The sequence below is a fragment of the Neolamprologus brichardi genome, chromosome 9, assembly GCF_056152115.1.
Source record: "Neolamprologus brichardi isolate AB-2024 chromosome 9, ASM5615211v1, whole genome shotgun sequence".
Lineage (NCBI taxonomy): Eukaryota > Metazoa > Chordata > Actinopteri > Cichliformes > Cichlidae > Neolamprologus > Neolamprologus brichardi.
This window is the reverse complement of record NC_142112.1, coordinates 19156911-19301089: the sequence shown is the minus strand read 5'-3', so window position 1 is coordinate 19301089 and position 144179 is coordinate 19156911. Positions and strand designations below refer to the sequence as shown.

At 40.4% G+C, this 144179-nt stretch overlaps 1 long non-coding RNA gene across 1 annotated transcript; it reads right to left on the bottom strand.

Annotated features, from left to right (window-relative positions):
- Nucleotides 1–26191: 26191 nt before the first annotated feature.
- LOC148101425 (uncharacterized) lies at nucleotides 26192–140852 on the bottom strand. The gene is made up of 3 exons (XR_015719563.1): nucleotides 140773–140852; nucleotides 35228–35381; nucleotides 26192–26231 (listed from the first exon to the last, which is right to left on the bottom strand). It is a non-coding gene; the product is annotated as an uncharacterized LOC148101425 (long non-coding RNA).
- Between the last annotated feature and the right edge of the window lie 3327 nt (nucleotides 140853–144179).

Here is a 144179-nt window from a genome sequence, read left to right as displayed (position 1 = left end):
ATATCGTCGGCAAATTAAGAAGAAAGCGAACAGGGAAGTTCTTTTCGCTTACCCCTCCTCTTCAGCCATATTTTGTCTCTCTCCTACTTATCTGTGGCAGAGAGCCAATGGTTCATTATAATTGGCCGTTGTCATCATGCAGATGACACACAGTCAGCGCTCTGAATATCATTAGCGCCTTTTGCATACCTCCGCTCTTTTTTCATTTTTTCTCCCCTTTCTTCTCGTTCCTTCGTTCCGAGGCTCGTTTCGCGATTCAATATTCCAAAAGGTAATTATCATCCACGGAGCAGCCTATCAATATGCGCAGATAGGCATGATAGGGAATAAAGGTGCATGTCTGATTGTCGTTTTCGCTTTCGTTATTTCCCGTGCAAACGTAGAAGAATCTTCCAGGGTATGGGGGGAGAATAAGGGTGTATTTGTGGATTGCATTTGACTCTCCTTTGCAGTGGAGTCCAATGCATATCTCTGTGGTTACAGACTGTTCTTTGGTCTCCTCCTGCTCCCTCTCTCCCTCTCTCTCATTTGCATACATCAGCCTCTCCTTGGGTAGAATAATGGCTCTTAATTCTTCTTTGCAGCTCTTGCCTTCTGATCCATGACAAAAAAGAAAAGAGCCAGCCGCTTAATTTGCATACTCCCCATAATAATGAGGTGTGTGTTGCAAACCGCCTAATTACCAAGTCCTCCAGTCACTCTCTCTCTCTCTCTCTCCTCCTGCAGCCTTTGCTTTTAACCCTCGTTCGCCCATTCGCCATCTCTTCATCTCCATAGAAAACCATTGTCGCATTCAGCATTAATTCGTCTGGAGTGACACGAAGAAACAATAGAGAAACAAGAAGAAAGAAAAAAAGCGAAGCATATTGCAGTGACGAGCGGTTCGTTCGTTCGCCTTCGTTTATTCCACTGTCTGTGTTTATTGGCTAATTTGCGGCTCCTCACGCTCGCGGCGACTCTCCTTAAGCTACCCTCTTTATCTTTGCCTTTGAAATTTACAAAATCTTACAAGAAATCAATACTTAATTGATTATTCACTTTCCTGCAGCCTCAAACGACCGGTGAGTGCACGTGCGTATTAAATCCGCTGTGTGTCTGTGTGTATGTATGAGTAAGTCTCTGGTAGATCCCGTTGTATTCCCAGTTCTTTCGAGGCAGCAGGCAGACGAGGTGGCAGGGAGCTCTGAGAGAAACACTCTGCAGCATGTTTGTGCATGCTTGTGTATGTGTGTGTGTGTATTTTTGCAAGTGTGTGGGCATATGAGACGTACCAGGGTCCTGTCAATAGCGCCAAAAGCCATGAAAGTTCCAAGGTTTGACGCGGGTTTACATCTCAGCCTTTCTTTTTTTTGTTGCTAAAACGGCAACAGCCACCCAGATGAAGGACAGGTATGGAAATCAACATCAACAACAACAACAACAACAAGAACAACAACAACATGCCTGTGGGCACAGGAAGCACTGCAAGCTCCAAGCAGGATGTGGAAGGGAGTATATCCTCAATCCTCATTTTCAAGTCGTTTTTTTTGTTTTTTGTTCTATCCGCTGAGCTTCTTTGTCTTCTGTCCTCACTGTGAGAGGAAAGCAGGGCAAGATGCCACCTGGACCCTTCAGAGAACTCTGTGGCAAAGTGGGCGCGGAAATAGGGGCGTGAAGAGAGGGGCGTTAGAAGGAGGAGGGGAGAGAGGGGTAAAGGGCGCCTGCCTTCTGATATGCCATAAGAATGGCAGGCACGTAATGATGGCAAATGTAGAGCAGATTGGTTTGGAGGAGGAGAGACAGAGGAAGGGGGAGAGGAGACAGACGGCACAGCTGGCCTTGTGCCAACAATACCAAGACATGAGCACAGAGAGAAACCTCCCCCTACACTCTGCTCTGACACTTGTTGCTGTGTCTGTGCTGTGTGTTGGGATCACACGTGAGGACATGCAGTTCCCCGGCTGGAACACAGAATTTTACTTGTGCCACACCAGCTGCTGAATGGTCAGCCACCCTCTTTCATCTGTGAAGGAATGGCAGTGTTTCAATATGCCGCTGCATGCAATGGATGAGATATTCAAGCACATATGAGAGCCTAAAGCAAAATGACGGTGAAAGATAGAGGTCTGGCCTCCAACTTGACCTCCATTTATGCAACGTGGCAAAGGTCAAATATTGACTCCTATTTCCACAAAAATCAAAATTACAAAGTGCAAACCAACTCTCTCTCTCTCTGTATATATATATATATATATATATATATATATATATATATCCCTCCATAAAGCCATTTCAGTTTGTGGGAAAATTCATGTGATTTGTGTCTCCCAGCATTCAGGAATAAAAACTGCTGGCTCTTGTTGGTTTATGACAAGAAAACGGATGGCAACAAGATAGAGTATTATGATGTTCATATTGAAATGTGCTGAGCAAACATCTTCCTGCACAAGCAGACATGCTCTGTGTGTGTGCGAGAGAGTGAGAGCGGAAGGAGGGAAATGTATTTGTGCAGTGGCAGTAAAACACACACTATACTCAATTCTTATCTGGGTGAATGCGTTAAAGTAAGAGGATCTCATAAAAAAGTGGAAAAAAAAGAACATGCATCATATGTAACCTGCCATGGCTGTGTGCTTTATTTCAGAGACAGGCTATACTTGGAACTTCTGAGCCTCAGACAGGTTGCTGTACAACTAGTGTGTTTTGAAATGGCCACGAAAATGGAAATTTTCAAATAAAAATTGTGCTTGATTCGTGCTTTGCGTTATTGGCAGCAGGGCACGGTGTAGGAGGAGACTGGCGAAGCTCTGTCGTCTGCAGATAAAGAGAAATGTTATCATATACTGTGTGTGTGTGTGTGTGTGTTCATATGCGTGTGTTTGGGTCGACCAGATGAAGGAGGAGGGGGTTCTCCAAATCAAACACCCTATTTGAATAAGAACAATCAAAATGGAGCCAGAGATGTAGAGAGGGAGAAATGGCAAGGCGATTTGACTTGCGAATCAGGCGATGCATATCTGCATGCTAATTACGTGGCAAGATGGGGGGGGGGGGGGCGTGAGAGTGGAAAGCGCCCCCCAAGCGCCAGACAGAGAGAGGGCGAGCGAGGAAAGACACAGCAGACGCGAGAGAAACAAGGGGGACGGACGACCCAACGAACGGACAAACAAACGAAGGAATCAAAAGGAGCTTATAGACGAGATGGGTAATTAATTCCCCATTCGGCTTTATTCTGAAGCATTTGATTTTCTTTGGAAACAAATCGACACGCAGAAAAGGAAGAAAGGAGCACGAGCACAGGATGAGGGTAGGGATTCGAGCGGGGTTGGGGGCATCCGAAAATTAAAATTATTGATTGTTCTTAGGATGCTGGGGGTTGCGAAGCAGAGGGCATTTTAAGGATGCAATTAGAGCGGACTGGGACCAAGGCTGGAATGATAATAGATGACATTGGAATTCACCATGGCGATCGCCCATTAATCTCCATTAACGGCGACCAAGATATTAAAAATTCTAATTGGAGGGACAAAAATTATATGGATGGTTTGCGAATGTGATGTGGGATGTTGATCTCGATCGCTTTGTGGGAATTGCGTTCTCAGGTATAGTGTATCTGTTGTATTAGCTTGTTGACTGAGATTATAAGTTGTGAGAACAGTGTTGAGTTGGTTGTTATTTTCAATGTGGCATCAACTCTTAGTTATGGTTTGTAAAAAAGTTTTTTGTTTTTTTTTACATGTAAATGTATCCATTAATGTTTATTTTTAATGTATGACGGTATGTTTCCTTTGACTGCTCTTTAATGGCCAAAGTTGTTTTTTTACTCAATTTTTTAATGTGTGTTTTAAAAATAAATAAATATTCACAAACTTAAAAAAAAAACAAAACTTTAATGTCAGTGTTGTAATTCTTTTTATGTAGTTCAGTCAATAAACACAATGCAAATTTTCTTGTATTCTCCATCATCTATATGCCATTTGGGTAAAAAAAAAAAAACAGGGGGGGGGGGGGGGGGGGGAATCAGAATCTTTTAGTTATTTGACAATGTATAAAAACAGTCCACAAAGCTCTGCTCTGCTCTGGGGAGTTCTCAGCCCCCGTGTGTCCTGTGATGTCATCAGGAGTGGCCTCGATTCTGACGTTCACACTGAATTACGCTGGCCCAGATTAAGGAACGTGGGCGACAGGCCAGTGCTGTGTTTATCAATAGCTCCAACACCTTGCATGACTGTGCTGTGACACTGTCAATAGATTATGAAATCGTACTGTGTCAGCTATTCAATATTACAAATTGCCTGTGTGTACTCAGCGTGCGTGCGAGTAGTCACATTTGTGTATGTGTGCGAGCGTGACGTAAATATTCAAGAGGTTAATGCGTATGTTCCTGTAATGTCTACGTATATTCACTCTGCATGATTAGGAGCTGTCCTTGAATTAATAAGATGAAACTGCAACCCCCAACTCTGCTGCAGTTACTAACACACACACAAACCCTTCTATTAGGATTAAAATCAAGACAAAGCTGGCCACACATGAGCATCATATTGAAACAAATTTCACAACCACTGTTAATTTATTGTTTATTTGTGGTTGAAAAGAATGTCACAACTCCAAGTATGATGGGTGGTATGCATGTGTGTGTGTGTCAGAGAGAGAGAGAGAAAGAGATGGCCAGTGTGATGTCATTACGTTAATGGTCTTGGACCGGGGCTAGTCATTAAATGAGGATATTAAAAGCAGGAGGCTGTTTTTATATGCATGGAGAGGTGATGTGAGGGGTCACAGTTGCTTGGAGTCATCACTCATGCACAATGAGAGGATGCAATCACACATACAAATGAGCAAAACATACATGTAAGAGGTCTTGCAGCTCTTTTCAGGAAAAAGGTGCGTTTGTCTCTCTCCCTTTTTTCTGCTACTGGCACTCAGATGCTGGGAGGACACTCACCTTGAACAGATTTTTTTTAAGCACGTGTAGCAACTCTCATGCGTGATTGAGCCTGATATTTATGAGCTGGGTTAATGTACATATTATTATTATTATTACCGTTATGCATTTTGGCAGAGGGGAAACAACATTAGACCTGGAGGAGGATGGACCCATCACTGCTGCCATCATTAGATTGGTTTGATCTATGATTTATGCAGAGAGCAATCTGCCTGAGGTAACAGATTTAGACAATTCTTTAATCAAGGCTAGACATATTTGTTGGTGCTGTACATGTTTATGTGCTTGGCTGGCAAAAGAAAATGTGTGTTTATCGTGCGTGTGTATAGGGCGTCACCAAGTCAGTTTTCTAATTGCGAACAATTTTCTGATTGTAAAGATTCTAGTATTTTCTTCTGTTGATGTCTGCTTATGTCAGCCATACATTTTCCCAATGCTTTGCCATTTAAATATCACTGAACAAGTAATTCATTTCCCTCAAGCTAGCCTGACCAGGATCCACTGCCTCTTGAAGAATGCCCTGCATCCAACAATAATTGTTGAGGTCTTTTGATACCTATTACTAGCTGGAATTGTAAGATGCTTAAGAAGAAGTGTGGAAGGTGCAAATAAGGATAACCTACTGGTGACAGTATGAGCACTGCTAGGAGCATGCTTACTAAGGTAAATAAATCAAAGAAACAGGAACACAGTGATCTAAATATCAGAAGTGTCTAAAGTGGACTTACAATGCTCATTTTGGCTCAACAGGTCCATATTTTTACTACGGAACTCTACAAGACTCGGTTTGCATGAGTCACAGCTTCAGAAAATCCTTGTTTATCTCATAATGCACTGTAAAAAAAAGTTGTAGAATTTACGGTGAATTACTGGCAGCTGTGGTTGCCAGAATTTCACCGTGAAAAATAAACTGTAAATGTAAAAGACAAAACGGTATACTATTTTGGTAACCATAAATTTCACAATAAATGACTATGAATTTTAACCTAAATTGTAAAATTATTTATGGGTAATTCATGTGAAAACAACAGACATTCTGTTAGCCTGATTACAGTCTTACTTCGTTAAATATAGTGAAACTGTATAAAATAATACGGTATCATACTAAATATTACGTTAAATTACTGGCAGCTGTGGTTGCCAGAATTTCACTGTGGAAAATATAGTGATAATGTAGAATATATAACGGTATACTATGTTGATAAATGTAAAATTCACAATAAAGAATCATACACCTGTTCATGGTAACTCATGTAAAAACCACAAACACTCCATTAACCTGATTACAGTTTTGCATTGTTAAATACAGTGAAACTGTGTAACATAAATATTAAATAGTTCAATATTACGGTAAAATACTGGCAGCTGTGGTTGCCAGAATTTCACAGTGGAAAATATAGTGAGAATGCAGAATACATAACGGTATACTTGTTGAGAAATGTAAAATTCACAGTGAACTTTGGTTTTTGCACCATAATTACATTGAAATAAAAAACTAATATAATGTAAACCTGTTAAAATACAATTTTAATAAGCTTGATTACCATCTCCTATTGACAAAGCACAGAAAAGCTGTATAATAATAATAATTTTTTATTCAAAAGTTCATTATTCAAATTAATCGATTATTAAATACAGTCCTGATCAAAAGTTTAAGACAACTTGAAAAATGGCAAAAAAATCATCTTTTGCGTGGTTGGATCCTAACAAGGTTCCAACAACATGCAACAAGCAGAAATGGGAGGTACACACAACATACATTTACATTTGTTACATTTAACAAACTTAAACTGAGATAGGCTGTTTTACAGCTGATCAAAAGTTTAGGACCACATGCCTTTAAAAGGCCTAATCTGTGCAAAAATTTGGATTCATTGTCATTTTCTGTCAGGTAGTCACACTGTCAGGATGTTCTGATGGCAAAAGCAAAAAAACGCTCTTTTTTTGAACATGGTCGGCTTGTTGAACTGCATAAGCGGGGTCTCTCACAGTGTGCCATCGCTGCTGAGGTGGGACACAGTAACACGGTCATTTGGAATTTCTTAAATGATCCTGGGGGTTATGGAACAAAAAAAGTCAAGTGGAAGACCCAAAAAAATCCTCAACCCAAATTAAGGCCATTAGTAGTGCCGACTGCAGCAAACGGCACCTGAGACTGAAGGGCTTCAAAAACAAATTCTCTGATGAGAAAAAAATGTAAACTTGATGGTCCTGATGGTTTCCAACGTTACTGGCATGACAAGCAGATCCCACCTGAGATGTTGTCTACGCGCCACAGTGGAGGGGGTGCCATAATGGTCTGGGGTGCTTTTTCCTTCAGTGGAACAATGGAGCTTCAGGAGGTGCAAGGGGCATCAAACGGCTGCTGGCTATGTCCAGATGATGCAGAGAGCATCCCTCATGACTGAGGGCCCTCGTCTGTGTGGTAAAGACTGGGTTTTTCAACAGGACAACGCTGCAGTACACAATCCCCGTAGGACAAGGGACTTCTTCCAGGAGAAAAACATCACTCTTTTGGACCATCCTGCGTCTTTCCCTGATCTAAATCCAACTGAGAATGGACAACAGTTCCAGACAGTAGACGCCCTTTGTGTGGCCGTCTTCACCACTTGGAGAAATGTTCCCACTCACCTCATGGAAACGCTTGCACGAAGTGATCAACAATAACAGCGAACCAATTAATTACTGAGTTCAAGTTTGGAACTTTCCGTTTTGGGGGTTTACCCATGTTTTTTGGAGGTGTGGTCCTAAACTTTTGGTCAGCTGGAAAACAGCCTGTTTCAGTTTAAGTGTTGTTTTTAATAAATTTCATGCTCAAAAAAATGTTTTGCCTCACTCCCATTTCTTCTTGTTGCATGTTGAAGCTCTACGTGGAACCTTGTTAAGATCCAACCATGCAAAATAAGATTTTTTTTTGCCATTTTTCAAATGGTCTTAAACTTTTAATCAGGACTGTACAACCTAAAAAACCCAGCAATTTGTTTTTGTCAGCCACATACGTCACAGTGGACCAACAAGTGTAGTCTGTGTTCAGACAAGTTTTGAGCAATAAAAAAAGTAGCTTATATGTAACCTCCTTTATTTGTTGATGAAAACAAGCAAACTAAAATGAAGTTAGCATGATGCATTGGGATATTGAATTGTATCGTTGACATGAAAATTGCAATTGAATTGAAATGCAACTAGGGCTGGGTACCAAAACACGATACCTTTTTAGTACTGACTGAAAACATTCAGTAGGTATTGATACAGAAAAAAAAAAATTGGCGCTAAATATCTGAACTTTTCTAATTAAATATCTGTTATTGAGCCTCACAGGTCCTTTTCTTCTGCTGCTGCGCATCACATGCCAGCAGTAGCTTCGCACATGCGCGATTCATTTGCAGTCTGGATGCAGTGGGGTAAAAATCATCTGTTCCATCTTCCACTCTGTCGCCAATTATGAGAGGCAACAGCCTTAAAAAGTTCCAGTTTTGCATTAACTGTCCTGAGAGTTTGTTTGAGGACTGACCTCACACAGCTTTGAAGAGGTGTCAGAGTATTTAAACTGTTTAACGCTCCGATTCAGAATGGAGTGTGTGAACCATTCTTTTTTTTCATAAAAAATTTAAGAAACAGCACAACATCATATGACAAAATGCCATAAAAATGTTGTCCTAAACAAAATGGCAAACCTGGCTGACAGAAAATTTTGAAAATATTTTAAACAGTTGAAAACTGACTCAAACTTTACTCCTTCTATATCGGGTATACCTTCAGTCTTGAGGTGTTCAACAGGAGAGTTGTACATCTCTATGGTACACTCTGCTCCACACTGATTTGGATCACCACCCTGAAAAACAAATTGTGTCATTAAACAATATCTACAGAAATGACGTGTACAACTAAAGCAGAAGCCACCAGTGGAATGTGAGCCCAAATTATGCAAAGCATGCAAAACAAGGTTCCTTTAACTACAGTTGTATCTATTTATTTCCATAACCTAAAGGATTAACTACTTTAAAGGCATCTTGCTATAGCAGTAGTTTGAAACATAATGGATTTTGGTTACAAAAAAAAAGTACTACTTTTGAATATCTTACCATCACTAATGTCACACAGTACATCTGATGAAGACTCAGCTGATTGCTCACCTGTTACACATCTCTGCCACAAATCAGAGTCTAACAAATATTTCAAAGTCTCTCTTAGAGGTACATAGTATGCAAACTGAGCTGTTCTATTCTTACTTTGTTCTAAAAAAATTTCTTGGGCTCCACATGTGTATGAAAATCTGTGTTCTGGAGTTTGTTGTAATCACTGGCCCTTATGACATGCAGAAAACAGCCTGGACACCTTGACCGCCTTACAAAGCTCATCAGATAATGTTGTTTCAGTTTTAAGAAGTGTAGTGAGCTTATTCAGAGTATATGACTGACCCAACTCGTGTATTTTTTAAAATTTCCTCTACAATGGTCAGGATGGCAGAAGCAGGTCACAATGAAATACATAACCCTAAATAAATAAAAAAGGAACATTGTCTTTAGCTGCTCCTGGTAAATTAAACAGGTGTTTGTTTCACAGTAAAGCTAGCTAAAATCTTCAACCTGCTGCATTAGCATGAACTTTCCAGAAAACTAAACAGGACTGAAGACGAAGCCTGTGACAGAGGAACGCTTTCAACACAACAAGAAAACTGACCAAGCAAACTACGGTTACAGCTGATATATACGTTTCATGTCAACTCATATACTTACATTGAAATAGAAGGTTGTTGGTTCAGTGCACGGTGCTGCTGGCCTCCCTTGCTGAGCGGAGTCAGTTTGGACCGTTAGAAGTGGCGCTATCTTCTTCTTCATTGGTTTGGCGGACTACACGCCACCAAGGAGTATTGGTGCCCTCTGCTGTTGCAGTACCTCACAGTCAGACAGCTGACAATAACAGTACCGTCCTCGTCTAAGTTTATATATATATATATATATATATATATATATATATGCAGGTAACGGTTTAGACACAGGATGCAATGTCTCCAAAACGTGCATATAAATGAGACTTTTTAAAGAAAGTGATTGTTACAGCTTTTATAATACATTCTTTGACTGCTCTTGACCTTGCAAACTACACCATTTATTTTATTAACATTATTTTTTTTTCCACCACATCCCAAAGGTGCCCTCTTTGGGATCTGGTGAATGTGGAGGTTGATGGAGTTCAGTGAAGTCATTGTGATGTTTAAGAACCAAGTTTAACATGATCACAGTTTCGTGATATGATGCATCATCCTTCTGGAAGTAGTCATCAGAAGATGGGTACACAGTGGTCATAAATGGATAGACATGAATGGTGGAAGTTTGAGGAGAGGAGTAAGCAATTAACTAATAAGAAAAATTATGTTTAAGGATCAAACCAAGTTAACTGATGAATCCCTGAGATTCTAAATTTGAATGTAATTTTTTTGCAATGATAAGGAAGATTAAAACACAATCACTTGTGACTCATGATGTGCATTAAAGCGTTAAAAAACACTGTAAAAGCACACAGACTGTGTTATTTTTAGGGTAATTGGTTCTGCAGAAAATGGCCTTTTGCCATTAATTATGCCACAAAATATTTTTTTCATTATAAATAGCTGTCTTATATCAAATCAAAATTTATTTATATAGCACATTTAAAAACAACAGTTTCGATCAAAGTGCTTCACAAGTTACTTGGTGAGACTGTGGAACTTAAAGAAATAAACATATTTTTTATTTTTAGTAATTGCTCGTATTTACTGTTAACATATACTGTTTTATCAAACAGTCTGAGCTTGTTAATATAGAAAAAAAATTTCACCGTAATTTTCACAATAATTCTAACAATGTTTTGACATTTTGATAAAATTAAAAGCACGGTATGTTTTGAGTAATTAACATGAAGTTGTAAATTGTTAATTCAAATGAAAAAAGCAGGAACGATTGTCATTCATACAGAATTATTATGTAAATTGTAGGGTAATTAATTGTAGATAATGTTACAGATTTTTCCTGTTGTTTTCAAAGACAATGTGCCATATTACTGTAAATTAATATATTTTCAACATATTAGCAGTGTAAAAATAAAAGCAAATAACAGTTTGTCAATATACATAAATTTAATATAGATATTACAATCATTTACTCTTTTTGATTTAATGGTAATTTACCGTTGCCATTTTACAGTTATTTAGAGTCATTTTTACATACATTTCTTAAAGTGTGGGCTTTAATGAAGTCCTTGAGTTCAGCCTCTATCTGAAAATTTCTGCCATTTTAACTCCCTTCAAGGCCACCTTTCCTTCATACCAGCCTTCCTCTGAATTGCTGACCCTCACCTGGTTTCTGCAAATATCTGATGTTTGCCAGCGACATCTCCACATGCCAGAAACGAGGGTCTAAAAACAAATTGTAAACCTATTAAACTATAATATCACATTCTTTATTGGTTGGCATTTTCTCAAATCTACTCACACATGTTTAGGTGTAAGTCGGCCACCTGTTCTGTAAAATTCTGCACTTTTATGCATATTTTAGACACATAAAAGTGGATTAAGTGTTTGAATCACAAGCTGTATAACAGCATAATTACAAGATCTTGTTAATAGATGTAGGTGAGAGAAATGTGATGAAATGCTATGAGGAAATATTGCAGGTAAGGCAGCATGTAAAATGCTATTCTCATGTTACTAAGTGACTGGTTAGTGTAACTCTACACTTTTTTCCACATAGAAAAACAACTTGCAACAGTTGGTAGATTTATTAAGAAGGAGCTTAAGTACATGAAAATATACACACTAAACTAGCTAGAAGCCATTTGGTCTGATTATCAAAACAACCGTTTCAGTTATATAATGTTATTTAAAGCTTGTGGTTCTGACTCCTCAACACGGCCATTTACACATGAAAAATGATCGCCTTTTTACCTTAAGCCCAGCCAAAGTCCAGCTCTCTTAATTCCCCTCTGGAGTGAACAAAAACCTTGGCTTTTGGCTGTTGTTGGTCCTTAAACATATACAGTATCCACGGCTGTCTTGTGTGCTCTACTTTGAAGCTAAACAAATTAAAATACCTTCAAAACCAAAAAAGCATTTTTGAAGCAGGCAGGCGGAAATCTCCTCTTGCGAATAAAATAGTTTGGAATTTGACATTCAGAGCAGCCTGAAGCCTGAGAGACATGCTCAAAGTGACAACATGAACATATGTGGACCTCATCATTTGAAACCTAATATCATTAATATAAGAAAATGATAATAAATAAAAAATAAGGAAAAGTATTACAGACCTACTTCAAATTTTAGGCTGTGACTAGTTACTGGTACAAGGTTTATCTGAAGCGTGGTTGTTTGATCCCCGTGGTGCTGTGATTGATTAGTAACTGTACTAATACAGTGCAAGTAGTCTACAGGCACAAAAGTGAAATTTCACAACTTTATAATAAAGATTCATGCAACAAGTACACTTATAAAAGTAATGCTTTAGTTAGAAAGCTAAGCCATATACTGTAGTAGCAGGAGTCAAAGACATTTACATCTTACCAGGAATCTCTTTTCCTGCTCCAGAAAGTCCAGAAAGACTGAACACACAATTATTTTGTTTGGAAAATTCAATTTTCAAGATTTATACCTCACAATTTTAATCTTTCACCTATAACTAGGGGGACAAGGCCAGGTTTTACAAGTAAACAGTTATTTCAAGAACCTTTTTTTCACATTTAGGATTTAAAATGTTTTAATAAAGTACAATATACTGTACAAATAGCACATTTTTAGAGAAAATTCTGACAAAAAGATCCACAGAAAATCAAACATAGCAAGTCTGAATAGTGCCTGAAAAAACAAAAACAAAAAAAACAGATTCCCACCCACCACTTCAACTTACCCTGAGGGCCACAGCCAACTTGTTTTACTGATCAGGCTTTGTGCAATAGACATGTACAATGGTTTTAAATTGAGAGCACTGTGTGTTACTGGAAAATCAAAAGTAGCCATCAAGATACACCTTTATAAAAGCTTTACACACAAATACACACACGCGCGCGCACACACACACACACACACACACACACCTGTTGTTGTCTCTCTCCTGTCTGTGGGAGTCTCACTGTCCTACTTTCAGCACCTTTAGCCAGAACAACACTGTCTCAGAGTTCATGATATAGTCACAACCTTTAATCAATGTGTTGATAAACAATAATTCTTTTTTTTTGCATTCCTCTCTGAAAAATTTCCTACTGAAATGCATCACATAAAAATCTGTTTTTATGGACACAAAAAAAATGCAGCAGTTCATATTCATAACGATTTTTTGTACCATTTAACAAACTGCCATGAGACTTGGGCTGACCAGTACTACTTCTCATCCTCTATCGGTTTAATCTGTTCAAAATGCATTGCTGCCAGATGAGAGTTAATCAATAATATATACATACTTTTTTCTGTTTTAAAAAATCAAGAACTAACACAGGCAAATCAGAAATATTCCCTGTGAAGGTTTAACTTGTGTACATTTTTATAAAACTTCTTCGTTATGAGAGATAACAAATCAGTAATGATCAAATGATCTGTTGTCTCTGCATACTTACAGCAGAGCCTGGCTTCTTCACTTAGAGCCAACATTAATTTCTGGGCCTACTGTGATTGCTGTTGCTATAGCTAACGTCTGAATAAGCTTGCATGCATTCTCAATAAAGAAGCAACTTTAAAATTAACTGTAATAAGAGAGGAAGGAGCAAGCAAAAATATGAAGTACTACTGTATTCAACCAATGGTTGGTCGGTTGGATAGATCCTTGTTTTGGTAGTACATAGTTTCAAGATCTAAAGGTTTTCAAGACTATTTTGGATGGCTCCCCAACTGTGTGTAGGCCCATGTGCACATGCTCAGAATGCCCATTGGTTATTCAACTCTGGGGTGAGGGCAGCTTCAGCACACACAAATCAAGCCGGCCAACATAAATTATTTTAAACTTCACCAGATTATTGAAGATATTAATGTTGCACATTTCAAGTCTCTAAAGAGATTTGCTCATTTTCAGTAGCACAAAATATGCAAGAAAACAAAACTTGAATTTTCTCTCTCCCAGTTACAAACCACAGACATTTTTGATGCCTGACTATTGATGCATGTAATTAATTTGTGTTTTTCATTTTTGCAACCAAAACATGTTTACCTAGGAAGACACGTCTCAAAGTTTTGGAAAACAGTATTATTGGATTTAGTGAAGCCTATGAACTACGTTTTTAATATTCCATGTTGCCCTGTATATATATATATACATACATACATACATACATATATGTTATGCTCTGATTTACATAAAATTGAGCAGTAGTTTGTAAGCATCACTGATAGGTAGTTAGGTTCTGAGCTCATAACATAGCAAGGAGGTTGGCAAAAAAGGCCAGAAGCAAGGACACTAACTACTCACATGTATGAAAACAGAGTATGCAGTCTTTGTCACAGGGATGTTAATTGGGTGACAGGAGTAAAACTCAGTGATAAGCCAGATGATTGCATGCAATACCTCACTGAGGTTGGGTTGTCCTTGCAGAGACAGACAATCATGCCCACCGGCAGATTGCAGAGGTTGGGGCCAAGTGCAGTAGCACTGAAGCAGAGCTAAAAGAAAGTGGGTATGTAGACGGCCATGGCCACACTGAAGAAACCTTTGCAGAGGTGATTATGGATTCTGAAAGCAGCGCTGGACTCTGAGCTAGAGATTATTATAAATTTGGTCATTGGCAATGAGGACACTACAGGGGAGGGAAAAACAAATATTAGGGCCCCCTTCAATGCCGGGGCCAGTGTGAGCTGTTTTCCATTTTAATGCATTATCTGTGTATAAGGGAGAGTGGGGAGACGAGGCTTTTTTTTCCCTCTCCTTTGCATGGGTATGTGTGTGTGCGCGCGTTGGATTCAGCAAACTTAGATTTACATTTCCCTTGCACTGCCTGTGAAATGTTTTCAGATGTGGCCAGCGTGACTGAAATAATATATAAGACTGATTCTCTTGCACTCTCTCTCCTCCTCTTTCTATCTTGCGCATATGTACTTGCTCACACACTGTGGGCAAAGACACTTTGAGAGAATGAGGATAAGAGAGCTCAGCTGTAATTACCAACCATCTGAGAGAAATGGAAATTCACACTTAGTCTGATTCTGTGGTTAGCTTTCAAGCCAGCCCTTCACTTAAGCTGATATTGACATATTGGCTTAAAGTGAAGGTCCCCCGACGTCATACTAACACACCACTTAAACCCTTTAAAATTCCAAAAGTTCATCATTAGATTAGCAAGGTATAAGAAAAACACTTTACTTGTATAATTCAGCTTCCTCTTTTCAATTAAAAATGCAGGGACTCGTTCCAAAGTGAGGATTTCTAAGACTCTTAAGAGCTTTGTGTTAATTACGACAGCAGCTCTGTTGATAAGTAAGAAAGGCTTTGCTGTAATACAATGTGTTTACATTGTTTGCATCAAAATCGTCCTCAAAATTGGTTATGAAAAGACATATTAGTCTTGACTAGCCTGGTTTTGTGTTTAAACATAGTTAAATGAACATTACTGGCCCAGTTGAGCCTGTATTCACCTGATTATATAAGGTTTGCTGGCATTATAGTGACTTATTGACCTTTTTTGAGTTGAGGTGTTAAAATCCAGCAAGCACAAAAACCTGGTATTGGTGATTTAATTGTTTCCAAAGAGCAATCGGATGGTTTCAAAGTAGTTTGCTGTAGTTATTGTATTAGGCCTATTTGTATTTGTTGGAGTTCAGCTATTTCACTGGTGAAAATAACTACCCGGGGGATCCAGGTCGTCAATGATCTATCACACAACCAAAATCAAAACCGTAAAATGATCTGCAAATCCATCTATACTTTCAAAACTTACCCTGGGGCTGTGTGGCAGCGTGAGCAGCAGCTAAGCGCTTTGTCATTTTAAGTGTAACACAGGTATTGATTCCATAGGTTTGATTCTAAATGCAATGATGTCTTCCTCTGAGAGTTGATTAAACCCCCTTGGTATTGATGAACTGGGTCTAAGAGTGTGTGCGAGTGTGGGGCAGAACACATATGGCTGAGACACCAAAGCCTGTTTCTGTACATATATTCATGCATGCAATGATAAAAGCATTTGGGAAACCCACAACTTATCCCTTTAATGCCTAAAACATGAAATAATTGCCAGAAAATTCACATTTAATTGAAAATGGAGCATTTATTGAACCTTCTAACCATTTTCATTTAATTAGTTTAACTTTAGTCATGCAAGTGACATTTGAAATGATTTATTATCACAACACAGGGTGATAAAACATGTATACACCAGAAGTGATCTGCAGAGATGCGGCGATGAGAGATGATAGAAAGTGAATGATGTTTGGCAACTTCAAGCAACTCACGATAAACTCTTCACAACTTCCAGGTGACCAACTAAGAAGACTACCCAATGAGAGTGAAGAATACCAGTGACTGAAATATGATCTGGTAGTAAATACATTTAGAATGTCTGCGAGCGACCAGCCGTCAGCTTCAAACCGATGTGCAATGAGCAAACAGCTTCCAGTGTGTACGTGGCTTTAGAGTTTGGCACCCAGGCTCCAAGCTCATCACTCCCTGCAAATATGATACACATAGAAATTGGGGAGTGATGAGTAAATATCCACCTAGAGTCAACAGGTGAATGGTGGGGCGGTGAAGGGATTGAAACAGCACGTGGCGATGCAAGGTAACAACACCGACAAGATGTAAGTGGGAGAAATGTGATATTCTGTAGCTTAAATAGATCGCCATATTGGAAGAGTGTGATTGGTATGTGACACGGAGAGAGTGAGGCAAGTCAGTGTGTATGAAGCAGCTCATGTTTCCTGCCTGAACTAGCTCACAGGCTTTGATGCAGTTTTATTACTTATTATTACTACTGGTGCAATTATTATTTGACTCACAAGACTTAAAACTTAAAAAAAATAGGTAAAATGACAGTAAAGTTAAAGGGAAATGAGCTTGGATGTTAATATATATTAGAGTAGTACCTATGTAAATGAGTCCATAAATTAAAAAAAAAAAAAAGATTCTGCAAATAACATTTTAGTTATTAATTCTGTATTATATAACTACATAAACTGATTAATCGGTTTATTAATAAATAAATAAATAAGTAATACATGCTTAAATACTTAAAGTAATACGTAGTAAAAAGATGCTTAAATGTCTTGAGCCTAAGGTGATTGTTAACTGTAATGTAAGACAAAGAATGAACTTTTTTCTACATTTAAGTCGTCATTTATCCACTAATCATTTGAGGTGTAATTCACATGTCTTACACGATCACACAATATATGGCCCGTTTTGCTGCAATAAATTCTTAAATTACCAATAAAACACATAGATCTGTAACTGACCATATCATTTAAAGTGAACGCCAAATCAATGCTCCTCCTTTTCAAACCTCTGAGACAAAATGACCTCAAAATCAACTCAAAGGTTATGATGAGTTCTTTTCTGAAAGCAAACAAACAAACACAAAAACACACACAAAAGAAGGTTCCAGTGTCTTCTCCTACATTTATCCCATCTCGCCAAGTTTATTTTCTTCCTGGATATTTTTGAATCTTCAATACCGAATAACTACAATAGTCCGCGTAGCTGTGCAAATAAGGATCTTTTAAGTGTTAGACAACTCTCAGCAAACCAATATGCTATTGCAAAGTAAAATAGAGTCTCAAAAATCTAAATATAAAACTTATTATCAGTCTACTACCCCTCCCCTCCCCAGTTGTCCAAATGTTCTGTTTACAGGGATTTCAGAAGGGAATGGTTTACAGGGATATGTGAGACACAGAGAATGCCGCCTTGAATTTATCATGTGTAGGAGCTCTTGAATGATAAGGAGAAGTCTACTGCAACTTGTCATTTATTTAGTCACAAAAAATCAAAAGACCACCTTCACATTCAGCATTAAACTGCACCACATCGCTGCAGTCATACTCAGCGTAGCATGCATCTTAGTGATAAGCGTAATCTCTGATTCACAGTGCAAGCTAAATAAGGGCAGATTTCATGGGTCAATGCATTTGTTGTTAGAAAAATATAGTATGTCCCTGAAAAGCAACATGGGGATTTTAATTTTGGCCCAAACACAGATGAAGGGAGAGAAAGAAGCAAGAAAGAAAAAGATCCTCTGTATATATCACACAGTCACATTCACAAACACGCACACACACACACACACATACACCTTGCCCAGGTCCCCGAAGCTAATTAAAGGGAAGGTAGGCGAGCAGAGATGTGATAACTCTGTGAATCATGTAGAATAGTTGTAATGGGTGACCTTTTTTCTCTCCTCATGCGGCAGGCAGAAATCTCATTTGAGAGCGAGCCATTCCAATTTGCTGCGGCGAAGCAGGTGTCAAAGTCTCAAGCAGGCAGAAAAACATCCCTTGGTGCCTTCTCTTTTGTTTGAGATCATGTGATGCCCTGTGTAGCTCTTTGCATTTTCACAAAGTCTCCTGAAACAGGGGTTTGTATTTCAGCTTTAGGTACCTCTTTCATTCGTCTCTACTTCTCCTGCACTTTGACTTAATGTGAAGAAGCAGAAACAGTGTTTTCTATCTCCGTGTTATGTGTATAGAAAGGATTATGTTAGTGATCAGAGCAAACATGAGAATTATAAACACAGTCCATCTTCATTAGGCTGCGGGCCAGATATTACTGGGCTGGACAGCCTGGAATGTTTGGTCGTCCATTTAGCCAAGGGCAGGAGCAGAAGGGCTGCTGTGCAGGGCTTCAACTCCCTTTGATCCTCTGAAAGTGTGTGTGTGTGTGTGTCTGTGCGCGCGAGAGTGCAATGCAATTTCACAACCCAAGTACACCAGCTGGTCCACGTTAAAGTTCCAAGGTAACCATGGCGCCCTGCGGCTGGTGGAGTGTGTGTGTGTGTGTGTATGTTAGTGTGTGTGCGTACGAAAGTGTGTGTATGTGTGTGATAACATGTGGTATACGTTTGGATGCCCTCCTCCACCCCCTCGCCCCTTTGGCTTTGACTTTTAAGGAGTTTCAACGCTGAGTTTTTGCCTCTATCAGGTAAACAGGATACGGGTCACTGATAAAACAGTATATACACATAGACAGTCTACCGCCATGAGAGAATATATGTGAATTCCACTTGCCACTGAATTTCTTGGATTGTGTCACCATAAATAGCTTCCCATGTGTTACCTCAAATGTGTAGAGTCATGTTGAGCTGGGCTGATTTCATAAGTGGTTTGCTTCAGAGTTTATTTAAGTGGCTGGTATTGTTTTAAAAAAGTACAAATACATACATTGTGAGATATTAGAGTGTTATTACCAGAAAAGCTACAATAACATAAATGGGGTTTCACATTTGGATGACCACTGTAGATCTAGATAATCATATTTTATCATATACACAGTTATAATCACTTAATAGCTTTAGGATCAGGTGTAGCAGTGTGGTGTGGGGAAGATAATCACTTAGAAATAAGATGCACAAATTGTATTGTGACCTCGAGTCGGTTATCTACATGCTATGATCAGTTAACGCAGTGGTTCCCAAACTTTTTTTGCTAGACCCCCCTCAAACATTTAGTAAACAATTGAGCAAATACAAGTAATCTGCAATAAATTACAGGTAGTAAGAAAAAAACTCTTTTACGCTACGTCCGCACCTACACGGCTATTTTCGAAAAGGCAGCTGTTTCGTCCACACGTAAACGGCGTTTCGAATCACCGAAAACTTTTTTGCGTTTACGTGTGGACGAGGAATACAGAGTTCGTCATGCAACGTCAAAGGTATGTGCCTTTTTTCACGTCACGCTGTGCGCCACGTTATTGTTTACGTGAGATGAATTGCAAAATGGCAGATAGTCAGATTAACAGTATTTTGTCTCTACCTGCAGGTTTTACACGCTTACATATAAACACGCAGTTACTGTCCCTCTATTTAGAAAGGCAGAGGCGTAACGGTGTGATTATTTTACATGTAGTTGTTTTTTTCCTGTGTAATAATATTCAACATTGCTATCAATACATTTTTCAAAAAATGCCTCTCTGTGCAAAATGGGTTCAAAAACATAAACAACTGTGGGATACTGTTTGTCCGTGATTTAGACAGAGGGAACAAATTGTGGCAGGATCAGCCTGATATTATTTTTATCCCGCTGTAACTTTACTGTATACAGAGCTAACATCTCCAAAATGTCAGGAGTAGTTAGTCATTACAACAAGTGTTTGTGAACTAAAAATCAAGAATGTGGGATATTGTTTGTCCGTGATTTAAACAGCCCAGCGCTGCTCCCAACGAAGGGAAACCCAATTATGCAGGGGAGACCTACCTCCGCACTTGTGCAGGTGAAACCAAAGGGAAGATAGGCTTCACCATATTTTCTAGTCTTTGGCTTAGAATGAAGTTGGTTTGGAAACATATTCAGCGATGTTTCATCTCCTGCTTTGCGTTTGTGGAGGCGCCCCGTGCTAGCAGTGTCCAAGCGTTGTTGTTTTTTTCCCCTTCTCATACCGCGCCCCCCTGCAATGGCTCTAGGGGGCAGGCCCCACACTTTGGGAAGGTCTGAGTTAACAGTGCTGCCTCTACTGTTCTGAGGTTTACTACTCTTCATGCATAAGGCTAACTGAATTCAACAAGAGATAAGCAAATGTTGCATGGGCAATAATAGCTGCTTTCTGACCCTTAGAGAATATCAAGCTAGTATAAAAGATGGAATTAGGTGAGTGGCTTAATCAGCAGGTTAAATTATAATGATGCACACTACTCGTGATGTGACTTGGACCTTGAACGCAGCAGCCTACTCTAAACCATGTCTACATAGCTCGTTGCTGTAAACTGTATATTCATTCAAAAAAACAAAAACCCATAACCATCACATATAGATCGAAAATCTAGCATGAGCTACAAAATTATGTAAGATTTACCTTTGAGGATATTGTCTGGATGCAGGTAAGGAAATCCCAGAAAATGATCTGTTTATGTGGACATCACAGCTTTGAGTTCTCCCACTGAGAACTCAACATCCAGATGAACAGAATCAACTTTCTGGGCTTTGAGAACAACCTCTGATCTTCCTCTCCTGACCTCTTTCTTTCATCTTTCTCCATCTCTGAGATCTCACACATTAATGTTTGTACTTTTTTTTTTTTTTTACACCTCTGGGTAAATACAGCATCCATACATTTAGCTAGCAGACAAACTGTCATCCAACGTGTACAGAAACACTTTGTGTGTTTGCTGATATTTTTTGAGCTGTTTGGAAAAGTTATATTTTAAATCATCTGTGACTTCCTGCGTTTATTCTCCCTTCTCTGCTGAAGTACAGCACCCACAACTTTACTGACATTTACATTACGAATGCACAACAGGGATGAGAAGGAAAAAAGGACTTGCTAAGGATGTAAGCAGGACATGGGAAGACATTACTTTCTTATTACTGAGCAAGTATCTTCTTGTCGGCAGCAGAAAGTACATTAAAAATTAACTCAGTCAACAGACAGATTGATAAAAAATATTATCAGATTTTAGTGGATGTGTGTACACTATTAATTACGATCCCATTCTGTAAGGTATTCTTTTCTACTGCACGCGCCAGTGTGGCTGTGACTTTATCTTTTATCTACTGCACTAGGTGATGGTACTTGTCTAAGGCCTTCTCCACCATACATCATGTCTATAAACGGAGCTAGAGCAGCATTGTATAGATCTCATCTTTCATGTCCTTGCACAAATATTTAAGGTTAGAGAAGGTCATATTATCTTCTAAATGTTCTGTTTACATAGATAATAATGGGGTCAGTCCAAGTGCCCACAGTAACAAAACTGTATTGGACACTGATAAACAAATGCATACTCATAGCTGAGCTATGCAAAAAAACAAAAAACGAAACAACAACCCTCGTTTAGTACAAGTATTGAGACCATTGAAAATCTCAAACCCTAATTTCTCAGAGCATATAAATAGTCCTCGTCATGTTTCCTGTTTCCATATATGTGATCGATGCCACTGTTGAGCAACCAAAAATGATTCAAAAGGGAAGATGCTGAAAAGACCGGAAGGCAGAAAACACTCAACAGTTCTTATAACGCCAGATGACTGCGCATTGTGCTTGACGATCTCTGTTCACACCTGATTGCCTCACCATAGACTAAAATAAGGAGGTTCACAAACTCAGGAAATGTACAAATCTGTGGAAGCTACACAAACAAATGACCAGAACTCAATAACATACACTGGAAATACATTGTTGAAGAGCAACACAATCCTTTCTTCTCTCTAAGCAACTTCCCAATGAGATGTATTAGGGGTGGGCGATATAAACAATATACAATAGAAACGATATAAATTTGGCTAACGATAGAGATTTTGACAATATCGCGATAGAGCATGTTGATGATGTCATCAAGCTGCGCCTGTTTTGGTCGAAAGCATCGCAGCGGCTAAAACCAATATCATCTGCAAATTATGGCAGGCGACAGTCATAGCAAAGAGATGAAGCACTTTTGAAATATGGGGAAAGCCAAAAACTGCGCTTCCTCCACTTCCGTAACATTGATTCATTAATGCTGAATTCTCTCCCAGCTGTTCTATTCCCATGTTTTCGCAGTATATTAATAACTAACCTCGTATTGTGGATGAATAATCTCAGTTGTTTTTCTGACTGAAGTTTGTACACCAGAATCCCTCATGTTAACTTTTATCGAGTGGAAAAAAAGTTGGCATTTATCCGCCAGCTTCACTGTGCTAATGTTATGCTAGCATAGCAGTGTCGCTAGCAATCACATAGCACAACATTATATACCAGGTAGTCCAACTTCAGTAACCCTGCAAACGCCACTGTTGTTTAGTTTTCTGTCTTCATTTATGTTGGAAGTGATAGCAGAGCTGTACATTTTAATTAGTTTCAAAAATCTCTCAGTCAGAACATGGTATGAAATGTTTAGGTGTAAACTAGCGAGCTAACTTTCTCTTAACTTCTAACTTAGTTCAATTTTATAAATTCTGTTTTCATGGATGTTAAACTTAATTGTTACACCCGATAAAGCAGCAATGCTGATGATTTTAATAAAGATGAAAGAATTTAGACCGTTTTTAACTCTTAGTGTTCGTTTGACTTTGGGACCTGAAGTTGACGGAGTTTTGGACCCAGATTACTCCGCGAAGCTCCTCACTACGGCAGCCGTAATGCTCTGACAATCCATCAAGCAGTGCTGCTTACCAAAGTTCAAGGTCAGTAAGCACGACCAGAATTCATACATAAGGCACACTCTCGATTTTTGAGAAAATTAAAGGATTTTAAGTGTGCCTTATAGTGTGGAAAATACGTTATACAGAAGAAAAGAATATATCGTGATATATATCGTTACCGCACATGCTTCAAATTATATCGCAATATGAATTTTAGGCCATATCGCCCAGCCCTAAGATGTATATTCAGTTTCAAGTTTAGACCATGATAGAGAGCTGGCAATTTTAATGTAGTTTAAAAGGCTGCCTAACCCTACACAGCTGCCATATTTGTCTTGTGCTTTAGTAACAGTTGTTGGGTTTCATAGGGATACGTCAGCTGTTTGTGACATGTATTGGTTTGAACCTCAAAGAGCTACTTTTGTCTCATTAGTTCTGAAAACTACAGTGAGCATTTGTAACTTTCGGAGCTACATTTGTGTTTTCGCGTATCATGTTGCTTCCTCAGGTATATCACTTCAGCTGACAGAAAAAAAAACCTTGTGGTCTACCCAAAGGTTGTCACTTTCAAAGCACAAAGTGTACAAACATGCAATAACCCTCAATCCCTGGAACTGCTGTGACTTTCTGCTTCTTTAAGTAAACAGCCCGAGGCCGCTGCCTCTCATATGGCCATGAGCTTCCTACAATGATGAAAGAGCTTTTAGGTTTTCTACGTTTTACATTTTAATTGCGCATGTTGCACCTTCACTAGCTTTTTAAATTGTTTTATGAACACGAAACTAGTAAAATCCAGTTCATCAAAGCTATTTTGGCACCACTGAGATCATAATACATGTTCCTAACACATGAAACACCAAAAACAGTTATAACAAAACTCCTCACTGACATCATGAAGATGTTTAATCTTTTTTTTGAAATGAAAAATCATCCTATCAAGCTGTCCACTGTGGAGAGAAAAATCTAATGAAAATATAGTGCTACATATTGATAATGATATACTGTATCTTTCTATTCCTACCTAATCAGAGGCAGAATACAGTGCAGAGTCTGCCCTCTCTCCTGCCATGACAGCCACAATTCATCACAGCTTTAATTTAGTCTGTTACTGGGGTGTCGATAGGACGCACACTGCCTGGCGACCCTCTTTCACACACACATGCAAGTCCAAGCACACACGCATGCAGGGAGCTGCATGTTTACGCATGTTCCATCCACAACATGCACTTATGACACTTACGGAGAAGCGTCTACCCCCAGCATTTCATCTTTGTTGCAATAACCGCACGCACAAAAACGTACAGATATACACTGCAGTCCATATCCTTCCATCGTCCAGCAGTGCTATCTGTTATGTGTTTGGATGTGGCCCCTGGCTCAAGGCCCTTCTCCCTCGATATATCATCAGTCATTTGAAGCAATTAAGCACTTCTCAATGAGAATAGCCCGCTCTTCCTTGAGCAAGACGGAGAGGAGCGATTCACAAAGCCATTTTCTACCAAATCCTATTAAAGGTGGGGAAGGGAGGGAGGGGGAAAACGAGGTTGAAGACTTAAAATGGAGGGCTTTTATTTAAGGACTAGGAGGTATTACAGGCCAGATTACTCCTGGCTTATGTTCCTAGTCTGGGAAATTACATTCCCACTTTTTTTGGGGAGTACCAAGGCTTTGGAGTTGAAGATGAGAATCACCTTAAGTCGCTCTTGTTTTTCACTTCTCCACTTCAATGGCTTGTACTTGTTCTTGTTGTTGTGTTTTGCTAGAAAGATTTCTGTTTTTCCACTTTTATTGGCACCTACTGAGCTTTTCGATACCTCTTGGGTTGTGTTTTGGGGGCTAGGGTTTATGTCAATTCTATCCGGTTCTTTCAAGGGAAATTACTTTTTCATTCCAAGATCTAGTCTTAATTATTGATAGCAAGGAAAAGACATGAGCGAAAATTTCATAGGATAAAACCGTTGCGCTTCAATCTCAGCAGGGTTTAAAATCATACACCATATAAACACAGCTGCGAGTCATCATATAAATAAAAACACCAACAGAGAATCTCTGTTTTCATTGTGCTATTCATTCTTTAAGTTTCAGGATTCCACCGTTAAGAGTTTTGTGAGATGACCTATGTTAAATTCATGGACATAATCATTTTAACTAAGTGAACTTAATTGTTTAAAACACAAGTCATGACCTATAATTTCCCTAAACTTCGTCTAGGGGCTAAATATACATTAAAATGCTTTGCTCATGTTACATAAACAGTACATAAACAACAATAAACTCACACACGGTGATCTTAAAAGGATTCAAAACAATGAAGTACAGATGTTTCGACAGTTTCGTGTATTTGAGATATTTTTGTGAAAAACAACAATAACCCCCAGCTGCGTTAATTACCACTAAGTTAAGATAAAATCTAACGGCCACATCAGAACTGATCGCTATACATCTGGACTGGAGCGACTTGATTCTTTATTGTGAAAAACCTGGGGTCTATTGGGAAATTATATGACATGGTAATTGAACAGTTTGCCACCATGAAGGACAAGAAAATGGCTTTCATACTAGAGCGTGTAAAATGTTACTCTCCTCCTCTATCTGTGGCTTCACTGAGAATAATACAGGGGAAACAAAATGTGGCGCTCAGATGTTGAGTAAATTCTTATTTGGTTAAATCAAACTGTTTCATTGCTAATTAAGTATTTCCCAGTGATTAGACTGTTCCCTATGTCTCCCTACAAGAACGTGTCAAAAATCATTAAAATGTTTAACATATTTAACAGAGTCTTATCTTGACCAACCATCAAAATTGAAAATACAATTGTTTCCAATTATATTAAACAGAGGTCTTGTTATGCTTTTAGTATGTTAACAAGTGTGGTAGGTATGAAGGAAAGGTCTTGCATTTATTTTAAAATAAAGTGAAAATTCGTTAGACTTTCTGCCACAGAAAATGCAAATAAGTATGTGCTTCCTTTTTTAACTTTTTTTGTATCCTAGTAGGTTATAAACTTTGCAAAAGACTGTATGTATCCTAACCTTGCACATTGATGATCTTCGTCCGGTGTCGACAAATGAACCACTTCTCTTGAGGGTTGAATCCTGAAAAAAGACCCACAAACACATACAAAAGTAACTAGTTTAATTTCCATAAGATTGCACATTATATCTGTTTGTCTCTCTCTCTCTGTCTTTTTATTGACTTTGCCTAATTAAAATGTGCCCCACCCACTAGTCAACAGTTCAGTGGTTTGATCTCTAGCTCCTCCATCGCATTTGTCAGAGTGTCCTTGAGCAAGCTACAATGCCCCAATGCTTGCATTCGTGTGTAGATGGATGAATTTGGCTTGTAGTGTAAAAAAGTACATGCAGAGGTGAGAGGAAAGTAAGAGTACAATATAATATAAATAAAAAATACTATTAATACTATTTACCTTTTTTAACTACCTCTTTAACTTCTCCAGTAACAAGCCAATAGTATTCCAAGATCTGGTCATCTCTGTCAGAACGGTACCCTCAGTCTGATGCCATATGGTATGTGATCACAATTTATAACCTCCACTGATCTCACAGAGATTTTGTAAAATCATTATTCTCTCCGTGGATCAACCTTTGTGCAACCAAAGCTTTCTTCCCTCCAATTTTGGCTTTCTAACTCACGGCACATTTGCTATTGTACTCGCAGCCAAGGCAGCCTGTCTTCACCTTGACAAAAGGGTCGAAATTTTTCAAAACACTGAAATAATATGCATGAAGGCATGCACATCACAGTATGTACGAGACCACTGACGTATATGAACACAGGCATATGTATGTGCAAACTCTCCGTACTGTATATGTGCGCTCCCCCTTGCCAAACTGTAAAACAGGTTTGGGGTTTATTTTTGTTGTGTGAAAGCAAGGCTCAGTACTGCTAAAACCCACATCTGCAAAGAATAGACCTACTCATTTGGCGTTAATCAAAACAGCCTGACTTTATTCATGTAACTGCAGTGATCTGCAGGCCTCTGGCAAGAGCAGAGAGAAAGAAAACACAGATGTGTTCACATTATACACACACACAGACTTGCGCACACACACACACACATTTGAATAAAAGGTCAAATAGCTTTATCAATAACTGTGGAAAATGTGTTTTGTGAGAAGAAGGAGCAGCTGATCTGACAGTGGCCACCGCCCTGATGAATAACCGCCAGGAGAATCAATAGGAAAGAGGAGTTGAGGTGGAGTGGGGGAACGTTTTGTCATCCAACGGTACACTCCAATATCTAAGCTCATCCATCAAAGGCAGCAATGGCACTTCGTCCTCCGCTTTAATTGAAAGCACACTGAAACAAGTTATTTACATGACGGGATGGATTTGAACGGGTGCACGTCAACTGGCAGCTTTGCTGTTATGTGCTTGCTAAATGTTTGTTTCATGAGCTACGAGCTGACGCTTCACTGTCTGCGAGCACGGTTGACTGTCAGCTAACAATGGAAATGCAGACAAATAGTCAAACATCAAGTCTGACACAAAAGCTGTTTTTTGTTTGTTTGTTTGTTTGTTTGCTTTAATAGGTATACGGCTCCTATACACCCATCTTGACTATCAAAAAGCCGCCTTCACGAAATGGCAGTGTGCAAAATCCTGACAAATGGGTCACCATAAAACAGCAAAATGTATTTGAAAAATGACGATAATTTGAAATCCACACAAAAAAGGCAACCAGGCATCTTTTTCACTGGAGGTTTTCAAATATATCCCCTTTGGCAGCATATATGGACTGAATTTAAGTTGGCTGGCTTTGGCATTAAAGATACTGAAGGCCTTTAATTGAATTTGAATTTACATATGCCATAAGCTAAGCGACATCAACTTTTATTATTTGTGACTTTCAGTTTATTTGGGCTTTTTGAATATAAAGATGAACATCTGCCTTTCCCTGCGTATGATCTCTTGCATACTCACCAAATAACAGTTCAGTAACTGTGCTACATATTTCTAATCATATCACAGTTATACCTGTGTGTGAGGATGAAGACGTGTGCATTCCTGTGGAGAGTTTTCTCTCATTAGATCTAAAATCAGTAAAAGACAGCAGATTTCTTCCTCCTTTGGGTTCATTCCATAAATGGAGTATCGGATGCTGGTGGTAGTTTAAGAAAAAACAACCCTCACAGCCTTACCAGTTGCTGCTTCTTCTCATCCTGAGTTTAGTAAAAACTTGCTTGCATTGCCAACATATGAGGAGTTAGCTGGTCAGATAAGTCAAAACAGTCCTAAATATTTCAGCCTCCTTATGTAAAGCGGGCAGGAATGCCAACATTTTTCCAAAACCCTGTCAAAATCATCCTTTTCAAAGTTGTGGGAGGTCTAAGCAAGTGATGTACCGCTCTGTATCATATTTGCCCTGGGTGACCCAGTCTGAACTCCAGATGCTACTGTGTGTCACCATGTCACAACCAGAGCCAAAAAGGCCAGGGGGAGGAGAGCCTGTCTGCCTGGAAGCCAGTTAACATCTGTCGAGCATATTCACATGTGTAGCAGACATACAGAGAGGCTCTTCAGACCACACTGAGTTTACACTACACGGGATCCAGCACCATAGAGACCGAAAATGTTGGAACCAAAACAGAGGCTGTTTTTAGAGTTTCAGCAGACACAGCCAAGGCCAGACAAGCTACGCCAACACTCATTCACACCACGAGAAACCCAATTTCCCCCCAAAAGCAAAACTGATTTTTGCTTTAATCCTGGTGCCATAAATGGTCTTGCCAACTGATTTATATACAATATTCAAGCAAATGGCTTGTTCTTACAATCTCGTGTTGTGAACATGTTTAGCTGGCACTGGCCCTATTATGAGAAAATGCAGATTGGGATAGTTATACAGAAGAGCCAGACTTGCATGTTAGCAGGGGGTCTAAGGGAAAAAGAGTCATACTTTGAGTCTTCTTTCTTTCCTTTTACGCTTCCAAGCCAATTAAATAAAGCATGGGTTGAAATATTCCACAGCTCTGGCTCTTTGGGAGCTAGTATTTATAGATAAAACAGATGCTTCTGGCAAATGTAAAGGACTGAAATTTACATCCACTTTATTCCAAAATTTTCTAAATACTCTTTCCGGTTATTGTCTGCATCCACGCTGGGTCCTGGAGAGAGAGGAGGAATTGGGAATGTACTGGGAAACCGCAACGAAGCAGGCCAGCCAAGTTCAACAGGGAGTTCAAGGCTAAATCGATGCATATTTCCCTTTTAGTGGTGATAAGTCTAGCCAAATGTACACTCATCCCTCCGCACAGAATCTCAACCTAAATTAAATAGTGATTAGAGGAGCCTCTTCCATTGGTGGTTATAAATTTCACAAAAGATTATTTGCCTGCTTTGCTATCCCACAAATTCATAGGGCTGAATTTCTACCGGCTGCCCAAATTCATTGTCAAAGTTTTAGCAGGGTATGGCTCAGAGCCACTGTTTGTCTAAGGCTGCTGCACTCGAAGGCCTTTGCAGACTACACGAGAAAAGCTTGGCCAGGTCTTCTAAATGTGTTTTCGCTGGAGTGTCCAGGTATATTTTTTCTACAGTCAGAGCTCTAAAGCTGTCTTGGCCCGCTTCAGCTCTGTACATGTGTTAATGCTGAGAAGGTTCATTCATTTTAGCACCACATTTGATAGTATGTTGACATGTGAAACTCTGGCCAACTCTGCATCCCCCATAGGCCAATGTGCATTGTTCTGGTTTCAGCTGCCTCTGGAGTTCACGGTACGTTTGAACATGCTGTCCAGCCAACATCTTTAAACAATAAAACTGCTGTCTGTACAAATTCACTACTGAAACTACTTGTCTGAAGGAAGGAAAAAAAGACTTAGTAATTGGCTTTATGGGTGCGAAGCACTTATTTACATTAAGTGAAAAATATAATGCTGATATTTGTAAAGAATTCAAAAGTTGGAAAAATGAGAACTAGTGTTTTGGAGGTTATCTGCACTCATCATTGAAACGCATTTGTTTGGCCTCAGGGTTTGTGGGGTAAATGAGCCTTGACGATTATTTTCATAAAAAGCAATAAAGACCAGTAATTATAAAAATGCCAATAAGAATTCATCTTTGAAAAATCTATAAAGCTATTAAGTCTGTAATTAAAAAGATGAGCGGCTAAGTCTGAGAAAATTGCATTTTCCTGCACAAGCGACTGTGAAGCCTCATCTCATGTTTGTTTTGCAAATTCCTCAACAAAAACATTAACTTTGAAATATTAATCTGATCTGTGGTATTGATAGGAATCTCCCATTAAAGGCAGAGGCCTGTACTTCATACACATACGCTTCATTAGCTACACCTCGGTTGCAGATCCAAAGGGTCATTAAGCCTCCATCTTGGCAATTACACACACGCCGACACAGATACACCCACTCACGTGCACACAAGAACGCAAAAAGAAGTGGTCATTGCACTTTTCAACCTGCGAAACTGTGTAAAGGTAGTCCTTATCCATTAGACATGGTCTCTGTAATAAGCAAGTGTTATTGGCACGCAAACACCTTTTTGACAGTGAATAAATTACAGCTTTACTCACATAGTCAGATGGATGAGAAATTAAACAAAAACCTGTAAAACCTGAACTTTTCAACAGTACAGTGAGGGTCTACTTTAGCTCTCTCATGTGGAAGGGTGGTACTTTGTTGGTGCAGTTTAGGTCCTCTTAGAGAGGGTCACTGCAAACCTATTCTTTTTCTTTCTGTGATGAAATATCTTTTCTTCATAGTGCACCAAAGGGGTCACTGAATGGTTTGATAAGTATAAAAATATGTCAGTCATATGCTTTGGATCCACTTATCAACCAATATTTTGGACTGATGCATGACCACTAACCTCAAAATAACAAATGAGAGAGTATATTTTGGAAGAATGGCGTTAACAGTGGTTGAGGTAAAACCTCTGTATTTACATTCATGAAGGCGTCTCTTGATTTCAGACAACAAAAGGCCGACTCTACTTTGGCGCGTCCTGGACTTGGTTAGATGTTGGGAAAGAGTTTTTCTATACCAAGAATTCTGCAATCATCAACTTTAGCTGTCCAGTCTGTTCTTAGGGGCCTTTTGGTATTGCTGAACTCGCTATAGTCCTTATCTTTAAGATTGTGTAAGATTTTCAATATGGGCGGTCTTAAATTTACCTCTTACTACTAAAAAAAAACAGGAGTTCTTTGTTACACAAATGCTATACGCATTGTCTCCACCTGTAGAATAAAAAAAAAATCTAATAAACAATACATCCTAATGAACTAGCTGTACTGGAGTTACAAGAAGTCTTGCAAGGCCAGATCTGAATTATAAATGTTTACTTCTCGTTTTCCAAGACTCCTCTCTCATCTCCAACCGCTGCACAACGTCTTGTTTGAATGGAGTGCGTTTGTGTGTACCTACATCTCCCTCTCATCCTAATGTTTTGATCCAGGGTGTGTGTTCACAGTGGACATTAGGCAATCTCTCAAACCAGTAATGGGCTTTGATTCCCCAGGGTTGCAGTGAGATGGCCACTTCTTACATTAGCCAGTCAGGTATGACAGCGCCACGGCTTGCCTTCCCCTCGGCCAGCCGGGATAAATAATAAATGAAAGTGGTATTTCAGTCCTCCAAATCATCCGCAGGGTCAAGACTCCCTTCTCGCAGTGAACTTTGTAAGATGCGCCGAAGCGCAGCGAGATGCTAAAGGTTAGCGTCTTGGACAAGACAATCGTGCATTCGGCCTGCAAGCACAAGTAGTTTATAAACATCCACCACAAAATCCACCCCCCTAGTTGTTGGTGAGGAACTTCTTTTCCTGCTCCCTGTCTCCTCCCCCTACCTCTGTGGGAGGATGGGGAGACACATGAAGAGGAAAAGTTAGCATTCTCACAGAGCATACATCTGCTGCTAAGCTGGCATTTTGTATTGATTTTTCCTGAAGCCTGTAATTTTGAAAGCTTGTAACAGAAGATGAAGTAAATATCATTTTATTTGCTCAAATGGTTTCAGATTGGATTGGATTGAGATGAAAATGGTGGAGACAGGCAAATCTAGATGAGAAAGCAGCAATTTCACATAATTGTCTTCAGACCTGGTGCCAGAATATATTACCGCTGTTCTAAAACTGTCAAGCCAAAGACCTAGAAATGGACTGGAGTAAGTGAAGGCACTTATTCTTCAAGTCTCTGACATGTTTAACTCTCTGCTGACGATGTTCAGTGTGATGTGGTTGCATTTATCCTTTTGTGAAGAGTTCCCTTACTTCAGCTTAAAGTATCAGTTACTCCAATGCAAATTACATCCTTGACACTCACAGAGACTGTGTCAGACCAAGTCTGCAGTAGACTCCGAAGGCAACGTAGGAATCTGACATCAGATGTCGGATTAGAGTCAGATCAGTTTACATGTAGAAACAAAAAACCTCACAGACTAAAACTGGATCGCGCCTGTGTCCCATTCACATGTATCTCTGAAACAACAAATTGTCTCTTAATTTTTTGGTGTGTTGCTGTTTTTCATCTCAGCAAAGCTGACTTCCAAAGTACGACCTTTCACAAATCTCCCTCTGTGCCAGCAAGTGGCAGAGCTGAGTTAATGACTACTGTTTATAACCCCATCTCAGACAGCCATTCTGTTCATTTTTCTATTTACCCTGGAAGGTGAAGTTAACCTTCTTCAGCTCATTGTAGCCAGAGGAGAATGGCAGAGATTAGTGTATTGGTCATGGTGAAGTGAGCATAAAGTACATGACAGGACCCAACTGCATGGACAAGTATGGTTGTTCCCTACAAGGTAGCTGCAACTAGACTCGAGAATTTGTCTTGCAGGATTTATAAAGATGCATACATTTAAAATGCTTTTTAATGTTTCTTTCTGCATATTGCAGCGACAATTTGATCAACACATTTTGCACATTAAAACAAGTAGACAGCTTTTTGTTCCTGCCTGCTGTGATATTACCCGACAAAAGCCCTCATCTCCTCCAGAGTTTTCCTTTTCTGTCTGTCTTCATCCACCCATCCTTGTGTTCATCTATCCATCAATCAAGTGGGCTACTCAAGCCAGAAACTCATCAGAACAAAGCAATCAGCTTTGTGCGTCAGTCCTCTTTTCATTAAAGGCACATACGAACCACTGTGCGCAAAGTGCGTATGTGTGCGTACGTGCTTGAGTGTGTGCAGCGCGAGTGCTTATTTGACGAGGTCAGCTAATTATTTGGCCAGACTAATGAAGGTCAGCGTGTTTATCTGTCTTTGTGCTGATGGTCTGTACCTGATTGAGATAAGTACTCCTCTTCAGCCTTCCTGTCATTTGTCATCTTGATTAAGGGACCTTAAGGAATTGAACGGTGCACCTTTATTTAAGACATCTCATACTTTACCTTCATATATTCTTTAACATCATGTTTTTCTTTGCACTCAATGCCTTCAATTTTCTATACATGAACTGTTGAGGGGTCATAATGTTAAACTGCACAATTTAAAAGGAAATACAAGGACCATGGCGATACTCGTATTATTCTCATTATAAAATGCTGTAAAAAAAAAATTGCCCTCTTCAAACAGACATTTGTTCACTAAATGAAACTCACCACTAGATTTTTGGTTGTGTCTACTGGTCATACCATTTTCTTGTCACTCATTCAAAGAACTACATTGTCGTGAAAATCCAGGGAAGAGATCTAAAATACATGGACTGCAATTATCTATAATGAAAAGGAACTCTGATGCCAAAGGTATTGTCCATATATATACAGGCTTGTCACAATTGAAAGTGTGTGCACAGAATGGTGCTATTATCATGATGGATGGACCACACCAAATTAGGTAGATTTGATAATAACTTAAATTACATATCCACTTACCTGGATGCTTGATGAACTGAAAGCGACATTGTCTATTATTCTTGTATCATGCATGATTAGCATTCTGTAGGAATATGTCGTGGCTGCCTTAGCTGTCGCTCATTCCAAATCATATGCAGGCCATTGTAAGCGTGAGCAGTGGGTTATTGTAACAGACGCAGAAGAGATCTTGACTCTTGTCAGCGTCAGACGTTTAGAGAAGGACAATTGTGACTGAAAGGTTTCATTACTAATTAGATATCCATGTGGAAATAAAGTGGAAAAAATATAGAATTATTATTTTCATATGGCAAAATAAAGTGGTAAATATGTACATTAATAATCAGAACAGCAGCTATATATAAACTAGTGGCGTGCATATAGCTACTACATATCGGGTATAAAGTGTCATACCACTGTAAATTGTGAAGATCTGTCCAATCGCTTATGGACTAAAGGTGTGTTAAACCAAACTTATATTTACAATATGTTTTATGTGACATGACTGAACGTGGTGTGACATTGATTTTTATTTTTATTTTTTAATAAAGATACATCAGACTAGGGTCCTCCCCTTAGGGAACTGATTGCATTCAGAGGACATATATTGCACCATCCCTGGACATTAATAGTTCAGATTTCTGATCAGTTTTAAAATTTGCATAATGTCACACAAATCTGTGTTTTGCTATGATTTTTAGGAATCACAAACAGATGTGTTATTGAGGCAAAAACGGCAAGCAACATGATCTAATAATTATCCAGAAAACCAGCAATAACACTTCTAAATTCCAAAACAATCATCTCAAATTGTTAAAATCATAGCCTGTCAGACTACAAGCAAGGTGAATGTTTAAAAAGAGAAGAGCACAATTGAGCATTTTTTTTTTCATGTAAAGCTTCACATTTACTTGAAATATCAGTTCACAGAAAACAAATTAGTCACTGTTTCCTCAGGTGGTCTGTTAGTGTATCCAAACACGTTGAAGAAAACACAATTATCCTTTAAACTTTGAGCGCTCATTCTTATGGTGCATACAATGTAATAAGCATACTGATGTTGAATAATTTCCAAATTAGTGCAAAAGATTGGGGTTTGTTTTTTTGTTTTTTGGAAGTAGCAAACACTATAAACATTTTTCAAGTTTTTACTAAGTCAGATTTATTCATAGAGGGCTTCTGGCAGTCCACATATGTGTATTTCTATATTTTTGATAGTGAACAATTACAAAAAAATAAGAAAAATAATTCGGCAAAGTCCTACCAGGTGGAAGTCCAGGGTGAAGGCTGGGGGCATGCCGAAGAGATTATATATTTTTGTTGGCTTGGGAACGCCCTGGTATTCCCCCAGAAGAGCTGGTGGAGGTGGGCAGACAGAGGGAAGTCTGGGATTCGGCTGTTGTCCTCACAGCCCACACCTGGATAAGTGACAGAAAATTAATGGATGGATGGACAGATGGACGGAGTTCCCACATACAATTAGCTACTGTGAACCATTGATGTGATCTGCATTTTGTTGAATTATGTTGCATAAATATTCCTATATAAAATAAACTTTACTTCAAAAAACCATTTCACCTAGCATGTAATACATAATACAAACACCCAAATATTTATATTTTCCATAAAGATGATGGCAGTCTGTTATCCAAAATTGGTCTTTTATTGAGACAATTAAAAAGAAAAAAATCTGTGAAGGAATGAATCCAAACAATTCTTCACATCTGTCCTAGTCTCTGTCTGGCTACCTCTGCAAGCCCCAGTTCCTAGGCCTCAGCATCTCTAACAAGCAGCGGATACAGCGCTGGATTACTGTAGGCGTTAAATCAATAGCTGCTGGTCTCCCAGGCACAGCTATAGATTATGAATCAGTGTTGGTGAACAGAGCGCCATGGTGGCGAAAGGGAGTAAGGAGACAGAGAGGGGCTGAGGGAGAGAGAGAACGAGAGACTGAGAGAGGAAGAAGAGGGGGGAAATACTGATTGGTTGACATCAAAATGATGCATGGTGGTGTCATTTCACCAAAATATACTGGTTTTGAATGACAGTTGTAAATTATCCTTTGTAATTTTGCAACATGGTTAAGTATACAATCACCAGGAAATGAATAATTATGCATTGCATGTATTGAGTTTCAAACTGTCACTTAAGAATAGGGAATCTTATATCACATAAACATAATTGAGCCATACAGGTAATCAGGAATTTGACTCATAATTGAAAGTAAAGAACAACATTTAAGATAAATATTGATTTAACCTTTGCCTTTCTGAGATCTGCGTAATGAATGCAATCTCAAGTTCATGGAGTTCTCCGCATACTTAAAATAACAGCAACAATAATTTGTAATTTAACACAGAAGCATAGAAGACGTGAGGTTTTGTGCACATGCCTGCCAATATCTATATAACTGATCTATGGCCACAGAGCCCATTAACCTGGTTGAACCTGGTAATCTCTGCAGCGAGCACCAATGTTTCCAGTCTTCAGTTTAATTCAAGGCCCTCTGAGTGCTGTTTACAGATGGTATCTAAGTGGCTTGATTCAACTGCCAATGAATATTGGCATGTGCCTACACCCCATAGACCCTGCTATTAGGGGTGGAGACCACAGGGTTAGCCAAACACAAACTGAACATGACATCTCCCTTGCGTCTGCAAGTTCGACACGCCGGCATTTACACAAACACACACACAGGCACACCTGAGTTCCCAAACACATTTGTACAAAAAAGCTAAAGACGATTCGAATTTCAGCTAGAATATGCAGGCACACATTTCGTGCTCCAAAATTCAAAGAAAATGCAATGTATGTGTACGCCTATGTGTAAACCCACACACACACACACACACACAAATACACAACATCAACCTTGCTATAGGGCAGGTTGCAAGACCCATACTGCCCCCTGGCTCGCCTCGCTCTCTGTGTTTGTTGAGCAGCAGAGATGCCCGAGGAATAACTTGTCTCCCACCACAGATTCGGGATCAGATTACTCTGGACTAGCTCCCTAACCTTAACCATTAGAAGGATAAGAAAATATCTGTTCTAAGATCAGTGGCTTGGGGGATGGAGATGATATTGAGGAGCTGTCAAAGGTGACTGAGTTCAGGGTCAGGCCCCCGGGAGCCGTGGGATGGGAAAAAGGTTCACACAGGCTACTGTAGGGCAGGACTCAAGTTAGTGTGAAAAAGAGAAAAATGTGTGATGCTTTTATACGAACGCTAAAGTAATTAAAAAACACCTACAGCAGATAATGCTATTGGCTTTGCCACATAGGACACAAAACACAATGGATTTAGCCATGCTAACCAGTCAGAATCAAATAAAGATAATTAGTTACTTAAGATATTGAAGTCATTATAATATTACCCATTATCTTAAGCTGTTAATTAGACCTCAGGTTGTTTAAATAGCTTGTAAAATTTGAAATTAATGCAATGCTATTCTAAAGCACACAGTAGTTGATAAGTGTTCTCTCGCTGGATAATTGTAGAGTGGACACAGTGTTAACTGTTAGCTGCAGAGTCTGGTAGCTACGAGCCACCAGCTGTGTCTGAATGACTGACTCTTGGACGTGGCTGCTGCGCTAGTACTGAGCTGTCAAGGTCGGTTGGGACACACACACACGTTTGCACATGCACATACACTCGCTCCGAGATACGCGCACACATACACCCAGCACCAGAATGATTAATCTGTCAATCAATGCTTCTATTTCCTGCGGTGAGTCCTCCTCTTTTCCCTGCAAGGTTCCTGTGAACAGAAACGAGAGCTTGCGAGATTGGTGCGTGCGTGTCACTTTTTCATCATCTGTGTTTGATTTGTGCAATCAGAGCCCATTCTAAACATTTTCCACACAATGCCAGTGTAGCGCAGCTGAAATGCAGAACATTGCTTTGTGGTATCCAATCTCCTTATTCTACATGGCCACCGTACACAACAGTGAGTTTTCATAGCGTATCTATTTCACTGCAAGCTGGTCTGATGATGGCAGCCAGGAGAGAGCTGGCTGTCGAAAAGACTTGCGACTACTGAAGCCATTTGGCAGAAATGAAATGACAAAAGATGCACAAAACACAGTGGGAGATATGTTTGGAAGACATGCATACTGTGTAGTAGCAAAAAGGCCGGTTCTCCTGCTAAGTCGAATGGGAAAGTCATCAAATGCAACTCAAATCCAATGTGTAGTATCTAATGCTAAATAAAACACGTTTAATGCTAATTCCAAGTATACTAGCATCTGTTGTGGTTTTGAAGAGCATGACATTGGTCTATATGCTATTCAGAATAACCATAGACTGTATACAAACGATGAATGAAGCCGTGTGACGTCACCCACTGGAAGTCCCCTTGTAAAGCCTTAAGCTGACAACACAATAAAAATCAATATGACAAGTGACTGGCCGATCTGACACTGCATGCCTGTAAATTAGTGGTTTGTCAATCAAAAAGTAGGCCCGCCCTAAAAAATTGTTTGTTTATTTTTTTGACCTTTTTGACTCTAACATAATTTATCATCAGTAAGATCATTAGTAAGACTAAATACTACAAACTCATCTGGAAAGGGCTTAGTCACGTTGTTTTCCCACCGACCTCCATGCACCCCGACTTCTTTTTGTAGCCAGAGTAGTCGCCTCCTGCTGGACATTAGGAAGAATGCAGCTTAGAGTTACGTCGCATTTTTGGCTTGGATTGGTCTAAAATGCATTTTATGTATACTCTGTGGCAATTATAAATATTATAATGAGAAAGAAACGTTGAATTATAAAAAAGATAAGTTACCAATACCTTTAGCAACAAATATTTCCATTAGCAAAATTTTCAGTCTAAGTCGCATACAAATGGATTTTGCTTCAACACTGAACACTGAGCTGAATTGAAGCTGCATCAACTATGTGTAAAATATTTAATTAATAACATCCATAAAGCTGAAATAAATCATTTCTCTCTAAGAAGTGGCTCAGTTTGATAATAATTTATCCCGATCGTATTTTTTCAATTTATATTCTTTCATTAAGTAAGCGTATTAAAGTACTAAATGAATTTGATTGCATTTGAAGCAATTAGATTTAATGAAGACTGTACAAGTATATACATCTAATTAACTGCTGCATTTAGACTGTATTTTTTCAATTACACTAATTTTTTCTTGTAAATTAAATTTTGCAAACATCACATGAGATGCGATTCATGTCCTTTCACTGCGTATTTAAGTGTCTGCTTACATTGTTTATCATAACCATGCTCTTCATTTTAATATTACAGCATATTCAGTCAGATTTACAGCTCAGTCTCAGTCTGAACACCAATGTTAGTGCATTACCTCTATGATTACAACTATTACCACTTCTAACCGCCATTACAACAATTCCAACAACCCTGCTTTTACTACAGTAACACTAATAACATATAAATCTAAGCTGTCTGGCACCAGTCTAACAAACTTAATCTTGCTTTATGTGCACTATAAGTATACTCCATTCGATTTAATTTGATCATATTTCTAAAGATGCCCTAAGAATATGGTGTTCAGTAAATGCTTGTTCCACTGCTATTTGTAACTAATCACCTCTTCTCTTTCTTCGTCATGCCCCTCTACTCTCATTCCTTCTCCCCATCACTTAATTTCTCGACCACCCACTGCCTTGCCAGTGCTAATTGCGAATGACCAGTCTAGTTGAGGAAGGGAAAAAGTTGGAAAATGGGGGACAAAGCCCATTAGTGCTTTATTGGGTGTGCTAAAAGAGTTAGCCTTATTCCATGTGATCCAATCCGAGTCAATCACATTGGGAAAATTGGATTCCTGAATAAGGAAATCCCATGAGGGAGGTTAGGCTGTCCATCTGGATCAGCACAAGACACTTCTTCTGCTCTTCCTTTGCTCCGTCTTTCATTCTCTCCACTGAGGCACTGCGCTTGGTGAGATTCTGTTCTCACTTTAGTGAACCAATAGGGCCATAATAAGTATTGATTAAGCTATTAGCCAACATTACCCAGGCACTGGCAGAGACTGTGTTTAGAATCAGCACCTCAGGAGTCTGTCACACCGTGTCACACACACGTACACAAGAAAACGCACACACAGTTTTGAGAAGCTGATTGGGTGTGCTGTCAGGTTAGTTAGTTACTGAGGCGACTAAACTACTATTCTCTTATCTATTTCCCTCTGACTCCCAGTGCACATCTTTTACCTCTCTATCTATCCCTGTAACTGAACTCCAATCAAGTAAGGCCACAGTCCAGAATACATGGTGTTTCAATGAGATGGGTGTGAGTACGCCGCACACACATGTGAGGAATCAGATAAAAGAGGCTTGATTACAAAGGACAAGGTCATAGTGAGGAGTGACACAGGTTTGGAGCTAAGCTTTCAGACTCCAGCGGCACACATGCACCTGAAAGTATACGCGCGCACACACACAAAAACAGAAAAGAAATGCGGTCAAAGAATTTTTTGAAGACTGATGATAACATCTGGGTCCAGTAGCATCACTAATAAGCGTGTGAGTGGGAAGGAGACTCCAAAAAAAGAGACATTTATTGTGTCACTTTAATAAGTTCACCATTAGGTTTCACTTCTGCAGAGAAACTGAAAAACTAAGTGGGAGAGAGACATATAAGCATCAGAATTAGCCGCCACCTCAACTCCACACCACAATGTTTTGAATATATTTTCCAAGAAATCATCTGATTGAGTGATTTCCGATACATTGTCAGGACAAATTACCTCCTCTTAATAAGATCCTTGGTGAAAGCAGAGGACGACCACTCAGAGAGGGGAAAAGGAAACGACAAGTATTAATTTGGGATTTTTCACAAACTGACACTCCAGTCTCCATCGTCAGGCCCTGGGGCTGTGTCACTTCTCACCCATGATCACACAAACACAGACGCACACGCGCACACACACAGACACACACCCCTCAGTCTCTCTCTGTTGCTCCCTGTCCCTCAGTTATTCCCTCCGCCTTCCTCCTGATCATGGAAGAAATTCTGTGGCGTAGCAATTACCTAAGTCTTTTATCAGTCATTTCAAAGGAGGAAAATTAGAGCAATTGTGTCAGGATGGTCATATGGGCAGAAATTGCACACTTATTGGGTGCACTTATGCCTGTGACTCCGCTCCCTGCACTGATGGGGTCCATTGTTAAGGGACAGTGCCTTCAAGGCCGCTGATTGGGGCTGAGAGCAGATGCAACTCTCCCCACCCACCCCCCCACCCCCCCTCCAAACACACATGCATACACACACACACACCCTCCCTCCCTTCTAAATTCTCCCTCTGACTCCACCTTAACACGAAGCCTTTGTCTTGAATCTGTAACCCCCCCCCTGCTTAATTGAATATAAATTACAGCAGCGCTTTGGCTTATGTGGACTATCATCAAAGTTAAGACTGAACCACCATCTTCTTTAACCCAACTCCACTTGTCCTGCTCCCACAACCGCCCTCCACCCCCACCCCTGCCCCCTGCACCAATTATTCATTTCCTTCCCAGCTGCTCATCAAGATCAGAGAAGAGTAACATACCAAGGCCTGTGCTTGTAGTCGTCTTTCTCTCAACTCATGGCTGCCATAGCTGTAACAAAATGAAACAGCTGAACTACAGTGCAGGCATACTTTCTTTCTCAGCATTTGAAATTAAGAGAAGGAAGCATATCCCAAAGGAAAAAAGAATTGTGCTGAAGGAAACCATCCACATTTTTCTGCTTTGCAGACTCAGGTACTTCTAATGACTTGATAAACTAGCTCAGAATATCAGCATCAGTGATATGATGACCTTTGGCAGCCCAATCTTATAGCAAAATGTCATCTGAAATCTACTCTTTAAGCAAGACTCTACAGTACATACTGGTAAAGTGAGCACAGACCACAAGAGCCATGGATTCAAAGCTGTGCATGTTGAAGCACTTATGCCACTACCCGACCTACAAAGATGATAGGCCACTCAGCTAACGAGTGAAGCCTCCAATCTAATAGTAACATTGTCTGCTCGCAGGGATCTTTCCCTAAATGCTAACTAGATTCAGGCAGTGAATCCTAGCAGTAAATGCTAAGTCTATGGCTTAATCGTCGACTCTAGCCCCTTCGCACCACGGGGAGCTGCCAGAGCTCTCTATTCCCACTCCACTGGCCACACATCTCCACTCAATCTGTCTTAGCATATTGATTTCCCAGCTGTCTCATTGGTTCCTAACATAATTATGGCTGGGCTAGGCTAGGGGCACAGGCGCAGGGCTAATACATTTACACCAGGCCCCATCAGCACAGGCTTATATTCATGTCATTGGGAGAGGCCAGGGATTGGATGCCCCTAAGAGGCAGCTCTACTAAGAGAATTCGGGGGGCTTTGCTGTAATGAAAAAGGGAATTAGCTGGCTCGACCTCCGTCACATGGCAAGATCAATAGCAATGTCCATGAAAATATTCTGTGGAAAATAAAAAGAAGACAAAAAAATATGCACCTGTGAATAAAGACGTATCATTACATGCTGTTTATATAGTATTATTTCAATGTTCCCTCTTTATAAAGAGTACTGATGTGAACCTATGACCAAAGCTTACTTTATGATGAAATCCAGTCAGATTGTTTTTATAAATATTTAATGAAAGGGGTACCCATTGATAAATTCATTTCTGATTAATGAGTATTTTAATTGCATTTAGACAGGTTCTTTGTTTTTCTCAACACTTTGCTGTTCCTTTACAGCTCATGTCGGCCCATATTTACTCCTATAACCTCCTGTATTATTTTTTATCTTTCAAACACACAGGATATGGCAGGAGAAAGGAAAAAAAACACTAAAAGAAGGGGGTAGGGGGGGTAGGGTCACAGTCTATCTATTTCACTGTGCCTAATTGTTGTCAGAAGCTGACCTAAAATGCAGAGACAGTATTTTTCAAAGTCAAGGATGAGGTAGAGGAGGGGTGGGCAATTCATCATGCTATCTCCCTTCCTCCTCCGCCCACCGTCCGGGACCAGCGAAGGTCTGCTAGTTATTTAATTCCATGGATCAGGCCCTTAATGGCAAACTCCAGCCCCATAAATTAGACATGCACTCGATTAGGATGTCTGCCGTAAGAAGTGGTCCTAGGTATGATACTGGCATATAAGGTCATCCGGGCCCTCTCAGATCTATTGCAATTAATGATCATTAGAGAAAAAGCACAGAGAAAAATGTATAGAGTAGGAATTCCAACAGCTTTCAGGATGTAGTAATAGATAGAGACAGATGACTACACTGTCAAACAGGAGATACATGAAAATGCTGATTACTTGTGCCTGAGAACAATTTTTTTTTCACAGTGTTAAAACAAATAAAGCATTTGACTAAAGTGCACCCATGAATCAAACTAGAACACAATCAGTGGCACTGTGGCTTGTACAAAAGTAGTGCAATTACTGTTGGAAATTATACAAATGACTACGTAGGCACCATAATGTAACGCATAAGCTGCTGTTGTAATCATACGTCCCATTAATTATACTTTGACAGTGCACTGCATGAGAACAAAAGTGCGGTGATGACTGCACACGAGGCAAGAGTGTGCACAGCATAGTTTGCTTGTTGCAAAGTGAAATGCCCTCCAAAGTGTGGCCCCACTGAAGCAGTGATCAGCATGGTGCCCAGCTGGATAGACCGCTTTCCACTGTGTTGCTTAAAGCACATAAAATATACGTGGAGCTTTTAAATGACTCTAACTGCACTGACTTGAGCAAAATAGTTTTATTGTATTGCATATGTGTTTATTTTTAGGGGCTCTATTTACCTTAACACCATAGCAACAGCTACTCTTTCAGGGTTCTTAACCGTATACGACTGATTGAACAATGTAGCGAGCTTGGCGATGCTTCCTTCTCTTTTTAGCCGATTTTACACCTCGCTTCTAATTCTGTTTCATTTCCGCAGGTGACAGTAAGGTTTCCTCTCTTTCTTTGTTAAATTTCATGCATTTATTTATTTATCAATCCTTTTATTTTTTTTGTTTCGTTTTTTTAATGTCTCTGTGGCATTTTGGACAGTCCCGAGCATTTGCTGACAGTTATTTTGGCTCCTGGCAGCGCAGACATTGACTGTCAACGGGACATCTCCTTTCTTTTATTCATTTCTTCTTTCCTGAGAGATGCTGCTGAATGCAAGTCAGCCTTTTCTCCCTGGAGGCTGGGGAGGTGGTGGGGCGTAGGGGAGGGTGGGCAGCGTGGAGGACAGTGGTGGTAAGGAGGGTGGGTTGGGGGGGGGGCAGACAGGAGGGATGGTGGAAAAAGGCTGCGGGGAAGGGGGGTAGAGGGGTGATAAGACATGTCGGGAAGGTGTGGTGTGGTGGACCGTCTCATTGTCTCTGTGTGTGTGTGTGTGTGTGTGTGTGTGTGTGTGTATCTATGGTGCATGTTCAGCTGTGGAGTGTGTGTCTGTGTTTTTGTGTGCACGTGTGTGTCGAGGGTTATTCAGGAGGACACTCTCCTGACGATCAGATCAGCCTCCATTCTGACATTCCTGCACTTCCTTAGTCTGAAAAGAAAACCAAAGGCTCAATGAATGTGTGTGTATACGTGTGTGTATTTCTGAGGATGTATAAAAAAGCAAGTGAGAGAGAGAGAGACCTACTATATGTCTGTATAGAAAACAGCTAGTCTATATTTGTGCGCACGCGAAATGTGTGTCAGAGCTTCAAACAAAATTATGAGTGCTTATGTAGCTGTGTGTCTGTATGTGTGCGTGTCTGTGTTATGTGACCTGTGTAAGTGTATATTCTCGTCTGTGTGGGCATAATTGGGATGTTGCGTGTCAGGGGAACACCAGCAGTATTTTTTTTTTTCTGAGCAAGCCAGCCAGTCAGAGACCATAATGGGTGTTTTTGCTTGATGAAAACCTCAAAGCAGAGGTCCAGTGTCTGTTTTGATAAAGGGAATGTGCATGCCAGTGAGTGAACTCAGCATTGATGCTCGGATAAAACACATGATCAATAAAATAAACAGTACATCACCTCTATTAGTGACACAACACCGGGATCAAGGTATGTGGAAATGGAAACAGAGGGACTGGTAGAGCTGCAGAGGTTTCGGATTTTTAGGCATTATGAGATGCTAGGGTGTGTATTGAAACTGTGTGATTACTGAACACAAAGTAATAGGGAGCTGGAGATTGCTGAAAAATACACCAGCAAATAACAAGCATGCCATTCTGCAGCTGCTATTAATAATGGCTGAAAACATATCTGTACCGATGATTTAGCTTTACAATTAGAAACAGGACTTGATTGAAGCAGGAAATAGCATACCATGTTGACAAGTAACATAAGTGGGCTGATTTGACAAAGTTGTCAGGCAAACACAGAAACAAAAAAAAAAGCAAAATAACTACAACCCAAACAACTTGGGCTTAATGCAGATGCTAAAAGCCCTGAGAGTGGAGTTCCTCACTCAGCCAAATTGATTTCTGTTCGCTTTCTTTCTGTTTACAAGGTGTGCAGATTAATTTGCAACATGCCCCAACACATCCACGGCTAAAACTCCTTCCCCCACCTAAATCACGACGGCTTTTTCTGAAAGCAGCAAAGATGAAATAATGACAGCGATTAGATTACTATTCTTAAGAATCCATTAGTCAAAAATGACACCCAGGAAATCACACAGTGCATTCTACCCTAATGCAATAAGGTGCCAATTATAACACTCATGTGGAATAAGTGGGGTCCTCTTCCTCTGTTGGCTGAGGAGAACACAAATCATCATTACCGTGTATTTCTTAATGCTATCTGCAGTGAGAGGCATTAAGAACGGACTAATAAGTTTAGCCCTTGCAAACAGAGTGCAGCAGCGTGCCCCATTTTCTCACTCATTTTCTTTCCTCTTCTCATCAGCTTTTTGAACCTGTCTGTCTGTCACGCTGCTCTGTAATGTTTTCTTAGCCTGTCTGTCCTTCTAATTGTCCCTCCATTCGTCTTCTGCTCGTTTCATGCCTCTCAAAGTGGCCAAATGTAGATACAAAGTGTTTCTGTCCAGCACTGTAACTTTAATTATGTTTTTTTGTTTTGTTTTTTTTAAATCACCCTGATCTGGTTTGTTACTTTTTAAAATTGAGCTGCTCAAATCTAATATCCATAACCTTGTATGCACAAGGAAAACCGTAAACAAAGCTGACCTGCGGAGCAAACAGTCGGCAAGCGTTTGGCTGCTTTAAGCCAATACTAATTTCAAGCCATCAGCTATGAGTTGAAAAAAGCTGGAAAGCTAATAACATTGTCCGACATTGCCGCTGGTGGCCTGCTTGTGGGCTGTTAGTTGCCTGCCAGCTGGGAAGGGCATTAACTGCTAAAAAGGATCCTGTTGGGCTGGAGCAACTTTTCCAAACTTCATCTCATTGGATGAAAAGACAAAAAGAAGTAAAAGAGAGTTTGATGGCAGTAAGGCAAAGCCATAGGGAATCTCAGACGATGATGAAAGCAAACTCTCGAAGAGCCACAAAACACCACACACCCCCTCCATTACATCAAGGGCCAAGCAAAGAGAATTATAATAACACTGCCTTTTCTTTTTTAATTAATGAAGACTGTTATTTGGTAGGAGGCAAGGCAGGCTGTAAGGGATCTTGGATGACTGGCAAACATCAAACGGAAATGCTGTGTGTGTGTGTGCATGTGTAGGCCTGTGTGCATGAGAGTATCTAAGACAGCATGTACACATGAATGCAGGGATGCGATTGTGCAAATGTGATTGCGTATTCCACGCATGCATGTCACGGTGTGTGTGTTTGCTTCCTGCCAGGCCAGGTTGTTGCCTTTAGTAAATAAGACATGCCCATCAGTGGCAAGCGGACTTGGGCGTTTGTCTTTTTGTGTGAGTGATGCCTCTGCTTTTCTGCATTAACGATTGAAGAGGGGGAAATGAGGAGAAGAAAACATTATTCATACAACACATTATACAAGTTATAGAGACTTTGAGAACTTCCCCCGTTTTCGCTGAAGGTGGTTTTAATAAGGTTCCATGGGAGTTGGTGCTTCAGGGTGTTGACTAACGGGGTGTATTTGTGTGAGTGTGCGTTGGGGGGGTTACATGTGTGTATATCTTGTGCCTGAATGAGTATGTTCAGTGGTGGGACGGCACGTGGTATGTATTACACATCAAAGAAAGGTCAGGCTCAAACACAGAGTCGGGCTAAAGGTTAGGGCACGGCTCTATATAGAACAGAGAGAGGGATGAGGCTTATCAAAGCTATCACTTGGAGAGAGGCTGCTAGAGGTCACCAAACCCTTGACATGACGTTCAGATCTAATGTCTTAGCCAAGGATCAATAAGACTACACACAGACAAACCAGATAGGCTTAACATCAGTGTAGCCCCACAAGCCACTGAAACCAAACAGTCTCTCTCAACTCCAGGCGAAGAAAGAACGAGAAAACGGAGGTGAAATAAAATTTGCAAAAAGACAAATAATCAATTAAACAAGAGCAGAGGATTGAATAAAAGAAAGGTTTCTTTGGATGCAAACAAGTGCTGGGGAAAAAAAAAGTGTTTCTTCACAATTGATGGTGATTTTTTTTCCCTTTGGCTTGCATGTTAAATATATTCAGCGCATCTAATGGAATAATGCAATGAATAATGTTGATAGATCATCGCGGCTTATTAAAATGCATATATTATGAGCCTGAAGTACACAGACATATAACCATATAGATTCGCAGATAGATAGATGGATAGGTGATTTATTGATTAAACCTTTGTTTATCCGCGGTTTATACTTAATGGCCTATCAGTTGACTTTCGCTGTGCTTGTCTTGGAGTTGTGCAAAAGCGAATTACCTTCACTGACAGTTAAAATGGCTACAGGCTGGGGAAAAAAAGGAGAGGCGGCATCGTCCCTCTTCCTTGTGACTTCCATCCGCCTGTGTTCCTTAAAATGACAGGACCCAGTGTGTTTTTGCTAACTCATCAATATTTCAGAGCACTACACATAGAATGCTCCAGTGACTTTGAATATAAGGCCCGTACGCAGACCTCTTCTCTCTTCCTTAGTGATATGACAACAAGTAATGCGCAGTGAAAGTTGAAAAACCAGTGCACCGCCCCGCTCACCCCTTACCTAATGAAATTTGTGAAAGAATTGCTGGGAGATGCTGGATCCTTTATAAAATCAAGGGGAGGAAACATAGAGGAAATATATGGTATATAAAGAGAATTTGTATGACAGGAAGTAGTTTCAGAGTGGCTACAGGCAAAGTATTAGTCAAGACGGATCTGTAGCGCAAGCATATACTGCACACACACACACACACACACACACGATGTTAGTTATGCAAAGTTACAAATAATTACTTAAGTATATTGGTAGCAAAATCAACCTTCTTGACAAGAGATCAGAAAAACAATCTTTGGAATTGTAATGAGTCTTTCATTGCTTGCATGAGAGCAGAATATGTGCTTTTGATAGAGCCATCCAGATTTGTTGGCCCTGGTGATACCAAAAATGGCCAAGCACCACAGCAAGTGGGCAAACTCATCCACCTGCACAGTTTTAAAATCCAAATGAGCCACCATACTCTATTAATTCCCTGCTGAACCTTACTCTAAAATGTTTCAACCACAAGTCTCTCTCTCTGTATCGAATCATATCTGTTATTAATCTCTGTCTCTCTTCCACAGCATGTCTTTTATCCTGTCTTCCTTCTCTCATCCCAACCGGTCGCAGCAGATGGCCGCCCCTCCCTGAGCCTGGTTCTGCCGGAGGTTTCTTCCTGTTAAAAGGGAGTTTTTCCTTCCCACTGTCGCCAAAGTGCTTGCTCATAGGGGGTCATATGATTGTTGGGCTTTTCTCTGTATCTATGAAGCACCTTGAGGCAACATTTGTTGTGATTTGGCGCTATATAAATAAAATTGAATTGAATTGAATTGAATTGAAAGTCGAGCACACTAAACGCGTTGTTGTCAACTGAGATTTTACGTCCTCTTAGCATCTGAGGAGCTGAAGACCCTGTTGATTATTCCATTTTTCCATTTCATTTCAGTTTCCTTACAACAATAGAAATATCCATAGCAGGCTGCACTGCTAATCAGGCCAACGTTTTCATTGGCTTTGATCATGTGCCCATTGTGTAAACTTTGACATTGACGTGAAACCAATAAATTGAAACTGGCTGTGGGTTGCTGCGTTTTCGTGTCCCCCTTTGTGCTTCAGTGCAAACTAAAGTTAGCTGGCTTTTTGTCAGCTCTGTGATGTTTGCCGTTCTGCTACTTTTTATGTTCATATATGCTGTGTTTTTATACAGCTGAATTCCCACTAAAGCAGCAGGAACACATATGCAGCATTAAATGAAACTAAATGCATTAGGTTTACATACAAAGGAGTCAGCAAGATGCTGCGCCGCACGAATAAAATCCTGATGTTCCAACTATAATGTTGTCTGACAATAACATGAATATAGACAACAGCATTCCCATGTTTTGTGCTGTATTTACATGTAAAATGACCACTTAGAGAGAAAGATAGAGGCAGCAGGGTCTTGTTCGCTGCCTTGAAGTTAACTCCACGTGTTCTGTCCACATTGGCTGCTCCTACTCCATCACTCAGTGAATTTCAATTGGATTAAATATACAGACATCGGAAATAGTCCATTTTATCCTCGGCTAAAAACCAGGAGTTTTCTGATATTGCAGAAAGAATAATATATGTGATATTTTGAACTGAAACTAGAAATACATACTCAGAAAATAATGAACTTAGAATAGATTTAAAGGGGAAAAGGCTCTGCTGTGTCCTCATTAATTGAAGAAAATATATGCAATGTTTTCTGTGTGTGCATGTGAACATCATGCGTGTCTTCAAGCTTCTGCATGTCTGCTCTTGAGCATCTCATCGGTGAAACATATACAGTCCATTTATCAAGGACAAAAAGGGCCCCAAAGTGTCAGGGACTAATAGACGTGGCCCCATCCTCTCCCTACCCCTCCCCTTGTGATCATCCTCAGAAATTAATTAGAAATAACGAATAGACGGTCTTTTTTCACTCGTCTCTCATTTATTACAATGGTAATTGCTCTTCCCATATTGTAGGTTAAGTCTTTAAACACTGTCTTACATCAAGACACGCTCATCCTCACCATCTATAATTCATGATATACTTTGCACCAAGCAAAGCTGTTAAATATTTAGTGAATCATTGCCTTAAACTTAATCACCCTTTGATAAATGCATGTGTTTTTCCCCTCGCTCTACCCCGCTTGCTTTCTGCTCCCCAATCAAGAGGATACACACTCAAACTGGCTGTATAATCTATTTTTAATTTCTCCGTCAGAAATTAACATAATACAACTTAGCATAATGTATTAATTACAGTACATTGTTAAGTGCTACATTATGTTTCTGTGAAACAAGCTATTATCATTGTACTTCATGAAGTATTAAATCTAATCCATATTTAAAGAATGCTTAAACATTAATTTGCTAGACTTGCTGCTAATGTCTTTTCCCATCAAAATCAATTCTCACAAAGCTGTTAACTAGCCCTAACTTTGCACTTAATTCTGGCTTACACCAACTTCCTGTTTAGTCCGGGAGGTTTTTTGTATGTTAGTTGCTATTTTTGTTAAAGCATCAGTGTCAAAATATATGAAAAAGATTCCTTCCTATGGATGATCATGCAAACCTCTGGAGTGTTTTCACTGGATAAAGCTCTGCCCAAACAGAATTGATATCTGGTATTCCCAAAAATGTACCAGATCAGCTGGCTAAAGATTACCCAGGACCACCCAGGGTTGTCTAAACGTCTCTTAAGTCATCTTTATACAAACCACTGGAATTTAACCCAATATTTGTATTTTATTAATATTTTTATTACTAATTTAACCCTCTCAGGCTCATATTAAACTTTTTGTTGCTAATGCACAACCAAGTCCTGCAGTGGTACTTCTGAGTAAAAAAAAACTCATAAAATATGTATGTGGGTTAATCAAGTTGTTAGTTTTTAAATGTTGCAAATCAGCAACGCCTACCTTGAGAGGGTTAATTAAAAAGTTAGGTATTTGGGAAGTCTAAAGCTACTTAGGAAAAGTCACAGAAAAAAAATATTGAATGCACATCCATCCATCCATCCGTTATCTTCCGCTTATCCTTATCAGGGTTGTTGGGGGGCTGGAGCCTACCCCAAGCTACCATAGGGCGAGACGCGTGCTTCACCTTGGACAGGTCACCAGCATGACGCAGGACTAACACAAAGAGACAGACAACCATTCGCACTCATATTCACACCCAATTTGCAGATTCACCAGTTAACCTAACCCCACTGACTGCATGTCTTTGGGCTGTGGGAAGAAGCCAGAGGACCCAGAGAGAATCCACGCATGCAAACTTCTTGAATGCACATATGATATAAATGTATAACAAACTGCACAAACTGAACATTTGCCAATGCTTAGCAAAAACCATTTCTTTGAGCAGGTTTACCACAATGAGACTGACTACATACATAGTCATATTGCGACTGTGTATGTAGGAGCCTAAGTGACACCCAACCTTTTACTTTTGCTGCCTTAGGGATGGTGCTTGTCAACGAGTGTTCTAACACAGTACAAAAGAAAAGGTTAAATAAAAAATGAAACTTTATTGTTGTAGTTTCAGTAGTTAAGTACTCCCAACAAAAACACAAAATGACTCATGGTTGTTGCCCACACAAGACTAATATTCTTTAGTATTTTACTAGGGATCTGGTTTAACTTACTTTTCTCTGAGAAGACAAAAAAGGGTTATATGTTCATTCTAACGCTCAAGATTTTACATTTTTCACTTCCTGTTTTGACTTCCTGAATTCCATCCTGGCTGCCTGTCATTGGTGGCAGAGATAATAGGTGGGGACTATAAACAGTCTTCCACGCTATCATAAAAATCACAGATGTAAATACATACTCATTCTTTCAACTCTACCTCTCGTCTCTCAAAAGACAAGAGTGCATGTTTAGATTCTAAACATCCCATTTGAATGCACCTTCCCGTCTTTTGGTCTCTCTTCCCCCTCCTTTTGCTTTCTCTTTCACTCTCTCTGAGGCACTCCATCCTCCTGATGTTTAATTCATCGCGCTTTTCCATCATCCTTCCACCTCTCTCCGCGGCTCTGTCAGGTAACAAACAATGAGTTTTTGATGTGAATAATTTAATGCGTGTACTGCAAATGCCAGCGCTCGGCATTACCCATGCTGCACACTCTGCTGTCATTAAGACACCTGATTTCCCCCAAGATTCCTCTCCCTGCCTCGCAGATAAAAAGGTAACACACACATGTCGAAATTTCTCCCTCTTTACTTCTGGGGAGGAAGACTATATTTTTAGACAAGCTAAATGAGACAATGACAACGGTAAGCAGTGAAGAGAGACAAGAGAGAAAGACAGAAAGAAAGCAAAGGGGTGAGGAAAATAAAAGAAGGGGAGGGTTTGAAGGAGAGGGTGACTGTTTCCTCATACACATTTTTCTTTTTCTCTCACTCTCACCCAGTGTCGCAGCATCAAACGCTAACCCTGCTTTCAAGAGCCGGCAAAAGCATTGATTCAATATTTTCTCCCCTGTGTCGCTGTGATCCTGAAACCGCTCTCTGGTTAGATCTAGACGCACGGAGGAAAATGACGGTGGCGACATCAAACGCAAACGTGTTGTGGATGATAACAGACACAACCTCCTCTCTCGTTCCCTTCTATTATTCCTTCCTTTTCACCAGCCCCCTTTTCTGAACCGTAGGCATGATACAAGCCCCGAGCTTCACGCTTACGTTGTGCTAACGCCGAATGCAGAACAATTAATGGCACACTTCCACCTTGCTTTTTTAGTAATAAGGCTGCATTCATCTCCAGGATCACATCTCCGAGCCTCATCTTTCTTTACGCGAGGGAAAAGAAGAGAGAGGATGACTGAGAGAGTGGTGGCAGTGGTATAGGGGTAGCAGCATTATGAGAATTACAGCAGCAGGGCCAATACAGACTCATCTATCCTATTCAGCCCTCTCCCCAGCCATTCTGCAGACAGACAATCAGTGCACACTGGGACTGGCGAATGAGGATCACCTCCACTGGCAGCAGGGTCCTCTGTTTCATTAAAAAGGATTAAAAAAAGGTGGAGGGAAGGGGGCGAAGTAAAGGGGAGGGAAGCGAAGGAGAACAGAAGAGGGGGGTGACAGTGACGGAGATCTGGGCAGATATGAAGGCAAAGGGCAGTGGGTTTTAAAAAATATGAAGGACAAGGTTGGAGAGGAGGACGGATTCAGGGGGAAGGAAGGAAAAAAGGAAAAGCAATGAGGGAGAGCTGGTCAGATATTAAGATATGAACGCACTGGGTACTGTGAACATAACACTGTGTGGCTCTGATGTGGAAAGCAGTGAAAGAAATAAAAAGGGTGCGATGCAGTGAAGGTGGGTATAGTATTAATAAGGCATTGTGGGGATAATTGAGGGATGGGGAGGGGGCTCTGAAAGCCTTTTTTAAAAGCAACTCTCCCTTCAATCTTTGATTCACTTTCATCACCTCCAGTGTGGCCACGTTGATTGTGTGAAATCGGCAGGAGGGCCTTCAATTATTGCATTTTGTCTGTGGACTTCATGCACACACACACACACGCACATGCAGGGACACCGGCACACACACACAAAGGCAAACGTTGGTGGATATCTGGCAAACACATTTGAAAATACATACACTTGAACAATGTAAGTGCACAACTCACACAACTCTCTGCTTCCACGCACACATTATGAAGATCCCTTGATTTCATCCAAATGACTGGGGAGAATGAGATGGGAGAGCTGATACACAATAGACAGAAGGAAGAAAGCAGAAGAGGCAAAGAAGGGTGTTGATTATTCTCTTTGTCTATTTTGTCATTAGCAGATGGGAGCTCAATAATGTAGTGGGTACTTAATGGTGGTCATACAATGGAAAATGAGGGAGAATCCTATACATAATGATCCTGTGAATGGACTTTACACGTGTGGGCATATGTGAAGACTATTCTTTGGGCACTAAATCCAAACAAAAACACTTATAAGGCCCGAGGTGTTTAATTGGGCAAGAAACCTAAAATAGCGGCTCTTTAAAATGCATTTATGTGTGACTACAGGCATACCATGTGTACTCTGTGTTAACATCAACCAAGACATTGTGGTATTACTGCTATATAAACATATTTGTGTCTGCGGCAGTAATAAAAATTGTTTAAGTATATCTATTTCTACAGCTTTTCCTGCTCTTATATTCTTCCATTTCTTATAGGCAAATAGATTTGTCACATAAGAGCAGATTGCATCTTTCGTGTGCCCAGAAACACACATACACACAACTTTTACTGAATATAGGCTTATTCTTGGTCATGGATGGCTCTAAACCCTCTTTAAACCGAACCTTTATTTCCCCTGTTGCCCTCTGGAAGTATGCAATAGTGTGTGCATGAATGTGTATATGCCTGTCCGCAAATGGTGCCATGTGAATGCACAACGTGATGTTTGTGTGTGCTTGTATGAGCGTCGGTGTATCGTTTCCATGGTCTTAATTAAAAGTGAAGTGACACCGAGTCTCAGTCTCAAAGCAGCCACTGGGAATATTTTTAATTATTTCCTACCTTTCACATCCCTTTCACTCTTCTATATGTGATTACTGACAGAGACCGGAGATTAACTGACAGTGGGGTGTATTTGCACGCGATTACTGTTTGTCTAAGTTGACAATAATAACTCCTGCTGTAAAACATGCATGTAAGATTGCATGTGGGTCTAACAAAGGTAAAAGAAAGAGTGAATGTGAAGTTTATGAATGCAATTTCCCTTTATATGTTCCCGGAAAAGCTGCAAATGACCACAAACATCCATTCTCAAATCTCCTTCTAGGACTGTTCGTGTTTTGAAACTCAACAATGATCGACAACAGGCAGTGCACCTTTACACACTGGAAGACAAATATGCTTGTAAAGGACATACATACACATAACATTTGCTGACATACACCCACAAAAAAACACCTACAGGCGCGTATCCTATACAAATCACCACATATATTTTTAATATACACCAGAGGAGTACAAAGCACTAATAGCCTGTCGGCTTGCCATGCGTGATTTAGTGAGCAGCATATTAAAAACGAAGCTATTCATTAATATGTAAACTAGTGTGCTGTCATTATATGGGGTTGGGGTCGAGAGACCAGGGCGCAGAGGGGGAGTTGCGAGGGTGATGGAGTCAAGGCTGCCAAGCTGAGGCCTGATTGAGTTCAGCAGCGGCTTTTGATAAGTATTTATATTCGTGTGTACGTGTGCGTGCGCTGTGGCATGCGTAAATGGTTGTGCATGTGTTGTTTCGCTGGTACGTGTGTTTGCTTGAGGATTTGCGTATATGTCTGTGTGGATGCGCGTATATGCATTTGCATGAAGCCTTGTGCGTCTGCCTTCCTGAGGTCTCCAGGTCCCCAGGGTGATTAAAGAGAATAAATATGCTTGATTACAAATGTTCTACCTACCCATCAACTCCCCTGATATATGCAGTTTAATTGAGCATCACAAGTAAAGTATGAGTTATGGAACGAACAGACAGGCCAATATCTCAGAGTCAAAGAGGGGGTGGAAGGGAGAGGGGGGGAGACAGAAAAAGCAAGAGCGTAATTTGAAAAAAAAAGTGACAAATAATCTCAATGCTGCTATCTAAATTACACACATTAGGCATTACTGCTGGAGTAAACATCAACAACTCCACATATCCCAATACCAAACAGGAGAGATTTATAAGGGATTAATCATTTTCAGTCATTTTCTTAAACCTGTTTAATATATTACTCCATATATTATGGAGTTTCAAAATCAAAATGTTGGTTTGTAAATGCCATGACATATTTCTTATTCTTGTAATTATTCAATGGGATCTCCTGCTGCTCAGTGGGCCAGTGCTGCTGTATCTGCTTCTTTGGATCCCCTATTGATCAAAAATACAGTGTGGAGTAATGGTGAGATGATACACATCCCTACTAATGGTGTCACACTATCCTACTTATCAACAAGTAATGGGCCAAGAAAGGTAAAAATATAACTGTTAAGGCAGAGAGATGACTTCTTGTTCAGAACGTGGCTATAATTATCTTGCTTTTTATAGGTGCAATTTTTAAAACATTTAAACATTTAAAAGAGAATGTAGATAAATAAAACTTCTAGTGTTATGTTGCAAAGGTAGTTAATACAGTCAGTATTCATAACTTTGTCTTGTACTATACTAATGCTGTGTATAGGCGGGGGAGTCACTGTAGCATCCAATCTGCTGTCAGTTAAACACGAGAGGGAGAGGAGCATATTTGTCTTTCATGCAGTCGGTGATTCTATAACTTCTTGTCAATCACGTTGAGGACAGGTACGGTAGTAATGAATAAAACTTTAAAGGCGATGATGGCTGAAGCTCTAGGCAAGCAGCTACTGGAGAGAAGGATAGAGGGGCAAGCTAACAAGAACTTGGTTTTGGCATGAGCTTCTCTTGTTGCACATCTGCTTTGCGTACAGTGTTCCCTCCCCACCCATCACTATCCGGTGACTGTTCCTAATGACTTAATGATTTTCATACCGACTTTAAACATAAATAAAAGTAAATCAAAAGCCAAATCTTTATTCTATTACTCAAAGAGTCAGTGTTTATTTGTGTGTTTGTATAAGTCGTAAAAGCCTATCCACTTTTATCTTGTAAACTTACACTAATATATAGACACAAGCAAGCATGGAACTTTGTGAGTAAGAGATAATATGTTCCTGTTGTTTACAAAAAAACTCATGAGGGTGTCTTTAGGCATGAGGTTCAATTTATCTGAACTTAATTTCGTTCAGATATCACCGTTTTTGGATATCACTGTTAGAGGTAATTAAATGATTAATTCCCTTGATACTAATTCATATAAAAAATATTTTAATATAATATTTAATACAATACATCATACGGTAAGGTCTTTTAATTAACCATGGAAATAATTCTGTCATCATGCATTTTATTTGTCTTCTGTGGTCTTTCAGACCTTTTGCTACTGCTGAGCTGACCAGTGCACTAACGAATTCATTTTATCAGCCTGCTTGTCAGTCAGTTCTCCAATTAGGTTTGAATCTATTAAAATGTTGGCTCGTGTATAAAACTGACTATAATTCTCAAATACAGGGGCTTTGTAGAACCTCTTGAATTTGAAACTGACCGTTTAATTTAAAATCTACTGTGGTCGAGTGAAAACTACAAAAATTGTGTCTTTGTTCAACAAAGTATGGACCTAACTATAGTAGATAAAGTAGAAAAACTAGAAACCACCACTTGGTGTTTGCATGGTTTTTGTAAAGTCTGAATCCAAGAACTGAAGATTTGAAACTTGACTCAGATTAAAACACTGTAGCAGGCGGAGAAATGAAAATTTACTTAGCAAATTTTCCACAGCTTTTACTTTAAAATCTTCAACCTCCTTTAAAAAAAATAAAAGGATGAACAATCTGACATTCTTATTCTTACATTTTTCTCTGACTTCTTGCTCACAGATTTTCACAATGAAAACACACTCACACAAGGCCCTGCCCCTTTGCTGGGTTTGGTCTAATTGGCTTATTGTCTTGAGGAGCCAGTGACAGAGTAGTTGGGTAGGAGGCAGACTTTCATCAGAGGTTATTGAGAGAGATAGCTAATTTCCCCGTGTTTCCCTGTTCGGGCCTCGGCGCTGCACACACACGGCAAGACCTCTCTGGAGGGATCATTAAGAGTCTGGCATTCTCTCTCTCTCTCTCTCCCTCTCTCTGACACACACACACACACACATACACACTTACTTTCTCTCTCTCTCTCTCTTTCTCCCAGTCAACAACCAAACACACACTACTAACCTTTAACGGAAAGTAAGACAAGGTTTGCAAGGGCTAGGTAAGACACAGCCATGATTGAAATGCACTGTTCTGCTCATCAACACACACACACACACACGCACGTACATATATATAGGTCCACATACACGGATATCACAATATACTTAAATCAAAGGTGGCATGCCAATAGCAAAACACAATCACATGCACAAGTACGTAATTAATACTAGTTCTTACATAATTCACATTACAAAAGTTTTCTTTCCTTTTTTTCTTGCATCAGGCATCAATAGAGGCTGATGCTATGCAATGCTTGCTGCATTCTCTTAATTGTCCCAGAAATGCAATTTTCATAGACAGCCAAACTATCTAGTCTGAAGAACTTGTTTAAATGCTTTTGGACTTGCCAGCAGTGCACCGTTTATTGGTACCATTTAGAGAGAATGGCCACTGTAATTAGTGCTAACAAGTCTCATTCTGTACCTCCTGCTGTAATTGTCTTTCCAGTGATTTTTAGTTGGTTACAGATCTCATTTCCTGTCTTTGTGGAGACATCCATCTATCCATTCATCCTGACCGCTTACCCAGTTCAGGGTTGCGGAGGTACTGGAGCCTATCTCAGCTGTCACAGGGCAAAAGGTGGGGTAAACCCTGGTCCCAATCACATAGATTCTTAATTCCTTAAGTAATTATTTTCAATGTGGGTTCACAGTGCAATTGAGCAGAGAGATACACTCCAACAGGTCCAGCATTCAGGATGCTGTAATCCTAATTAACAACGCCGTTGATACAATTAGACTAATTGGAAATCACAACTGTACTCAATTTTGTATCATGGTAACAACTAGCAAGCCATTCACTGAGGATCGCATCAGAGCCAAGGACATTCTTGCTTTGATGACAACAAAGCCACCATGCCTGGCACGACTCCCTTATAAGACAAAGATAAGATACGCCATATAAGACAAATCGGACTGTTAGACAAACAAAACTTAATGACATATAATTTCTGCTCACCGCAGGTTAACAATGGGCGGCCATGTGACCTTGAGTTGAAAAATGACTGTCATAATATGTAACCCTGCCACTGCAGAGAATACAGATTGTGTCTGCCTGCCTGTGATGAAAACCTCAATGTTAGAAACTTTGTGTCTATGCCACACAGTGAGAACATTGGTAGTGGTTGCAGAGCTGCAGGGATGGATTGTTATAGGGCCACCCGACCTGCTGAAGTGCAGGGGGGGTGGGGTGGGGGGGGGTAGTCACAGCTTCACAGGCCATAAAAAAAGCTAGCAACCCTTCTTTAGGGATTTAATAGTAGTAGGAGTATGCCCTGGGAAGGAAGGGGTGCTATTAATTTACGAGCCCCTCTTCTTCTGGGTCAACAAAAATATAACATCTGGGGTAATTACTAATTCATTGTTAGAAGGGGCATTATTTATGAATGGCAAGAAGAGGTGCTGCATGCTTGTGATTCTTTGGCATCCTAACCGCACCAGAGCTGGGATGATGTGTTGAAGACCCAGCCTGAGGCAGTCCTACTGTCTCTCCTGCCCAGGCCTGATGCACTGTCCCCTGAGTGCAGTGGAAGAAGGGCTGTGGGGCAGAAGTCAAGCGCTGGAGAAAGTAGTCCATCACTTCCCTGTGACCAGCATCTGTATATCTGTATATGTACACGGATGTATTTATTGAGTTACAATATCATTTTAATGTCTATACAAACTAAAAAATATACATGATAATAGTCAGTTTCATCCGTATCCTTGTTTGTTGTGTGCTGTCGTTTTTGGCAAATTGCTAAAAGTGTACAGAGGTGACTTATTACTGCATTACTGACATGATATTGATCATTCGTTTTAGAAAATTGCAGTTATTGGTTACTGGTAATACGCGGTTATTATGACTCCCCTACATGCATATATAAAACGAATTTTCTCTGCTGTACTCTGTTGCGCTGTGCTTGTAAAAGCCTAACCTAAGGGGAAACACTCATTATGTTATTTCAGTGCAGCTACAGTGACCGAACAGAACAAGAGTAAGATAGCAATAGCCATCAAATCACAGGTTTTTGTTTTTTTTACCCACAATAGCACAACAGCAGCAACAGCCCTGATGCTAGTCAGAGAATCAATCTTAACTGCGGTTTCTGTTAAAGGCAGCCACATACTGTCACATTGTACAGAATTACCGAAAACCTCTCAACAGCAGAAATTCTAATAGCTCTCAATATGATGAGAATACTGGTATTTTTAGGCATTTGATCCATCCTGACGTTCATGGATTTAAAAGCTTTTGTGTTATGGCTGTGAAATGATACATTTGCAGGCCTGCTTAAAACTCAATTTAACTGTAGCTGCAGCATTGCCATAATGGCAACCCTCTATTTCCAGAGCTCTCCCAATCAATAACAAATTGCTGAAAGCACAAATGATTCCATTTTCTGCTAGGGGGAAACGAGAATGATGAGAAAATAGGTGAAATTGATATGTGAGGGAATATTATCAATGCTCTAAATGTCAGCGGGATGAGGTACTATGACCTTTCGGGGCCGAGGGTGAAAAAACACAAAGATAAACCCCAAAATGCAGACAACAATCACTCTAATGCAACAAATGGGAAGCATGTTAGGGATTATTCTTCCATAACAATAGGTGACAATTGAAAAATGATTGCTATCAAAGAAGAATACTGGTGTAATCGAGTTTTTCAAGTTGAGGTTCATCTAAACTATCAGTGGTTACAGGCCTAATAATCACAGTGCTGTGTACACTCCGTATAGCAAGTGGGATCAGCCACTATGATGTCACATACTGGTTAGTGAAGTGAACGACCATTTATAAGCCTCAAGGCTGGTCTTTTGCAGTTCGCCATCTTGTTTTTCTTAAACAAAAAGTGATCATATTTGTATGACAAGGCGAAGCTGGTGAGTGGCACTCAGTAGTGAAAAATACCTCTCACTGAGGTCTAATATTTGACCATAGGCATTTCCACATAAGCTTTACTCTTCCAACCCAGTGGTTATGTCCATCTTTTATATCCAGTCTGCATGTTGGACTGCGAACCATCAGTCGCTGTGGTGTGGGCAAAGCATCAGTAATTTCCAACATGATGGAAACAAGAAGTGAGTTGCTCGCTTTAATGGAAAGTTGTAAGGTGAGGCTAGTGAGTGTGTTTCTTTTACTTTTCCTTCTTTTTCTTTTTCTTACCATTTGGACTAAAAATGTCCACGTGTAAATGTAGACAACTCAAAGGTGGAGTCTGGTTTGTCCTAACTGCTATATTAGCTCTATAACTACTAAACCATGGTAAAAGGTGACGCATCACAAAGCTTCAACTTGTGCCTGTCATATTACAGATGGTTCCTTCTGTCAAGCTACACAAGGTACCATCCACAAAAACAGCCATGCTGAACTAATCGAATTATGGTTTCCAGTCATCAATCTACCCCAAGAGAGACAAAAGTATTGAAGGCCAAATCAGTTATCTCTTATTATGAGTAGAAATACATCACAACATACTTCACATCACAGCAAATCAACTATATTTTGAAAAGGGGTAATATAGTCCACTGGTTGTTAAGAGTTGTCAGAGGACAAGAGCGATCTTTGTGTTAATACCACAAGATCCCATACAGAAATCAGTGACCACTTCCCGAGTACTTTACATAATGCAAAGGGGGCTTCTGTGTTGTTCACATTTTTCACCACAGTTGACTAAGAGTAAGTAAGTAATTTCTCCCAAGTGTTAATAATGCACAGTAGAAAATAAGATAATTAGATGAAACTGCCTCTTAAAAGCAAGACTTGCCACTCAACCACAGAACTTAACTTTGGTTTAGCTACATTGGAAGCCAGTAGTCAAAGAGAGTGTGGAAGGCGCAGTGTTGTTTTTATATGGGAAGAGCATGGCATTTCTCCTGGGAAACATTTATTTTGCATCGGGTTATATGCATGAAAAGGCCATCAGATGTTTGATAAATACCTGGGGGGAAAAAAGCGAGCAACAGAAGCATCCAGATCGTCGCTCATCCCTGCGCAGCTGTGCAATCATAGTAAACAGCCTGTGTGAATGCTGGTTCATCAGGTTTGCAGAAACCATTATGCAACATATCTGAGGTTTTGGGCAACATAACTTTTGGAATTCATCCAATCCATCCATTTATTTTCCCAACTCCTAAACCAAACAGGGTTAGGGAGTGCCTCGAGCATATAGCAGCTGACACTGCAAAGGGAGAGGTCACCGTTCTGTAACACGAGTAAGGCAGAAATACAGACAACCATTCAAAATCGCATCCACCCCATTGACCAGTTTTATCATGACCAGTTAACCTGATATGCATGTTTTAGTCTTTGGAGGAAACTGAGGTGTGCCACTGTCTTTAAGTAAACAGCTAAAATTGTCATGGTCTTCAAAGTCCAGGACTCTCCCCTCCCCTTCTGCCCTTTCTCCTTCTCACTTGTTCGCTCTCTTTCACTCTTTTTCTCAGCTGCTTCCAGTTGAAACATTAGGCTCACTCACTGAGTCTAACAGTCTCTTTGTTTTCAGCTGCCTTTGCGCACTCTTGCTGCTCCTCGCCCTCACGGTCTCCCCTCAGTCGGAAACCCCAAGTTTTGGACTTTTGAACTCTTAACATTCTCTCGGCCCTTTTTGGCTCCAATTGAATTTATTCCGGAAACACTCAATTACTTACCTGCCTGCCCACTCCTTGCTGCTTTCTGCAGATACCATTTTAATAACTCTGTCAGACATGCATTATGTACTGTGGATTTGTGCTTGGGTCCTTCTGTCTTTATTTTTGTCATATTCTACAAGTATGACCAAAATTTGCCAAGACTGTGAATGCTGAGGGTCACATGAGTGCTGATACACTGTTCTCATTTGTAAGGGCAAGTACATATGGGGAGCCTCACTTCATTTACAGAGAAGCTAACATTTATTTGTTAGAAAGAGTAAACACTAGATGCTCCAGAGTATGTATCATGAGTAGGTTAAATACATAGAAATCCAAAGCAACCAAATTTGAGGGGTTTTTTTTGTAAAATAGCCTTTAATTTGCCATTTGTTATTGTTATTTACTTGTCTTTAATTTGCGTTAATCTGATTGTGCTACATCTGACCTATGTAATCTGTAATGAAACGTAATTTCAGTTTCTGTATGTACACAGTGCATGCTAGTTTAAACTAGCATAACAACAACGTAAAGTGATATAAATAAATGTTTAAACAGTTTTTGTTTGATTCTTTAGGTTATTAATGAATAAACTGAACTTCAGATACTTCTTTTATGTCATTGCTCTGTGTTTTTGGTGTCCTGTCACATGCATTTGAAAGTCGGGGAATTCCTGAAACCCCCCCCCCCCCCCGACAGCACAGCAAGTAATTGTTACCTTACATGGTTGTTACATATATAAATGATAAGGGAGTAAATGTAAGAGCAGACAAAATAGCAGTATGATAAGATAAGGTTCTTCACAAGTGAAACTAGGAGATCTCCTTGACTTAATTCAAAACTAAGCTGCTTTGCATGCCCATCTGCTGGTGCGACTGTCAAAAAAGAAAATGTTTTGTGCTCCTTCTGTAGTACAGTGGTTTCCTCAGGAATGACTGCCTTATGGTGTTGTTAATTCACAGCCCTAGGCAGATCCCCTTTAATAATAAAGAAATGAAAGTTGGGAAATATTACAGAGCCACAAATTTCCAAATATATTGGAAAATGTAATTTAGCCACAAGAAAGCTCATATTTTAATAAAGAAGCTTTTATTCCCTAAACTGTAAGAGGTTAAAAATGTACTGAAAATCTGGCTATAAGCAGAACAATGCTGCTTTGTGGCCAGTATTTTACGTATTTAAAGCATTCTTGCTCAAAGTAACATTCAAAAAGCAAAATAGACACAAGAATGGCAGGAAAGTCCTTTCAAGGCGGAATAGGCTTTAGCTTGAGACCTGAATAGCATATTTTTCTTTTTCTCTTAGTATCTTTTGTGTTTGTTTTCAATGTGTTGCAGAAGGCGCAATTCTAAAGCAGAGCTCGTGCTACAGCTCTATTGCACCTTGTGCAAAGACAAGACAAACACAAAAAAGCATAAACATTGAAAAATGTAAAACATGTTAAATGTCCTGATGTAATTCAGCTCAGCACAAGAGTCTCGACTCAGCTCTGCTTTCATTTACAGCAGTGCTAGTTTCTCCCCTGTCCACGTCACTCCTCTCTACTCCGTGTGCTCATAAATGATAGAAAAGAGGAGAGACAGGTAAAGTCAAGATAGTGCTACTTACCCTTCCTGTTAAGTGCAATAAAAGCATCCAAGAACTTAATCCATAATAAACTAGAGATGACCAGATTTTGACCCCAAACGTCTGAAAGTAAGTCCAAAAGACCCGTAAAAAGAGTTCTGATGAGCCCCTGCAAGCTTAACCCAGCTGACTAGTCGCCACTAAAGTTGAATAAAACATCTGTTCTCTTCCTCATGCCTCCCATTGTTGTCAAATTGTATTTTGCTGCATGAAAAAGCTGATTGAAGCTAATAAAAAGGATGGTAATTGCGTAAGTCGGAGAGCAAAAGGCAGATCCAGCACACCTTTTTTTAACTTTAATTTTGACTTCATGTTTTCGGGTTTTGTTAACAAAAACCACCTTGATTAGGTTTAGGAATAGTTAATCATTTTAAAACAGACTATTTCTACAACATTACCTATTCTTATTTAAAGGAGCTGTGTCAGTTGCACTTGCCTTTTTTTGTTATTTACACTTCATTCATTCTTCTGGTCATATTTCAAAACACTTCACAACCTGCTTCGATGAGTCAATATCATTGTTTCTCTCATAATGCGATTGTTTCCCAGCACAGAACAAGACCACAGCGTACTAATTTCTCATGAGCAGCAAAACACGGCAGTGTGTATTGTACTCATCACAGCCTGCATTCAGTGAAATCAATAATGACAGGCCACATATAGCTCAGCCAAGTCCCTCTGAAACCTTGTTAGTCTAAATACCTCCAGGAAATATGTGCTAATAAATGAGAATAAAATTAACAGCATCTACTCACTCTGGGTCCATTGGACTCTGATCTGACCATTGCAAGGACTTACCCTGCAGTGATTTGAACCTATCCTGGTTAATTATATTCTCTAATGTGCAGGCCAGAACAAAATTAGAAGCACGTTAAATTCAACAAACCTAAACTGACTTCACGTTTTTGTCTTGTCTGCCTCTCGCTTCGGGCTCAAAAAACTTTGGACTTTTTCCATTGGTTTCTTGAGGCTAGCGATGGAGAATTGAAAGCATAATCAGAGTTTTGGGAAGTGTGTATATTACACAACTGTACAGTTGTGTGTGTTTTTTTAAAGTAATCTAAAACAAACTACTACTTTTAAAAATAGTCTTTCTGAAACACCAAGTCATTGATAGAATGAATCGAGCCAGTCAGACTGTTTTACATTTGCCTCAATCATTAGAAGGTTTTTAAGACTCGCAGCTACAAAGCAGAGCTCGCAGAACATTATCTACATGTGCCCCCTTCATTTTTAAGTATTTACTCAGTATGTGGTCACTGAATTGCACAAACCCAGCTTTTACTCCATTTGTACATATAAGAGATGATAGTTAAAAGAAAAGAAAAGAAAAGAAAGAGAAGTATCCAGTTATTAGACTGGTACTATATATAGCTCCTTTCACAAATGCACAAATACAAATAGAAGTTAAATCACACACACACACACACACACACACACACACACACACACACACACACACACACACACACACACACACACACACACTTACTGCCATGGTGATTGGCTGTGTCTGAGTCATGGCACAGCAAGACACTTTATCACTGTATCCTGGTTTTAGGTAAGTCTGAATGTCTGTGGGTTGAGAATTTTATATGAAAATATACTGTGTGATCAAACATGAGAAAGTGAAAATTGTATCTATCCATCCATCATCCGTCCATGCTCTTCCGCTTATTCAGTGCTGCGAGGGAGCCGGAACCGCTCCGAGCTGTCAAAGAGCCAAAGACAGGCTACACTCTGGACACTTCACTGGTCTATTGCAGGGTTAGAAGAAAAGAGAGTCCTAAAACTGTTCTTTAATATAACTAGTGGTTTAATGTGTTAATTCATGAGTTATTTATGTTAGAACGCCATGCAGTACCATCTGGAAAATATCTGATTGACAACTGCTTCATTTTTTAGCAATGATGATCAGACTGTCAATGCAGTAAATGCAAACCTGGATAGAAATACATACAATGGGACACAGCCCGGACCTCAGTATTATTGAAGCAGTATGGGATCATCTTAACAAAGAACTGAACAGCAGGCAGCCAACATCCAAAGAACAGCTTTAAATGTCCTGAAGACTACGTAAAGAGATTAGAAGAAAGTTTGAGCGTTCAAGGCTTTTGTAAAAAATAAAGATGGTCATACCAAATATTGACTTCAAGTGGAAACCTGTCTGATATGCTGTATTAAACATGTATGCTTGCACATGCATCAGATAAATCAGTGCACCTGTTTCCCATTTATATATATTTGTTCTTTTTTTACTGATGCCTACAAATTTATTTTTTTGCACATGCAGCGCAGTCCTTTGCAAAACAGGAGATCCTACACTTCTGCGTACGTGTGTTTGTATGCGTTCGTGCCCTTGTGTCACTTTGATTTTGCGTACCAAATGTAAAAGCTTGACTTGTATGTCCTCCCTAGCAGGAAATAATTGACCAGTCGTCCCGGTCTCTGGCTGAGAGTTCAGACATTCTAAATGTTGTGCTGAAGTGTCTAGTCTGGAGTGGACTTTTCAAAGAGAATTAGTGTGCTTCTCAACCACCAAATCACTGCAGAAATGTAGTCAGACAGTCTAATCACAGATACTCAGTGTTTCTTCTTCTGGAAGTTTCTTCCACTTCACCAGACCTGCCTTGCAGCTGCATTCATCTTACCTTCCTTTTTGTATTCATTTCGTTTCTCTTGATATGCTTGTCCGTCTCTCTCTGTATGTTTCTCCTATTCTTTTTTCATTTTATCTATCTCACGCTGTCTCTGCCAGTGTCTGACAGTCTGATTATTTCTCCTTCCTCTTACACCCTATCCTTTGTTTATATGTAACTATATGAGGAATTTATCACATTTTTGACACTGGACAGTATGGCTTCCGTTGTTAGCGTGCATTGGAAGACGTGTGATTTTTTTTTGACTGCATTGCGTGTGCGTATATCTGTGAGTAGGTGTATATGCACGCTGACATGTGCACGTATATGGGCCTGCCGTGTGTGTTGACCACGAAGGTATACCACAGGCCATTTGTACCGGCCCAGTGCTCCTACGAAATTGCCTCTGGGTGTGGGGGTGCTCACAATGTTCTGGACCATTAGCTCAAATAAGTCACAGCCAAAACTCTTAGTATCTGTCTCACTGGTCAAATGACAAACTGTGCATCCTCCTAAATCCTGGCTGCTACCAAACAGGCAACAAGAGAGAGGAAAACAAACAAAAACGCACAAAGCGAATGATTTTTAAGGCACATGCCCTTTCAAACTAACATGCTCAAATTAATTACAGTCTAATTGCACTGTGGGCTTTGAGAACTTACACACAGCCACACATAAATAATTTACAATCATTTCTTCACATCAGTGTGCCCATAAAATCTTCTAGAAATACAAATGAAAAAAAAAATAGGTCTGGGTACTTCTTGAAAGTTTTTACTCTCTTTTTTGTCACATATTGCAAAACCAATCTCACTAGAAAGAGTCTATGGGCCTTTTGCAATCCGATCATTATTACAATATCTGTTCTTAATCCCTATATCTCTTATTGATCTTCTGATTTCAGTCTTTCTTCAGTGGCTGGTATTATAGCATTGAAATATTATTAAGTATTGCCTGTTCTGATTGGTTTCTATATATTTAGGTCGCAAGAATATATAAAGAAGGGATATATCCTGCACATCTTCCTGACAGTTTCTTACTGGTAGACTTCTGAATCCTCTTCGTGAGACACTAGTCCACCCCATAGCCACTGTCAGGACAAAAGCACTAAATATTCAATGGACACACACACACACACAGACATTCACACACACTCACGATACATTAAGAAGTGGGGCACAGCGTAAATCATAAAATAAAGACATCCCTCATGTGCGCGCACACACACACACACACGCACACACACATCCAAATACCCATGCATATATGCACTAGCTAGACGACTATTTGGAGCCACAGCTCCTTCTCATTGTTTATTCTCCCTTTCTGCCTTTCTTCTGTTGTTCTTTAATTCATTTTTCATCTGCTCATCGTGGATGTGTGTCTGGGGCAACAGGCACGGCAAGCACTGCCCTCTGTAAGGATATTGTATTACTCTCATGTGCAGAGACAGCACAAACACACACCAAAAAACTCTCAGATGCATGGGAAAATACACTAGTGTTCACACACACACACACACATGCACAAACCATCCTCTAGAGTAAATGAAGCCTTAGAATTATTGAAGGTACCCCCAGCCAGAGATGGACTTTGTTTTATTCATCCTCTCATCCCCATCGTTCTTCCCTCATTCCTCACCTCCTCATGTCAATTTTGCATGTGGGTACTCTTCGTCGTTGCGACCCTTCACCTGAATCTCCTCACCGATCAGAGTTGAATTTGAATCCCCTGTTGGCGTCGCGCGCAAGCAAACAGCTCGCAAAACAACAGCATACAAGAAAATGGATGCAGTACACCTGGAGCATGTTTCACCCAGTTTCATCATATCACCTGTAATATCATATTTGGGGTGCTCGGTTTGGGTCGTATTTCTGTGTCTGCATTTGTACACCAGAACCCTTCAAGTTATCAGTGAAAGTTAACATTACTCTAAGCCTTAGCAACCTCAGATTGTTTTCCATTGTACTGGCATGAAAGATTAAAATAAGGGTGACAAAGACATTTCAAGTAAAAAAAAAAAAAAAGCTAGTTTTAATAGTATTTTTTCATTCTTTCTCCACCTTTTAGATAAAATGCTACGAGTTAGTACTTCATTATAATAACTGGTAAATGGTAAATGGCCTGTATTTATATAGCGCTTTACTAGTCCCTAAGGACCCCAAAGCGCTTTACATATCCAGTCATCCACCCATTCACACACTGGTGATGCAAGCTACATTGTAGCCACAGCCACCCTGGGGCGCACTGACAGAGGCGAGGCTGCCGGACACTGGCGCCACCGGGCCCTCTGACCACCACCAGTAGGCAACGGTGAAGTGTCTTGCCCAAGGACACAACGACCGAGACTGTCCAAGCCGGGGCTCGAACCGGCAGCCTTCCGATTACAAGGCGAACTCCCAACTCTTGAGCCACGATTGCCCCCACCTAACTATACATATTTAAACCAGTTGGTCAATCACACCAGCAAAAGCATTCTTCTAGGAAAAGAAATCAATGCCCATTTTATGGGTTAGAAACAATAACACCATGTTTGGACCATGATGAGTCTTTATAGGTGTAACCCCAACCTAACCACAGAGGGAGCTTGCGTTTAAGATGCTTCACGCCATGATGGCAGTATCTGTGTTTGAGAGATACAGGCTGTAACAAACTCCTTTTCCTACCTGTGGAAGTCTATAAATGGCAGCTTTGCTACAACAGCCTTGACCAAAGCTGGTGAAAAACGCTCAAGAAAACAATTTACAGCAAATGTAGCAGAGGAGATACAGTAGGATTAACGGCGCGTTCTTTAAGATGTAACAGTGTTTTTGATTTTGAGTGCAAAAGGAGTTCAATCTTGACTCTAACCCTCTTCACGTGATGTGCACTTTCAGGTGCGTTGTAATGATTAACCAAGGTAACTTTGCTTTGTTCACTAGTCCCATTAAAGCGTAAAACATGTTCACTGACACTCACGTGTACTATATCTACAGCTAGATTTGTAGACAATTACACATTTCTTTCTTCCACACACTACCACAGTGGGTTTTAAATTAAAAAATACATAAATAAAAAAATAATATGTAATTGAAGTGCAGCTTTATGTCATGTGGTTTAAGAAATATAAACATCTTCCTACAGTTTCACATTTTCAGATCAAAAATAGAAGGACAATTAACACATAAGCTGTTTCGTGGCCTGTTTCCTTGTTATTTCATGACCTACAAAGCAGATATAATATTAGAAGTGGATTCAAAGTGTTTGCATTTCACATATTTCCACTGCAATTATAAAGGGTAAAGTCAAAAGACATGGGACTAAAGGATGCCATCATTAGACTGATAAAACAAAAGAAACCTATCAGAGACAGAAAAAAAACCAACCTGGTACATCCTTAAAACAAAGGACCGCAACATTTGCAGCATGAACCAAATCAGGAAGACTCTCGACGAGGTAGTCATAATATTGTCAACGTCTAGAGACACCACCCTGAATGGAAGCACAGAAGGTTTACAACAATAAAAACCACTGGCTACACTCAAGAATAGGAAAGCCAGATTAATTAGACATTTACTGGAAATGTCTTAAAGAAGGGAAAAAAACACTCTTTGGACAGATGAAACAAGATTAACTGATACCAGAATGATGGGAAGAGAAGTATGGACAAAGAAAGGATGATGCAAAGCATGCTGCATTATCTGTCAAATGTGGTAGAGGTAATGTTATGGCATGGGCATTTATGACTGCTGGTGACTGCTGATAGAAGTATGAGGATGAATTCGAAAGTGTACAGAGCTGTACTCTGCTCATATTCAGCCAAATACTGCAAAACAGATCAGACAGTGCTTCATAGCACAAATAAATAATGACCCAAAGCATACTGTAAAAGCAACTCGAGTTTCTCAATGCAAAGAAATGAGAGAATACGTTTTTTTGGTTACCGAAGACAGACCCACTACGAGAGGACGGCTGCAGTAGAGGCCTGGCAGAGCATCTCAAGTGAGGAAACACAGTGCTTGGTGATGTTCATGGGTTCTAGACTGCAGGCAGTCAGTGACTATAAAAACAATGATTTTGAGGCCCTAAAAATGGGAGATTATGTATAAAAATGGTTATAATTCCTAAACAGCTCATGCACATTTTTTGATAAACCCCTCGAATTGAAGCTTAAAATCTGCACTTCAATCACATGCTGATTGATTTGAAATACACTGGGGGGGGGGGGGGGGGGGGGGGGCACAGAGGCAAAACCACAAAAAGATGTGTATGAATCCATATGGACCTCACTGTATGATTTTAATACAATCAATATTACAAGTTGAATCATTCCTACAATTTGCATGACAGTATTTATTAATTTGTCTGCTATCACAAACACTGACTGGCATTGATTCACTACTTTATTTTTGCAAGATATGTAATTCACTAATATTATTAGCCATTTCTCATCTGATTAAAATAAATATACATCAAGACATTTTAAGTAATAGACACAAACTGTATCACAAAATCACTCACTAAATTCAATATGTTGCTTATATTATACAGGTTGCAAAAATTCACTTAATAGCGAATAAAACTGAAAGTGCAGCAACAGATTACCTCAAATACCTAGAGAGTGAAAGGGACAAGTTGCTTCAACAGCGACAGCAGCAACCAAGGCCGACACAAAGGAGCACAACTACAGACTCGAATCTAAACACAACTGTGTACAAGTGAAACCCCAAAGGTACAGCTCCTAGTACTGGCTGTGGACTTTATCACTTGCTTGTTCCAGGATGTGTGCAAGACAGGCATGGCTATTTGTCAGAGGTAGCATTTGTCAGAGGTAGAACAAAAAATGTGGATTCAATTTTTAAGATGATACAATGATACAAAAAAGCAACAACAACGGAAATCATGTGCACACAATGCAGTCGCAAAAGAACGACGCCGAAGCAGCAGACTCCCTCACCCGGAATGAATGAGCTATCACCAGAGAGTACCACATTCACATTCATTACATGTGATCCCGGCCTGAGAGGGAACTCAAGTACTAAAGCACTGACATAGGAGGCAATCACATTAAGCCAGAGTTTTAACAGTTAAGACCTTTAACCGGAAAAACAGCTTTGAGTTGGAAAACGTGTGTAAAACAGTGAGTCGAACCCCAGCCTCACCACCTCATTTGTCTTCGTCTTTCTGCCAATGGAACAATGGCTTTTGTTTAACCTTGTTTGATTTCCCTCTTAGCGCTGATCCCCTGACGAAGAGGGCTATTATTGGGCCTCTCAGAGAGGCATGTTTCACTAACGAGCGATCACTAATGAAGGCTTTGATGTAGGATTAATTACACTCCAAATTGAATGTCTAATTGCTTTTATTCCCTCCCGATGAAATATGCTCTGGCTGCCACTTCAATGCCATCTGTTGTAATTAGAAAAAGAGACGGCTAGGGGAGAGGAGGAGGAGGAGGCCAAGGGGAGGAAATGGATTGTGAGGTGTAATAGATAAGACCTTTTTCCACCCAGTAAAGTTTATTCTTTTGTTCTGTTTACAGATGATCTCTTTTACATTACAAATGTGTCCTTTTCCCATCAGCTCGCCTCCTTACCCTCACCCTTGCTAACCTCCTCCTTTCTGCTGTGCCTTTGCTTGGAGCTCTCTGATAGATTATGTGAGGTTATCTGTTTCCCCTTGCTAATTGCATCCTCTGATGAGTTTAGACAAACACATTAGCTAATTGCATTTGTGCTTCTCAGACACTGCTTGATTGATAAAGTGCATATGATGCTGAATCATTGCACTGTTCGGTGGTTATTCATCAACTGGCAGTCCACATAAACACGCACGCACGCACGAACACACACACACGCATACAGTAAACACAGAGGGAGGCAGAAATGACAGAGTGTGATTGATGTTGTGTTTTAAGTGATTGTTTCTGATCTTATTAAAAATCATTGATTTCTTTTAACTGTTTTTATTCTGTGATATTCGATTACTGCAGGCAATTTAGAGGGTGATGCTTTCACAGCTACGCGTTAAGTTCAAATTAAAACTAGAGAGTTTCACTTAGGAGCCCTTACAACCAGTTACACTATGTTTCTAAACGAGTTTACTGTATCTTTTTTCTCATTTTCTCATTCATATCTCTGCGTCACTGAAAAATGATTGTTATGATGTTGGTGACATTTGGTTCAGATAAAGAAGTTTAGCCCTGACTTGCAGAAATCTGGACATAAGCAATAAGAATGGTGTTTTTAAAAGTTGCTCAAAGGCTAACTGCATATATTGATTATTGTAATATTTTATTTTGTCCCCATATGCTGAGTGTTTACTGAGCACCCACAGATACTTCGCTGCAGTTTCACCAGCTAAATGGGATTAATAACACAAACTCTAACACGACTTCCATCCACAACTACCCTTTATATATTTAACACAGACAAGTTGCACTAAGCCAACCAAGCTTGCATGTTTTCACTGAAAAACCAGAGTCAGGTTAAATCTCCTGGTGATTTTAATAGTACTATTTAATATTAGTTTTACAGTCCAGAACCAGGAGGCCCAGGTCTTTGGGTTTTTTGGCTGTTGTAGCTGCTTCCTCCTACGGTATCTTCTCATAGTTAGTGGAACAGGAGGTAGCAGCATGCACTCTGTTACCCAAATGTGATCTCATCCCTCTGTAGGATTCTTTTTGTTATTGCTACCAAGCAATAAGCCTTTTTAAAATAACTAATAACTTGTCACACTGTGTTCTGTAACCTCATGAATCATCGAGTTCATTTGCCAGTCAGATGGGCCACATGTTTAACGGACAAAAGCCTGGTGATAGAATAATAAATGTTTTAGCTTACATTAAGTGCTGTTAATCAATATATTTCATTCTTTGTGAAGTTAAAATATATGATAATTAATATCTGATCTAACACATGATTATGAAATTATAAAATAGGGTGGCGGTGGTTACACAGTAGTTAGCACTGTGGTGTCACAGCGAGAAGTTCCTGAGGTTGAATCTATTATTTGAATATTCTCCCTGTATCTGTTTGAGGTGGCGATTTTAAGTAGGTGTGAAAAGTGACCATGGCGCTCTGTGGCAGCCTTCAGAAAGAATGGTGACCTGTTCTGGGTGATCCCTGCCTTCTGCCCCGTGACAGCTGTGGTAGACATTAATAACAGTGAAAGAAAATAGAAGAATGGACATGATTATGACATGTTACAGTTTTAAAGCTGTTTTACTCTTGCTCTCCGTAATAGCAGGCTATTCAACAATGAACCTTTAATTTGAACTTAACAGCGACATTACATTATAAGTTTATTAAGGGTTTTTTTTTTATCATTCTTTAATTGTCTGTGTAACTCACAAAGAAACAGAAGAAAAAGGCTAAAACAAATCTGTTGCAGAAGTATTATTATATAAAGACTGGCTGCGCTTTCTGCATGCGTACCCAACCCTGAAAAGCCTATTCAGAGCCAGGAAAGCCCCTGGGTATCTTAACCAAAAGACCACCTGCCGCTCCCACCTTGTCATTTCTGAAGCCCAGAGATCAGTTTTTAAACAAAAGCCTATAGCATGTGCTACGACCACGTGCCAGGTTCGTTTCATCGTTTCATCCTTCACACTTTTGCTGAGATGTCTCCTTCTCTTATTGTTACTTCACTCTAAACCCTCAAAGAGACAGAAACATCTGGGATACGCCATCATTATAACAATACAGCAGCACATGTATAGGGCCAATAGGTGGGCCATGAGGATATTATGTTGCATAATGGTATTATGTTGTAGAGCTTGCATTAGCATCCCAATGAATGGGCGTGTGGCAGGTGTGCTTTGTAGCGGCGCACTGCCTCTGTCTGATAAGACAATGACACAATATGACGAGAAACAACGCTGGTTGTCAGCAATTGTCTTCACAAAAAAAAAGATGACACACTTGTCAATACTCATGCTCTGGGTATATGTGTGCGTGCGTGGCTGTCTGTGACCACGCGCACGTTAGAAGGACTCCCCTCGGAGCAAATGGCTTTAAGCAACACAAGCGTCTGATCAATACGTCGATATTCAGCTCAGGAGGTCTGACGACACATTTTACGCACACGCCCGCAAAACTCTCACCAGCACGCCCGCAAGTACGCATTTACAGAGACGCACACACAAACGCGCACTTCGGGCTCTGCTGTGTGTGACCCTTGGCTAATCAATTTTTCGCCACATGATAGGGACGCCACGCGCCGCCATCATCACCGCTGTATCATTAGACAGCAACACACACATACGCGCGCACACTCAAACACCAACACGCACACTATTGTTGCTCTTATAAAAGATTATAGTCTCCAAAGACAAAGATGGATGTGATTAACATCTTGTCCATTCTTTGCTGGAGAAATAGACACGCGCACATATACACAAACTTGGTCTCCTGACTTCATCCCTGCAGCTACAGCATGCTGGATGGATGTCAGCTTATGGCAGCGTATGTATTGTTGTCATTGTTATTCTAATGACTGACTGAAACAACAGTATGGAAACCAAGGGAGACAGAGCTTGTGTCTTCAGATAATCCGACTGTCCGCGCTCCACACTCGCCAATTGGTCACGGTTAGGGGCCTGCCAAGTCAGATAGCACACAATGCACGTGTGCGCTGATTCGTACGAGCTCGCGTTTGTAGGCGCAAGACAGGGAGACAGTGGAGGGGGCTGGCAAATCAGTGCTTGCACAACAACCTGTCTCTTATGCGTATATATGTCTGCAGCACAACTTTTATGTAACCCAAACTGAAGGACAAACATGCAGGAGCCGGTGATATTAGGTGCCTAAAAGTGTAAAATGAGTCATAAATAGGCAGATTACCAATCTATGGTGCTTGTACTCCTAAATGGCTGATTTAAAATTAAAGTTTTACATCATCTGATCTTAATAAGATGGTCAAACCTTGCTTTTAATGTTCTCATTTTTCTTTTAATGTATTTCTTTTCTGTGATCATTCCAAAACCCCATTAACACCCATAATATCGGTATGAAGACAGATTATCCTATATCCTGGGCAGATGAAACCTGAATGCTTAGAAGTCATTAGACATGGGTGAGAAATTTATTTATTTACATTTTTATATATATAATTGGAGTAAATCAACCTTTGATCTCCTCTATTTTGGCTTAATTGCCTGGTGATGTTTTGAGGTAGATGCTCAACTTGGCTCTATCTCTCCTCTTCTTCCACTAGCATATGCACACACACACACACTCACACACAACTGCACACACAACTCACACAAACTACACTCTGTACACAAGCCCATTCAGTGAAGTAAACATAATTTAATTGCATATCTGGCTAACACAATTCAATTACACAGAGGCATTTAAACCAATCACTCCCATGGTCTTCATTCATATCAGTGACATCATTCTGACCATTTGTGGCACCACTTAGACAGTAATGAGCCAAATGAAAACGGAAATGTGGCACTGAGAACATCACAACAGGCTATGGAGGGATAATGAGTTAAATGGGGGTTGTGTTTTTATTGTTTGAATTAATCGACTCGTGCGTCTCTGCCAAACAAATAAACAGATGAGGGCTCCATTAGCTGTTGGACGTTGGTACGCACTTTGAAAGGCAATGTCAGTGTCAAGGAAAAAAAGCTTATGATGTAAAATTTGCAAAGCACACTCAAAAGAGAACTTAGAGGGATGTGATCAAGAGTCATTTGGGTCCGCCCGTGACGTAAGCCCGAGGTTAAAGATGTAAAATGGATGACATACAGTAAACATTTCAGCTTGAAATGAGGTTCAGCAGACAAGGGCTTAAGTGCAATTCAGGGTTTTCATGCTTTGATGTTTGAATACAATTTGAATTCTGGCCACAGCACTGGTTTCTGAACCGTCCCTATGTTGTCAAGAAAATTTATTGTTTTGTGGTTGATGTCTTGACCTTATTTAGCGCACAGATACACACAGAATGGCAGGGCAAAAGCGTGGAAAAAGTATCTCAGCTGTCCGCAGACTTTAAAATGGCAACAGTTATTAACTTTGAAATGTTAAAAGGCAGCACAGTATGTGAAGTTGCTGTACACTAAGTGGTTCCATCACTTCGGCGAAAGTTAATTGTACCCTGCATGCATCCCCGTGATGGCCTGTGGATACGGCATGCTTCATTTTCCTCTGTTAGTCAACTGCCTGTGTGAAAAAAACCCAACAGCATGAGGTGATATTAGAGCAGTAAAAGGAAAAAAAACCCCACAACCTAAAGACTAATCCACTGATTCCCATAAGGGAAGAGGGTGATTGTAACAGCTAAAAAGTAATGAAAATAATTCTTTAAAGGTTTAACCTTTTTACAGGATTTAACCTTTAATAGGTCACCAGACATGAGCTTTATTCCTGGGAGAGTTGCTGGGTGCTTTATTTACAGGCTAAGGTGAGTAATTCTTGCTCTGTAAATAACTACTTAAAAAAAATATGCTCATAATTTAAAGACCACATGCACAGAAGGTAATATCCATCCATTTTTTTTTTCGGCTTATCCAATTCAGGTTGCAGGGGGGTTGCAGCCCCAGCTGTCGTAGGGTGAGAGGCAGGGTACACCCTGGACAGGTCGCCAATTTGTCGCAGGGCTAACACAGAGAGACAACCATTCACACTCTCGTTCACGCCTACGGTCAGTTTAGAATCACCAGTTAACCCAACCCCATGTAATTTTTGGACTGTGGGAGGCAGCCGGAGTACCGGAGAGAACCCATGCAGACATGGGGAGAACATGTAAACTTGACACAGAAAGGCCGTATACTGGATTCAAACCCCAGACTTACTGTTAAGTAAGAAGTTAAAAATGCAAACGTGCGCAAATTCCTATTACATATTTCTTCTGTGTAATGAGAAAAACTGACAATCTTGATATTGTTGCCCACATTTCAATTTTATGTTAAACCTTTTGGTAGCCAAGAGCAAAACAATAGTTTAAAATTCAAATTCTGACCATTAACATCACCAATGTCATCATCATGGGCGAATGTCCTGATCATTATCCAGCATGGGATGTTAAACTTAAAAAATAGGCAAGGACAATAGTGAAGACGGTTCATATCAACACGTTCTCACTCCCAAAGCTTAGCATTTTACGCTAGGTGACGAATCGTAGGTATATTATGCTTTCGGCCACCCAACACGTCCCTATATTTCGAGTTCGGAAACATGAGGAAACATGAGAACCGTTTGGAATCAATCTGCACATGTCCGTTTATTTTACTTAAATCCCTTTGGAAAACGCTAACATAAGGTTAGGGTTAGGGCTGGAATACACGGCTGGAACGTGTGTTACTGTGGGAGTGTCATTCTATTCGATTTCATCCATAATCAGGCACGTAGCATAGTTCACATGGAACGCCTCGGGACCTGACAAATCGTCGGTATATTACACGTTAGGAGTTAGAACGGGCTGTTCATATAGATCACTTTAGAAATCAGATAAATCAAATCAATGTATTTTGATGTTTGTTTCTTAACGAAAGAAATTCGGCATCATTTGAAATTGCATCAGTTTGTAATGAAACATAAGCTAAAAAAATATGGCTTGAAAGAAAATAGTGCCCACGTGCAGCTGGCACTGCAAAAGCCCGTAAATGAGCTTAATGAGGTGTAGCTCTGACAGCTTTAATTTCTTCCCATCGTGCCTTTAGTTTGCAAACAGACCTATACACTGATGTTAACATGTTTCCATCAGACTGTCAAAATCATTTTCAATTTTCCCAATTCTCAGACAAAATTTCACACTGAGCTGAAAAAATACAGGACAAGTGAAGCAGATATTACCATTTATTTTTAAAAATCATTAATTCTACCTGGAAATGCAGGGATAGCACTCCAGAAATGATTTAAATTACAGGAGGACTGGTGAGTTTGCTGAAAAATAGTACCTAATTTTGGCTATGATAATTACTGGGGAGTGGGCGAAAAATTACTCACACACGTGCCTTGGACTGAAATAAAATAACTGATTAGGGTGGTAATATTAAGCTCGCACTACTTTCCCTAGAGAAATAAATCACATTCAAATGGGCCCTAAGTATGCTTTGCATGGACATTTAAAAAAAAAAATGCTAGCAAACTTAAGATACAGTTTATAGAAAGTATTTTGTATTAGTCAACTCACTCCATTTCTTCAACGGAAGCTTCTAGAAATTACTTCTTATTCTGTCTCAGCGTTTATATCTTGTTCCCTTGCAGCTTTGTGTAAACCAAACCTTTGACCTCAGATAGTCAAGCGGCACACAAAAGAACCAACACATATACAGGTAATACACAACTGTTAATTGGGTTTATGCGAGCCATAAGCTTAGAGGCATAAGCTTCCTGGCTTTTGAGGACTAAACTCTAAGGCACTGAAACATCATTTGAACTATGTTTTTTAGTTTCAGTACATCACTTGCCCAATCACAAGGCTCCTTTCACTTTAAAGTTCCATCAAAAGATTTCCTTTGATATATTTTGATGTATGGGTCAGCCTGTACCGAGGCCTTTCAAGGTGGAAAAGAGAAGTATATGTTTTTCAAACTTCACACATCACAGATAAGACTCATGCTCCATTCATTCACATTTGCTTGAACTTCTGTAAGACAGGGCCAGATATCAAAAACAGGACATAATTCCGTTTTTGTCTAAGTTTGCAACCAGACATATGGTTTTGAGTAGGCCGGCATTGTTGGGTTGTCTTCATATAATTTGACACAAAGATGTCTGTGTGCTTTTCTGGGAAACTTGACTCACGTTGTCATATCGTTAGATGAGAACACAAACACATGAATCAAATTAAAAGATTATGAGCGGAGGAGGGTGAAAGAAAGGCCAAACAGGAAGAAGAGATTGATGTCAGAAAAATCACTAGAGAAGGAAATTGTATTATTAAAGACTGATTGGTAAAGAGAAAGCACATCTAATATCAATCAAGGAAATGGTGATTTTAGAATATGGACAAGCTATAATATACTGTATGAACATCTGTACCAAGTACAGATGAGGCTGACAGCACAGAGGCCAAGAAGCTATTTTAATCCACTGCCACCTCAAAAGCAACGTTACACTTTTCCCCTCATGAAGTTACTGTTTTGCCATTTTGAATTCCAATAACGGTCCATAAAACCACAGCCGATATATCTAACACAGGGTAATTACAGTCCATTGAAAATACAATATAGAAGCTCCATATAACTTTCACTGATTTCAACACTTATCTGAAGCTAAACTTCCACCCTTTCATGTATATCCATAATCACCTTTGCTATATCCGACAATTTATCGATCTTTCAGAACTTTCATCTGAACATCACAGAGGATGTGGCCAGTGGAAAATATGGATCGCAATGTCCATTATGTGTCCCCTTACGTGTATTAATCAACTCTATTGACCTCACTTTCCCTCCGCACGCCACTCCGATTGTTTGTTTACCATTAGGACCGAGTGTCTTGGTTGTTCAATAGCCCACCTCCATCTGCATTTAAACAATGAAACTATCAGCTAGGTAACAAGAGTGGGGACAGCAGCTCAATACTGCCATGAGAGGTCTCCAATAATCAGCTGGGTTGGAGGCAGGCGGGACGCAGGCAAATACAAGCAAGCGGTATTGACAGACACTGGCTGCTTTCAATCAGGTTATATCTACTGGCAGGGAAATCGGCCGCACTCTGCATGGACCCAAAATTATCACCGATGAAGACATCAGTTGGCGAAACGGAGGTGAGGGAATATGAAGAATGGGGGTGGGGTTAGAGAAGGAGGAGATCAAGACACATTTTACAAAATAAGCCTGTAATGGACACCTTAAAAAAATAAATATTTCTCTCCCTTTCGTCTTATTTCTTTTCTTTCTTTAAAAGAAAAAAAAAATTCTGGTCAGTGTAATAGGTTTTAAACAAACCTCTTGGAAAGCCAAATGTCACAATAATAACCCAAACTTTCTGTTGTAAACACCCACCACAGTTTACAGAAAAAATTCCAGAATCAGCTTTCATCTCAATCTGGTTGCCTCAGCTGTTGTGTGCACAGTTTCCATGTGCGCACAATGTTTGAAGACTTTACTTCAGGTGTGTAAGAGTTTTTGGACTTGGAGCAAAATTTTCGGTTTTGACAATCTGGCTGAACCACTGGCTTGTTTATAACCCGTCTGACCAACAATGACTCTTGTTGGACTTTGAAACAACCGTGTCACCACAAAAGGGGTTTTTATTCTATTATTATCTATGATTAAAATAATACTTTGAGCGTAACCTTTTGCTGCAATCACGATTAATTGAAATATCTGCTCCAACTGGAAACTTGCATTAAATAAATAAATGTTCTGTCCATCACTCACAATATGGTGACCAAAAGCTTGCAGAGCTGCCAGTTGGAGAAATGGGATCCGCTCAAACCTTATTGCAACACGTACACACCCATGCACAAACCCACATGCACGTGCACACACTTCAAACCCCAGATGTATTGGAGCTGCCAACACATCATTTACATAATCAGTTCTTGTTAGATGCTGGGCTTCCTTGTTTTGGTAAAATATGCTTAACCTATTCACACACACACACACACACACACACACACACTGACACACACGCACGAACACCTACGCAGACACTAGAACCAAGCCACATAGCGCTGTGCTAGGGTCATATTAAGGTCACAAGTAAATTGGCTGAGGGCAGCAGGCCTCACAGCTCCTAGCATACAGAGGCAAATTAATTAGTGGGCCATGCAGCACTGTGAAGTCAGCACATTACTGATGCAGCTCACATCACACTGATGGCAATAGGATGTCTAAATATTACTAAATATAATATTAGGCTACTACTCATTTCTCCGCCCAAGAACAAGGGTCACTGGTGGGAGAATGAATGTTGTGGAAAAGTAAAAGTGTAAAAAACAATGGAAAATTCATCAAATTAAAAAAGGATATTGCCCATTTATGTTAAGCTTGCTGTCAGATCTCTGGCTAAGCTTTTTGCTGCAAAAAAAGAAAAATAAAGAACTACTTTTAATGTGTTTACGCAAATCCTAAATTTAAATTATTCAGTGGCTGCATCTTTTGACATGATGTGACATGTTCTTCTGTTTAATCTGGATATTTGGCATACCATGGATGATACAAAATACTACCATGATATCACCTGCTGCACTGTAAACTACTGTTAGGAGTGAGTTTAGCATTATGCTTGTCACCATCTTTTTTCTGGAGCCAGAAGTGACCGTATTTAACCGACAGTTTTTAGTGTTCTTCTACCCTTGAGCTTGCTTCTTCAGTTCCACAAGACAACCTGGCCAATGATTTCAACAAAATTATTATTACTTGCAACCATGCATAGATTTTGGTTTGTGGGTACTTGGCGCCATCTTCAACTTAAAAAACAAAACAAAAAAAGAAATCTCCGGCACTTTCATCTGGCTCCAGTTTAATATCCATGTGGTGAAGGTGGCTGAGGAAGTCAACAGTTAACTTCTGTATAGTATATATATTCCACTCACTGCTGCACTGAGTGGTCTTCTGAGTGCTGAATCATCAACAGAAGAGAAACTCCCATTGCAGCCGCTGTCAGTCAGCGCAGCACAATTCAGGCAGTGACGGGGGGAACAGTTGGCAGCTTGAGGGCCTCGGGCCAAACCCGACCATATGGCAGACGCTGTAGTACCGCTGTGTCATACTCTGGCAAGTTTTAACGACCAATTAGGCTCATTAGGCCTTGATTAGAGATGGCAAAGCCTGCGGGAGTCGCAGAGGGAGAGAGAGGTGGGGTGAGGGTTGTTGGGGGGGGGGGGGGGGGGGCTTGATGATGACTTATCAGGAAGGATGGTGAGGAGTATGAATCAGTAATGTGAACTCACTGCATGGAAGATTAGGAACAGGTGTTCTTTCCTTGAAACAAGCTGGGCACTAAAATTGAGGTAAAAGTCTTGATCTTGCATTGATTTAATCCTCAGTTTCTAATCAGTTTCCAAGGTAATGTTAAAAAAAATTCTAATTGTGAAGAAATGAGGAAACATTAATTGTAATTAACACAATAAACAACTTGAAAATAGCCTGATGCTGGAAACATCTGAAAATATATTTGACTGGCTATACAGTTGAAGTGACCACTTATAAATCAAATATATATTTTTAATTATTTCAACTGTATTTATACGGCGCCTAATCACGTCAACATTGGCTTTATATTGTAAAGTAAAACACAACAATCAGATAACCCCATGTGAGCAAGCACTTGGTGACAGTGGGAAGGAAAAACTCCCTTTTAAGAGGCACAACCAGGCTCAGGGGCAGCAATCTGCCATTAAAAGAAAAAGAAGCACTAATACAAGAGGGCCAGAGTTTAATCATTAGTGATAATTAAATAAAATTGTGAATGAAGCCCATAGATTTTTTGCGGTTAGGATTACGTTCAAGTATAATTTAGAAAAGCTTTGGAGTTATTCAAGACACAACATGCTTATACCGCAGTCTTATCCTGACCTCTACCAAAGTGCTTTGGTTCCCTAGTCTTAATCACAGACAAGTGTGCGGATGTAAACATCACTCTCTGGCGTGATAGACATGGGCTTTGTGCACCTGCCGCCCACTCAAGCCAAGAATAATGTGTGCTTCATTCAAAAAGAGCTGTCCATAGCCTGGGTGTATGCTGACACTGAAACGAGACTGCGAAAACAACGGGATCGTATAAAAAATACATTTACAGGTGACAGGTTTGCTCAACAATATAATCTGGCAATTGGTGCAGAGAGCTACCAAATGATTTCTATAATTAACTGTGCAAAATCTCAGTAAATGCTCATCAGATACTATAGGAAGGAATCTATACTTTGCTTTTTACGGCAGCTGTTCATCTCATCTGTTTCACAGTCCGCAGATGTATTGCTGGAGACCGAAGTTCACGTGAAAGATTATTACAGTTATGATGTTATCATCGGCTATTACACTTAATTTGTGACCTCCAAATGATGTCACACACCTCGGTGGCTTAACAATGCTGACCCACGATCAGGTAAAAAAAGCTGAAAGTTAATACTGAACACACTAAGGTCAACTCAGTTCTCGTAGTTGGAATGACAGATAGTAGCAGAATGAGTAATGATAATAAAATTATACCAAATCGGCTATATGTGGATATTACAATACAAAGGGAAAGCAAAGCAGACTACCACATGTATGAGGTGAAATCAATTATATGCCACCTTGAAATTATCTCTGGGGTATTCAGGTAGTTTGACCTAGCTCGTGACATGACCGGGCCTCAGAGTCGGGCCAAATATTGGGGAGTTTGGTGCAAATGAGTCTAAATAGATGTGTAAGAGATTGAGCGAATGATAATGAACTAAAAATAACAATAACAATAATATAAAAGAAATAATCTTACCCCCTTTCCATTTTATCTCTTCCAACAACAAACATCTGGATATTATTTTTTCCACCCCTGCTTATCTCATTGTTTTTATGTTTCACGCCATCCGTACAGCATGCATGGGAATTTGCTTTGACTGAGGGAAAACACACAGAAGTCCAGAATCACTAACTGCCAATCATGATCAACGATGGGGCATTTAACTGTGGAGGGGGTGTTTTTGTGTGTGAGTGCACTGCTGGGGATTATGGCTCTAATGATAATTCTACATATGGTTGCTGCGTAAACCTGCCTGAGCACTGAGATCATAAATCCAATCTGAGGATGATAATCCTTTTGCCAGATGAGGAATTAAAACCAAATGTTGTTCAGTGGTCAGAACAGGAAGATGTGTTTGTGGTGGTGAGATACTGAGGAATGTTTACCAATCACAGGGGGAAAAGGGAGGACGTTAATATGATTTTTAAAGAGTCATTTGCTTCTTTTAAAACTTTTATCATATTATCTACTACTATATTAAATTCAAATGATTTTGAGTTTGAAAAATGCATCATTTCCCTCACTGACACAAAATTATGTGTCTGTATTCAAGCCGCCTACATCGTTTGGATCCGAGAGTGGCATTTTCCCCCCCTCTTTTTTGTTATTGTGTGAAGTCACCCTGCACTAATCCTACAGTGTTGTTATTAAGCTCAGGGCCATGGAAATGGACAGAGTAAGACATGCAGAGTGCATGTAAACCAGATTAGAACTGAAACACCCCCACAAACATTGTTGCCATATTCAAATTCATATTTATGACTGTGTTCCTCTCAATAGGCTTTTCTGCTGTGGTGCAGTTATTGTGTGCAAGCTGGTGAGGTAACAGTGAAATGGAAAGTGGAACATTTTGTAAGAGCATTTGTAGGATGGTGCAAAAGGTTGATGCAAAAGAAAAACAATTAGAAACCGATGCCACGAAGGGAATCTATTAACAGAATCCCATAATATTTCAGGCTAGAAAAAAGGTTAAAAACTGATTTATTGAGAGTAGCAGTGAGAGAGACTGATGAAAGAGAGTGAGAGACGGGGATTCAGAGTAAGGTGAACGAGAGAACGAGCCAGAAATTTGGAGGAAAGCCTGAGAAAAGAGATCCAGAGAAAGAAGTTCACAAAGACAATCAGAATTGGAGGGAACAACTGAGGGAAGTCAAGAGCATCTCACAGAAAACGAGCGAATGTGGGGGGGGGGGATGTGCAGAGAGAGGGAGGGAGCTCCAGATCCAGTGTTTGACATTTCACCTTGCTCAGTTGATAAGGGGTGTCACCCTCTAGTCCTCGGGGCTTTGACTGCTGTCTGCAGTCATCACCCCTCCCCAGCACAGGAAACTATTGATCAACCAGACAGCACTGCCTTGGCTTGTGTATGTGTGATTGTGCACATGTGTGTGCTTTGCTGTTCGGTAGGTAAAAATATGTGTAAGCAGCATCTGTGTGCGAGTGCACGTGCACGGGCGAGCGTGTTTCTGCATCTGTGCGTCTGTTTATTTGTTCCAGGACTTAAATGCCAGAATCTGCATTGAAGTTGCACAGAATTAGCTCTGAGTACTCGACTCTCTCTTTGTTTTTACATGTCCGCCTTGCTCTTTGTAATGTCTTAACTTATCTCATTATTTGTGTAGTAGGAAGTCCATTAAGGTTCCCTGGCTTTGGCTGAGTGGAGTGAGAGATCACAGGGCTAAGAAACAGAGACTGCCATTAAAAAAGGCTCGGTACTTACTGCAGTGTGAACAATAGCTTCAAACACTCAAATGTACTTAGATTCAACAACAGCGAAACAGTGTGCTTGATAGGACTTCTATTATTGCTCCTTTTCTCCTTCTTGCCAACATTATGTGCGCATTTTTAATACAGTGATGGGAAAATGAATGTGGGACTTTGTCACATGCAACACAGCCAAGCCGTTTCACTGACTCTTTGACGTGAACTGTGATTGTACCTGTTGTTCACATGAAAATTATGTTTTCTGCAAATTAGACTTTAAGTGGAAAATGTCAGAAACAACCCTGCAGACAACCACCCCCACTGACCAGTTACATCTTAGTAAAGAGGATCCCAGAAGAAGCAAAAGAGCGAGTTTTTAGCTGATATTAGGGTTAGTCAGTTGCTGTTTTTAGAATGGGATTAGTGAGTGTGTAGATGACACACACATTACTGAAACGTGTCCGTGACTGCCAAGAAATAGTTGGACAGTTATGTCCCTGTGTCTGGAAACAAAATGTGCACCCGCAGCTCTGTATTTTTCCTTTTCACTGTCTAAATAAATACTCAGCGGTGAACTCCCAAAATATGGTAAAGCCTTCCAAAGTCAGGAATCTAGCCTTTCTAGCTGCCTACTGTCACTCTACTTTCACTGATATTAGCTTCCAGGCACATAAACAATTACATGTCTATACAATTTCTAATACCATCACATACAGCCGGCATCAACCTTCATTTTAACTTACGCCAGTGGCGTTGGCAAGGGGTAGTAGGTGGAGAAAAAGTAGGTGGAGTGGAAACGAGTGCTTCTTCATTCAACTCGACAACACGACAGAGTTCTGATTTTCCAAAATGACAAAGTTTGCTTGCGTCCTAACTCACTGGTAACGGGAGTAAACACGATGTTCTTAGCAGCTGGCTTTAATTCTGTGAAACACATAGCTGTTGACAAATATGTTAGTGGTTGAAGACATTAGAGTCATGGACAATTTAAAGAAACATTACTCTTTTAAACTCTTTCATACTGCACTAGATTACCTTGTTTAAACAGAGATGGAATAACACAGAAATCTGAAGTAGGTTTCAAATTTAATTCATGTTTTTTGGAAAATTATTGCTACGTTAGTGTTGTTTTTGAAGCTAAACTACAATATTGTACGATCCATTTCTCAACGGCGAATTGTTTGCTTGTTCTTATTTTCCACCACTCACAGTGTACTGTGAGTTTGACAGCAAATGGCACACATCCCGGCTTCCTTGAATCTTCCATATACAGGAAACTAATCTGAATACTTCTGTTATGCTGTTGAATATTGACAGACTCTAGTTTGCGATATGTTTTTTTTTTTTACCCAATGACATAAAACATGCAAAACTGTGAGCACTACTGCCTTTCAAAAACCATAACATAACATAAAACTTGTGCTGCAGAACTGTATTAGCGTGCTCAAAGGGAAACCCCACACACCAAACCTGAATGGCAAACTTAATTTCAACCATAACCTATAAACGTAGCACTCAACTTTACCTTTAGAAATATCTCACAATTAACTTGGCCTCAATAAGCACTGACAGCAAATACTAGCTGTTTCACCTAATCTCATTACGTGAGGTTATTTGGTCCCCACAAAGGTAGGTTTAATGCACACACACACATATCTAAACACCAGCGTCGGGGCGGGGAAATAAATGATGCACCTGCGTGCAGCATTGAAAATTCCTCCAGAGTTGGATGGATGCAAGGGCCTGCTACACTCTGCATTCATTGTGTGGCTCAGGGGAAAAGGAGAGGAAAGAGAGTGAATAAAATGTGGGCAAGCACAGATTCATGTTAAAAATGACACAATTAGTTCAACTCTGAAGTGCGTGTTAGTCGCGCATGGCTTCCCTTCTTAGACTCACATGAGGTGATCAGACAGGCAAATGCTCCCAGAGCCTGGATGTATAGTCAAATGAAACACATTCATATGCACACATACACACTCGCAAAAGTGCAAGAACATGCTTAATACGTCTGCACAGACACAGCATGCTGAAATATAATCGCACTTACCCTCTATCTCATGTAGACTTGCATAAACAGGACTAAAAGCTCCACAGTCTGTTATTTGTGATACAAAGATTTTGTACGTGCAACACAACACAGCCCGTGAAAATAATGCAGTAACTACAGTAAATCACTCTGCTAGTGTGGAAAACACTGCTCTAATTCCAAAGCCTCTTGCACTGAAAAATTGATCTTTATTTTCAGGGCAATGCACTTTGAAACAAAAGGGGAAAAGGAACTTAATATGCAGGAAATGAAGAAATGAAAACTACAGTACACGGAGCACTTTGAGTTTGCACTTTCAAAGCCGGGAGAAACGAGCGTTTGAATTTCCCACCCCCCCAAGAGATAGCAAGGGAAAGGCAGAGCCTGATTTTATTAATTTCATCTGTAGTTATGTTTCTCCTGAATAAAACATTAATACTCCCAGGAACAAGGGAATAACAGAAACTGAAAGAAAGACAGCTGCTTCTCTTTTAATTAGCAAGCGCAACTCTCTCGCTCTCTCCAGCCGTCCCAGCTAGCTATCTTTGTATTGCCCTTCAAGTGCTTCTCTGTCAATCAAGCCATCATTCCCCTAACTAGAATAAAAGGGAACTCTTTGTCAACTTTAAAATCACAAATTCCTACTTTGCAATGACATCTTTAAGCTGCACTCCAAAAGTACCGCTAAAGTGCGGTGCAGAAGAGGGCAAGCGGAAATTAGTTTGTAGCCTGCGAAAAACAGTTCAGCTAACGTTTCAGCTTTGACACATTTTACTCTGGACACATCCACATCTCATAAGCTCGTAAACAGCAAGGGTGGGAGTTCACCGAGTTTATCACCTGTGTAATTCCATTTTTTAAAAGAGCGCATTAGCGGAAAATTGTCCGCATTGGACGCAGTTTTAATAGATGTGCGCAGGCCCGTCGTGACACATGGGAGCGAGAGCTGAGCTAAAAAGAACGACTGTTGAGGAATTCACACCAAAGCAATACATCCCTGTGGTGATATCAGACAAATGTGATAGTGATGCCATAGGAAATTAAAAAATACCATAACATGTGAGGTCATTATAAAGTCGGTAGTGTGATTGAGTCGTTTTAGCAAAGTTCGTGATTTAAAGTTACTGATATTCCTGCCCACCGTCAATAAAACTGAACGAGTTCTCCGAATTTTACAGTCTTTTGACAGAGAAGCTAAAAAGCAGCCAGGCTAATAAAAAGCCCCTCTCCTCCAGAGGCCAAAGAACAATGTATGGAAATAGCAGGCTAATAGCGCTGCAAGGCGAATGCCCAAAATCCATAAGTTCCACCCTGGCATAAGAGAAATCTCAGAGATCATAATATTGAGCTATGGAATCAAGGGTCTTGAGAGCGCTTTTCTGGGGTGGTTGTGCCAGCTCTAACACACTGTACACACACACGCATAGTGTATTCACTCATACGCACGTATAGTCTCCTCTGCCTTGCCCCAGGGTGCAGCCAGTCTGAGATCACACTGGCAGGTTCACTTGTAAAGCTACAGCTTTAGGCTCTCAGACAGAGAAAACTACAGACGGTTGCTGCTGCAGGTAGAAACACTGAGCTTGAAGAGTTTCTTTCCAAAACAGGATATGCTCTGTTTGAAAATGTGTGACAAAATGATTGCTAGCATAAAAGTGAAACCCACTTTGGAACTGAACTCGTATGATTAGCTTTCGGTAGCATTTTTTTCTTCATCCTGGAATATATAGCAGAAATAACCTCAAACAAAGGTAAAGATTTAGCATATATGATATATAGTATTTTTTCATCGTCATTGCTGCATGAATATCTGATGATTAAGTGTTTTGGGTGTCTCTGCATCTTTTTAACCCTCGGTCTTTTAGTAATTTACATATTATTCTTGCAAACTCTTTCATACTGCATATATATATTTTTAAGAATGTACATTTAAGGAAGACTTAAAGCAATATGTGTCCATTTGAGTTTTTTAAAATAAAAAAGTGCATTAGAAAAACGATTCGTGGTTTATTTCCACCCTGGAAAGGAAAAGGAAGGCGTGCAAGGGCAGGTTTGAGAGAGGAAACATGAGAGAAGGAAAATGGATGGAAGTCTGAGACTCAGCGAGGGTGAGAAAGTTCCACAAAGAGTGAAGGGCCTCTGTAATGATTGAGAGGGATTACCCAGAAAACTCAGTCGACTGGGAAAGAGAGCGAGAGAGAGAGAAAGAGTTGGAGGGAGGAGAAAAAGGTAGAAGAAGAGAGAAAATACTGTATGAAGGGCAGAGAGATGAGAAGGGAGGGAGCTGGTGTGTATGTGTAAGTGTATGTTTGGGTTTGGGGTGGGAGGGTGGGGTTAATTCAGAAATAAATTGATTCAATCATTAAATGAAGCCATGCGTGGGTTCTGCACTACTATAATGAAAATAATGCAGAATGCTTTAAGGGATACTGTGACATTTTAAATTTTGGATTTTTTTTTTTCTTCACTTCACTTCAGATCACAGCAGGAGCAAAAAGTTTTTCAACTAAAAAATAAAGTTCTGCCCACAAACTGCTTCACCAGCACGAACCACTTAGCAGTAGCTCTCGAACATAGTTCATAACTCAAACTGAACATGCTTCAAGTTAAATAAAGCAATGCACAAACAAAGTGGTCCCTTAAAATGAAGGAATTGAGAGTAAATAAAAAAATAACATTACATGAACTCCTATTGAGGTTACATAGCCTTTGTGGATAAAAAAAAAAAAGGTTGTTTTTGTTGTTTTCTTCTTCTTTATCGAGTTAAACTTTGGCTGAATTAGAAAAGTTTAATAGTCAAGGTTGTCAAAGACGAGGAAGATGAAAAGAGCATTTTCTTTGAGCAACTGCTACCTATAAAACACATAGAAAAGAAAATGCAACGCTTTCTTCAGATGATGAGAGAACATCTTGACTCACAATAATCATTTAACTGCTGCGGAAAAGCTTTAATTAAGAAATTAATTTAAAAACGAGGAGGAAAAAAGACCCTATTCTTATTCACATGAATATTAAAATAGTATGTTTACCAATATAATGCCCATCATGATTTACAAATAAATTATTAAAATCAAACTATTTTAGGATTTTCTTTTTTCTGGATTGTTAAATATGACTTCTTTTTTTTTTTTTAAATACAATTCACACTGAAAAAAAGCCCTGCAGCAGACTGCAGCACTGCATTTTTAAGCTTCACAGTTTCCCCTATTTTTAACAGTTCTGCAAATTGCCTTATCAATCAAGCAGCTTCGTTTGTGTGGTGCTGCTTTGCATACTGTAATATGCATCCTTGGGGTGTGCAGACAAAACAGGATAAATGCATCATCCTGCTTTGTCTTGAAAAGAAATGCTGGCTGCTTTGTACATAGAAACAAACTAGCGAAGGCTCCCTGCCTTTGCTGCGGTCTGTGTTTCTGTGGTCTACCTATGCCTCCTATTGGTCTGAGTGCTGCAGTCCACAACAATCTCAGTCCTTTCATGGGAGACGGAAGGAGGGAGGGAGGAAAGGAAAGGAAGTCAGGAGAGACAGATGAGGGACAGGAGGGAAAAACAGGGGAGAGAAGGGAGGAATGATGGTGAGTGACAGAGTGGGAGAAAATGAGGGGGAGAGGAGAAAAGAGAAAGCCTGTGGGGGAAGTAGGGGTGGGATAGGAAGAAATGGGGTGGGAGGAGGCGGGGGCGGGGTGGCTAGGAGGGAGGAAAGAAGATCTTATGAATGTTGACCACTGTCCCTCTACATAAATCTGCACATTAACTGCATCAAATGAGGCTCCCCGTGTTTTCTCATCTTCTCCTCCCTCACCATGCCTTTTTTCTCTCTTTCTGCCACACACACACACACACACACCATCCCCGGTCGCCATCTCGCATCTGATTGGGCGATGTCATTTATAATGTCTGTCCACATCAGGGGACATTGTAGGGACCTCAGTCCTAACAACACTTCCCCCTGTCACACCCCAGTGCCTGATGGGAAGAAATAAACCAAGCGCCAAAGCAGCAGCGAAAGCGACAGTGTCACACAGCTAATATCGACTATGAATAATGGCACTTTGCTATTACAACTATTGTGGTTCTCATCTGCCTGATAAACATTTGGGAATTGAAAAAAAAAATGCAGAGGCGATGTTAATCTCCTTTCATAAAAAGCAATGAATGCAACGTGAAGGGGAGGAAAAGAGAGCTGTGCATTGTTGTTGGAGAATCGTGTTTGTTTCCTTGTATCCTTGGAAAGCCCACACAGGTACAAGAAAAAAAAAATCCAGCAGAAAAGAAATGCAGGACAGCGTGTGTGCAAAATTCATATTAAATATAAGACTGCGCTACATTGTGAGCACACGCAAACATCTACAAATATTATGAAAGAACCATTGTGACAGATATGGTGGAACAGCACATTTTATTACACTTTAATATCTATATGTGTCCAAATAAATGTATGTAAAGATGCATTATAACAGAAAATATTGAAAACAGTCAGGTGAAGATGATGCGGTCTATCACCAGCAACCAACTCGATTAATCATCTAAAAATGTATTATTTTATTCTATTTACCCAAACTGATTATTGTGATCAAGAAAATTTGATAGAACTATATCATGTTATCATTTAATTATATTCAAGTTTGCATGCAAAATATGCACCTAACTAAACTAAAAATAATCCATCAAACCTCTGAATAAAATAAACCTTTGTCTGAAATGTTTATTAGTTTCTACCCTGATAGCATATCAGCATGTATATTTTCATGCTTTTTAAAGTTTGTGCATATGTAGCTTGTGCAGATATGCTATTAGAAATAAATAAACCCCAATAAAACTGAAAACACTGCATTAGTACGGAGTATTTTTTCTTACCAAATAAAAGTACAAATTTATTGCAGTAAAGAGGCGATCGCCAGTGAAACGTATATTTGTGTTTGTTCTCCCGTATTATGCTCATCACCTCTCGAGCAAAGACATGAAAGATTGAGTGAAGGCTTTGAAGCAGACGCCAGGGCCACCGTCTCCCCTCCCTTTAGCCGCTGCCACCTCCTCAAAGGCAGCTTGACTCCCACATGCAACTCAGGAACATTAAACGGGCCCCAGCAAAATACTAATGACCCTCTAGATTTTTTGACCACACAAAAAGGGGGCAGCCACCAATTTGCATCGCCATTCTGGTGTTCAGTGGTGAGCAAGCAATCTCCATGTGTAATGAGTGTGTTGTTTGCCACTCTCTCCTCCTGGTCAATAATTACCAGCCTCACCCGAAGTGAGCCTATTTTAGGATGGAAGCCCTCCCCGCCCGCCTCCCCTGGTTCAAAAAGCTTAACTTAGCCATAAACACGCTGACTTTTTTTTTTTTTCAACCCAGTCTTTCTTTCTCTGTTTCACTCTCTCGTGGTAATCCCACTTTTGTTAGTTTTGAAGAGGAAGGTGAGGCGAAAGAGAGTGAGGCAGAGACAGCGAGCTGTGATTGTGGCGATTCGCGTCACCAAAGATCAAGAGGGTCAGCCTCGCTCCTCTTGTCTAATCATACGTCTTTGGCCACCTTGTGCTGCTTATCTCAAACAACTTTAATCTCAGAGACCACAACCCCAGTATTTAGTTCATGTGGTCACACATCATGTGTAATTCTTCTGGATTGACCAGAAACAGTTGAGTTGATTGTTCGACGGTCCCGGGGAGCTCCTTTATGCAAATGCTTGCATCGACACCTACAAAGCCACCGCTGCTGTCCAAAGGCACATCAAGGAAATGAGAGAGCAGGCCAAGCCTTTGTGCGCGCTGTGTACAATAAAGGGAGGATTTAGAGGCCTTGCTGGCCGACCGCAGGGGACGAACAAAATGAATGAAGTGAAGCGGAGTAGGGATTGGGGTAGGAGACTCTGCTATGGTGGGTTGGCTTGGTGTGGGTTGGGGAGGTGGGGGGGGGACTTGCTAATGCACCCCGTCCATAACCTCCCTCGCCGCCCCGTCATCGCAGGAAAGCCCATATATAAAGCAGACACGTTTGGTCTCTCCAAAAGGTCACAAAAGGGTAAAACTTAAGAGGAAAGATGAGAGCACTGCTGTCATAAAAAAAGAAAAACCTGTGTAAGGGGAGAATAAGTGGCTATTCCTCTTAAGCCCTGGATAAAATATTTCAGATTCAATGATGCAGTGTCCTGGCCACCAGGGGTCTGGATTTATTGCCAGGGTCAAATCTCAGTGCCGATCAATAGTCAATCGGAGTTATCAAACTGCAATTATATGAGAACAATGTCCAGACACACTGCATCAATTTATCGTCTTGTATTTGTTCACTCAGCACAGTCCAAAAGAGCTAGACGTCTGGGTTTAAATGTCTCAACGTTTTATTTATTTGATAAATAAAGGGAATACGCTTTTTAATTAGTGATGTAAATTTTGTCATTCCCCATATTTAACATATCCTTTAACAGGCGAGCGATAACAATGTTGACTGTTCAGCAATTAATATTATTATATGATCTTAATTAATTAAAACTGCTGAAATAGCAAACATGATGTGCGACACTGTTCCCAGTCATTTTTTTAATCTTCTGTCTTTTATTGATTTCATTTATTTAAGTATTTCTTTATGCAAATGAGCATTAAGTTAAAGCAAAGAATGAAAAATGAGCAGCGCCTCAACGTGTCCGCTCAAACTTCCTCCTCACTATTTTCCAGAAGAGAGGGGGAAAAAAAGCTCTGCTGAAGAAATGTGGTGTAATGGAAGCACTTAATAAACATGAGAGGTTTATACTTGAAAGCCCCATCATCCCCCCTTAATGCATATCCATTTGTTTATTGAAAAGGGGTCTTCATTAAAAACAAGTTGGAAAGGGGAAGAAAAATGAAAAATAATAATTATGCTGATGGCTTAAAAATCACATCGAAATTAAGACATTTATCAGGAGCAAGTGCACTGTAATCCTCTAAGTGCTCAGCGAAGTCCTTTTCATAATGCCACAGACAGAGCGAAAGCAAAAACAAAAGCAACTCTCAAAGAATCTCCCCTCTTTCTACTCTTTGCTTTGTTTCACCATCCATCTCTCCTTTCAGTAGAGCTCTCCTTGTTTCTCTCATTTTTGCCTTTTGCCTGCCTTTATTTTCTTTTTTTTTCTTACAGAGAAAAGGTCTAATTGCACCTGAAAAGGAGAAAGCGGAGCAAAAAGCGAGCATCCTCAAAGCAAATCTCGGCGAGATTGAATTTAGAATTTTCCTCTCATTTTTTATTACCTTCTCTTTTAAATTTCAAGGGCGTTCGGACGCTGTGTCTATCTGTCAGCCAACGAGGCTCTTGTTCCATTTTTTTTTTCCTTTTCCTCTACGTCTCCTGACGGCTTACTGTGGCCCAGATATGCATCTCTGACCTGTATGTTAAATTCATAGTTTCACCGGTGACATCAGCAATGTCCGGACAGCCGAAGGGAAAAGGGGGAAAAAAAAAAAACAGAAAAGGGAAAAATGGTGTGTCTTTATGTGTGTGTGTGTGTGTCTGTATATATGTGTATATGTGGATGTGTGTCATGGGGGGTGGGGTGGGACATGGGGTGATTTTTCTGCCCCCGTAACCATGACAACCCTCATCTCTAGAGCGTTGGAAGGGAAGGGATGGCGACTCAGGGAGATTCTGATGTCTGAGGTCCCCCTGATTTCTTTTGTTGTGCATTTATTGTCTGTGCGCAAGTGTGTGTTTATGTGCGTGCGTGTATCCATGAGTAAGTATAAGTGCAAATACGTGTGGTTGTGTGCAGTGCGAGCAATTTAATTAAATATTACTAAATAAAGTTTGAGAAAGCTGCCAGATCAAATCAGAGCCTAATTAAAAATAAATAAATACAAATTATTGTATTATTGTATTTCTAAAGAGCAGGTAACATTTGAGTCTGAATTACTAAAATTAAAGCAAATTAATGCGTTATCATTTGAGGCTGAGACACATGGTCAGAAGAGGCTCTGATTGGTCTGTGGCTTCAGAAAAAAAAAAGAGAAAGTATAATAAAATAAAATCTTATCTTTCCCTTTTCTCATCAAGCTAACACTGTCACAAAACGCCACATAGCTAAATTGCATCTCCGGCCATGAACGTTTCTCAGATCAAATTCTATAGGACCATCTCTCAATTTATATTCAACGCAGCTCAACGTACATAGGCAGGAATCTAGATAGGGGAATATGAATGTCAGAGGGAACATTTTAATCATTTGGCAGGGTTGGAAGCCCAATCTCCAAACATCCACATTTTGACACACAATCTCCCTCTGCTTTCCCGCCCTCCCTCCTCTCTATCCTCTGGTTTCATCATCTCATCTCACACCCTTCGTGTCTCAGGGACCTATTAAAATCCCCCCCCCCCCTTCCAGCCTCACCAGTATACCCCCCACTCCCTCCTCTCTCAAATGTCACCTTCATTTTTCTGTTCATATTCTCAGACTGGAGCTCCCTGTAGATGGTTTAATTTTTTTGGCTCTCACCACCGCCACCTCCACTGCCCACTGTGGTCTTTCACCTGCAAGCTCACTCTAGGCTGATGACAGATAGCAGGGTTTGGGGGGGGGCTGTTGTTTACGTGTGTGTTTGCGTCGCAGTGTGCGTGCATGAACGTGTATAACAAGACATTGTTATGACTAATACAGTTTCTCCTGTTTTTCCTAGCCCCCTTTTTTTTAATGCGGGGGTCATCCCAGAGCAAGAACTGCGCTTTATCTTAATCCTTTCAACCATCAACAAACTGACAAAATAACCGGTATCCTTATTTGCCCCCAACAGGATCAAAGTTTTCTTAACTACAATCTCATGCTGTAATGGATTAACTGTTCATAAAAAAACAGCACTACAAATGGTTTGTGTTAGCGCCTGTTCTCGGAGGGTTGTGCAGTTTTGGCTGGGCTGAGGTCTTTGTCTGCCAGGCCTTGTGGAGTTGATCACACAGTCTGGTGGTGACCTCACCATTTTACAAAAAAAGCTGAAAAAATACACACACACACACACAAAATAAAACAAAATTAATGTCATTCATTTGCATGTTTTTTTCCTTTGAATCTGGCTTTGTATTTGTTATGTTACTATACTTTTCACAAATCAGGAAGTAAGCATATGTGTTTCTGGTTTTAGTCAAGTAGTAGCTGTTTTTCATGCCACACGGCTGTTGTGCCTGGTTAAGTTCATCTTAGGATCAAAAGGTTAGTTAAGACAGAGAAGATTTTCGATATGATATAGCCTAGGTCTTCCCTTTTGGGTTCTTTATTTGTCGCTCTGCTCTTCCTGCAGGACAGTGTTGTTGCCACAATGTGAGCCTTATACAAAACCATATATCGGTGTACAGCGGCAGTGATACACCTTTTCGTTAATGCCCCTTGATAATGTCACTTTGCCGCTATAGAGTATTGTAGCTTACCTTTACTCTCTCTCTCCAACACACACACGCATGCACATGCACGCAAACACACACATGCACGCACACAAACACACGCTTGTGCACACTCACCGCAGGCTTTGCAGACTCCAGCTGCTGCCAAGCACTGCATGAGGGCATAAATTGTTAGGTGTTGGCCAGTAATTCTAAAATGCAATCTTCTCTGCTCCTTCCCTGCTATCTCTCTCTCTCTCTCTCTATTTTATTCCTTCTCACTCTTCAGTCTCTCTCTCTATTCTCTCTAAAGCTCCCTCCTACCTTGTTTGTCTCTTTACTTGACCTTTCTTTCTGCATCTCTAAATGTATGCTTCTTTGATTCTGGTTTTGTCTTTCAGTCGTCCGTCCTGTCCATCTCTGTCCATCTCAACCCCTCCCCTTCTGTATTAATGGTAGCAGGGAAAGGTCACATGATAAACGAATGGCAAACAAATCAGAGGGCGTTAGGCTATAGCTTTATTACCACGCTGCTGAGGTGGGGGCACGCATGGCACGGACAGAAAACACTGTCCCCGTTTTGAATAATTCTGAATTACATTTCTGTCGAGTCCATGCATTGCATTAAAGCGAGGGCACAGAGAGAAACGCTGTACAAAAATGGAGACAATGGAGGAAGAGAATGCTGGAATGAAAGGCTAAGAAGTCAAAAACTAAGCAAAAAAAAGACACAATAAGAAAAAGTGAATAAAGGGAGTGAAATAAAACAGGAAACGCAAGACACAAAAAAAGTGGGGGGATGCACGAGGAAAAAAAGAGAGAGACCCTCCTCCGTGACCACCACCTCTACACTTCCCTGAAGAGATGGAGTCGGGGAGTATATGAAAGAGAGAATAAGAATGAGACAGAGATAGCAGGCCGAGAGAAAGACTATTTGTCTCCTCTCTTGACACAGTGGGATGATAATGCATTTTAATGACAAGACCTGAGACTGGTTTTATGAGGGGACTGACACATGCACACACACACACACTTTTATACACATACACACACAACAAGGGCACAGGAGTCATCACCCCTCACACCCTCCCCAATTGCTCTCGTAGCACATTCTTCGGTCAAACCCAAGGAAGCAGCTCACCAGGCTAGACATCATTCCCCGTTCAGAGAGGCAGGCAGGGAGGGAAGGAGTTCACGGTGAGAAATCAGCAGGAAACTATGGGAGAAGGCAATTTAGAAGCAATCAGAGGGAAATTTGAGGCGGATTAGGCTGAGGGTTTATAGGAGCGGGGACCTGACGCTGTATCCATCTGTCTATGAGAGGCCTTCATCAGCAGTCATCTCCTGGCTGGCCAAATCAATCTCTCCTCCTTCTCTCTCCTCTTTCCTCCTTTACCTCCATCCTATCTATCCACTCTACTGTCGTTCCCCCTCTTCCACTTATCTCCCACACCCCTTGTGTCCCACTCCCCAACATTTTATACTCAGTCAGATGGTCTTATCAAGAGCAACCTAAAGAGTCGGAATACTAAGCTGCCAATGTGTTGCTCAAGAGCACATCAATAGCTCGGTGGATGTGATCTTTCATCCTGTGATGTATCCGCTATGCCTCTTTACCATAATCGCTGCCGTTTCCTTATGTCGGTGTATGTATATTTGGGTGCTTGACCATAAACACTATGTGTGTAAGTGGTTGACGTGTGAGTTGGGATGAAATCTGCAGCAAAGCACAGAATGTACATTTAAAAAAAAAAATAGCAGGGCCCACAGTAGATCTCTACTTGGAAATGAATGGATTCAGTCTCCAGACACTATTCGCCCAATTTCCTATATTATCTTCTCTCTATCATTTACCATACACCAGTTATCATTGAGACTCATTTATGAGGCCTATTTCATCTTTAGAGAATTCTCAGATGATAGAAAACTGATCTCTTCTGCTTTGGTATTACTTTTGACTGTGGCCCAATCTCAGAGCGGGCAGAGTTGAAATTGCTTTAATATTCTCTCAGTTTCAGCGTGTTGCTGGCATAAAACTTTGTATTACAACAGCACAGTCGAAGGGTTGACTAACAAGGAAAAAAAAAAATCAAGTTAACTCTAAATGTTTTATGTTTGTAAAGTGGACCCTGTGACCTTTTGTGCTCATGTGCTCATGAGCAAAGGTCTGTTAGCCAACACCCAGACTGCTTTTGTATTTTTATACATAGATGCAAACCGGTGATTAATAACTGGCCATAGGTGTGTATGTGACTGTGAATGAATAGGGTTGTTTGTCTCCCTCTTTCAGCTCTGCGACAGACCGGTGACCTATTCACGGTCTACTCCTTTTGCCCAATGACAGCTCAGATAGGCACCAGTCTTCCCAGTGACCCTGAACTGGAGAAGCACAAACATGAATGGATATAGCCTATACAGACAAACATATATACACTATGATCATTCTAGTAAGAAGATGAGCTTTAGGAACATAGCTTTCCCCAGACTATGCTGTTTTTACCAGGCATTACAGTAAAAGCCCCACATGATTAGCTAACATAAGCAACATGAGCATGTGGCTAACTAGCATATCATGGCATAACAGACTTTACCAAGCTATTTCTCAACCTCTGTTGTTCATCCTGTATTTACACACATGCTCTTTCAACCAATAAAAATTTGCAATAAATACACAGACTAGCAAAAACTGTGTGTCTTTTATCCTAGCTGCATAGTAGTATCCTATCCTACCTAGTGGTGTGTCTGTAGCTAGCTACAGGCCTCATGCAATCCTAATAGGCCTCAGCTATAATGATTTAAAACTCCACCTCCTAGTTGGTCGTGATTGACTCAAGTAAATAATAAAACTGATATAAAACTGTATTTATCAAAGATGGCATAATACTATGTGAATCATTTCCCCTTAACAGCTTAAAATAACAACCAAAGTTTCACAGTTGCAGAGGCTGAGGTGTCGCAAACAATGTTTATCTTTCTCCACATGACGATTCCAGCTAAACACTTCTGTCATCAGCAGATGTTGCCATTTGGCTGGGAGGCACTGGTGATGCTTAATCGTTAGCATTAAACTGCTAACGAAGCGCATGTGAAGCCATGCATACATGACATTTATTACATTAAACAACAACACCCTGGTGCTGCTTAGCGCGAGACGCTGATCCCTTGGAGGATAAAGCATAATTACCCCTGATGTAAAACTAGTACAGAGGCACATGGGGAAGTCAGGAAAAGCACACAGAGACTGATTAAAGCAGTGGAAAATAGGTGGATGGTTTTGTTTCATCTGACAGTGTAAATGGTTTGAAAGACGACAATAAAGTAACGATAATGTGTTACTTTGATAAAATTATAATCTCTATAAATTATATTGGTTCTCAACATTTTCATCTTCTGATTCTTCCAAAAAACTGCCTTTAAGATGAAACTGGATCACCATAATGCTAAATGGTAAATGTTTGATTATCACTATGATCCAAAGCCAGCAGTCATGTGAAGACTTAAAGGCATTCCTATTTTTCTTTGTATGCCTTTGGGCTAAAGAGATAGTGATCTCCTGCTGAGACGGAATTAGCCATAAACTCATTTGCGGTGCCATGACCCGGATTATCGGAAAGGTGGGTCACGGCAGATATGACACTGTGCTTATTAATATTCAATAAAACAATGGAGGGTGATACGCAGGAAAATCAAAGGCTCAGCAGGTGGGGACTTGTCTAAGTTCTGTTAGCACAGAAGAAAGATTAAGGATTACCGCGCTGATTATCACGATGTGCACCACAAAAGAACTATTGGAAAAAAAAGTCCATTTAATTTCACTTATATCTTTTGAGGAAAATGACAACAAGTTTTTTTATTCTTTCGTTTACTCACCTATAGAAAATGCTAACTTTTCTCCTGGGTAGGAAAAAAAACAGCCTCCATTTTTTTTAATATTCATTTTTCATTCTCACATGCAAACCAACAAATCCGAACTGTTAGCTGTACGCCTTTGGAAAACAGCAGTAACACGTGCCACCTCCTAAATAAAACAACTCCAATGACTCTAAGAAGCCAATTGCTCCCAGTCTAGTCCTGCCTACAATACATTTGTGCTGCTGTATTTTCATTATTAAAGAATCAGCGGATGTTTATGAGAGACAGAGGATGGAAAATAAAGAGAGAGGTAGGGGAAACAGAGAAAGAGTGTGCATAGCATGTGGAGGCCATTATTTTTGGCGTGCTCCAAGGCTGGGAGAATTAGAAAATATCATTCTGTCAGGGTGATTTGATAGTGCGATGAAAAATGTCAGAAGTGGAGATGACAAATCATGGTGCTGAGGAGAGGGGACTGGGAGACAGGGGATGTCATTTGTCATGAGTGCCATTTGACTGCACCCCACCTCCTCCCTCCCCCTACCTCCCATCTGCCTCCTCTTCCACATCTCACCCTCTCCCTCGCTCCTCAACTTCCTCCTCTTCTGCCTCCTTCGTCGTCTCCCTGTCTCTCCTTCCCTTTCTCTTTTCATTGTAATGATCTATTTGAACGCATCCCACTGCCTCTCATCTCTCTTCATCCTCCCTCTCATGCACACTCACTGTGCCCGACTCTTGCCGATATTACTTCCACCTGCTTACATTAACAGCGGTACAGTATTTCTAACTTTGTAAGAAATTTCACCCATTTCTGACTCAGCGCCCAAGAAGAAAGGGATATGATTTATTTATGTTTTCCTTTCTCCTCCTTGTCTCCACATCATCTTTTCCTCACTCCTCCCACTACTCCCCCCCCCACAATCCCAACTCCTCACCCTCCTCCCCCTCCCAGAAATCTCTGTTCTCAGTGAATGCTAAGGATTAGACTGGCATTCAGCACAAAACACACACACACACACACTTGCAAACTCGAATGGACAGACACAGACATGAGGCGCACACCTACACACTTTATATAAATAAATACATACATACACACATGCACGGCTGAAATGTCAAGCCTGGTGACATTTAAGCATTTTATCTCGTGCGCCATCTGCTTCACATCTTGAAAAAGAGGTTAGTGATGTAGGTTACCCCCATAAACACTAAAATCAAATGATACTGATAATTACTTTTTCACTTTTCAAGGCAGCCAGGGCTACTGGGGGGAAAAAAAGGGAAAATATTGTGATGCATGGCAAGCGAAACGACACCTTTTTCTACTGATCAAAACGCTAACGTCAGAAAATAGTGCTGTGGTGTTCTTCCTTGCTCTTTCGTTTGCAGTGACTATCAGGAAAACATACAATTATTCTGCATTTGTTTTTGCCGCTGCTTTGTTTCTGTGTACTCCTCATTGCCCTCACTTCAACTTCAACTCCCCCCTGACATCACCCCCCCCAAAAAAAAACCCTACTTCCAAGTAGCCTCAAGGTTATCTATATGTGTGTGAGTGTGTGTGTGGGAGATGGAAAGCAAGAATGAAGGAGCATCTATACATTTGGGTTGATGCATGCTTATATATTCTTTTATGTATGTGCATGTGTGAGCATTTTTGCATCTGATGCAGCATGGTGTGATGGTGGTGGTGGTGGTGGGGGGGTGATGTCAGGGGGGAGTTGAAGGGTTTTGGGGGAGGTGGTGGTGGGGTATCACTGCTTTGTTGGGTCTGACCATCCTCAGTGTAGCGTGGTCTGTAGCGATGTCCAGGGTCTTAATGCCGGGGTAATTAAGGAACAGCTTCAAGGTTGCATGGACACAAGACAATCCCGGCCTAATGAAGTATCGATCGGCCACATTGGGGCCCATGCTTGGACTAAGGCAAGCTGACATTCATTTAGAGCAGGGCCACTGCAGGGAGAGCAAACACACACAGACACACACACAGACACACACACATACAGCACACATCACAAAAGCAGGCTGATGACAATATAAGAGACTCAACGGCACTCAGTTTTAATCACATGGGAAACAATGAAGAGCCTCGTTTAGAGCCGCTGGGTTTATCTGTCTGTGTGTGTGGTGTGGGTGGGAGGGTGTGTGCGTGTTGTGTGTCCCTCCATCTCCCTATCACACCCTGAACAACCAATAGGAGGCTCAAAGCAATCTCCCACTAAAAACAGTACTGATTATACCAATGATGATTACAGTGATAATGATCGTCCTGCCATCGGCACAGTCATTACTGTCTGTTGCATATAAAGAAAATGTGTCACACCTTGCAATCAATGTCATCACCAGCTTTTTTTTTTTTTTCAACGGGTGGGTGATAACCCGCTTCACATTATCTCAACCAATTATATTTATATTTGAATATTCTCACATTTACCAAAGTCTGACAACCTCATCCAAAGCCATTTAAGTTCAGTCTACACATGATGTCCAGATAGCAGCTGCTGGCTCAGTGGCCTTTCTTTTTTTCTTCAGAGCTTGTCTCCATTCATATCTTTCATTTCAGAACTACAACATATGGCATCCTGTTACATAAAAGGTTAATTTGTGCAGCACTAACAGACCTTTTTTTGTTGCTTGTTTTCCTTTAATTTTACCTTTAAGTTGCATGATGTCATAGGCCTGCATATCGCATTACTATTAGTAGACTATCATTGAAACACTTGATTTCTGGATATAATAAGTATTGAGAAACAAAGTTTATTCCACTGGAAGAAACAAATAAGACTAATCAGAAATGTATCATCAACCATCGAAATGACCCTAAGTGACTCTGGCTGTGTCCATACTTTTGTGCATGCATGCATATACTCTAAAAGAATGGCTGCATGTGTGCATCCATAGGGTCCACTGTTACAGTTCCCACCTCAGCCAGAGGCTTGGTGATTATGTCTCTGATTGACATATGTTTGGATTCACATCTATTGGCCTACTTCCGCGCTGATTGAAGACTTGACTTCTCATCTCCAGACAACTTTATGAAGGCAGCGATGGTCAGACAATCAACATGACAGAGAGAGAGAGACAAAAGAATAAAGAGGAGATAGAAAGAGAGGGAGAGAGCGATACAGAAAATATGAGCTGCACATGAATGATCTTGATTGTAATGGCTATAAGTGCTGCTTTTTCTTGATGCAAACACCCTAAATCTCTTTTTTCTCATTCTCTCCGTCACACACACACACACTGACAAACTCTCATACGCTCATAAGCCATGTCCAAAAAATAAAAAAAATTGTACAAGCACAACTTTGCCATTAAAACATTCATAATTGCGAAAATCTGCACTGCTTGCACTCTACACTCCCACGACAATAGCGCTACATGTTCAGTGCCTATTATTTCTTGTCCTTGTATTCAAATGTATTTAAATGAGAGATGTTTAGATCCACTCTGGAAAAACAGTGCATCGCCGAGCGAGCCGCGCAAAGAAGGGGCGCCGTTGCCCGACTTGCATCTGTAGCCACGATTTTGAGGACGTAACCCCACTCTCACCCCCGCAGTCCAAGCAACTTTTAAACCTGCAGTTAAAGCGCTGACTTCACATTACTATGCCCCCCCAGCGTCCCCCCCTCTCCCCTTGATCTGGCGGCTTACTGTGAATTTTTGAGCAGCGCCAAAATGCTCTCATTTTAACTGATCGCTCCAATCATATGCAAATGTGGCAGGCAGGTGGGGGGATATCTTTCAGCGGTAATTGGCGGTTTTCTAATGGAGACTTCGGGTGTCAGTTGGAAATATGTTTTAAGCCTTAATGAGTTTTGACGGGTCAGATCAGAAAGTGCCTGGCGTGCAACTGTGCGCGCGTGTGTATACGGGCATGCTCGTGTGTGCGCGCAATGTGTCTACGCTGCCATGCCGAACCTGATGCATTTTTAAACAGCACCAATTACCCCACATAGCGAGTTTTACTGAAACATTTTTATTGTGTAATATCTGTCACATATAGAGACATCAACATTCATTAGACTCACAGTCACAGCCAGGTGATATCCAAGGCAAGCCAGAACAAAAGGGGTAGAGCATCTCCAAATGGATGCTAAATGCAACCGACTCCGTGGGGTCAAACATAACCTTTCATATGATAATCACATGCACTTACACTAACTGCTTGAAATGTATCTCACATGTTTCATGAAAGTGTAAAATGAAAGTAGAAGTTGGACGATCAGGGTGCTTTAAAAAGTCTGGGGTTTAATGCTTCAAAATAAAAGATACTCAACTAGGCTGGCGCACAATGACTCTAATATATCTGTCTGTTCTTGTCCTGAAAGTAAAATATCCATAGCCTAACTGTGACTCAAGTTTTGCCACAAAACATTCAGCAATTATTCATTTTGCATTGATCAAAATGCGGGGACATCCGAAATCTCCCATTAATATGCATGTGTCGCTATCCCTGCAATTTACAAAGCAACTTATCATTTTGCCCGGCAATAAAAGTGCAGCAGAGGCAACAGATTGCTCTGACACTCCAAGTGGTTTTAGATTTATTGTGCATAATAAACACATGAGCAGGTTTTGAATGAAATCATCCAATGCATCTACATCTAGTTTTACTTTATCTGTAGTGGGTGCATGTATAAACGAATGGCTGAGTAGACGGTGGTACTTCGGCACTCCAATGGATCATAAATCATGGGAATTATAAATCATGGTTTGTTTGGACGTAGAGGAGGGGGCCGAGGAGTGAAAATGCTGTCCAGTTTATAAAAGTGTGCATTAATAAGCGAGGCCTTCCTGGGTGGTCGTAAATAGAGAAACACGAGGTGGCAGCTGATGATTTGGGTTTGGAGTTTTCCAATGATGACTGATTCAGCAGGGAGAATGGCTGCTACAGTTTTGTCTACTGGCATTGCTTAAAAGGAAAATTTCAAATATGACCGTCTCGGATGCCAGGAGCCGCTTTTTCAAAAAAATCCACTTCAGAGTTCAGCAGAACAACAAGGTGACTTATTGGACTTATTGTTAAGTTGAGTGTTATTGTATGCTGAGCATTACAAACTACAAGGTCATATGATGTGACTAAGTGTGGCATGTTCCTTTTAAAAGTCACATGGACAGCCTGAGAGTTCATTATCAGTAGTGCAACTTTTGCGTTCTCAGTACTTTATGTGTTATTCTTCTTAACTGGTAATGTGCCAATGTGCAAAGAAATTACATATCAAAGAACATTTGCCTTTATTTCAAATGATGCCGTTCTTAAGTCTTTCCTGTAATAAGATTCGAACTTTTAAAGGGCGAGGAATGGCCCGAAAGTTGCAATCATGTCTGCAATCAATGCTCTGTTCAACCAAATAGTTCAAAAGAATGTATTTAGCAGTACTTTACTAAACAAACCTCCATGTCAATTTGTGCCATGTGAAAAAGTAGGACAGCATAATCCTTTAGCACAAACCCAATCTGGGAGATCTGAAGAGTACGTGATTAATTCTTTGGTATTAATCATGTAATTCTTTCATATAAAACAAAGCTTAAGCCTTATTTGCTAAGATATTTGACCTTGGCGGAGAGTTAAGACATTACGGCTTGGATTTAAAATGCATCTAAAGATTAAAAATGATGGTTGACTATTACTAAGGATTATAAACCCAAGGAAAATTGCTTTTTCATTTTGAACCAAAACTGATTTTAGAAGGGAGCTGCAGGGTCAGGTGGTATATGAGGTGACAACTTGAACTGGGATAGAGCATATTTTTCTAATGCACAGGAAGGATGGATGGAAGACGACTTGCACTCTTCTGCTGTTTTTATTTATTTTTTTCATAATTTGCCCCCCGCATTTCCCTTTTTTACCCAAGCATAGAAATTAAAGTAATACCCTTGTAAGAGAAACAAGATTTGTTCTAAATTTATGCCTCACTGCTTGAGGCTACGCGGCACCTCAGACACACAGAGTTTATTTGATCTTTGCTCGTTGAGGGGAAAAAATCCTTTATGACTATCAAATGTGTCTCACTCTTTCCCCGTGAATCTTGTTTACCGATGCTGCCGTGTGTTTATCTGTGAATGAAAATGACTCTGGAGACACCATGCACTCCTTTGCCCCAACAACAACACATATTTCTTTCATTTCATGGTCTTTACCGAGAGTGAGAAAAAAGTGAAGTGAAAGTACAAGGTCGTTTTCAAAGACATCGGTTTTATAATTCATGTTGAAGTTTGATGCAGGTCTTCAACTTTGCCTCGGCAAATGTTTTATTTAAATTTCTTTGGTCAAACAGTTCATGTCTTAGAGCCGCTTTAATAGGAGCCCCTGTTTCCTATAAATACAGTAATCGAAGTAATCAAACGAGTGAGCGCCATCCTTCAGTACGAGAAGCACAAAAACTCTTATGCGGGTTATGCAACAGTCAATAATTTTATTATTGTTGAACACCCACACGCAACACCACACACTCATCATATCCTGCCTGTGATCAGTCCGGTGTTGCATAATCCACACACAAATACGCACAAACACACAATCCATTTCATGTCAATAAAATCTTCTCTGAAAGTTTTATAAAAATGGCCTGTAGCAGCCTGGTTATAGAAAAGATTATTATTTATTTATTGCATAACATTACCACTTTGAAAACTTTGACTTAATTTAAACTACATTTTGCTTGGAATTTTATACTTACGCGTTCATTTTGGGGGGGATTTTTCTTTCTTTTTTTTAATCTGTGTATGTTTGCATACACCTTAGGATACAGATGTGGAACAGCAATTTCGAGGTTATGCTGAGGAAATGCTCAGTAAGCTGCATTTCACTGCGCAAGCATTGATATAACTACGATAAAATGGCAACTGTAGGTAGAGGGTTTTTAAAAACATACCGAATGAAATGAATGAAGACAATATACCACAACGGATTTGTTTCTGGTCTTGTGCTCTGTTTGCGTTTGAAATAATCATTAGGTCTGGGCGGGATGGTTATATTTGATTTATCGGTTCAACTGAAGATTAACATCTGCATCTTAACAAAAAGATGTTATATTTAGGTCGCCATTCTGCTGATGAGTTTGCTGATGACGGATAAAACATCATCATTTTAGAGGACTGCACGATTTTGTCTGGGGAGTCAGTCTGTAAACAGCGGGATTAAATATGATCTGAAACAGTAATGAGACTTCTTTTCGAGAGATGCCCGTGAAACGCCCAGCACTTAACCTATAAGTTGCCAACTTTCCATTAAGAAGCCGCTTTCTGTTTAAAATAAACTCTGTTAATTTCCGCTGATTCTAACTTTAGCTTTCAAAGTCTCGTTTCTCTCAGATGTTGGGAGTTGACTTTGAAGGACGGGCATTTGTGGTGTAAAAAAAAAAAAAGCAAGCAGGACCTGGCCTCTGAAGCAGCTGAACCCAGGGGATGGCTCGATATGACATGCACAAACAACTTGTGTTGACCTTGGGGCTCTGGGCAAGAGGCCTTCAAGGTGTATGCAAAAGCCGCACAGACATCTCAGAAAGAAGGGTCTGCTTTTGAAGTGAAGTGTTTAAGCGTGTGTGTGTGTGTGTGTGTGTGTGTGTGTGCAAGCATTTTTCAAAAGCAACCAAGGATACCCATAGGCCTGAATTCTATGAAGCTCTTTGATATGGGTGTCTCAGAGTGTTTATAATTACAAACAAACCCGATCATGATTAAAACATTGCTACAAAGCACAGAGGTGGCCAGAGAGAACTGATCTGACCCAGTCTGTGTGTGTGTGTGCACGCATGTGTGTATTTGTATGCATATGAACCTACAGTATGCATGCGTACGAGCATGAACTTGGCATCGCAGTAGCAACAGGGGCCTTAAACCTAATGTTGACATTGCCAACTGTCCAAACATGAAGGCAACTCGTAATGACAGCTGATCATCGTGTCACACCTGGAGGGCAGACAGCCAACAGCGCCCGTGTCTCTCAGCATGTATATTATGAGTGTGTATCCGTGTGTGTGTCCATGTGCGTTTTCATCACGGCCGTGTTTCAAACAGAGCATGTTTCAAAGGGAATACTAATCCTCAGAAATGAGGCGTGAGATCAATATTCCCATGTTTAATTGGATGCCGACTGATTTGGTTGAGAAATAGTCTGCACGACATCCCTCTGTCACGGCAATATAGGCCCACAAGCCGGCCAATTTGACTCTTGAGGAAAGGGTGTAAGAAAAAGGGAGACAGGCAGACGGGAAGACGGACAGACGGACGAAGAAAGTGAAAGGAGTGGAATTGAGACTTGACTTCAAAGTGTTAGGATGCTATGATTGCTCTAGCCATTTAAGGAGTGGTTGGGGTAGAAGGAAAACCTCAGGGGGTCGTCCCATCATCATATGCCCCACTTGCCGCTGTGATTTGGTGATTTTTGTCCGGAAGCCATGTTTTGAGAGGAGCAGGAGGGACTTTTGCAGAGGGGGGGGGTGAGATGAAGGAAAAGCGTAAAAGACAAGGACAGAAGGAGAGAAGGAGTCAGGAAAAGAAGATGGGTGGGTGGGGAGGAGTGTCCAGGACCACTGTCAAATGGTTGAGGTGTTACCATGGCGACAGTAATGAAGGGTCTCAGGACACCCTGGGGGTATGTAGGAGGAGGAGGAGGGGACTGGGCAGGGGTGGAGGAGGGAGAAGGGAGAGTGATGGTGAAGAGGACTGGGGGGAGCAGAAATTGAAAGGTGGAGAGGGAGAAAATGTAAGAGGCCTCCAGGCTTCTTTTTTTTTTTCTTTTTTTTCTTTTTTTAATACAAGCTGACTATGTTGACACACATTATGTACAATGCTGTCATGGAAATGTACCCTGTGATGCTTTGTTAACATCAGACATCGAATAATTCTGTGTAAACTGTTTAGGGAAAAGTCTGGAGAGCTCGTCCCTTTGTATATATACACGCAAACAAATACGGGGTGTAAATGCAGCTCAATTAGATCAATGATTTTAAATTTCTAATTTTATATGACGATATCTACTTTTAAATAAATTGTTAATTGTTTAAAACTGGACATTGTGTATTTATTTATTGTTTTATAAACTCTTTTTTGGTAGTTTTGTAATGTGGGTTGGTTCTCTGGGGAAATGTAATCATTTCGTATTTCTACAACACTTATACATTTCTATTATAAAAATTCTACATCTATAGATTATTGAAAAAATAATCTATTATTATTTTTGGAGGGTTTTTGCCTTAGAATACAAAGTATTTTGAGGCCTAAATTGGCCTTAAATCAAATTCAATTGAATTGAATTAAATAATTTTACTAAATATAGAAACAGTGGAGTGGTCCATGTTATTTTATGGACATAAATACATAGAACAATTTTCTATTCTTATTTTTCTGTCCTGGCTGCCAACCTCACCCAGGGTTGCAATAGCAAAGCTTATAGACTACAATCTTATGCATGTTCTATGTTACTGGGTTGTTCAGTTACAGTTCACTGAGTGCAGTGTGCGCTGCAGGGCTGCTGACAAGCTGTCTGTTAGCGGCTTAACGTGATGTTTTGCGTATTATTAAATTAAACAGGAAGTTTTCCTTTACATTGCATTTTAAAAATTGTTTGCACAGAGTGCTGTGTATAGAATAATGACACCATGAATGGTTAGAAGGATAAGCCTCTCTCTTTCACTATACTAGTTCTGTTTGCCATTGGATACAAAGTCTCTTGGTAAAAAACAGAAAGACGGTGCTGTTTTTGTTGTACCCTTTAGCGATCAGTAGCTTTCCCTAGGTAGCTGAAATTGTGGACGCCGGAACAAGCGGAGAAACTGTGGAAACTAACAAAAAAAAACAAATAGTGAAAGAAAAAGGAGACCTGTTGTTGGAGAAGGAATAGAAGGTGAAGAGTGAGAGTGATAGAAACCAAAAATAAAACAAGAGCAACCCTCAGAAGACCATTTACTTGATAGAGAGCTCTTTTGGACTTGAAACTGTTAAACAGTGACATTCGGTCGGCTTTATCTGGATGAGATCAGTAAGAAACAAAACTTCGAGTACAGAAGGTGTTTTAAAACTGAAAGCAATCTGAAAGCATGGGTTGAGGGGTGTCTGATGCCATTTAAAAGGAGAAAAGTGTAGGATGGAAACGCTAGCTTGCTACTACCAAGAATGAGTCGCTGCTCACTACCAAATCAAAATCAAGACAAAAGAAAGCAAGGAGTAACAATCTTGTATAAATAATCGGCGCTTATATTAATCACAACTGCCAAAAGTGGATTAATTACAGTAATGTACAGGTTATGAATTCAGTAGAGCATAATTTACATGAACAATACTGCTCACTTATTATTTAGGTAGGCAAAGTTATTATTTGTCTAAAAAAGTAAATGCTAAAACATCAGCAAGACCTGCTTATTTTTAATTTCCATAATAATTTGATGCAAAACTTTTGTGAGTCACAGAAGCAGAAAATCTATTTATACAATCATATAGCAGAAAATCTCCAAAATAAAAGTGTTTAAAAATCAAAAGTTAGTATTTTGTCTTATATTTGAAAGGTTTGTGTTTGCAGTTTGTTTCACTTTGTTTTACCACACCGTTTGTTAGGTTTATGAAAAAATGACAGTCCGTCTCCCATACCTTGAACAATGCTTAGCAGTGTCCAGTGCAACGTGTCGCATATCACATGTGTGGTATGTGTATATTGTACATATATATGTATATAACACCGACATTTAAGATTCCAGTGGCTTTGGAAAAACTGGAACATTTGATGACTTGACACCTGTGGCACCCGACATGTTTATTAGTCAATTACCATTAGAAGTACAGAGTTACATGTTGCAAACACATTTTTTTCCCTTTGAAAATAACTCTAATTCTCATACTTGCTCCTGTTGTAGTTCTGCTTTGTTTTCAAGCCTCTGGCGATTACACTATTCACTCGGGATTTAAACTAATCCCACTTGCATGTTAATTAATGGTTGTTGATAACATCCCTAAATTGTGAATCTTGTTTCTAAAAGCATAATATTATGTATTCAACAATATTCATATGACCAAATAGCAACATCTTTTTTTGAAAATGTTCTTTGAACAAAAAAAGCCACTTTTTAAGGACTGCATTTACTGCGTAGGATTAAAAGAGACATATAATAGCAAATACACCTGTGGATGTACTCACAGTTTGTGCTTTACATTATCAGACTCACCAGGAAGCAGACAGAGACGGATACAACATGTTCAATACGTTAATTATGCACAGAAACTGTCCACTGGTTTCATGAACTCTGGCTTCAGAGTTAAATAGGCCATTGGTGGTTTCCACATGTCAAGAGCAGTAATATGTTTTAATGAGCCTTCTCCTCAGGGTGAGAGACTAAACTTCTAATTTTGGCGTGGGCTGAAAAAGACGAAGAGCCTCTGGTGTAACATAAGCATGACTTCTCCAATTCAGAGAACTTACATTTACAGGGCATCACAAGACTGGAGTAATTATGTATAGCACGCATAACTCATGGCAACTGGTGCAAAGTTACAGTCTAGCAGGCATTGTTACTTTACCATGTGGCTTGTCATTGTGGTCAAAAAAAGGGCAATGGTTTGTTTTTTTTTTAAAGGCACATCTGGTCATTTCATACTGTATCATTAAAGTATATGAAATACTTTCCTTTGTCAGTAAACAAAAAGTTTAAGTATAATTTAGTTTCTCTGTCTGCAGTTTGGAGAATCTATAAAGATGATTCAATAGCAAAACAAAATGAACAAATGCATGCAACTCTGATTTATAATTTACACTTTCAACTGCAACAAACTTTTGATCAGCAAGCCTGTAGAGGGAGATTAAACCAGCTTGCTTGCAAACATAACATGTAATGATTAGGAATGTGCTCAAGTATCTCTGTCCAGAGGTTAAATCTAACAAATAGATATTAAAAAAGCTACTTTATTTTTAAAAAAAAAAACACGCACACAGACACACACACACATGCTGTAATATGTATTTTATTTGAAATGCTATAATCAGATGTGTATTCAATGCCGCCCGTAAAACTGCCTAAGAGCCAATAATCTTGCCCTGGAGGTGATCTTTAACTGAACTTGAGCTGATCTCACTGTGTGGTCTCAGTAAAAGTCTAAACAGATCCACAAAGCTCTCTGCAGCCTGAGATCCTTCATCGCTCATCGATTGACTGATCAATACGTGGACATGTGGGTATCGACTAGGGTAATGATGATAGCTGCGCAACCGCACGGTCACACACGCACACACACAAATGCATGCATGTACAGCCACGCACACGTATGGAAATATAGCATTTACCCACATACCTCAGACTGGCTCGAGCAAACACACACATATGCAGTTTTGCTAAAGTGATCTAAAAAGGTAACCTGCGAGCAGAGATGGATTTTAGCTGAATGAAGGTGCTTATCATGTGAGTTTAAGCGTGCATGTATGGGTACAGTAATAGCGCATTCGCGACTGTGTGTTTGTGTTATAACAAATAAACAGCACTTCTCTTGTCAGTGGTTATTATAAAGCATCCAAAACAGCACTTTATTTGCTTTATAGTGACCCTGACAGGGCAGTGAGTGACATTCATCCGCTGGCTGACCCAGACTGAGTAAACCACAAGACGTACAGTTTGACTTTTTTTTTGTTTTTTGCTTTGATATACTGCTATTCTACTGTAGTCATTTAAAAAATGAAATCCGGATTTTTTAAGAGTCCACTTAAAAAACTTAAACACTTGGCTTAACTATGAGTTTGGACCAAAAAATAGGTCATGGATATGTATCTGGCAGGTCCCCACCGGACAAAAGAAGCAATATATTTTAATGAGCCCCAGACCCATGATAAAAGATTAAGTTACTCATTTGTGTTCTGAAAAAAAGTTCAGCAACCTCTCCTCAGACTTGGGTCAAGTAGGATTGAGTTTTAGAGCACTGTTTTATTCTACTTGGCACGCTGAACTAAAAAGACCAAAGGTCCTGGCTCTAGCCAGAGAGAAAGAATCCAGATCCCTTTCCATTTGAGCTAAAACGAGCCGTAAAATGATGTGAAAATCAAATTTAGAGGAAAAATAGAGACGTACGATGCATATTTGCGAGGTGGAAAAGGTGCGCATAGATCGGCAATGAGGAAATGCCCTCACACTGAAGAGGAGGGCATGTTAATTCATTAAAATAATCTCAGTTTGGCTTGATTTCGGTTTGAGCCGTGACACACATCAAGGCATTGTTCAGGGAGGCCCAATAAAAGCAACACTGACTTAACAGGCAATTGTGTCTGTCTTGCTGCGAGCGCACTCTTAGTCACGGACAGTGAGTTTATTGGGCGGATCAGTGTCAGGAGCACATGCGCACACACTCACACACACACACAAGCTTTAATAAGCCCACACTTTAATTTAGGCCCTGTCACTACAATGAGGCTTCCAACATCAGACAGCAAATTGTTCTTGTTCAATGAAAAAAAAAAAAAAAACACATCCTGTCTTCTTGTCTGGACAGAAAGACTGGCGGACAAAACAAAAGGAGGAGGAAGAGGAGGGGGGAGGACAGTGAGTGTGCAGCCATGTGTGTGTATGCGCGAGGGCATGGATTTGTGCATCTGTGTGTACGGGCCTGTCTTCAGTATCAGCGAAGGTGTCCTGTGTGTACATCCACCACCCCTGCACACCTGGTGCTTCTGCATAAAACCGTGTGTGTGTGTGTGTGGGGGGGGGGGGGGGGGTTGGTTTCTATGTGCATATCACATATGTGCATCAGGTGGTGTGATAGCATAAGTGTGGGTGTGTGTGTGTGGGGGGGGATGTCTCAACAGCCTCTTGAATATGTTCAGTTAAATAAGCTGATTGTTCTTTAAAAGCTTAATCAAACCCTAATTAGCATAACTGTAATTGCACTTGCCTCGTGGCTGTGGCCCATTGACATGGATTCCCATGTTAATTATTGTAATTGCCTCACTAATGCTATGAATACTTCAAAGTTATGCAAATTGTGATGATGAGTAATCCACCAAGTGTTTGAAATGGCTGTCATTATATACACAGGCACACACACACACCAAGGACGCACAGACACGTACACACACAGACTGTGGATAAACTGATTGTGAGTTGTTGTGAGTTGCCATTCGGCTGAGAGCGCGCACAGTGACACGCAGGTTGGAGATGTAACACAGATATGCATTTATTCATAGAGGTTATTGTACACAAGCCTAATGGCACACGAGGCAAGCGAACACAAAGAGACTTCAACATTAACTAAGTTGGCTCCCACCCACACGCAATCAAACTCTGAGATCAAAGTGTTAAATCATAAAGATGAGAAGCTCTCTAAGAGTCTAACACTTCAAGCAGGGTGGTAGTTGTATTAGTACAAAGAATTAATGAGGGCACACAAATACACTCACCCTCTGTCTCGCTCGCACAGCCACACACACACGCACGGAAAACACAAGTCTCCACGGCAAAGACGCAGCATGTCGGACTATTCTGTGCGCTAATTACTCTTGGTTCATCTCTCTCATCTCTCTTACTCATTCACTCTCTCAAACACATGTGCACACACAGACACACACACACACATTGATGAAGGCCTGTTGACTGCTGTAATCCCATGCTAATACTCCAGGGAGTCAAATCAATGTGACCCCACAGTCTTTGTGCATAAAGCGGTGCTATAATGAGGCTGGTGTTGGAACGCCTGTGCACACACAAACACACACACACCCACACACACACACACACACACACGCAGACACTAATTTTAGTAAATAAAAATTGTATAAAGGGTGATCTCTCTCTCTCTCAAAGTGAAGATTAATGAGTCAGTAAGTGAAGAGGCTATGAAAGTGTGTTGCAACAGTCGACATGAAATTAAAAAGTCTATTTGTTAAAAAATAACAATAGTTGTGAAGCAGCGCTCTTCACAGACAGATATTATCATGCATATTTAAGGACTGCTTCATCATCTGAAATCTTTTTTTTAGGATCAAATGTTCACATTTTGAAGTAAAATTTCAAACTCGCTCTCACTCTTGCGACTGGTTGTAAAGTTACAAAATCAGCTCATTTTATCCGCACGTGCCGAGTGGAAACAAGATCGTACGGGAAATGGAAAGTTCACATATATATTGCTTTCATACCTGCAAATTTCAAGAGGAATGCAATTAACTGAGTATGAAGAAGTGTATTTGTATAATGTGGGCAGCTCGGTGCTGTCGTGTGTGCATTAGTTAGTGCAACAACCAGAGACGATTCAAGATAAATGCTTGTGTCAAAATGCAGAGTGTTTGATTATATTTGCATGAATGTAAATCTGAGTAGTGCTCGGGTCTATGATGACCAGATTCTGTAAGGGTCTCTCAGACAATGCATCAACTGTCTGACTAAGACTATCAGCCACAACATTCAGTAACTTTGAAGCTGATTTTAAGTCTTTTTTCTGACATTACAAAAAGGTCATTTATAATTAGGTAATTTATATAAGTTTTAAAAAATATTTTCTTCATATGTGTAGGTAAATATATATGGATTATACCACGCTGCAATGATCACCGTAGAGCTGTTGTTTCTGGTGTGTAATAAATATAATAAATAATGTGCTTCTGGCAGCTGATTTATTGTCTTTTCCATTTATAAAACTTATTTCTGTAATACTATAAAAGGAAAATACACAGTACAAATACTTGATTACACTTACTGCTACCTCCTGCTCTTATTTTAAGTTGCTGTTAATCTGAGCGACAGCACTAGCAAATAATCAAAAATGTGCAAATGTGGTTCCGGGCGGATGGTCACTCTGGTGTCCACGGAGCCAGCAAGGCAAAAGGGCACACACATATATTGTATATCCACTGCCCACACAATCATACGCATACACAGACACATGCCTCACCCACAAACACAGCGACACAGTCCTCGCGGACAGCTCCCAGGAGAGTGCCACTACAACTTCCACCACTTTATTATTGGTCAATTTGGAGGCTTCTTTCACAGGGGTGACATGGCTTAGGAGATGTCACAGCCCAACCAATCAATACCACTCTGAAAGCTCGGGATCCACAGCCACTGCATGTGTGGTTGTGCGTGCATGAGTGCATGCACTCGCGTGTATATGTGTGTGAGTTGCTGAAAGCTGCAGCAGCTGTGGCTGGACTCTACCCTTCTGACCTGTTTACCGGACAGTAATTACATGGGAAGAGACGTCCATCCAGATCCTGCTGACCAGCTCGACTAATGAAGTACAGCACAGACAGATAGGGGAAAGATGAGGGCAGATGGGAAGCAAAGACAGACGAATACACAGGCAAATATAGATGGTAACACAAATATCTACGCGGGTATATCTGCGCCTTTGTGAAATTGATACTACGCATCGTATCGTTTGCATACGTGCATGCGGGCCTGCGTATTTTTCTATACGAATGTGGTGATTGGATACATCTTGAATATACCAATGTGCTTGTTGTTGGCTTCTTTTTTTTTTTCCTTTTTCGTTGCCTGTGGCAGGATAGGCCTGACTAGTAGATGAACAAGCCTCACAGCATGTAAGCAATCCCAGGCGTGAGTTTCCCTGACAAACCTATTGATTCTATGGATTTCCACCCAAAGTTGCGATAATGATACATCATGGGCGGATTTGGCAGGACAGACTGCTGGGGGAAGAGGTGGCAAAGCAATTTGCAGCTGTAAAGAACATGAGAGGGGAGCGGGGGGGTGGGGGCTCTGATTGCTAATACTCCCAACGAAACAAAAAAGAAAAAAAAGAAATATATCCCTCCATCTCTCTGTCCATAACTTTATCCCTCTCTCCTCAGGTGTCTTGTTTCCCGGTGCGTCGATATAGATGTATGAATTCGTTACAGAAGGATCGAGCGCAATGCATTGGCTTTGCTGCTTTGTTAAGGATAAGGGGTGTGCAGGCATCATAGACTTTGCCGTGTTTAGCGCGTGAGCAGCAAGAATGGAGCTCATAGATAAACCGATTGTACTTATGTGTGCCGTTTTTCTGTTCAAGGCTCAGAGCATCTTATCTTAGTAGCTGAATCCCGAGGTGTTTTGTAATATTAAAACTATCTTTCACTTTCTGGCTGAGAGGTATTTTAAATAAATGTATGAGTTCTTCGTTTTGACACTACACTGCTGTACAGTACCGAAACATCGGCGCTAAGATTTAACAGCACATACTTTTATGAGTTGTAGATTTCAGCGTGATGCAATAGGTTCAGTGTAGCAAAGCGCGCTCCTGCAGGATATTAAGATGAAGGTTTCCAGGTATTACACAATGTGAGCTTCGAGTTAAAGGTCCATGTCATGTATTTTGTGTTTGTATCTCAGTTGGCTGGCATGTATGAAACAAGCAGTTGTGCTGAAGCAAGGGCAGGTTATTTCAAGTTTATAATGTAATTCGGGCAAAAACCTTACAGTATGGAACATAATCCCCACGAGTGAAAGTATACTCGAACGATTTTTAATTCAGAGCTCCTGCACAAAAATAACTATCTTTTAAGCCTCTTAAAAATGCTGAAAAATTAGATTTGTGATGCGCCGGTGCATAAACACAAGTTTGCATGAAAGGCAATAATTTATGGCCCATATTTCACTCTGATTAAAAACCTAAGCAGCGATTATAGTGACTACTCAGCAATCTTCTCTGACATCAAGGCATGTTTTTTTTTTCCACATTCTAATCCACTACATTATAATTATTCAGTCATTTCAACTTTCATAGGGGAAAAATAATAATCTTTTGGTTATGCAAATGATTGGGAGGCTGAAAAGGCCCTCCTTGGCAGATGGCTGGTATTTAAAGGGAGGAATGTGGTCATTTGGGTATTTCTGTCAGGAGATCGATCTTTGATTTAATGAAATGGGGGCTTAGGCTCATTCTGAAAAATAGACAATGCAATTATTTTATAACCAGCATCTCTTATTAAGCTTGTCGCTGGATTGTATATGTATGCGCATGCCTGCTCGTGTCTTCGTGCGCATGGCTTTGTAGGCGTAAACTCTGCGTTTTAGTTTACACTTGGTGACCGACATTAATCACATTAATCCCAAATTGCTCAGTATCTGATTGCAGCTATTGATGTGTTTTGTTATTTATTATTCAAAGTTTGTTCTGCAGTGTCAGCTGCAATTTATCATTAAACAGATCATGTAGAAAAAATGTAAACTGCAATACGTTTGAGCAGGGTGTCCTGCAGAAAACTAAACTCTCATTTTTAAGCTGAGATTCTTTCAAATTCGGAAACGAAACAGTCAAAACAGATATTATTTTGGGATTAACTTAAATTCGAGCACTTGCTCTGTAACTCTCTGATACTCCCGTGTTTAGCTGGCTTTCTGCTCATTTATTTATCTCTCACCTCATAAAAGGACACAGTCTCCAGCCCCTTTGTCTTTAAAAGTGTCTAGCTGCCAGTCGGGTGTCCAATCCCCTGCCGTTACGGCCAAATCAGGATAATAACACCTCCCTTTAAACCAAATGACCGCAGCGTGGGACTGCCAGCTAAAATTAATTCCACCTCTGACCAGAGGCAAGAATACCCCTCTGCTTAACCCCCTCTGCACACTCACACACCCATAAACACACACTTAAGCTCTTACGTGCTCAAGCACATGCGCACACAAACACACGCAAACTCAAGTGGCTACATGCACACGCAGGCTGATGCTGAATTTGGAGTAGTCCTCATTCGGTCTCAGTCTTGATCAAAAGTCTAAGCAAACAGCAAAGCTGAAACATTCGGCAAAACTACTGCGCATTTAAGCAACGCATTTTCTTTTTCCTCGTTTGGTGCTCCAACCTGACAGAGAGCACATGCATGAATTATATAACCTAAAAGCTACAAAGTAACAAAACACCATTCTGTGATGGCATGCTGTTTCTTTTTAGCACAAAGCTTGTTAAAATGTGGTTAAAAATAAATAAATAAATAAAAGTTTTGAATGGAACACTTGATACCACAACATTAGTTCCCTCTATCCAGCAATATTGATTTACAACATCAATATAGGCTGGCTCCCTCTTAATACATTTAACGTCTAAAAACAGCAATATGTCACAGCTACTTGACTGCGATGCCTCAAAATAAACACTTTGTTCCCAGAGCGCCGCACGATGCACGTCCACTAAGATGCCTGAGTTTTGTTTTATTCGGGGCTTGTTGTTAAGTGACCTTTTGTTAACTCATATTTAAGTGACATTCATTCTCTTGTCTTGAGGCGCACTTTGTCTTTGTTACCGAGGTCTGTGCAGCTGTTCAACTTTCTGTGTTCTTCATGCTCGGCGCAATCATCAAACCGATAGAGGCTCTGCCGTTTTTTTTGAGGCCTTTAGAATGTTTACGCGCAGACAGGTGTGGCAAATGATCAAGATTCATTGCTGTTCATTTGTCTTAGCAAAACCAGAGGAGGGGAAATCCAGCTGCTGCCAAATTCGATTCAAGGTTCAGGGATTTTCTGATGAAGATATAGAGGATGTGAGTGGAAGCAAGGGGATTTTTTTTTTTAATGCAGACTTGCTCATAAATGAGTGCATATTTATATTTCTACACACTCAGAATGAGTGCACATGTAAAGAAAACACTTAAATATGCGCTATTATCTCAGTCAGGTTGCGAAAATGAGTGCGCGTGTTTGTGTGTACACGTGTTGTTTCTAGGGCAAGTCTAAACTCTGTCATGTTGATTAGCTGTAGGTGTTAACACGCTACATACTGCCTCATCTCATTCTCCTCCAGAGTGATCAATGTCACTCTCTGCCTCACTTCCTTTTCCTCTTCATCACTCCCCCTGTTCTCTCTTTGCCTCTAAAGCTTTCATTTTATACAATTTCTTTTACAAGTCTAAGCCACGCTCGTGTGTAAACATTTTACAGCACCGATTTCAGCTTGTTGCTAATTGTTCCTGCTCTGCTGCCAGTGGGTTGTAACCATGCAGGCATCAACAGATTGGAGGCTCTCAGCTGCCAGCCTCCCACCAACTGCCTTTGTGCCTCTGCCACTTGACATCTCCATTCGCCGTGTGTGATGATGTAAATAATTACACTCAATTAGCACTTAATTAATGATGCTGAAACAAAAGGACAAGTCCCTGGGCGCAGCTCGTCTCCTCTCTCTGTCTCTCTGTACACAGGTCTCTCTCTCTCTCTCCACACATGCACACACACACACACACACACACACACACACACACACACACACACACACATCAGGGAAAACAAAACATGTCAGCTTTTGACAATGTGCCATCTGTCCTCGAGCCAACAGATAGGCTTAGACACACGCACACACAGATACAGCCCCTCAGCGCCCATAAGACATGCAGAAACACTAATCGGGTCCTTAGGCGAACATAATTACAGCTTGCCATGTTAATTACCTAACAATTAGCAGCCGTCTTTTCCAAGGGGCAATCAATGAATTAGCTTGCGATTCCCGTGTTGAGTTGCCAGCCGAGCCCTCCCGTTCACACTCCTCCTCGCTCCTTCCCACTTGTTCTTCAGACACTTTTTCTGTTCCTGCCTAGCACATATAGAGCAAGCGCCTACATGGCACAGAAAACAGGAATTAATTCACACTTTGCCCAATTAGCTTATTTTATAACCCAAGGCAGACTGTAAAACCATTTTGCACCTTTAGTAAGCAAAGTGGTCAAGAATTTCATTTCTCCTCCGCTATGCACACCTGAGGGCAACAGTATAAAATTCAATGTAAAACAGGCTGAGGAAAAAAAAACGTTAAAAAATAATCACAATGGAGGAAATTGGACAAATTGGGCGTCTTGTATTGCTCTTTGTCTTCGTAATTCCTGCTCGTTATTGAATGAATAATGAGAAAATTTTGCTGCCGTGATGCCAAATATGAATCTTAATGCCAATTCTGATTGGAAACAAATTGGTGAAGCAGGTGCAGGCTCGAGACTAATGATCAATAAAAAAAACCCCCTCATATTTCATCTTTTTTTTTTTCTTTTTGAGGACCCAAAAACCTATCAGTATGAAAAATGTGCAGCCCTTACCAGAGAAACCATCCATCACTGCTCCTATTGAATTTCCCATATTAAAACTCCAATATGGAAGTCATATAGGCTGATAACACAATCAGATTGAAAATTGAGAAAAATTCACCTCCTACCGATAAATGTATATCACGGATTAGTGCACTTGGATGGTTTGAATCTGTTGACCTCTCGGAAGGTGAACAAACCTTGGGCTGTCTCGTGTTGCGTTCAAGCCCAGCGAGAAAGTAGCAACGAAAACACTGACAAAGCATCGCCGCGTGCCTATATATAGCATGTCCAAACCAGCAGCCCACTTATAGGAACGTGCACTATTTGATGTTTATAATTGAATTGCACCTCTTTCTCTCACCCTTATAGAAATTTTTATTCCTCTCATCACTCTTCATATGGCAGTGGATATTACTGTGGATATTAGAGCGGTACAGATTGGCCTTTAGCTTCTTTTATTACTGAAATCCTGAGGCTGGCCACATGCGTGGGTAATTCATTCATCCTGATTGCCTTGTGTTATATTTACACATCTATGCGGCAGCCAGCCCGCTGTGGCAGCTGTTCATAACACATTATATAGCATGAAATCAAAAGATGAGTGGCATGTGCTTATTTATGTACATCCTGCTAAGAGGTGTAAAAAACATAATTAGACAGGCGCCCCCCAAGACGGGTACACATTCTTTCTTTCCCCTTCTTTTAGCATCGCCATCACAGACCACAACGGCCCTGCTAGGCCCTGCCACAGACAGATCTCTAATAGGCTTGGCTGTCTCCTTCTTAATTTGCTGAAATTGCAAAATCAATAGGTGTAGTCATAGCCGCCCGCTCCCTGTTTTAGTGGGAAAAGATAAAGTCTATGGGAAGGCAATCTTCACTTTCAATTTGCTCCCTGTTCAGTATTGAGGCCGAAGTGCTTATCACTCTACTTAAAGAGACCGTATGCCTGTCTCATAGTGCTGGTGGACATGTAAGGGTTTCATTCTGGAAACCTTAAAAGACACCTTCACTAGCATAAACGTAGTTTTTTAAAGCGCAAACCAGGTGATGTTAATAAAAAGTCGGGCCTTTTTTTAACAGAACTGCTGGGAAAGTGAAAAAAATAGGTATTGCTTTTGTGTTTTTTTAAACCTGTTTTGTCTTAAAGTTGATGATTCTGCACTGCCCCACCTACAACTACTGCTCTCTGTATGTGAAAAGTTTCATGCCTAGTATCTTGAGTCTCTTCTCAACTCAGTGAGGGGGTCTTCTAATTCCAAGCTCACATGGATTATGTGACAACATCTTGGCTTAATCTTTCACTGTGGTATCTGTATGCCACAATGTGTCACTGGAAATGTAGTTTTCCATAAGACAGCAATCCTCGAATTCAGAGGCGCTCTCAACTTTGTATATATATTAGAGGACGCTTTGATGAATGCATTTGTAGATATGAGTTCCTGGATGCAAAAGTGTAAAAGTGTTCATTTATGTTTCTTGTTTTTTTTGAAAAGAAGTGTGCGCTCCAAAGAGCTCTTGTCGGCAGGATCTTTTGTCTCAGCAAGCCTGTTCGTCCTTTCCTAATCTCCCCTTGATGCTGCCTTTACCCATAATCCTTTCTTTCATTAACTGCCCTCCTATATAGCGCCACCTTTATTGCAGTCTTTTACTTTCTAATTGCAAAGAGACAAGAGCAGGGGGAGGTGAGTGTCCGTGCTGCTGCGGGAGGCTGAGTGGGTGGTGGGTGCTTTCAGAGCATCTGCATAAGAAGTTGTGTTTTGTGGAGGGCAGGCCACAATTGAGAGCAAAGGGTGCGGGTGGGGTTGGCTTTTGTGGTTGATTGCAGAAATAATTTCACATGTAGAAAAGAGCTTAAAGAAAAAATATTAATCTGGATATTAAGAACATTATATGTTCAAGTTAAGGGGGTCAGCTCTTGGCATGGATGGTCCTGGCAGGAAATCCATAGAAATTAGAAACAGGATTTTGATGATGAAGATGAGAGGGGAAGAGAGAGGGAGGGCGAGATGGAGGGGCAGTCAATGTATGTACTTGTAGTACCACCGTTTTAAGCGCAATCGTACCAATTCATGGAATTTCCTAATTACTTTGTGACTTCCAAACATTTTTAAATCATCCCACATTATAATACAATAAGCAGATTTACCGGAAGAGAGGAGGAGGAGGAGGTGGAGGAGGAGAGGGGGGCGAGGGGAGGGAAGAGGAAATGTTTCCAAAACATCCACTGGTGGGTTGCATTTTAAAAATGTTGTTTTCCTGTTGTTAGCACGAAAAAAAGGGATGAAGGGAGGGATGGAAAAGAGAAAGGAGGAGGGAGGTTCAATTTTGAAAACACTCGTCCAGATGCATATTTATGACTGTGCGTCATAAATGCACTTTATGATAAGGCAAATAATTCACACGGCGCATCACAGACATCACTTTAACATATTCTATAAGCAGAGTTAAAGACCGCCTTGTTTGCCGTTTCCTATTTCACAATAACCCCCTCCAACAATACCCCCCCACCCCCCACCCGCCGCCCCCATCCTCCCCACCTGCTCCCCCAGCCCGTCTCTCTCCCTCTCTCTCTCTCTCTCTCTCTCCCCCTCTCTCTCTTTCTCGTCCACCAATGAATGCAAGCCTCAGCAAAGCCCCATACTTGGTTACACACTGGCCCCTATTGGCAGTCTTACCACTTGAACAAATCTAAGTGATGCATGCAAATGAGGGGGTAAAAAAACTGCATTTTTTCCAAATAGTTCAGCGATTTATTTGTTTATTTTTTTTATTATTTGTTTCAAAATTTTTGAAATGAGTCAACTTGCAAAAGCAAGATCGTGTGATCTGTTTTTATTATACACCACGGTCATGATATTGTCGTATATTTCCAAATAATTCAAGCAAAGAATCGAGATATCGCACTTAAATCACTGATTACGGATTATATGTGTGCACTTATTTCATTTGCAGACATTTTTAAATATATTTAAAAATACTAAATCATTTCATATTGATTCTTTTGTGTGTGTGTGTGTGTGTGTGTGTGTGTGTGTGTGTGTGTGTATGTGTGTGTGTGTGTGTGTGTCATTTCCCTTATTTTGCACCCAGACATAAATATTTGCTCAGGTCTGAGGGAATGAGTATCTCTGTCAAAAAAACGTGGAAATTGATCCCAACAGTAATATCCCTCAATTAATGTTGGGAGTTTTCTTTTTCCAGGGAGGAACAGTGTGTCAGTACATTTCTGCAGCTAAATACATGATTATACTTAAGCCTCTGCAGTTAGGTGTGCCCAATTTCCACACACTAACACAGAAGGAACACAAGGTCACACACTGAGAGAGTCAGGGAGAAACGGGCAGAAATGGAGGACAGTGTGGGATGAAGAAACGAAGACACAGGGAAGAGCACGTTTCTGTTACATTTGGGAAACTACAGACAGGGCGAAAGCTATTTTACAAGCTGCATGAAGCCTGTGTCAGTTATGCGTTCAACATGAATCGTGAACATGGTCATTTTTCTTCTAGGAAATGGACTCATGTGGCATGGCCCACAAGAAGTGGGGCAAACATATTTTGTCACACACGTGTATTAAATTGAGAGATTTTCTGAAATATATAAGTATAAGCGCAACTTAAACAGAATAAACATCAATATATGATTTTTATCTCAATTTAAGGAAATAAAATCAGAGGTTTCTGCTTCCTGTTTCAAAATGAAAACGATTTTCGGCTTTTCTTTGACTATTTAAAAGAAATTCATCTGAATTTTTTGACTTTTGTTTGAACAAAGCGAAACGATTGAAGACATCACTTATTTCTTTGCCTAATTAATAGGTAAAGAATTAATAAAGACATGACTATTAAAGGAAGCAGTTGTAGATATAATAATACTTATAATAAAAAGTGTTATTTATGTTTTATGGTCCATGCTTTTAAATCGTGATTCTCATCAGATGTTTCTTATATGATTTCCTAATTATATCCTCAAAAAATCAACTACACCACATATGTTAAAAGATTATGTTGTGTCCCATTTAACTCACATTTTCCATTCATTCTTAAGTGTAAATTTCCCCCCCCAAAAAAAGGCAAAAAGCACCAAAAACATAAGCGTTTTTTTGTTGTTTTTCCTCGGCTTATCAAAAGAATATAAGGGGCCTCATAACAATTATCTAGCATTAAACAGATCCCCCACTGATCCCACATAATGTTTTGTTCTTTTTTTAGACTATAATCACATTACTTTGTGGCATTTTAATTTTAATTTCTTTTCAAATTTCATTTATATGAAATCTAAAAAAGATCAGAAAACAGTTCAGATTTTTCATTTTAGACTTTGGACCGTCTTTAAATTGCAATTTCAAAAATTCACGCTGTGGCGTCACAGAGCAGGTGTGTGGCAACCTAATGCGACAAAAGCCACTGGAGTTGTCAAAAAGACTTGTTTTTATGGATGGTAGTGGGTTTGCATCTGTCACCACATACACACGTATTCATTCCAAGCTTCTCACACTGAACAAAAACACCAAACGTGTACATCAACATAGACACACATTCTGTTGCTCCCACAGCTTTGGAACAGTTACTCTTGCCTATGCAAATGAGCCGACTCTCTCCCACTCCCGATCGTGGTAAAGTGATATGAACTGCTGAATATAAATGATTGGGAATGATTGATAGACCCTCCCACTGACCACCCTCCACAGACAGATAGAAATCCAGACAGGTATATGCATCTTTCTCCTTTCTCGCCTTTCCCTGTGTCTCACCCACTCACTCAAACTAGTAAAAACATATATATATGCTAGTTCATCAACAAGTTATAAACTATTAATAGCGCTTCGATTCAACACTAACACCCAAGAAACACTCCCTGAGCTTAGGTCTCATGCACAGCAGGCCTCAACTGGCCCTGGAAATATCCAAATATGTGCAATCTTCCCTATAATTAGTACATTATTAGAATACAGTCCCCATCCTAATTTATGACAGAAGTGCCAAAGATATTTTGAAGACTAGCTTCCAGAGAAGTTGAACGTCAACTCCGTAGACTACAGGACATGGCCAGTATACATGAATAAATCAACTCAATGGACCATGAGAGTTTTCAATAAGTCACTGCAGCCAGTTTAAATCCCTCAAGGTGTCAACTTTCCTCCACTTCAAGCCTTAACGTGTGACAAGTAAGTGCTGAAAAATCCATCTAACTGCTTCTGCAACATCCCGATTGACAGCACAACTCACCTCACTGTTCAGTGCATTAAATTTAACTGCATCTCCGCCGTACCTCTGCATGTACTTACTGGGCTCTGTCCTAACAAAGCAGCGCGCTATGAAGAAACAAGACCTGTGCTCAGGAGGGCCAAGCTCGCACAATGGCCTCTTTAAACACGCACAAGAATGAGAGCGGGTTTACAATGAGAAACTAACAAAAGCACACAGCTAAGACTGGAAATATATAATACTGTGTACAATGTAGAATGACGAGAAAAATAATAAGAAGCCTATGCGGTATAACGGCATGCCGACGCAGACAAACACCAAATATCTACAAAAGAATGTATTTACCCGACTGTTTCCATCCGTTCCCTTTCCCCAATGCCCGACTGGCCAGGTGTGTGTATGTCAGTGTGTGAGCTACTGTTGGAGGGTCTGTGTGTGATTTCTTTCAGACAGGAGACTGGAAATGGGGTAGAAGCCATTACGCTGGGAGAATCACCCAGAGCACCCCGAAATGAGGGGCAGGGGCCTGTCAACACGCATGGTTATGTGTGTGCTTGTGTGTGTGTGTGTGTGTGTGTGTGTGTGTGTGCTGGCAGGGTCCAGCCGGTGACCTTCTTCAAATGAGCCCCCCATGATTTATTTACTGTGCCCTTATCCAACCTCTCCCAGCACACATGGACACATGATTTCTAGTATTTCAGTGATAAGGTAGAATCTGCAAATGTGGCTCTTTTTTTTTTCCTCGTTCAGGACAGGACAGGCAGGAGAAAATGGTGTTTGGTGCGAAGAGAACAGATCGGTCACCCTATCTCACACCGCAGTAGCATCTTATTTTCCTCTCCATTTCTCCGCTCTCCCTGTCCTCTTCTCATTTTAGCTCCTTCTCTAGAGCCAGCGTCTGCCTCTCACCCTTATTCTCCCATCCTCGCCCTCCCTGCGCCTTCCCCTCTCACATTTTGCACCGCCAAGACTAGCAAGTCTAGATGCCATCTCGTGCTTTCGCCGTCTCTGTTTCGCTCTTTCCTTCTTTTTTTTTTCTCTTTCTCCTCCATTCATCCGTTTTCCCGTCGCCCTCGCTTTCTCCCTCTCTTGGTCTTTCTCCCCCGCTCCCTGCGAGGGGGGTGGGGTTTCACTGTCGTGGAGCGAGATGAATTTCTGATTGCTGTCGGGCAGCGCGGAGCACTCTTATTGGTCAGAGTAAGCCAGGGAGGAGAGGCAAAGGCACGGAAAGGAAGAAAAGGAAAAAAAAAAACTGAAAAAGGATAATTTTTTTTCATTGGGTGCATATGACCATAATTGCACCCCTTCCTTTTCCTCCCCCTCTCTTCCCCTCTCTCAGCAGAAGCAGCAACACGCTATAATTTGAACCACCGGAGCCAATTATGCAGATTAGCTTGCCCCAGGTTGACCAATGACCTCCCACGCCAACCCCCCACCCGTTTACATTTGTTTACAATATGCAAATTACCGCTGGGTTCCAAAACGTGCTGGAGGGTGTCAAAACACCTTTTGCAGCATTACAGTGTTAGTCTAAACTGCCCCCCCCCCTCTCCACAAGCCCCCGCAATGCTCCCACATGTGAGTGAACATGTGCAAATGAAAGAGAAACAACTTAGCATGAGATTTTGTTTGATGAAGTGTTTGATGAAGTGTTTTGGAGGTATTTGTGCGACAAAAACTTATTAATACTGCAGCGTTTTGCCCTTAACTTCTGACATGGAGTTAATGCTCTATAAAGTAATTTTTTTTTCACTCTTTCTTCCCAGCATTTATCCTTTTCTCCATCACTCTAGATTAACTCACCCCTCCTTCCCAAATCATCTAACCATCCCTCGGTACCCCTCCTTTTCCCTCTGTTCTTTCTCCCAGCCTTCTCTTTCCAAGTCCTTCCACCTATGTCTTCCTCTCTCGAATCACACTCCTCCTTCCCACCACCCCCTGCCTCCCCCTCTGCTACAGAGATGGAAGCTAGTCTGTCTAATTAGCTGTATGGTTTACCTTGGCTCAGTGGGGCCTGGCTTCCTTAGCTGGGTTTAAACAGGGAGATGGACGGGCTGGAACGCTGAAACCCTAGACTGTAATTAGAGACAGGCTCACTGAGGGCACACCACTGCTGACACAGAGCCTCTGTTCCACTGTGCACACACAGACACACACACTAGGGAAAGCTTGAGAAGCATGCACACACACACACACACACACACACACACACACAAGCACACACACATAGACGCTGTGGCAAACATAAAATGCATGAAAACAAAAGGTGTGGGCATTAAGTGCACCCAGCCATCCAAGCACGGTCACTGGCATGAAAACACACATACATGCAGAGCTGGCATTCGCTCCTGCCAACAAACACATGAGTCTCCAACACTGCTGTAGTCCGAAATATACACGAGTGCTCTCAATTTGGTTTTAGCCCGTCTTATTCCAACTCATATTTCTGTGGTTTATTTTACTGTATTGCAGCAAGATGTCCCCAAAACACAGTACCAATTATGTCTTTTCCCCTCACCTCATCTATTCTAGCCTCCTCACCGCCACTCGTTGCTGTTTTTAAAACACTGTCTCTCGCTATACCCCCCCCCCCCCCCCGCGCCCCCACCCCCCGTCTCGTCCCATGATTTATTACTTCTTTCTTTCTGATTTGAATTCTCCCTCTCTCCGTTACAATTTTATGCTTTGTGGTGGGGCCCGTTTCTATTTTCTCCACTTGGACAGATTAAAAAGACACGCCAAAGACAACACACACAGCCAGTGCCACACACACATGCGCGCTCGCAAACACACACACACACACAGACATGAGCGCGCAAGCACGTCCGCAGCTGGTCTGATTGCGCTGGAAGTGTTGTGTTTATTCCCCTCAAAGTTAACTTCATCAAAACAAGGAACAAAAGAGACAGAGCCAATCAATGAAATTCATTAATGAAAACTGAAATGCATTTTATTCTTTTCTAATTACACGCATTGTAGCTCATAATTGAGCGGGGTGTATCAGACTGGAGATTACTTCACACTTGTGCATGGGTCACCCTCCGTGTGTGCATGTATATTTATTGCATTGCTGCACGGTGTGCGCGCGCGCGTGCACAGCGAGAGGAAGACAGACATACAAAGAGAAGGAGATGAAACTGAATGCTGAGAAAAAAAAACTGATATCAAGTGAGGAGCACTGAGGAAGGGGGCAAAATGAGAGACAGACAGAAATATGAAGCAACGGATTGTATAAATCAATTTTTCACCAGTATTATACTGCCCTCTGTTGTTCATGCAGAGAACAGCATTTGCTGACAGCCAGTCATACCTCTGTGTGGTGAGACCTTCTTTCCCACATCTTTGCAACGAATGCCACTCACACGAGCTAAACAAGGACCACGCATCTCATCAACTTGTATAACTTTGATAAAAGTTCATAGCTTGACAATATAAATCACATTTGGTTGAGTTTATTGACTTCCCAAAGGAAAGATCTTGGCAGCGAGCTGAACAGTGAAGGCAAGACATCGCCGAGGAAGAATGTGTGAAGCCAAAGCAAATTTGGTTTGATTTGATTTTTTTCCTCTATGTTTCGATCCTTTTTATCTGTCTCAAAATGTGCTGTTTTGTCAGGAAGTCGTGTCACCACCACATCCCCCCTTTTACATTTCATTGCTAAATGCTGATTGCTGTTCCTGAGATTAAAGTGGACCGTTACAAAGAGAACATGTACTCGCTGGTGTCATAGTATTTTAATGTGTTATGACAACAGCGAGACACTGTCAGGAACACTGTGTACACTAAAAGTACAGACACCTGGTATTCTTTTAGGCATTGTTCACCTCCAATCAAACAAAAATGATTAAAGAAAGGTGGATACTGTGCAAGTGTGTGTGTGTGTGTTTGTGTGTGTGTATGGTTTGTCATCTGGCCCTAACTGCCCTACAATAACAAATGTTCCAGCCTTCTGATTGGGCAATTAAAGGCAGCAGGGGCGCTGTGTTGACGGGTGAAAGTGTGACATCCATCATCTGAAACAATCAGCGCCTACCAAGCAGCATGTGCTAGTGTGTGTATGTTTGTAAGCTATAGGCTCCTCAAACTACATCAAGCCCCCTGTGTCTCTATAATAACTCCATGAAATCAAACACACACCACCTTAATCCCAGGTGATGCACAGTAGCCAGTGGCATAAAAAAGAAGACCAAAAAAAAAAAAAAATCAATAATGACCATGTGACCAAACCAGGAAATGCTTGGACAAAGGCCCAGGTAGGGAAACACTATAACAGTGTCTGCTAAAAAGCAAATTCAGCATAGCAAGGATATCTTTCCTTTCATTATGTAGTTTGCTTACCCTAATACCAGCAAGAAAGATCACATGAAGGCAGTTTAAATTAACACAGGGTTTAACAATCTAGCTACAAGCGTGTTCACATGAAAGGGGAAGCGTTAGCATCATCACAAACCATCACATGGATCAGCCTACTGGCAGTAGAGCAACTGATTTAACAATACAATACCAGATTGGAAGCCCTTCTTTAAGACTGGAAAAGACCTACTATGTTAATAAAATTTTGCCTATTTCAAGGCAGGAAAGGTCTGCAAAAATGCTGAAGGTGTAAATTAACAACAATTTAAGAGAGACGAAGAACACCTTACAGTTTCTAAATGTACAAACAGATGGGAATAACATGCTATCAAATGAGCATAGTGCACAAATGTAAAGTTGGATTGGACTCAGCTTGTAGCCAACCCTTGTAGTAATGGTTTTCTATAAAAAGCCCGGCCTGCACCCTGTATAATCAAGAATGCACTCTAGTTTGAGGTGAGCTGCCATCATGTCTGACACCGGGCACCATGAGGAACATCTGGGAAGAAAGGCTATGGTTGGGTATCTTTAGCTGAAATTTGCTCATTGATGAGGTTTAAAGGTAGTCTGATTTTTAAAGAGTAACACAAACAGTGTTTTATTGTCCTTTTTCTTTCAGAGTTTCAAGTCTATTTTTGATCTGATCATCCCCATCCTTATTAAAATGCCTGAATTTGTTTGGTTAGAAATGTTCTTTGTTGTACATGTAACCCAACCAAACAGTGATGTCACAGAGCCTGGAGGCCACTTATATATCACTGCAAGGTGAGAATTTCACCAGCTGTAGGTTTTTTGGGGGGGATGTTTAATTACTAACTTATATTAAAGAAATTACAGATTCAGCTGGACTAAACTAAACACGGGTGATTGAAATAAAAATAATAACAAGTTTTGCTATGGCAGATATTTGTATCATTTTTAACTTCTTTTGTTTTGTAATCTCCATAATTATGACATATTTACTCCTTTTTCTCAGGCTGAGGTTACAGTTACAGTATAATTTGTAAGCTTGTTGCTTGACCTCCCCTTTTGCTTTTCTCCTGTCGAGTTTTATGCAACTCTATAAAATTAGTTCAACCAGGAACACTGATGTCACAGTCTGGAGAAAAAAAATAATGCCAACATGTTAAACATGTTTTTTTTTTATAGTACCTTCTAAAGGTTGAGGGATTTTTAAAAGTAAAGTCACATACCATTAGGTCCATTTGATTACTGCTGAAAGCTAATGTGTGCTTGAACAGTGGGTGTGGGGGGGGGAGTTCTTCTGGAAAAATAAAAATAAGTCACACAAGCTAATATTACTAATTTGACAAGTTTTATGTGTCTCTTTGGTATGCAAAAGAAGTACTATATTTAAAAACGCTGGTGTTTCAGCGCATATCCAAGAAGGACTTATACTTCCTGCAATGTAGAAATGAAGCTCAGTATCAAAGCAGAGCCTTAGTCTTAGCTGTTGATTGTCTAAGAGCATAATTAATGCAGCAACTAATCCAACATGCCATCTAGCCAACCCAGAAATGTCCAATCACATTTACCGTTTCAGCTCGGGTTTGAAGCCGCTCAAGAGTCCACAGCCGCGGAGCTTTCAGACCACTGAGTGAGGCACTAATCATAACACTATTAACTGAGAAAACATTGGGAATTAGTCAGATGAGGAAAAGTTGCTTTTCCACTGAGGTTTTGTTTAGTTAATTCCCTGTTGACAGCCAAGTGTGCCACTTGCCTTGAGAAAACTTACTTGAGAGGGAAAGATTACTTTTTATCCCTAATTAATGCAGCTTATTTGCATAGCCAAGTCATAATATATGCTAATGTCCATTTACAGTGGCGAGTGCTGCATAGACAGTTAACGTGGCCTAAATACGTCATTAAAATTATTATGGTGCATCTGCTGCGTATATTTCTATTTCTGGACATGGGTTTCTCGGTCCCATACATTGACATATATACTTACAGCAATTAGAAACGTAAAACATGACTGAAATAATTTATGTTTTGGGGATGTGGTGGACGTGGTTGGGGAGAATGTAAATGCGGCCGACTGTCTGGGTGTGTGTTTGTGTGCGTGGTATTCAAGCCAATGATTTGCATGCTTGTGTGTGTGTGTGTGTGTGTGTGTGTATCTTAGCTGGACATCTTGCAAAAACAATCAAGAACTGAATGAAAAAAAAAAATCAAATGACATCCGGGCATCAGCGAAAGAACAACATCTGTGCGCATGCCAAATGCAACATATGAGTCATGAGCAGGATGACACATCTCACATCAGCAGTTATCCGCACTACCATGTGGTCTTAGGACAGAGCAAAATCCCTAGCAGCTATCTACAGTAAAAGTTAATAATGTATTAACTGGACTTAATTTATTAATGATAAATAATTTAGCATAATATTAACTGGTACTTAAATGGTACTGGAAACTATCTATACATCAATACAAATGCAATCAACCCAAAGATAACACCAACACTAACAGCAGCTACAGCTAACAAGCAACCATGTTCCAGACAATTCTGGCGAATAAGCGGTATGAATGTTGTCACGTGATTTGTAATAATGCATTTTTGGTTTGCTTGGAGTTCACTTGGAGTCTTCTCTGTGTGAAAAGAAACCAAAGCATGAGTATAAGCTACAGGTTGACAAACTCATTAACTAATTTGGAGCAGAGTAAACGAACTGTAGGTGTAAAACGCCCTTAGGGAAAATGACACCAGTTGTTCAGTTTATGTGGTTCAGTTGAGCCTCTAATTGCGCATTAAAATAAACATAGCCTCATTAGTGTCCGCAGCAAGCTGTTATATGTAGGCTATCACTGTGGAACGGCTTGTCAGAACTGAAAATGAGAGGACAATTGAGGAGTCCAGGAACACTGAGTGTAATTCTACTACTTGGATTCCCAAGTTTAATCCTATCACAAAGTTCATGCATGACTGTCCTAAGAATTATGTAAACTGTGCAACCAAACTTGTGGAAAAGACTGAAAATTCATAAAAACAAACATAAAAGAAAAAGATGGAACACAGAATTGCGAGTTGTTGATACCAAATTACTCGCCCTATTCATTCGTGTGTCTCGAATCTGACTTAAATGAAGCGGTTGCAAGGACTATGATCTCTCCCTTCTCTCTGGTCATTTGCAAGCTTCACTTATCTTTCCCTGAGTGATTTCATTTGGCTTTGAGTGGCTTTGAGAGGGGAATAGCACCAGATGAGGCCGACTTAAAAACCAGGTTTCTCAAAATTTCCTTTCCCTCTTATGGATATTAAGTGCCGTGATCTCAAACAAGCGACGCTCTCCCAAGTCACTGCAAATGGTGAAAAGCCGGAGCTTATATTTCTGTTTTACGCAAAGAAAGAAGAAAAGAAAGCGCTAGAGACAGGGAGAGCAGGAGATCCAGTATAAAAAACAATAAGCTCTTTCCTTTCAATCTGAGCTTTTCTGGTAATTAGGTTTGCCTAAAAGATGGGGAGACTGAATGGAAGATGATGGAGAGAGGAAAAGAACAAGCCTTTATTTTTAAGGGAGGGCGGTACAGCAGCTCAAGAATAACAGCCCGCCGTTTTCTCCTTAAGTGCTCTCTTGTTTGATTACCCCCTCCTCCACTTCTCTTCCTGGCTACAAGCAGGGTGTGCATTCCTGTAGCTTTTTGGTTTCGACAGAGGGTCTGAGCCACGGGGGGCAACGTGCATGCATCTGTGTACCTACAACCCAAAGTATACGCACACACTCATGCCTGTGCATGCTTACCCAAAAACGTGACCGTACGTCCATAAAGTTTTCTGTTTTCACCCATGCGGCTAAGTTACAGACCATATTCCATCTTCAAAACACACAGTGGCACCATCAAATGAGTCACCCCTTTCATCTGCTTCTACTGCTCTCAGTTACTGCAGCTTCCGCCTTGCCTAATGGATTTTCAAATGCAGGTACACGATTTCTTTCAAGACTTGACAGGCATTTTCCTTTGTGTTTAGAGATGAGGATCAGGCCCTGAGTGGTTCGCTGTGACGGTGTTGTTGAAAGATTCCGCATACAGAGTAGAAGCATTTTCCCTGAACTTGTTTGAAAAGGCCAAATGTGAGACTTGTACATGTATTTTTCAACATGTGGCCAAACAAAATGAGCTAAAAGCAACTGAAATACTATCATTCTCCTGTGTTCGAGGCTTTGTATTTGTTCGTTCTAGGGTGTGTTCTCACATTGAGCGTATACTACTTTGTGAGTCAGAATGGGTTACTGCAATGGACTGTTTTAGATCTCAGGACAGAGCCGAGAGCCCATCCCAAAAATTTGGCATTAAAAAAATTGAAAAAGCACAAAACATATTAAGAAACCCCAACAAAGGCCTCTCTATAAAAATTGAATATTGGCTAGTGCAGCTTATTTTTCTGCTTTTAAACAGGACCGCTGCCATTTTTGAAAATAAATAGAGCTGCAGCTCATTAATTAGATCCAAAAAGTAACGACTGTTTAGAATTTTCCACTTAGCTTAACTACAGTGAGAACCAGTATGTCCAATTTGTACATGCATTAGACTTAAGAGTGCAGACATGCCGCCGCCATCATTGACTGTGAATGTATAGGATGAAGCCATTATGGTCAGCATCAGATAAGCTGTGACAAGCTGACTCGAGGTGCCAAACTAGTGTTCTAACCTGGATGTAATTAACTCTGATTTCCAACTGCCCTCTCTGAGCCAGAAAGGCAATGTCTTCTAATTAACTAGAGAACACTGACAGCCTGGTGCCACCTCCATTTGGTCCCCACTTGAAACAAGTGCCATGTCCTGAGGGTTCCTGTCAGACCTAGTGCTCTGTGAACGGTGTGACATGTCCCTTCATGTCTCCATTCATCCTGCTCGCTAGCCCTCTCTCCCTCTCTCTCTCTTTCCTGACAACTATTTTCTTCTAATCATGCTCAGGAAACCAGAATGTGTTTGGCTGAAGGGGGAAACAGTCTGCGTCTATTGTACGTGCGTGTGTGTGTAATGAAGTGATGGAGACAGAGGAAAAGGTAGAGTGAGAGAGAGAGGAGGAATGACCAAGTGAGCAAATGAGCGTCAGAGAAAAGGAGAGAGAGATGTTCATAAGTCATCTTTTCTGTGTCGCCATACACTGTGCTTCATTATCTGCCTGGCCTGGAGAGTGATGTCTTCCTAAACCGGCACCGGAGCCAGCGGCCTGCCTCCACCGCATCCACACTTACTGCAGCGCGCACCATGAAACCGCACAGACGCACACATATAGGTGGAGGCAATTCGAATCCTTAGAGCTTCTTAATGAACGCAAACCAAGAAAGTCGTCATACAATATACATTTGATGATACACGATGAAACAAGGACAAAAAGCAGGGGGCTGTCACCTTTGAACTGGAGCTTACAAAAAGAAAATGCCAAGCATGTAGATGCCCATGAAACATAAACACAAAACTAATGAAATAAACAGACTTTTTCAAAATTCCGTTAATTGTAAAAAGGGTAATATGAGTTAATCCAGGACAAAGCTCAAAGAAAGATTGTTCAAGGTTTTTATGAAGCTAGAAGCGGAAAGAGATTACAGTGAGACTGACAGTGGTGTTTTGGGGCTCGTTTAAAGGGAAGTCTGGTATTAAAACAGCATTTACATAAAGTTCAGCCGCTGAGTGAATGCCTGTAAAGCTTTCAGAGCCTTTTTAGATTCCTGATCTGCTCCAGCTTAATAAATTCAGCTTTGAGAGAACTGACTAAGTTTTTAGCTGCATGTGTTCTCCACTGCTATGCTTCTAAAACGTGCACATTTTATAGAACTTATCAGCATCACAAAACAATCGAAGTATTTTGCTGACAAACTGTATATAAAGGATAGACTTCGCTATGGTGCTGTCACACTTATTTTGAAGCCTAAAGCTGAGCATTTTGGCCATCGCCATCTTTGTTCTTTGAAACCTTGCGATAACTGAGGGATGGATCTGACTGAGAAACCGAGAGACTCTGCTAGCTCATGCACTTGCAACCTGTGAAGTACAAGATCTAAAGCATACACTGATTTTTTTTTTTTTTTGACTCGAAAGAGATCCATAATTTACAAAATAAAAATCACGTGATATCAAATAATACATTAAATGGATATTGTATTATATTAAGGTTGTTTTCCTAAAGACTTCTATACAGTCAGATTTCTTTTTGCATCCAGAAGAGTCACCTACCAGCTATCTGCAACCACTAAACGGATTTTATTGCTAAATGATATCTCTAATCAGAAAATCTCACAAAAGAAAGTCAAAGCATTTAGGTATGTAGACATGGTCAAGCTGATCTGCTGAAATTCACATTAAGCATTGGGAAATAAAGGCAAACGCCAGCATAGCCCACAAAGCTGAGCAGGTCAGCCATAAGCCAAAAAGCCAACTGACAAGATTATCAGTGCCAGACTAGCCTGTGATCTACTGGTGTTTTCATGAACTCTCTAGGGTTTACACAAAGTAATCATTTGGCTGTCCGGACAAAAATGACTAGCTGATAGCAGAGGTAAACAAAACAGGGAACAACACTGTCCAGAGCACACTGTGGCTAAGGGGGAGCGGGGGCTCACCAAACTGAACAATGAAAGTTCTGATGAGTTTCAGTCTCTGCTGCAGCGTTTGGATGATAGAGTCAGAATTTGGAAGCATGGATTCATTTTGTCAACAATTCAGGCTGCGGGTGGTGGGGTTATGTTGTGGAATTTCTTGGCACACTTCATACCCCTTGGTAGGTTTGCATTTCCAGTAGGAATGCTGATGATAAGTTAATAGCTGAAAACAATTCATAACTGCAAGATCAGTAAAGCCCAAACTTTGCTGTTGGTTCTGTACTTTATTCCACTTTTAAGAAGTATTTTTGACTTGATTTTGGCCCATGTTTGCACAGGCTTTTTAAAAAGGATGCTTGCCATTGTTTGACCAATCAGCACTTAATATTAGGACCAATTGCCATTTCTTTAAAGGAGAAATTAAAAAAACAATCTTAAAACTAAAGTCTAAGAACTTTTATACACATATAAGGGATGTACTTCCTCCAGTAGTTGTCAGAAGTTTGAATCCCCTTCAGCCTCAAAGCACCTGAGGTGCAAGTGGAACGTGAGCGAAGATCCAATATGGATACAAAGTATAAAATCTGACATTGAGCAGTAGTGCAGTCTGGTATCTCCTAGCTGCTTTTCAAATAAAACAAAAATCTTTAAGCCACTCAACCACAGTTTAGATGCTTTTGAATCCAACATGGTTTTTTAAAACCCTCCCATAAACCTTGGGCAGCCTGTAATTTTCTCCACTTTTGTAACACAGAGCAAACTGACATTGCATTTTAAATTTAGCGGAAAGACTTTTGTCCTTCTCTGACAGCTGACTCCTGAAGTCCCCTCAATTACCCTTCACTAAACCTGGATTTACAGAAAGACATTTGTCACAAAACTGCAAAAACATCTTTCCAGAGCAAAAAGTATTTAGTGCGTTATGCTAAATCTCTGTGCCACGCCACAGGATCCATCTAGTAGTTTGAGGTGCATCATAACCGGCCTAATTGGACAGGTGTTTGCAAGCCATTATGATACTAAACCGTTGTGTCAGTAGAAGAGCCCAAAAACAGCACGATACCCCCAAAGACCTGCTGAAGGATTAATGCAGTGGTTTAGATGGGAGGGAAGGCTTTTACGTGTCAGAGTTGAGAGAAATTAAGATGGGGGAGAGAGAAACACAGAAAGAAAGAGATTAAAGAAGAGCAGCACTCACAGTGTGAGGTAAGCCACAGTCATCTCTTGTCAACCACCCCTGGTGGGAGTATGTACCCCACATGGAGAAACAGAGACAGACATTAGCACTCCACTCAACCTCAAATGCCTCTTATTTATGGAAAAAAAAAACACGCAATAAACAGCAGCAAACTAACACTTGCTCCTTTCTGTAATTGTACCCCATCAAATGTGTGATGCAAAATAACTCCTTTAAAGTAATTGCACAAACACTAATATATTAACTGTAAAATTATATTAGAGTTGCAGTTGTGCAGGTTTCATCTGACAGCATAAAGTTTTTAATAACAATATAAAGCCTCAGTTGAGCAATAGACACATTGCCCTGTGTTTCATTAGAGCCTACAAGTCAGGCCTAAAATAATACCAGAGTCAACCTGAAAGGGTGAAAGGTCAACTAGAAGATCAATGTTCTTCCCAAGGGTTTTAAGCTTATCAGAGTACACAAATACACACCGGCAAACACACACACACAAAAGGCTTTCTTCACCTGTTATTGGATGAGGCGCACAAGCCTGGGGTGAGGCACTCAATGAATAGATCCTTATTGATTCCAGCTAAACGGTATGTACTGCAGGGCCAATTCAACCTCTCGACAACTCACTCATGCTACATCTACCCTACGAGCAACTAACCCCTACCGTGAACACACAAACACCAGAGCTGCGATCTTTAGTGCACCGCGCGCACGTACACACGGCGCAAACTCTCTCCCCACCACTCCAAGCTCTCTCCTAAATGACCTTGTGAAGTAGGGTGAGGCTCTTCACACATCTGCCAACAGTGGTGGAAACTGAGCAAAATATCCCCTCATTGATCGCTTGACAGCACCCAAAGGTCAACAAGGCAGCGTTCGCAGCAGGCTGAATGGCCCCCATCAGATCCTGTTTGCAACCGATGAGATGGTGAGAAACTCTGTGTATTTGAATGAGATTAGCTAAAAGCTGGCGAGCAGTTTTCAAGCACTGGAGAGAGAGGTTTTTCCCTTTTGTTCCATTTTTTCCTGACTCGTGCCTGGTTTGTTTGTAAAAGTGTTTGTGTTTTTCGCCACAAACGAGTTCTAGTAACTGACAGATTTTCCTGTAACAGGAGGATTTCGACTAAATTATAGCATACTATGTATTCACAACTAATTCGATTTATGTGCTAAGCCATAACCCTATTTTTTTATTATCATTCAAAATTTGTTTTATCTAGATGATATGTTACCAGTTATGAAATAAACTATTTAACTAAATATATTATTGAATATTATTATTACTGTTTGAATTAAGTATATTAGAAAACCAGAGCAGCTTGATTTGCTAAAAATGAGAGCGCTAGGTCTTCGGTGCATGAACCCCAAGTTCCTGCTACTGTTTGGGTTCCTAAAGCAACAGCAACACAGCATGCAAGAAAATTAATTTATTATAATTTATTTCATTCTTACCTAAATACATCTGCGATCTCGTGATGCTGCCATCACAATGACACTTGGACAACAAACGGGAGGAGGCAGAGCAACGCGACGTAATCTCACAGCACCCCGAATCTGCAGTCAGACAAAGAGTGTGTCACAAAATAATGCATTTCGAGATCAAAAAATGAAATGTTACTTCTATTAACACGAAGGTTGGAAGAAGGGGAAGACTAATGAGCTTCTATAATCCAAAATACAATAAATAAACATCAGAAGGGAGAAAAGAGAGCAGTGTTAGTAGTGTTACACCTATTTCAAATCAATTGACTGAAAAGAAAGATTCAAAGTACTATTTTTCCAGTTTTGAGATGTCTGTTCTCAGCATAAGATAATGTTTTCCACCAGAACACCACTAACTCATTTTGTATTGCCTCGTCTGAATGAACCTTCCCCCTGATTGCTTCAATCTTCTCACTAGTGCACATTTGACTTTCCGCTTGGCTCGAAAACAATAAAACACACGCTGGTTAAAGCAAATTTCAAGGTCAGTAAATTACCAAAATATCAGAGTGCAGTCTACGCTGCCACCAACAAAATAGACCCCTTAAATATTCTGACATGTTGCTAAATTTCTTCCTTGTACTTCTTGATGCCTTCTGGTCCTTCCGCACGCATTTTGGAGGTGCGCTCATCCATCATTGATAACAAACGTTTAAAAAAAATAATCATCTGAATCCCAGGGAGGGATTAAAGACTCTTCTATTCACACACTAACTTATTTTGTCTGTTTGCATGTAAATGAAGGCAAATATGAGCCATAACTGGTTTTTAGAGCATTATCTTAAGTTTTTGCATTAATATCCTCTTAATTTCATAGTAAGTAATGTATATATCTGTACATGCCATGCACGTTGCTTTTATTCAGGTTTTGGCATTTAAATATTTTACAACTGATTCACATTTTTTTAAGTATTTAGAATTCATGATGTTTTTAAATTCTTTGTGTGTGTGTTTGTGTGTGCGACTATATGCTGGGACATCGGGACATTCTGTGTTTTCATGTTATGTGTGCCACTAGGGTAATTAGGAATAGGAAGGAAAGAGTGATCAAAGTGAGCACTTTCCACCCTCCGTTTCAGTTCTGATAGGAGTGTGTGCCTGCATGCATGTGTGTCTACATATGTGTGCATGCTTGTGTGATGTACACTATGAGGCTTTGATGCTGTAAGCTCTGCCGGTTAATGTACTACGGATAAAAATACTACACCATGTAATCTGGCATTTATCCCTAGAGAGCAGAAGCCCAAAATATGACACATGTCAAGAGGAAGGAAAGGGGAGAAGAACGAGTGCAAGCAGGGGGAGAAGTGGAGGAATAAAGGAGGTAAGAGACCAAGAGCCTGTGTTTCGTCTTCTACCCTGAGATGATTTAAAGGCTGACATTTATAAGACATGCGCAAACTCTTCTCAGTAATTATTTGAAATTAATTCAGGACTATGAGAGAATAGAGACAACAAAGATGTACAGATTCCTCAAATACAGATGTGCATACTTGGTGCACTATAGGACAGCACTAAGGGGTTTATACATTTCTTTGTCTTCGGGCCAAACTAGGAACAAATTTGGGTATAATGCTTCATCCAAAACCTCAATTTATTTTAACACTAAGTTTGGGGAACATAGCCACCAATGTTCCCTCTAAACTGCGCGCGTGCGCAATTGCGCACTGCTGGCACAGTCTCTGCGCACAAAAAAATCTGCGTTGCGCACAAAAAAAAAATCAAACCTGAATTGAAATTAAAATTGAAACTTTAACAATTCGGTATATACGAAATTCGTATACCGAGCTAATCAACGTCATTGACAGGCTATGACAAATTCAAATTCAAATTTTATTTGTCACACACACACACACACACACACACACAACCATACACAGTATGACATGAAATGCTTGTAGCTCTGCAATGCCCGACCATTAGATGACAGTGGTTTTACAGTATTTACAATTTACAGGTTATTACAACATTTACAGATTTAACTTAGAATATTACAGTAAAAATGTGCAAATAGCAGAAAGAGATTATAAATTATAGAAAATGTACATGAAGAAAAACCAGAGTGCATGTGGTGATGTGATGTGTGTGAGAGTCCAGTCCTACACCTGGTTCAGGGCCCGAATAGCCTGGGGGAAGAAGCTCCTCCTCATTCTCTCTGTTTTGGCCTTAAAGGGAGCGGAAGCGCTTCCCAGACCTCAACAGTGAGAAGAGTCCATTGTTGGGATGGGAGAGGTCCATCATAATCTTCCTAGCTTTGATCTTGCACTGCTTGGTGTAGATGGACAGCAGGTCAGGGAGCTCTGATTGAATGATGCGTTCGGCCGAGCGCACCACTCTTTGCAGATCTCGTCTGTCCTGCTTGGTGCTGTTCCCAAACCAGGTGCAGATGTTTCCCGTCAGGACGCTCTCGATGGTGCAGGAGTAAAAGTTTTTGAGCACCCTCAGTGGCAGATGGAAGTCTCTAAATCTTCTGAGGAAGAAGAGACGCTGACGGGCTTTCTTGACCAGGGTGTTGATGTGACAGGACCATGACAGGTCCTGAGTGATGTGGACACCCAGGTATCGGAAACTGTCCACTCTCTCCACTGGCGTGCCACTGATGATGAGGGGCTTGTAATTCCTCGCCTGCTTTGAAGTGAAGTCCACGATCAGCTTCTTTGTCTTGCTGACGTTTAGGAGGAGGTTATTCTCCTGGCAGTTCTCCAGCGTCCTTATGTGCCGACACCGGTGTTTTAGCTAGCAAAGCGGCATGGCTGATGTGGGGTGAAGCCACATTAATGACAACGTGTACAACCATTGGAGATGTGAGCAGGAGAGACGGAACAATTGACAGAAAACGTGTGGACTTTATACCAGTTTTTAAATTGTGTTGATAGGCCATGTAAAAGTTATGATAAAAATATATGCAATGTTTGGTTTTCTTCCTGAATACTAACGTTGTTTATATTTACAGCGGGAAGAAACAGTAAAAACATAAGGAAAACGATCGAAACACTCTCCGCTTTTGAGCAAAACCAAAACCAAAAAAACCCCCACCCTTTCCTATTGGTCGAAAAATGTACCATGTCGACCAATCAAAAAATTATATGGCAACATGGCATTCAGTTGTTAAGAAACGGGAGGAAGTTTTAGGAGTGACGGCAGTGTTTTGAGATGTGAGAGATTTGAGACGTTTAGCGCAAATCTTGTGTAGTTAGTGTGTAGTGTAGTCAATAGTTTTGTTGTGTGTGTCAGAACAATGAGGCGACTGCTGAATGTTACAGGTGTTACAGGAGTGATACATCTCCTGTTTCAGGCCTGCAGGCTGTTGTCCTCCTTTATCTCATAGTGGACAGAAATTAGTTTTTGGAGTGGCACAAATAATTTGTGTGGCATCA